The 134,290-nt window shown below is 29.9% G+C and overlaps 9 protein-coding genes, 2 long non-coding RNA genes and 3 pseudogenes across 30 annotated transcripts; 6 read left to right on the plus strand and 8 right to left on the minus strand.

Moving 5' to 3' along the window:
- Window positions 1-13,598: 13,598 nt before the first annotated feature.
- On the minus strand, window positions 13,599-47,736 carry LOC145187517 (protein unc-13 homolog B-like). Of its 4 annotated transcripts, none has more exons than XM_090076884.1 (46): window positions 47,584-47,736; window positions 46,639-46,671; window positions 46,261-46,360; window positions 45,934-46,051; window positions 45,212-45,314; window positions 44,524-44,877; window positions 44,277-44,356; window positions 43,796-44,059; window positions 43,198-43,361; window positions 36,281-36,344; window positions 35,979-36,053; window positions 35,828-35,879; window positions 35,355-35,462; window positions 35,141-35,200; window positions 33,792-33,912; window positions 33,591-33,697; window positions 33,416-33,454; window positions 33,120-33,222; window positions 32,814-32,983; window positions 32,616-32,731; window positions 32,425-32,487; window positions 32,223-32,320; window positions 31,944-32,094; window positions 30,718-30,786; window positions 30,449-30,538; window positions 30,170-30,226; window positions 29,884-30,065; window positions 29,646-29,731; window positions 29,292-29,347; window positions 29,129-29,196; window positions 28,941-29,037; window positions 28,657-28,725; window positions 28,480-28,554; window positions 28,282-28,359; window positions 28,124-28,201; window positions 27,926-28,014; window positions 27,610-27,663; window positions 27,377-27,481; window positions 27,177-27,231; window positions 26,972-27,034; window positions 26,805-26,885; window positions 26,584-26,731; window positions 26,396-26,491; window positions 26,217-26,252; window positions 25,927-26,050; window positions 13,599-14,238 (listed from the first exon to the last, which is right to left on the minus strand). In XM_090076884.1, the coding sequence occupies exons 1-46, from the start codon at window positions 47,606-47,608 to the stop codon at window positions 13,950-13,952; spliced, it is 4,713 nt and encodes a 1,570-aa protein (XP_089933010.1). In that variant the 5' UTR covers window positions 47,609-47,736; the 3' UTR covers window positions 13,599-13,949. The 4 variants fall into 4 exon arrangements, with proteins under 4 accessions (XP_089933010.1, XP_089933009.1, XP_089933011.1 ...); XM_090076883.1 differs by having other exon boundaries at window positions 44,506-44,877; window positions 47,584-47,730; XM_090076885.1 differs by lacking the exons at window positions 43,198-43,361; window positions 43,796-44,059; window positions 44,277-44,356; ... (4 more) ...; window positions 46,639-46,671; window positions 47,584-47,736 and adding an exon at window positions 39,980-40,439.
- A 3,102-nt stretch (window positions 47,737-50,838) lies between these two features.
- Window positions 50,839-53,601, minus strand: LOC149893190 (uncharacterized). Of its 4 annotated transcripts, XR_016449323.1 has the most exons (5): window positions 52,277-53,601; window positions 51,949-52,147; window positions 51,709-51,774; window positions 51,447-51,550; window positions 50,839-51,126 (listed from the first exon to the last, which is right to left on the minus strand). It is a non-coding gene; the product is annotated as an uncharacterized LOC149893190 (long non-coding RNA). The 4 variants fall into 4 exon arrangements; XR_016449325.1 differs by lacking the exons at window positions 51,949-52,147; window positions 52,277-53,601 and having other exon boundaries at window positions 51,709-51,790; XR_016449324.1 differs by lacking the exons at window positions 51,709-51,774; window positions 51,949-52,147; window positions 52,277-53,601 and having other exon boundaries at window positions 51,447-51,613.
- A 1,232-nt stretch (window positions 53,602-54,833) lies between these two features.
- On the plus strand, window positions 54,834-58,033 carry LOC145195291 (uncharacterized; annotated as a pseudogene). The gene is made up of 3 exons (XR_016449322.1): window positions 54,834-55,013; window positions 55,762-55,819; window positions 55,891-58,033. The product of XR_016449322.1 is annotated as an uncharacterized LOC145195291 (transcript).
- Window positions 58,034-58,802: 769 nt separating this feature from the next.
- On the plus strand, window positions 58,803-60,290 carry LOC149893191 (uncharacterized). Its single transcript, XM_090076892.1, has 3 exons — window positions 58,803-59,308; window positions 59,616-59,737; window positions 60,049-60,290. Exons 1-3 carry the CDS (start codon window positions 58,939-58,941, stop codon window positions 60,178-60,180), a joined length of 624 nt encoding a protein of 207 aa, XP_089933018.1. The 5' UTR covers window positions 58,803-58,938; the 3' UTR covers window positions 60,181-60,290.
- A 9,761-nt stretch (window positions 60,291-70,051) lies between these two features.
- Window positions 70,052-71,640, plus strand: LOC145187622 (uncharacterized). The gene is made up of 3 exons (XM_080064067.2): window positions 70,052-70,192; window positions 70,852-71,316; window positions 71,427-71,640. Exons 1-3 carry the CDS (start codon window positions 70,078-70,080, stop codon window positions 71,453-71,455), a joined length of 609 nt encoding a protein of 202 aa, XP_079920193.2. The 5' UTR covers window positions 70,052-70,077; the 3' UTR covers window positions 71,456-71,640.
- A 3,947-nt stretch (window positions 71,641-75,587) lies between these two features.
- LOC149893192 (uncharacterized) lies at window positions 75,588-78,369 on the minus strand. The gene is made up of 2 exons (XR_016449327.1): window positions 78,224-78,369; window positions 75,588-77,810 (listed from the first exon to the last, which is right to left on the minus strand). It is a non-coding gene; the product is annotated as an uncharacterized LOC149893192 (long non-coding RNA).
- A 705-nt stretch (window positions 78,370-79,074) lies between these two features.
- Window positions 79,075-82,254, plus strand: LOC149893193 (uncharacterized). Its single transcript, XM_090076888.1, has 3 exons — window positions 79,075-80,657; window positions 80,729-80,866; window positions 82,012-82,254. Exons 1-3 carry the CDS (start codon window positions 79,794-79,796, stop codon window positions 82,174-82,176), a joined length of 1,167 nt encoding a protein of 388 aa, XP_089933014.1. The 5' UTR covers window positions 79,075-79,793; the 3' UTR covers window positions 82,177-82,254.
- A 563-nt stretch (window positions 82,255-82,817) lies between these two features.
- Window positions 82,818-83,875, minus strand: LOC149893194 (uncharacterized). The gene has a single exon (XM_090093419.1). It carries the CDS (start codon window positions 83,873-83,875, stop codon window positions 82,820-82,822), a length of 1,056 nt encoding a protein of 351 aa, XP_089949545.1. The 3' UTR covers window positions 82,818-82,819.
- A 573-nt stretch (window positions 83,876-84,448) lies between these two features.
- Window positions 84,449-90,484, plus strand: LOC149893195 (zinc finger MYM-type protein 1-like). Of its 8 annotated transcripts, XM_090098342.1 has the most exons (5): window positions 84,860-88,157; window positions 88,627-88,691; window positions 89,093-89,208; window positions 89,696-89,932; window positions 90,293-90,484. In XM_090098342.1, exon 1 carries the CDS (start codon window positions 85,691-85,693, stop codon window positions 87,158-87,160), a length of 1,470 nt encoding a protein of 489 aa, XP_089954468.1. In that variant the 5' UTR covers window positions 84,860-85,690; the 3' UTR covers window positions 87,161-88,157; window positions 88,627-88,691; window positions 89,093-89,208; window positions 89,696-89,932; window positions 90,293-90,484. The 8 variants fall into 8 exon arrangements, 6 of the variants coding, with proteins under 6 accessions (XP_089954468.1, XP_089954455.1, XP_089954476.1 ...); XR_016455825.1 differs by lacking the exon at window positions 84,860-88,157 and adding an exon at window positions 84,449-84,652 and having other exon boundaries at window positions 89,093-89,932; XR_016455828.1 differs by lacking the exon at window positions 84,860-88,157 and adding an exon at window positions 84,470-84,488 and having other exon boundaries at window positions 89,093-89,932.
- A 982-nt stretch (window positions 90,485-91,466) lies between these two features.
- On the minus strand, window positions 91,467-93,311 carry LOC149893196 (rhodopsin, G0-coupled-like). The gene is made up of 2 exons (XM_090098385.1): window positions 93,137-93,311; window positions 91,467-92,780 (listed from the first exon to the last, which is right to left on the minus strand). The coding sequence occupies exon 2, from the start codon at window positions 92,776-92,778 to the stop codon at window positions 91,834-91,836; it is 945 nt and encodes a 314-aa protein (XP_089954511.1). The 5' UTR covers window positions 92,779-92,780; window positions 93,137-93,311; the 3' UTR covers window positions 91,467-91,833.
- Window positions 93,312-95,626: 2,315 nt separating this feature from the next.
- On the minus strand, window positions 95,627-100,417 carry LOC149893197 (opsin-3-like). 4 transcript variants are annotated; one of them, XM_090072721.1, is made up of 5 exons: window positions 100,357-100,417; window positions 100,098-100,243; window positions 98,580-98,612; window positions 96,982-97,026; window positions 95,627-96,746 (listed from the first exon to the last, which is right to left on the minus strand). In XM_090072721.1, the coding sequence occupies exon 5, from the start codon at window positions 96,737-96,739 to the stop codon at window positions 95,777-95,779; it is 963 nt and encodes a 320-aa protein (XP_089928847.1). In that variant the 5' UTR covers window positions 96,740-96,746; window positions 96,982-97,026; window positions 98,580-98,612; window positions 100,098-100,243; window positions 100,357-100,417; the 3' UTR covers window positions 95,627-95,776. The 4 variants fall into 4 exon arrangements, with proteins under 4 accessions (XP_089928847.1, XP_089928832.1, XP_089928839.1 ...); XM_090072706.1 differs by having other exon boundaries at window positions 96,864-97,026; XM_090072713.1 differs by having other exon boundaries at window positions 98,580-98,624.
- A 5,107-nt stretch (window positions 100,418-105,524) lies between these two features.
- LOC145186057 (uncharacterized) lies at window positions 105,525-112,777 on the minus strand (annotated as a pseudogene). Its single transcript, XR_016445766.1, has 10 exons — window positions 111,901-112,777; window positions 108,977-109,140; window positions 108,695-108,895; window positions 108,232-108,484; window positions 108,055-108,147; window positions 107,823-107,936; window positions 107,392-107,575; window positions 107,013-107,160; window positions 106,510-106,622; window positions 105,525-105,975 (listed from the first exon to the last, which is right to left on the minus strand). The product of XR_016445766.1 is annotated as an uncharacterized LOC145186057 (transcript).
- LOC145186974 (uncharacterized) lies at window positions 109,256-111,872 on the minus strand. Its single transcript, XM_090069238.1, has one exon. The coding sequence runs from the start codon at window positions 111,226-111,228 to the stop codon at window positions 109,723-109,725; it is 1,506 nt and encodes a 501-aa protein (XP_089925364.1). The 5' UTR covers window positions 111,229-111,872; the 3' UTR covers window positions 109,256-109,722.
- Window positions 112,778-115,365: 2,588 nt separating the features above from the next.
- On the plus strand, window positions 115,366-116,764 carry LOC149893198 (uncharacterized; annotated as a pseudogene). Its single transcript, XR_016446104.1, has 3 exons — window positions 115,366-116,054; window positions 116,185-116,419; window positions 116,563-116,764. The product of XR_016446104.1 is annotated as an uncharacterized LOC149893198 (transcript).
- Window positions 116,765-134,290: the final 17,526 nt, after the last annotated feature.

The following is a 134,290-nucleotide window of genomic DNA, read 5'->3' on the forward strand; positions in this document are numbered from 1 at the left end:
AATCTTCGTCGTCACTTAATATATGAGTAAAAAATATCCTATTTACACTCTCTCAACTCGCGAGATTTTTGTTACAAAAGGCATGCTAAGGCTTGGAATGCGAATTCTCATCTTGAATATTCGCATTGATATTTTTTTATATTCGCAATAATACTCATCTTGAATATTTTCAGCAAAGCAGGTGCTGTAAAAATAACAAAGGCTGCAGTAGAATATAGTTATAAGATCTTCTTCATTTAATTGTTTTAGGATTATATTTATGATAAGCAGACATGTTAAATTCCAACTCTAATAAGCAGCTCGAGAACAGTATACAAATAGGACTTTCAGATGGGAGATTGGGACCGTGTAACTACAAAATAAAGTTGTTTTTGTTTGCCAAAATTCAGTTCTTTCCTCCGCAACATTCCGTCAACCGCTAAAGTTTGCTTTCGCCTAGAATGTATTAATAGATGGACGTTCAACGCATTATTAAAGACCAAAGGTGCCGCCAATAACCTAAAAACTATGCGTGTTATCGTCAATTTTCTAAATTCATGATACAGATATTCCGACTTCTAACCGTCAAATTTGTTTCACAAAACCTCCCTCAGCAAACCCTTAATAATTATGCATTTACTGAATGATTATAAAAGACAAAAAAATTAATCAAGAAAAGCTCACAAATCTGAAAAAGGTTGATTTGAGCTATGAACTTTGAGCTATAACTGTGTTTAAACTTCTAAGTCTAAAACTAGGCTTTTGCAAAAAGGCTATATATGGTTTACTAGAATGGATAGAGTAAAGTGAAACAAATTTCCTTTGTTAAATTAAAATTGCTATAATATAGTTTAAAGGTCGAATAAGAGATTTTCAGTGTTCTTTTCACCCCACTCTCAGAATATGCTTCCCACTTTAAGACTCAAATCAGAGAGTATTCCTTACTTTTGTCGGAAATGTCGAACTTATTTGTCTCGCTTTTTTTTCTCTTGAATTTTTTTTTTTTTTTTTTTCGCGAACGTCCTAGTTATAAATTTTCTTATTTTCGATACCTAAATTGCATTTTGTCTAAAGGTATTATAACTAAAAGCATCTTAAAGTCATGTAAAGCTACTTTAACTTATAATGATCTTATTATTTTTATTATTGTTGTTGTTACTAATAGTAACAACATATGATAATAAAAATAATAAGACACTACTAGGGATTGAGAGTCCTGGGATATAACTTTTTTTTTTCATTTTTTCATTTTTTCATTTTCATTTTTCAACTTTGCGCTAATTTTTCATCGTACATGATTTCTGGGACAAAGACCGCCAAGCATGATGCGTAATTGAGTTTGCATGATTTTTTTTTAAGATTCTTTTTGTGTGTTAAAAATTTTTTTTCCCGCGTCGTGCTTTTTGTGATCAATTTTTCAGTTTGTAATGTCCGTAAGAGAGTGTGTGAATTCCGTCGTGAAGGATGAATCTTTTATCGTCGTCGGTGCTGAGTGCGACTTTGTTAATTTCTTCTGCGTAAAGTTCATGTAAATGGGATCTGATGACAATCATGCTCCTGAGCTGTTCATTTTTACTTACCAAGCAGTTTTTGTAATCCTCGTGCGTGATGTATTTTTGAACAACATTTTTCTTCACCCCTTTGCATTTTTTAATTTCTTTTTCATGAAGTTTGTAAGAGTACAATTTTGACCGGAGTCCAACAAGTTCTTCAATCTGCTTACCTAAGACTTCGTCTTTAAACATTCCAATGACCTTTTTGTTTGCACCTACATTAAACCCGACGCTCTTAATGATGATTTTTATCAAATTCGCTCGTGTCGAATCTGCTCTCGATGTCGTTTGAAACGTCTTTGTAAAAATCATCCGTCTTGATTTCGTAAATAAGTGAGTCCGTGTCCGTTAGCAGCAACTTTGCTCGATCGGAGTACATTTTCCTGATGTAATCGTAATGGAATTCATACATCAAAGTTTTGCTCAAATCCAAGATGCACATTCCCAAATAAATGGATTTGTCGTAAATGAGTTTTGTTCTTTTCATGTGCACGACGTTCAAGTTTTCATCGAATATGGTGTATCGATCGTAATTTGGTTTGGAAACCAATTTCTTGGCTTCTTCATTTTTCATCACAAGTCTCACGTCCACTCTTTTTTCAATGTTTTCCATGGTTTTTCCAAACACTGAATTGTTCATCAGCTTGAAAAAGTCCTTTTCAAAGTCGTTTTTGCTTAAGTTTTTTAATTTGTGTTGAGATCGATGTATTCTTTCAGCCAATCTCGCTCCTCAAATTTTATGCCTCTGTGCACCTTTGCAATTTTTAATCCCAATCGCTCATTCAATTTGAGATTTTCATAATGGACGACGTAATTCTTTTTGTCGTTTAAGTTTGGAACGAGTTTGTCCACTTTGTTAATCGTCATTCTTTCAGGCGCCAGCGGGTAATCGTTGTGCTCGTCATGAAGACTTTTAGGGTAGTCCAAATCGACTTCTAATAAGCATGGGATAGATTTCCCATGGTAGAGCTCATCTTCACTCATCCACTTAAACCCGTGAGTGGGAAGAGGTTTGCTCATGGCCCATCCGTACAAGTTGTTGGCGTCCAAGTACTGGATGAATGTTGACTCTTTGCTTCGACCAAACGAGTTTCCCATATATTTGTTATTCGAAGTTCTAAATCGGTTTGGAATCATGCTAATTCCTCCTCGGATTCCTTTCTTGATCATCAACACCAAGTCAAAATCGCTCAGCAGCTCCAATTTTATTTTTGTCATCTTAAGAGCAGCGTCCCACGCCAATCCTGGAGACGTGAAGTACCAGGCAGGATCGAGTTTGCAATATTTCATGCAGACGTCTCTGAAATTCTTAAACACATCAGTCAGCATCAGAACGTCAGACACGTTGTACAAGTCGTAATAATCTCTGAACGTTTTGCAGTGAAACTCGTTCCATACCGTTTCGGCGTGTGAGTAATTTTTATCGCTTATCCCCTCGTCGTTGATTTTGGAGAAGAACGACTCTTTGGGTGGCAATTGTGTTTCAGAAAGTTTCTCAATCGAGTCCATCCAATCGTATGGGTAAACGTCTTTTCTGAGCAACAAATCAAACTGCTTTCCGGAATAATATTTGCCAATGTTTTTGCATTGGTTTTTTGTTAGATTTTTGAACAAGCTATCCAAACTGGAGGCCATGAATCTGAAACTGTCGATAAATCTCAACTCTCGCTTAATTTTAACAACCTTTCCCTCTCTTTTAAACTCTCCAACTTTGATCTCTTTGGTGAAGCTGATATACTTTTCCTCGTTGTTGGGGATGCAGCTTAATTTTCCTCCTGACAATTTCTTGATGAACAAGTGGCTGTCGTAACCGGATAAGTTCTGAAAAACGACAGGGAAGAATTTGGGAATTTTATATTTTGTATTGCAAGTGTTGTGAGCTGCGCCTCTGTACTTTCCAGAGGCGCAGCTCACAACACATTTTTTTCAGCAAATTCGATTCTGACAGAACTGTGCTCTTTGCAATAAGTCCAATGCTTGGAAAGCGCTTCCTCGCTGCTCATTCCCTGCAAGCAATTTCTGCAATAATATAACGACGAAGCGTTGATGGGATTATAATCAATCATGCTAATGTCCATCTTCAAAATGGCAGACACTCTGCAATTTGAGCCCATCTTGTTGTACCTGACCATATTTTCCAGGATTTCTCCTTTCGCTCTGTCATACAATCCGTAGCCTCCAACACAATTCCAGAGTTGGATGAAAAAGGGACATCTCGAGTTGTTTCCTCTCCAGTGGTGATGCTCACACATTTCATCTCGCACGTTAAAACAATGAAAACTTTTTTATTTCTGTTTTCCCTCATTTTTTTCATCGCTGCCTCTCTCGCCAAGTTTAAGAAGGCAGAGGCGTCTTGATGATTTCCTTCAACTTCATGCGAAAGTTGCTTGGTGACCCGTTTCAACGCATGCCTCGTCAATTCAAAATTAATTTATGTCTTGTTGAATACGATCGATTTGAAAGACTCTATTCTTTTTTTGACTCCTTCTCTTGCATCACTCACTTTTTTCTTCACCACATCTGGAACGTATGGATCTATCCATTTAAGCACATCGTTCAATTTATCCGAAACGATATTTTTTACAGTTGATGTTATCCTTGAAAGTAAACCTGGAACCAACACAGGCGACGAATCTGGAACAGGCTCTTCAAGGATATGACGTGTCGGTCTTGGAGCAGGAAACGGTCTCGCAACGACAGGTCTCGGCGCAGGAATCGGTCTTAATTCATGTGGGCGCGAAGCACCTAATTCATGTGGATCCAAAGGACCTAATTCATTCGGATGCGTGGCATTTAGTTCATGTGGATGCGAATCACTTAACGCTCTCACGAGATCGGCCTTTCGCATCCTGTAATAAGATTTTATTTTTTGCTCTTTCGCGATTTCTCGCAATTCTTTCACCGTTTTGTTTTCCATTTTTATTACAGAAGATTTTATTTAAGCCATTTTCAATTTTTTTTAAACCTTTTTAAATTTTCTTGTTGAAAAATTTAAAAATTCTCCGTGGTTCTTAAAAATCGATTTAAGAGATTTACCACATATGGAGCATGCGGATCACATCGATAAAACTCTCGATGACGCTATTTATTGCAGCTGTTACCAACCTTAAAAACAGTCCAGGAACCGGCTCAGGAGGCTCGTCAAGGATATGACGTGCCGGTATTGGCTCAGGAACCGGCTCAGGAGTCTCGTCAATGATTGTCACCCCACTTATATCCATCATGCGAAGAACCATCATGAAGATATTATCTTTGTCTTGCTCGGAGAATCTTTTGCTCTGTGATATGATTCTGTTCTTGCATCTGTTTATCTCTCTCAGCAGCATGACTTATAAACCCTTGTTCAAACATGTCTTCGAGCAGCATTTGAAATGAGCTTATTTTTAAAAATAACTCAACCAATTTAGCAGGTTTTAAATCCTCTCGTCTCGATATGTCTTAGAGCAGTAATTGAATGTCTGCCACAGAAACACGTTCATTCTCCATTTTTTTAATATGGCAAGATTTTCTTTAAGTCATTTCAATTTTATTAAATCTTTTTAAATTTCCATTTTAAAAATTTTAAAATCTTTGATTTTTTTAAGAATTGCAAGCAATTCCCGGAAAATTTAAAAAATTTTTAATTTCAAAGTCCTCGTACACAATGTCTTCTGGGTCCTTTTTCCCTAATCAATGGCCACGTCTTTGGAGGTGGATATGGTAGAAGAAGCCAGCTCTTTTCCCGCCGATTTAGTTGCCATGATCGCTTCTCTTCCCATTTCTCTTTTTGCGATTTTATTGGCTAAAGTGGATGTTGCTTTAGAGGCGCTCGACGTGGCTGCTCTTCTTAAGAAATTCTTCAACGTATCGATTATTCCACTTCCACCGACAACGTGTTTCTTAACATATCTATTTCTGTAAATGATCAATTTTTATAAGTAAAAAAAAATATTTTTCATCGATGTATCTCAACGTCGACTTAATGAGATTTTGTCTCAGCAGCACGTCGCATATGGTTACAGCCTCATTTTTCGAGGCAGAATTTCCAGCATGCCAAGCAGCCAAGCTCAAGTTAAGCCTTTGCACGAGCGCATTAGGATCTCCTGGAAGTATGATTACTCCAGAACCTTTTTTACCCTATTTTTCACTCGATAATTTATCCCTTATAGGTTTTATTATTTTTTGATATTTTTCGCTCTTTTAGGCTTTAGGTCTGTTTGGATTAGACATTTTGATCTACAATTTGCGTCTCCATTCTTGAAATTTTACTCACCACTATGGGTAATTATATCAAGTGGAAAGGTTTTTCGCTAGTTTTAGACCCTGGAGGAACATCTAGATGAAAAGAATAAATGTCGTTCGTACTTTTTCCATCCGAATAAGACGAACCGATAATGTCGTTCGTCACTCTGATTGTTAACACATTTTCTATCCTCGCAATACTCTCAGACTCGTAGTAGTCAATATAACTCGTCATTTTATCAGGATTTGCTGGATCTTCTTTTTTCTCCACGTAGGTATATTCCTTTTTATCAAATCCAAGAACTGACGCCAAACTGTTATTCACGTTAAAATCCACCCAATATCTTGTTGTAGCTCCGGGCTTTCCAAATTTCAATATGGATCTCAACGTAGACGTGTTTCCATCAATACCACTCCGTCTGCTCTGTACAAATTTCCAACTTGCTTTTTCATTTCAATTCGAAGATAATCGTTAATCTCACTTATTTCATAAGCCCCTTCTTCAATGTAAATGGTGTAACTATTTGACCTACCGTTTGGACTGTACCTAAAAACATTATTTCCAGAGTTGATGTTTTTATAACTGTGATAAGTATCCAACCCCACTAACACCATCTCATACTTTTTGTTCAAATCCAACTCGATTGGCTTGTCAAAGTATGTTTTGATTGCACTGTTTCCTAAAGTTGGATTTTCTTTTTTCGCCTTTACAATGAAATAAAATCCCGACATATTTTTATATAGGAAAGATTTTTTTTTTTAAGCCATTTAAAAAAAATTTTTAGATCCGTGGAAAATTCTTCTTTCACGAGTATGGAAAATAAAAATCGTCAAATCCGCTTCTGTATTTGCCATAATTCTTTTTTGACAATAAATCAATCAAACCGCAAATCCGTGAGGCTCAGACCAGCAATGTCTGAAAAACTTTTTAAACTCTTCTTTTTTCATGTCGCTGAAAACATGATCTCTGAAAATATGATCTACATTTTTGTCATCCTGCAGAAACAAGCAAATAAAGTTTGTATTTTCTCTGATCGTCTGTCTCGGAAGCATAAAATAATTTTGCGCTAAATAGAAACAATCCACATTTGAATGCCTTCCTCTGATGTAATATTTCTCACACTTATTTTGCTTGGTCAATTGCAAATCGTCAAATATCATCAAATTGTTCTTAGTTGCATTAAGATCTTCAGGATCCGGCACGTCATCGGTTGTTTCAAAAAACTTACACTCCATGTCTGTTTTGTCGCTCCAATTTTTTGAAATCTCTTCAATGACTAATTCAGGGCTCGCGTTTAATTTCTCTATCTTACTTTGAATATTGAACAAATCAAGAATAATCTCTTTTTGCAATCTTTTCTCAAATGAACTTTTCAGTGTTTTATACTCTGGCTGGAAAAGAGACTTTCCAAAAACTTGCAAGTTGTTGTTATCCAACCATCCTGGTGTTAACAACAGATTCAACAACAAAGTCGTTTTTCCACAACCAGACTTTCCAACAATGACTCCACGTATACATTTTGGCAACAACTTGTTATTGTTCCTTTTGTTCCAATATTCCATGACAAATCAATCACTTCCACTTTTTTTATTATCTTAAAATAAAATATGTACTGCGTTAAATGCAAAAAATTTTTCAACGACAAGCAAAATAGAAATTTGACAGATCAAATGATGATTGAAGAAACAAAGCCAAATTCAGGTTAGGAGTTAAAAAAAGTCTCCGCGGATTCGAAAAATCTCAATTCATATGGGTCTGTAAGACCTAAAAAAAATATCAGCGAAGGATCTGAAATGGACGGATCAACTTGCAGAAGAATTTCACAAACCAGTGATTCATCATTTCAAAAGAAGAAAAGTGATTGTGAATGACATCGATGAAATATGGGTTGCAGATTTAGTCGACATGCAATCGTTTTTAAAATTCAACAACGGCTTAAAATACTTGCTCATGGTTATTGATGTGTTTTCAAAGTACGGATGGATTGCACCCTTAAAAAGTAAAACCGGTCATGATGTGGCTGACGCTTTAAGTAGGATTCTCGTAGAAAGAAGGTGCACTAAAGTGTGGGTTGTTAAAGGAAAAGAATTTTAGAACAAACATGTGAAAGCGTTGGGCATGCAATTATACTCCACTGAAAATGAAGAAAAAAGTTGCGTCGTTTAACGATGGAATAGAACGTTGAAAGAAAAAATGTTTAAAGAAGAGTGTTTTGTGTTGTTGTAGTTGTGAACAACTACAACAACACAAAACATTCTTCCATCAAAATGATTCCTGTTGAAGCCAGCGAAGAAAAGAACAAAAATAAGGTCTGGATGAATCTGAATGGAAAGGTGCAAACAGAAAGACCCGAACCAAAATTTGTCATTGGAGATAAAGTGAGGATCACTAAAAAGAAGTCCAATTTTGAAAAAGGATACACGCCCAGATGGACTGAGGAGGTTTTCACAGTGTCAAAAATTCAGTACACGGATCCTCCCACATATAAAATCACCGATACCAATGGCGAAGAAATACATGGCACTTTTTACGAACAGGAAATGCAAAAGACTCATCAATACATATTCAGAATTGAAAAAATCATTCGCAAACAAAAGAACAAATCATTAGTCAAATGGTTCGGATATCCAGACTCATTCAACTCGTGGGTGGATCATAAAGAATTGATACGTTTGCAAAAATAGAAAAAAAGGATTAAAAATATGAATTTTATCACCATTGAAAGTTTCGACGAAAGCAAATTATCAGTTGGAGAAATTTACGCTGCAACAAAACCAATTCAATATCAAAAAATTCCACTGTATTAAAACTGCACCTCTGGAAAAGGCCCTGTCGTTTTAAGAACTCCCAATTTATTCTCGCTGGGTGTGTTTAAAAGCCACAGTTTGGAAACGAATGAACTTACTGGATATTCCATGTCCTTTCTCGGTTTTAACGAAAAAAATGGAATAAGTGAAGAAGAAAGAAAATTTATTGAGGTGATTGAAAAAATATCTAAATTTATTTGTGAACAAGTCATCAAAATGACGCCTTTGTTAAAAAAAGGAGGAAGAACAAAAAAAATTGATCACTGAAGACTTATCCATTTTTAAACACAATGCTAACAGCGCTCTCATTTTTTTGGAAAGTTGTTCACAAAGAAAAATGGAAAAAATATTGAAGTTACTTCTTTGTTTTACAAAAAGAAAACAAAAGAAGATGAAAAAAATAGGGTAAAGTGCGTCAAGAAAAATAAAGTGCTCATTAAAAAAAGTCCTCTGGAACACATTCGAAAAAAGTGCTTCGCTATCGCCTCTCTAAAAATTGAAGGAGTTTTTATCGGCGCGCAGATTGAATCCATCCAAGTCAAACTTTCCGAAGTCACAATCACAAAAAATACACCTTCTTTTCAAAGCACCATGGGCGAAGATTTAGATTTTGGAGAAATAGAATCTGATGATGATATTTAAAGAGTGACGCTCGAAGAAATATTATTTAGGTCTTTCAGACCCATATTAATTAAGATCCAAAAGATCCCGGAAAATCACAAGTGATTTTTTTAATTTTCAACCCGAGAAAATTAAAAAAGGATGAAAATAAAAATATGATCAATGTCGAAGGAATTGTCTTGCCGAACGAGCCTCTTACAAACTTTCAATTGATAAAGGCGGAAAAAAAGCTAAAAATTAAAAACTTTAAAACTTAAAGGCGTTTTTGTCAGACACGAATTGCCAAAAAAGACAAGTAAAAAAGAATGCGGGATTGTAAAAACGGGAGACTCGAGCACAAATGGGTTTCATTGGGTCTGTTGGTACAAAGATGGGGATAAAAAATACAGCTCTGACTTTTACACCTAACCTCCTCTCGTCGAGCTCGTTAAATATTTAAAAAGTCTTTTACAACAGCGAAAGAGTTCAGTTTGGTGACATTTCTTACTGCGGTCACTTGCGTCTTTACGTCTTGAAAAAATCGGATGAAGGAAATGACTTTCAAAACGTGGTAAACACACTTTGGTAATCCATTGGATTTTTGAAAAAAAAAGCGTATTCAAAAATGATTGACAAATTCGGAAGAACAGAATTAGGGAGGTATTTATATAATCCTCTTTTAACCACTCTATCAAGTGAACCATATGTTAGAACAGATGGAAATAGCACCATTACTTCAGACATTGATTTCAATTCTCACAAAATCATCAACATGGCAGAGCCGACAAACTCGCATGACACCGCCAAAAAAAATTACGTGGACACTCATTCGTCTGTCGGAACTGGAGCGGGAACTGCGGACTTGGATTAAACTTTCACAAATTGCTCAACTTGAACAACCTGACAAATCTTCACGACGCCACCACAAAAAAACTACGTCGACGTCAGCTCGAGCATGCGCATAAAAACAGACGGGTCGAGTACGATCACGGGAGACTTGGATTTAAATTCCTATAAATTGCTCAACGTCTCTGAGCCAACCACTCTACACGACGCCGCCACAAAAAATTAAGTGGACAATCGAGTGGCTTACGCAAGTATCATTTACTCAGACATTAACATGACGTCACACAAACTCACAAATCTCGCCGAGCCCACATTATCATCAGACTTTGCCACAAAAAATTACGTCGACACGCATGCGTCTTCAGGAATAGGGAGCATCACGTCAGACTTGGGTTTGAATTCGCACAAACTCGTCAATGTGCTTGATCCTTCAAACTTGCAAGACACTGCAACAAAAAGTTACGTGGATGTTTCATCACAAAAATCCAACTTTTTAGGACTCTTTCCAAATTCAAGCTTTTCATCCTTAGGGGAAAAGTCTCAAACTATAGCAGGAGGATTGACCAGCGCAACAAAGTTTTTCACTTACTCTGACGGTCCTGGAGTTCTAAGAAGGTTATGGTTGGCCATGAGTGGAACTGGAACAAACGTTCCTGGAAATGTTTTTATCAGAATATATGCAGATGGAGAGAGTGGTGTTTGAAATTATTCAGAAACTACTGACGCTGTTGGACCGGATAGTGTAGCCCTTGCTTGCTCTTCTCCCCTCTCGGAGGATTGTTTTACGTAATTCTTCTCCCCTCTCGGAGGATTGTTTTACGTAATTCTTCTCCCCTCTCGGAGGACCGTTTTACGTTTTACGAATATGTACTTCTAAAATCCACAGGAAAAGGAAATGGCGTTTTTCTAAAATACATTAGAATGCATGTCATTGGCGGATCTTGAAAATGGTGGGAGTCTAGAGTAAGAATGTACGACGGAAATTTACCCCCTGGCAATGGTAGTGTACTCAGTCCTTGGACACCCTACAACACAAACAATTACAACAACTTGTCTGGATACGACGGCGACAGCAAGTGCATCATCTCCTCGTCTGGATTGGAAGATTTTTACTCGTCCTCGTGGAACGGTTCAAGCATAACCTTGTTCAACAACAAGTCGACTGGACTGCTATACCAATCCGGTTCTTCTATCGGTTCCACCACCACCATCTCGTTTTACAGAAATTTTGCAGAAGCAGACTCCATGCCCAGCGTCACACTCAACTCCGGTGACGCGCAAGTCGGCCAATCCGGAAGCTTTTATCTGCTCCTCGGACAGGTATACTATTACGCCTAGGTCTAAAAGACTCATATGAATTAAGAGTTAGGCTCAGCGCTATTTATGTGGGTTCAAAGAACCTAAAAGCGCATGCGTGAAAATCCACATGAAAAATTTTTTTTCTTGCTAAAATAAAAAATGCTTCGAGAAAAACATTCTCCATTGAAAAATTTTACAAAGAAACAGGCAGAATGGAAATTCTTGTCTTCCGAACTAAAGAAGGAAGAATTTTAAGACAACTGAAATGGAGAGAAAGAGAAATGTATAAAATGATGCTTCAAAAACGAAAAGAAGACGAAGAATGCAAAGCCAGAAAAAATTCAAGAAAAAAAACAATTCAACAAAATTGAATCAAATTGAACAGCTCAGGAAAATGAACGTCATCAGATCACTCAGCGCCGACGACGATAAAAAATTCATCCTTCACGACGGAATTCACACACTCTCTTACGGACATTACAAAATGAAAAATTGATCACAAAAAGCACGACACGGGAAAAAAGTTTTAACACACAAAAAGAATCATAAAAAAAATCATGCAACCTCAATTACGCATCATGCTTGGCGGTCTTTGTCCCAGAAATCATGCACGATGAAAAATTAGCGCAAAGTCGAAAAATGAAAATGAAAAAAATGAAAAAAAAATGTTATGTCTTAGAACTCTCAATCCCAATTAGTTAAGACTATACCTTTCGTTGCATATTCTTGAGCGTTCTACAAGTGATGTACAACCTTATTTTTAACCTTTTCTAGATATATCAAAAGAAGTAGTCTTATATTCCTATCTATTATCTCATTACTGGATAAATAATGAAACTTCATAAGGAATATTTAAAACATTTATGTAAAAAGTGAAGCTGCATAATAAAACAGGATTGTCATTATCAGTTAAAAACCTATTGTTATCTTTAAACAAGCAACTCTTAGATTTTACAAGCTGGATATAACCTCAGACAATCAAAAATTTCATCCTGAATATTTATGCAAATCATGTTACATGGTCTTATGCAGGTTAGATTTAAAATCAAAAAAAAAAGCTTTGAAGTTGAGAGGAATGATAAATTCTTCACTTTTTCTGAACACACAGAAACCTGTTATGTATGTAACAAACTCACAAGAGTTGGAAGAAATATAAAAGCACATGTGATAAGTATTCATCAACAGTAAAAAGAATTTGCATCAAAACATGGTTTTGGCTGTTACAATGAAAGTATTTCTTCAGGATTTCAATTTCAATGTCGTAACACCACTTTTTTTTTTGCTTTTGATTTTGTAATTCAAAAACATTTCTACGTTCTATGTCACTGCTGCTTCTTCTTGAATCAATTTATTTCAAGTAAATTATTTTTCCATATGAAAAATAATCACTTCTATTTACTTGACAAAAATTGATTCAAGAAAATAATTACTATTCTTTCAATAGTTGCTCTTTGTCTTGCTGAACGTTTCTTTTTTTCTAAACTTTTTCTAAGCTTCTTTTTTCTAAGCTTTCTTTTTTCCAGCAAATCAAAATTTCTTCAGCTACAGTAAGCTTTAATTTTCACTAAAAATATTTGTAATTATTAGCGCCGTAATCAAATCTTTTTACAGTCTTTATATTTTAAGTTCATAAATTCTTTTATCTTTATATTTTAAGTTCAGTCTAAATTTTTTAAGTTCTTTATATCTTTTAAAATTACTTGGTTTGTTATGAGTGATTTTTCGATTAACAGCTGCAAAACCATCCTTACAAGAAAAACTAATACTTTAAATAAAAATTAATTTAGGGACCAGTTTTTCAAAAATGCAAGTATGAGGTGAAATAAGCGTAAAATAAATAAATTAAAAAAAAAAAAAATTAAGTGTACTAAATCTTCCCAAACTTTTGCACCTCGATATTTACAAAAATAATTTTTTTATGCCAAATATGAATCAATTCCATTTCTGTGAAAGTTTCAGAAAAATAAAGAAAAACTGAAAAAAAAAAAATGTTTCCAAACTTTAGCACTTCTACTTTGTAAGATTCTCTATTATAGCGGACGTTCTAAAATATAAGTGCAAAAATCTAAGAACGAACTACTTTTTTCATCAGAGAATAAAAGGAAAACGCACATAGAGTAACAGCATGCTTTAGTAATAGCATTTTAAATTTATGTCGGAACGGATTACTTAAGTGAAGTTCAAATGCAGTAAAAAACTTTAAGACGAACACAATCTCTCTTTTGAAAATCTTTCATTTACTCTATTGAAACATTTAAAACTTAGAAAAACGCTGACGTTGCAAAAGAGAAGTTTTGACTGAAGTTTTTTTCTCTACAAGTAATACGAATTATACAAAAATATAGAAACCTACTCCTACAGTTAAAGTAGCATATAAAAATATATTATTAAGCTTTTAAGTGTGTCTATGTGTGTCTGTGTGTATGTACAATAAATACATACACAAATCCCTAGGGTGTGAACGCATGCGTATATACATTTGCATATTTGTGTAAGCAGTCGTGGTTTTTTTTCTCTTATATAACAGCAAGATGAACAACTCTTGAAACCATCAGTCTTTGTATCTTTTTTGTAACAAAACGCTGAGCATAGAAGGGTGCGATTCAAGTTTTTGCAAAACTTTAGCGAAAGTCAGTTAAAAAATCAACCACCCATTTCCGTATCAATACGGCGGTCAAATTTTAGCATGACAAAATCTCGAGCAATTTCGTCATTAGTCCTTTGTGACAGTATCCTCAATATAGTCCAGCCTGTCTCATTCATATAAAGAGATCTACCCAAGGTACACCAAGAAGCAAAAGATCCACGAGCGCAAATATTGCGAAGTGGTAGCACTGTAACTCCAATTAAATGGTTTTTACGACCAAAACAATAGTCTTTTGCAGAGATTTGTAGTTCGTAAGACGAAAGCGGATCTTCGTTTCCAAGCTGACTAAAAACAAAATTATTTTAAAAAATTATAACAAAACTGCATTTTTAATCATAACCTGAAAATAGAATTCAAACAAACAAATTTAAGAAGCAAAATTTTAAAAAATGACAAAATCAAGTTTTTTTTAATAAAGGAAAGCTACTGCTCGATTATTTTCCGTCGGATCCTTTTTTTATTTCTCGCGATTATATGAAGTATATGAAGAAGCTCAAAAATTCTATAATTTGATTATAATTTGATTTTTTTGATAACTAAAAATAAAATATCAAACTGATATGGAAAATTTCTTTTGGAATGAACGATATTCATCAAAGAAGCTGTTTACATTGGTTTTTTTTGAAGAATATCGCTCACTGAGAAGTTCTTTTCTGGACAAATAAGAAATCATATTTAGGGGTCACACTCGTGGAAAAATTTTTGGTACGTGTGGGGAGATGGGAAGAAGAGAGGGGAATAGGCGCGAACCTAATTTTTAGGGGCGCTCCAAAAATTTTTAAAACTAGTTTCGCGATTACTCTTTAAAATAATAAAATTTAAAATAATCACTAGTGAAAATAATAAAATTTAAAATAATTTTTGGTGAACATAAAATTTAAAATAATCTCTGGTGAAAATAAAATTTAAAATAATCTCTGGTGAAAATTAGCAAGTAATTGCAAATGGGAGTTATTTTCAATTTTTTTTTAGTATAAAGTTTAAGTGTCAAATTACTCTTCATAACAATTGATAAATTTTGTTAGAGTAATTCGTAGAACCTGTATCTGATATGGAGAGCGCATCTGTATGGTGACCATTGTGTTAAACTTAGAGCTCTGCGTTACAACCGTCCGATTCCGGCTCGTACCGACTTTTTTGTCGGAAGTTCGACACCTACTCGTAACAAACTTGGAAATTCTGACTTCCATTCCGAGTCAAGTCGTAACATTTGAATTTCCCGCGTTATGAATCGTAAGCTGTCGTAATTTTGCGTAATCTACCTTGGTTCAAGGTTTCAAATAAAATTTTTGCGTGATGATGAAATTTATGAGTTGATGTTGAATCTTGGATATCCTAATCTAGTTTTAGTAAATTGAATAAATGAATTATATTATGACTTAAACTGCAATAAATCATTTTTAAGCTTTGACTAAAAGCTTTGTCTTGTTTTATTACGAACTATTACGTTAGATTACGGTTCATAACGACTTAATTCCGACTTTGTCGTAACATTAGGTTAGATTACGGTTCGACTTCGACATTAGGTCGTAACATTAGGTATGATTACGTTCCGAACCGACAAAGTCGGAATTTTTTAGGCTAACGCAGAGCTCTAGTTAAACTTAAAACTGGCTTCCATTAGCAATTTACTTTTGATCCACTCCATTTGTCAGCTGCTTCATCCTATTAGCTTTATTAGATGACACAGCCATGGTTTTAATTTTAGTTGAGTTCGGATCGGTAAAACGTATAAAGCCAGGATGGTAGACAAAGAGGGTGTTTAGTAGAGCATCCCGCCATCGGAAATTGCGTAAATTCCGATGTGAGAAATGTGATTTAATCTTTTTATTTTCTGATATTTTCCGATGGTTTGTGGTGGCTTGCAAAATTTTGCTGTAATTTTGCGAAAACTTCGTAATTATAGATAAATACATCGGAAATACCACAATATTACGAGTTTACACATTATATACGATTTATTGTGAAACTAGGCGAAAATATCGTACGATAATGCGTAAATCTCGAAATATATCGGAGAGTGCGTGAAATTCTCCCCATCGGCCTCGGACTACATCGCACCTCCGATGTGATACCATTCCTCACCATGGCATCACATCGGAGTTACCTTTATAAACTATTTCTCACATCGGAAGTGTTTCGAAAAACTCATTTCAATCAAGTTAAATAAAAATCTGATTCCCTTTTACTCTCACACAAGAAAAAGTAGTTATAGAATTGTTTTAAGAAGCATATTCACGTCATAAGTTTTTAAAAAAGTAACTAAATTACAAAGTTATGAATTTTCCAATCAGGCAATAAGAATCTGAACTTTACTGGTAAGTCTCTTAAAATCTGGCTTCAAGCTTGTAGTTGCTGTTCTAAGTAATTCTGACAAATGCTCAGTGGTTAGATTTGCACGATACTTTGATTTGACAAATTTCATAGTGGAAAATAAAGATTCACGTGTGTATGTTGAACCAAAAATTGAAATTAATTTTATGCTAATCTTTTTCAGTAGGGGATACTTAACCTCAGGCACTATCTTCCAAAATTCCAATAAAGTTAGTGTTTTATGCAACATCAGAAGATTTTGATCTTCTTGGAGATCTAATAGTTCTGTTTCAAATTGAGATACTTCTTCAACTATGCTTGATAGGATTGGACAACCATCACCAATAATATCAATTAAAAAAGGATTTATTATAAATCCTAAAGATGATTTAAGTGCATGCAAATCTATAAACATTTTTTGAAAGTCTTCTAGTAAATTCTGTTATTTTTCTCTGTATGATTCAATCTTATGGTCATCATACTAAATTGAAGGATTAGAAATAATCATCTTCTTCATTTGAGGAAAATGGTTAAAGGTTTTTAAAGTAAGATCTCTCTGAAAAAGGGTAATTTTTTTTTGAAAACTAAAAATAGTCTGAGCAAGATCAGATATAATTTTTTCTTTTCCCTGAAGAGATAAATTCAGACTTTGTAAATGTTGCATTATATCAGTCAAAAACAAAAGATCTTGCAAAAAGTTCATATCATCAAGAATTTCAAAAGTCTTTTTCTTTTCAATCAAAAAGATTTAATTGGTTCTAATAATTCTACGAACTTATATAAAGCATCACTACTTGAAAGCCACCGTACAGCACAGTAAAATGATAGGTCATTTGGTTTGTCAGCAAGATCCAATTCATCAATAAAGTTTTTAAACTGTCTGTGATTTTTAGCATTTGATCGAATGTAATTTACAATTTCTGTCACTGATTTTAGAACGATTGAAAAATGAGAATGTTTTGCTACTAAATGTTCTCGATGAATCAAACAATGAACTGGAATGAACTCTGGATACTTAGGATCACTTTTTAATAAACCAATAAGTCCAACATGTTTGCCAACCATTGCTGGTGCACCATCTGTAGCAACACTAACAAGTTTGTTGATAGGTGCATTGGCTTTAAGTAGAACTGTTTCAAGAGCTTCCTTTACATCAACTCCACGAGTTGTATCTTTTAGCTCAACCAAATCTAGTAATTCTTCTTTCACAATTACATCTGATGTTACATACCTAACAAATACTGCCATTTGAGATTTATCTTGAACATCTGTTGATTCATCCAGAGCTAAACTAAATGCTTCACAGTTTTTTAAGTCATTCAACAATTGCTGCTCAATATCAGCACTTATCTCAGATATTCTTCTTTCAATTGAATGTCGAGAAATAGGAATCTGTGAAATTAACCTTTGGATTTTGCTATTTTTAGGATCTAAAACTAAGAGGACATCTGAAATATTTTGCTTTACAAATTCTCCATCAGAGTAAGAATGTTTTACTCTTGCAATGTTCCATGCTATAACAAAACTTGCTTCTGTAGAAATAGTTGATTCTTTACTGAAAGATGAAGCATTCATTTGATTGTTAATTATTGTTTTGAGTAATTCAATTTTATTTTTCCTCTAATCTGAATTTAATGGATATTCCTTGGAAAAATTTATATGTTTAGTTTCATAGTGGCGTTTAATATTCCCTGACTTGTTGTGAGCAAGTTCTTTATTACAAATTAAACATATCGGTTTATTTTCTTTTTCAATAAATGCAAATTCTTCATTAAATATTAGAGACCGCCGATTCGTTACTGTTTATCGGTTTGCGGATTGTGCACCGAGTTATCTATGCTAAACGGTTCAAACTACTTACGGATTGATTTAATCCGAAAATAACTTATCGGAAAATAATTCGTTAAAATTTTTTCGGATTATTTTTTCGGATTGCAATCCGATTCGATACTTTCGGATCGGATTGCAATTCGAAAAATTTTTTTCGAATTGGAATCCGAACCGATATTATTTTTACGGATTTATACGGATTCAGAATAAAAAAAGCTTTCGAATTAAGATTCATTTTTATTTATTTATAATATTCAAATATACAATGAAACGAAATGATTTCCTTGTTAAGAAATAAAAAAAAAGTCAAAATCACACTGAAAGTTAATCATTTTCCAAATTCATTTCCTGGCCACACAATGTCTTGAATTTTACTGAGTTGCTTAGTGTTTTCTTTCATATATACCAACATCTCAACCTTTGAGATTGAAAGATTGGTTCTTCTAGAGCTGTATATATTCCCTGCTGTTGAGAAAACTCTTTCAGATGTTGATGATGCAGCAGGTATACAGAGGTTTTTTCTGGCCAGCCTTGACATTATTGGGTAAATATACTGGTTTTGTTTCCAGAATTCCAGTACATTTGTATTTGCTGGAACTGGTTTTGAATTCAAATACCCCTCAATTTCAGTAGAAATGGCTTTCTTGGTGCTTGTTTCACCTCCAGGATTAATGTAACCTGCACCAAACACTTTCTTCCTCAGTTGTTCAGTGAAATCAAAGTCGTCATCATCTTCATCATCCAACATTGAAGGGGAAGGAGTGCTTTGGCTAGCCAAAATTTCTTTTTTTGACAGTTCTTCCATAGCTTTTTTTACTGCAGTTTTGACTACTTCAAATTTTTCCCCCTCATCCACAAAGCACATGCCCTTGCTGTTAGGATCTAAAAAATGAGCTATAGAGAATTCAATATTCATCAACTCCCCTTCGAATCTTCTGTTTAGATCTTCATTGAAGTAGTGAGCAAGCTCTGATGACACCTCGGTTTTTGGCTTGATCATCTCCCTTGCTAATCTTCCTCTGATGTTGTATAGGCAATTAATAACGGAACAGATGCTAACATTCTTTTCACTGCTGCATTTCTCAGAGAATTCTGAAAAGCCTCTCAGAAGCCGGATGACAGATTGAATAGATTCCACTTCATCATCTGTTGGTAAAAGATCTGTCAACTTACAACCTCCAGAAACAGTAGGGTTCGGATTCTTTAAAGAATGCATCGCCGGAAGAAGATCCACCACAGACTCCATTTGATGGAGGTCAGAGTTCCATCTTGTGGGGCATCTCTGTACTAACTTCGTTCTGGAGTTTTTTAAGGCTTTGGCAGCATTAACTAAAGTCATAGCTTTTTGAGAGGACTGGTTGAAGTGACCTACTAATTTTGTTATTTTGTGGTTGAGAATTGACCATTTTGGACATCTTTTATCATCGACAGCACCACTGACAACTGGATTTAGACGGTGGTCGACACACCAAATTGCACTTTGAACCCCAATTGATTTCCTAACACCTGCTTGGACATTAGCTGCACCGTCGACTGTTATCCAGGTTTTGACTCCAAAATCAAGTTCCAGTTTGTTGATAGATTCATTGAGCTTCTTGGCAATATTGTCGGCAGTATGTTGTTCGGGGAAGTAGGACATTTCTACCAAGAAGCGCTTTAATTGGAACTTTGAATCTATATAGTGGAGTGTAAGGCTCATGAAAGACAAATTGGTGTGATCAGTGGTCCACACGTCGGATGTAAAGGCCACTCCATCAAGATTTGACTTGTCTGAATTTAAAATGTTTTTTACTTGTTCCTTGATGAATTTAAAAAAGAGAGGAATGTATTTTGTAGATATATTCTTTGCTGTAATGGCTCTGAATTGACCGTTGGTTGCAGTTCTCATCATCCGGGTGAATGCGCCAGTTTCTACAATAGAAAATGGTTGAGTGTCCTCAATCACCCATTTAGTAATGTCAACAACAGTTCTTATTTGATTGATGTCAGTAACTTCCCATTCAGGTTTGGTAGCCTGTTTTCTGCCTTGCAGTGTCTGTGTGTTGGAAGTGCCACAAGTTCCACTTGGTCCAGGCTGTGGCGATACTGGTGTATCTTTTTGTGTTTGTGGACATCTCCTCTTTTTTCCTCTTTCTTGTGTTTGTTCAAAATCTGAGTCTTCAGAGGCAAGCTCATCAAAAATGTTTGGTATTGTTGATTTTTGCTTGTCTTTCCTTTCTAATTGTTTATATAAATTCAAGTGGACTCTTTTCAAATGGTTCCTTAAAGGACTTGTGGTGCTTTTATTGATTAAGTATATTTTGCCACAGGCCTTGCATTTTGCCTTGTTTTCCTCCACATTGTTGAAGAATTCCCAAATATTAGACAGCTTAGGCATCTGAAAAGAAAAAAAAAGTGAAATAAAAAAAAAAAAAGAAACAAATCGGATTGAGTTTGCCATATCGGATCGGACGAATATTTCGGATTATTTATTGAATTTAAAATCCACAAAAACGGATCAGATTGTTAATAAGGATTACTTTTCGGATTAAAAATTCGAAAACACGGATCAAATCACATTTTCGATTTACTGACTTTTTATTGAAATATTTGCCTCAATATTTCCTTAATATTTGCCTTAATAAAACGTGATTGTTTTTGATGCATACAAACAGTTTCCGAAAAAGAACTAATTATTTATTAAGTTATTTGAAAAATTTCCTTAATATTCGTCTTAACAATAAATGATATTTTAGAGGTATGCATAAAGTTTTCAATAAAAGAACTAATTATTTGCCTTAATTATTGAAATGAGCGTAACAATTTTTCAAACTAGTTTTTATCTCTATTTCTATTTTTATTTCTGTTAATATTTAAGTAGAAGAAATATTACAATATAAATTTTATCGGACCAATCCACTAATTGAAGCAATCCGCAAAGCGAAATAATTCGCAAAGGAATTCGATCCACAAAAAAAAAAAAAAAAAACGCAAAAATTCAGTTTGAAATATTCTTAACTTTTAAATCAAATTAATATAATATTGGCTTACCGTAATAAATGTAGGTGAAGAATAGTAGACTTGATCTGTTGAACGAATTGTTGTATGTTAAGATTTCCAAATAGAACTGATTGAAAATAAAAAAGAAATCCACTATTTATAGGACGCGCACATAATAAAAACGTAATTTTTTTGGACCACACCATTTAATGGTGACGCGAACGGAACGCGATTCGTATAATTCGCTAAACGAATTAAAATCAAATTGATTTGTAAAAATTTTTCTGATTAATAATCCGAACAGCAAAGAGAATCCGCAAAAAAAAAAATCCGCTAGTGGTTCGTAAAAATTTTTCGGATTGATAATCCGAACAGCGAAGTGAATCCGCAAAAAAAAAATTCGCTAGTGGTTCGTAAATTAGTTTTCGGATTATTAATCCGAAAAATTTTTACGAACTGACGATTTTAATCCGCAAAATAAGTCGGATTGGCTTTTTGCGGATTTTACGAACCGAATCGGCGGTGCCTATTAAATATTCTTTTCTGGTCATCAATATTTCTTTTCTTACTGTTGTAGCGAAGTGGATTATTGTTAGTATTTACTTTATCCATTTCAAAAAAATAAGTTTTGCGATTAAGTAAAGTTAATACGAAAAGAGTCGAAATGAAATTCCAAGAGCCGCATGCGGCCATCCCTGCTCTAGTGGTCTAGTTTTGGCCATGTTAGTGCTCTAGTTTTGGCCATCCCTGCTCTAGTGTTTAGCTTAATGAAACTTGCTGTTTATGCGAGCTTAATTATGCCTACCGTAAATACTCACGTATAAACCGCACTTTTTTACCCAAAAAATGTGGTAAAAGTTATGGTTGCGGTTAATGCACGAGCCAGAAAATTAAAATGCTCATAAAATATTAATTTTACCGTGAAATATTTTTAAATTTTTATAAAATGTTCTTTTAAAGTATATTAAAATAATAATTTTTACCGGCAGTTAATACAAGAGTATATACGGTAATATGTGCGCCCAAGAAAGTTAAATACCCCATCTAAACTCTGAAACTTGTCTATGGTGTTGAAGGCTTAACAACATATCAACTAGGGATAAGAAAGAACCTAAACCCATCATGAATAAACCGAACTAGAAATCCTCATTTTTCAAGAAGCGAACCGAAAGAGAACAGCATGTATAAAATCTTGCGAAAGTGAATATTGAACTCAAACTCAATGATATATATTAACTAGATGTCTGACTCCACAAAAATTCCGTAAGAAAAAGTGAAGCAAGTTTTTAAAGTTTTAAATGCCGGTTGCCGTTTTATTTAAACTGACAATAATTCATTTTTGTTTTGCTTTGATTTATCATTGCGTCATTTCAGGCTGGCAAAACAAAACTTGGCTGGCAAAAAATTTGCTTCACTGCTGAAGCGCGAATTAAATATCTAGTTATTATATATCATTGCTCAATTTTCTTTCCCATAAAAAGATTTCTTAAGAACTCAGAGTTCAGCGTTGAATGGTGTAAACACTACGACAGTTAACCTTCTGCATTTTTAAAATTGTACTTCATAAATTTAGCAATTTCTTTACAATTTCATTTAATCAGTTTGATGGTCTCTAAGCAAAGGAAATAATATCCTCCGCAAAAAGTTTCTGCAACAAAGAACCTGTACCAGACATTGTACCGGTTGCGCCTTATTAGTAACCAAACGTTAGTTTTTTAAATAAATTCAAAGGTTTAGAACCAGAATCGTAAGGAATTAAAACCGTACCGTAAAGAAAGTGAATTATAAAATTTACGTTCTTTACTTTTTTCTACTTAGTGAAGCATCAAGAAGTAAAGATGCGATAAACTAAAAGTAAAAATAAAAGATGACAATAACTTTTATTTAATTAGTTGTTCAAAGTATTCGGACTTATCTATGCATAGATGCATTCTCTATAGATCCAGACGTCTTTGGCTACTCTTCTTTGGATATTGCGACGACTCTCTTTAATATGCTTTTTTTAGGCTTTGAATATCTCTATTGTCAATTAGGTGTTTTTTGATTTTGCTAAAAAGCCAAAAATTACAATGTGCCAAGATGGTCAAGAAGGACGACTGTTCTTGGGCATTGTCGAAAACTTCTTCGAAAACTCAGCTCAAAAACCAAAGTTTACGCGCTTCTGTTTTTGAGTTGAGTTTTCGAAGAAAAAGATAGCTGTGAATGATTCTCTCAATGGTACCGTAGGACAAAGATGTTTGGGCTTCAAGTTGGTGTAAAGAAATATAAGGATCACTGTCGTTAAGTTGCCGTTCTCGGTGTTCTGTGGCGTTGTCATGGATTTCCATGACTGATTTTCCAAATTTATAACAAACCAAAATATACGCTCGATAAGATTTTTCTGTTCTCTGTTTGTGCGCAAAAGCAATTTTTTTTATTAAAAAAAAAAAAAGTGCTTTTACGCACAACAAAATGCTCTACATCACAAGATATACTTTGAGAAAGAAAAATTTTTCTCAACTATAAGCAAAATTATCATTACTTCTGAATACCTCTAAGTAACTGAATAATTTTGTAAAACCAAAAAAAGCCTCCTCGTTCCGCACCATCAACTAAATTTGATATTGGTCACAATATTCTGCGAGCTGAAGTTAAAGAAAACGCACGAAACTTCGAAAGTTTACTTTCGAAACATTTAAGTTTACACATGAGACTTTCATTCAACAAATAATTGCAGCGTTATAATGAATCACAATTAGAAAAAAATTAATTACACAAATTTCAGTATTTTGAAAGACAGGAACTGATCGAAATCAACATTTCCGATAACTACGTTTGCAAAACTTATCATTGAATTCCATGGAAATTTTTTAAAAAACAAAACAGTCAAGTAAGGTTATAGCTTTTTGTTTTGTAAACTTTTTAAACCTTTGCAGTTTGCGTCATATTTATGTTTTTTATTCTTCAGCCTCCATATGGCTGGAAACCTTTAAATCAGTGAAATGTTTCAAACATGCTAAACTAAATATAAATTTCCTATTGCAAATATTTAGTTCTAATTATGGTTATTTATGGAATCCTAAAAAAGATAATCTTTTTAAAGATTCCATAAATAACTGCTTATCTTTTTTTGGGTTGTTTTTCTAAAACTTATAAAACAATACACAAGTGTTTTCCACAAAAAAAAAAAGGAAAGTTATTGAACGATAACTTTCGAAGATTGCATGTGAGGAATAACCAGAAATAGCTGTAACATTTAAATTTTCATTAAAACACAAGCGTACTTTTAGAAATATTTTTATGCGAAATTAACATTATTTCTAAGATTAGAATAAAAATAGACGTCACAAAGCACAGTTATACAGCACTTTAGCGTAAACTACAAAAACACAAACCGTATATATCCTTTCAAAATATCATGAGACAGGAGAAGTAACATTCTACAAATAGCTAAAATTCTTAAAACGAAACGTATAAATTTATTTAGCACAGAAGACAGTAAATCATTAATGGTAACATAAAATCAAGTGACGACAATGATTACTCACACAAACTTAGCAAGCATCTTTCAGAGAAAATTGAGATTAAAACGATGCCATACATTAGAAAAATTGCCGGCTAAAGTAAAAAAGAACTCGTCAAAGAACAGCGATTCTGCAAGAAGTTCAGATAATTTAACTGGTTACACTAGAGTAGACGAGACACTGCAAGTAACATTGAGAAAACGCAGGGGAACAGTATCAGGATGCCCTGGTAAACAGATAGTAAAAAAAGATTTGTTGCTTTGTGAAACGACAGAAACGACAACAGACGAATTTGGAGTGAAAACAACATCGTTTTGTTACACTTATCTATGATAGATAAAAATTAAAGAAGAAGGCAAAGAGACAGAGAGTTGATCAGTTATTTGGTTGGTCTGTAAATGACAAAACACTATTTGGTTATTGTATAAACTACGAGAGAATACTTGATTGGTGTAGAGTGACAGAACACTAATGAGAGCGCAATAGAGAAAAGTAGCCAATGCTTTTTTTTTAAAAAAGGACTTCAATAAAAGTACTGAAATAGTTCGAAGTTACAAAATTAAAGTTGCTATTTTTAGCAACAATTAATTGGCACAGCACAAAGTTATTGATTTCACTTCAGGAAATTGTGACGATGCATAGATATTGCTGCTATTATTTTCAATAGAACAATTTATAAGATGCTATTTATAGCATTTGGTTTTTTTAAATTCTGTGTTAAAATATAGATAATCTTAAAGTATTTCTTTATCTTTTAACGGACTTTTAATGGTTTTTAAGGTAAACTGAATTCATACTCAATGAAACACATTCGCGTTGGTTTAAGGTGTATATTAGATAAAACTAAAGTGTAATTATGAACGGAATTGCAGCGATTTGAAATAAACACAAAGTAGTGAAGCTAATTTTGCATGTATTTGGAAATTATTTTCTTTTTGAGTTTTGTGTGAACTGCGTTTTTTTTTTTTTTTTTTTTAAAGTTTTAGTTTACTTTTTTTGTGTGCAGGTTTTATATTGAAAGATTATGAAAAATAATATTTTATGGTAGAGGAAAATTAAATTTAAACAAAAATTTAAATGGAAATCTTGCTTTTAGAAAAAAAAAAACTTTTATCTGCAATTAAATATATACGTGCAAAAGTCAAATAACATCGTTAATCATTAAAAAATGCATAGAAAAAAGCTCCTTTTAATGAAAATTCGATTTGTTAACTAGATATTTATAAAACCACTTGATGTTTAAAAAACTATTAATAATAGAATAAATGCCTTACAGAGCAGGAGGAAAGAATTTTTGAATCGAAGCATATTTAAGAAATGAAAATTAAGTAAACAAATTTTAACTTACAAGTTCATAATTTCATTAAATTTAGGAGACCAGTTATTGTTCTTCGACCTAGTAGAGTTTCTTTTAGTTTTATCGGAAAGGTGGGGACCAAGAATGTTAACTTCAATAAAGGGTCGAAAAACACCTAAAAATAATGGAATTTAAGCTCATTATCAAACAGAAAGAAGATTAAGAAATTTAATAAACTTCTTTAAACTGTTTTAGAAAACAAATCTATAACCTTACAGAAGTTTAAAATCTTAACCATGTAAAGATTACACATCTTAACTAAAAAGCTATAAAAATTAAACCTTTTGTCTGCCACAACAGATTTTTGGCCTCCACAACTAAAAATCAATCCATAAAATATTGAAGTATAATATTTCAGCAATTTTAACAAAACTGTCTAACGCCACTTTAGCGTACTTAATAAGAAAATAAGTAACTTAAGTAAATTTTTAAAGAGAAAATAAAAATTTATAGTATAAACCTTTAACTGTTACTTTGTGTTCTCCAGATGCTGCATAAGTAAATAAATCAATTTGAATGTCGATCTCACCTACACAATCATCGCCAGCAAAAGCACCTAAAACCAGAATGAAAGAAAGTACGTGAGAACAATAAAAATAGAAACAAAAATAAAGAAAAGAAAGAAAACAAAAGCTTTTTGAAACATACTTTGTTGGTCTTGAGTATCGATGAATGTTTTTATAAGAGAGTCTGTTGTCTGAGAATATAATGACAAGGCATAATGGAGTGACTTTATGTCAGGACTTTTTTCAAGGAATGATTTTTTTAAACCGTCACCTCGCGCATGAAAGAAATTCTAATACAAATAAAGGAACTATGTTATAAACAATCATAAGCTAAAAATTTGAATTCAAAGAAAACACATTTACCTGAACAATTTCTAGTACAACTTCTAAAATTTTACATTGACGAGGGTTGAGATTGTGAGAATCTCCTTGCACACCACATTCCTTAAAAGAAGTGTTGAAAACAAAGATATTAAAATTTAAAAAAAAAAAAAAAAAAAAGTCTCATGTGTAATGCAAGTTTATCTTACCACGGGCAGAGGGGGCAACACTATAACCTTTTCTATACTATTCATCACCATCTTCCATAATTCCTAAAAACATAACAAAAAAGAAAAAAAAATTTTTTAAGAAGTATTGACATAAAATTGTTTTTATACAGGAAATTTCAAAGAATTTATAAAATAAAATAATATATCATGTCAAATCAAATACATTCTAAGAAAACTGCAATACCTTTAACAACCTTTTTAATACAGGTTTTTCACAGTATTTTGCATATGTGGGAAAACTAAAACAATATTGTTGTTGATTTAGTTTTAGAAAATGCAACAGTGTAATAAAATCAAAAGAGCAAATTATATCAAAAAAAGTTTATCAAAAACAATAATAATCTACACCAATCATTACATTTAAAAATGTTAAAACTTAAATACTTGTCTTCCATAAAAACAAAGAGAGCATGCATAACATCCTCAGCATCTTTTTCAAGGAGTTGTTTTTCCATATTAGACATTGCATTTGACCCAACACCTTTTATTCTAGAGTATTTGTAAAAAGTAAAGTAATGATTAAAAAAAAAAAAAGCTAAAAAATACCAACAAAAAAAAGTATATAAACACACACAAAAAACAAGGATAAGAACATAGAAAATTTATTATTATGTTACTTGACTAATTGCACATTTAACAACTTGCAACATTCTTGAATTTTCTCTGAAAGACTAAAGTTCAATAAAAAGTATCAATAAAAATCTTTATTGATGATGTATAAAAACCTAAGCATATTAAAAAACACAAGTTAAACTTTATAACATTAACCATGCTGTTAGAATAATAGTTTTTACATCAAATCAATTGAAAAAAAACTTATAAAAAACAAAAAACAGAAGTTTTAAACTTGCAGCAACGTGTATGCTTTTAAAATCACAGTGTAATATCAAGATCAAAGCAAACTTAGATGCGCAAAAGAACCTGGTAACTAACCTGGTAGCATAAAGAACACTGAGATCATCAAGATACTGAGAAAGGCTTTGCTGAAGTTCTTTAAAAGAAGATTGTGTTTTCTCACTCATCTAAAAAGTTAAAAAATATTTTCATGCAAGATATTTATCATCAACTATACTTTAAAATAGTATATGGATATATACAGTAAATCCAATTATAACATAACATTTATCTTACCTTTTCTGGCCCTATAGATTCATACAATTTTTGAAGTTGCACCCGCAACTGTTGCACATTATTCATCAAAATGCATGCCTGTCATAAAAAATATTTTATATTAACAAAGGGAAGAATGCAAAAGAAACTTTTTCTTATTTATTAAACTTTAGACTTACCACAATATGACAATGGCATATTTTTTGAAAAATTTGAACAATAAGCTCACAATAACGAAGCAACACTTGTGCAACAGTCTATTGTAGATAAAAATAAAATATAAAAAATGGTAAAATCTTTGTTAAAAAATTGTAAATTTAGATAAATCAATTTTTTGAACCCATCTTTTAAAAACAAATTTTTATCCTTTCAGTTACCTGAGAAAAACGATCGATTAATCTCCGTTCTATATCCAAACAGGGCAGCTCCAATTTTTTGATAATATCTAAGCTCTATAATTAAACTTCTTGAATGACACATTTTAAACTCTAATACATGATATAAAATATCTTAGCTACAATTCTTTTTAAAAAAAAAATGTAACAAAAACAAACCTGAATAAGTGAGAGAAAAATATCTGGAACAGAGAAAGAAAATCTAAATTCCTCAGATTGTTTTTCAAACTAAAAATGGTAATTAACATCTTAAAAACACAAATTTAAAATATCTTAGTTATCTTACTAAATAAAATAGAACTTTTAGTAATTCTTGTTTCTAAATACTCTTTATAGCAAAGAACTTGATTGTTTTAAGAGCCTTTGAATTTTTTCAACTCTAATTCTGGTCAGCATTCATTTCTATATATCTTTCTTTTTAATATGAGAAAAATAAACCTTACACCCTCATTCTTATCTTTATCAATAGCATTGTACAGATAATCCATGGATAGATCATCATTTTCATCTAACCACATCATAATAAATGGTTCAAACCAACTAAAAATCAGATAAATTAAAAAGATAATAGTTCTCTGGCAATTTCCATGTATATCAAACATATATAAAACTCAACTATAATGTAACTTACTAAATGTATAAAGGTGGTGAAGCTTTGTACTCAGGAACATGTTCAATGAGTCGGCCAAATGTTTTAACCTAAATTTTAAATTTTGGATTTCATTTTTAGCCTGATTAGTTTTTTCTATACTAATTGAAAACTACAATACTGAAACAAAAATAATTAGACAGACCTTAAAGTATAAGTTCATGTACTCTGTATTTGTCCATGTTTGAAGCTTTTCTTGTTCTGAAAAATGGTTTTTCAAAAAAAAAATCCCCAACAGTAAATCTCATAAACACTAAAAATTTTCTTCAAATAAAAAACATAAAATGATCATTTAGCAAATTCAGCTAAAACTTACAAAATTAGTTTTCTATCAGTTTAAACTTATTAAATAACAAATTATGTCTCTTAAATTACTATAAACTGAGAAAGACAAAAGAAACAAGCTACGCAAATGTTCTTATGCATTTACTTTCTAAAAACATTTCAAACCAAAATATGGAGTTACAAATGGTTAAATCAACAAAACCATAAAGTTCACCTGCCAAAAACTCTTGAAGACTTTCACCAAACATTGTCCACAATCTAAAAGCACTTAATTCTCCAACATTCAAATCTGATGGGAACCTGGAAAAACAAACAAATGAAATATTTAACCTATAAGAGAATGAAGAAGCAATAGATTCTTACTTATTTAGCATGCACCTCATCTATTCTTCAAAAAAAAAAAAAAAAAACAATTAAATTATTAACACAAAATGGTAGAGCATAAAACATACTGATCCAGTATGTTAGTGTAAACATCACGATCTTCTTCAATAATTCCAACAACCAAACGAATCAGTTTTACCCAGAACTCAATGGTCTGTGTACCAGTATTATCTTCATTCTGTCTGTCAGTGTCAGCACTGAGCTCATGGCAGTTGGAGTAAATAAACTTATAATTTGACTCAATGCAGTTCTAAAGTTGAACACAATTAGTAAAGAGTTACTATTTAACTTTGAAATAAAGATAAATACACATACATACAAACATAACTAAAAAATGCATACAAAAATACATACCTTTACGCATTCAGTGACAACATGAGCTGCACGAGGAGGTGCATTGTATTCTTGAACCTTTAAAAGAAAAATATATTTAAGTAAAAAATCAAAGAGTAATAAAATATTGATATCACTTTCAATTAAAAAAATTGAACACAAAAAATGAAACGGGTACACTGTAATTGTGGCATGTAAGAAAAGAATGCAACCATAAGTTAATTATGTGTATGTCAGACAAGGGGTAAATAATAATAAATGGATACAACTTTTCTTTTTACAAAAATTTCAAATTTTAACCTTCATCCTGAAGAATGTTATGCTTGTAAGTAAGTCTACTGTGGATTTTAAATCAGAAAGTCGAACTTCATTTGATGCTGGAAAAAGTGTCTAAAGAGAGAGTGAGATATACATGACAGGACTCCAAAACTCTTTTCTATATCCTAAGCTTGCATTTATTGAACTTACTTTTAGTTTATTACTGTAATATTTAAAATATCATTTATAAGCATGATGTAGGCATATATTAAAGATCAAAACAAGCAGTTTGATAATTCAAAAATATTTACTCTATATGAACATAAATCAATTCTCAGCTGGTTATGCAATTGATTCAAGATCTTTTCAAAACGAGCTTTCTGTAAAATAGAAAAAAAATATTTAAACAAAAAAAAAAAAAAAAAATAGTAAAGGAAAGTTACAGAATGTGATGTATGTATGTATGTATGTATGTATGTATGTATGTATGTATGTATGTATGTATGTATGTATGTATGTATGTATGTATGTATGTATGTATGTATGTATGTATGTGTGTGTGTAGTTTCTTAGACTTACAACTCTTTAAACAAAAACTTTTATTTTTTATTTTCTAATAAAAGTCTGTTTATAAATATTACAAATAGCCAAAATGAAGTATGTAGACATTTCACCTTGTATTCAATTAAAAATTAATTAAAATTCTACTGAAATGTGTAAAACAACTGTTATAAAATACATCATGGTTTCTTATCAACCAAATTCTTGTTTTCTCGACAATCTAATTTTTACTACCATATGAACCAAATTTTGTAATTTTTACCCATCAATAAGCAAATAGCTCAAAGGTCAATAAATCATTCCACAATTTAAAAAAAATGCCAACTAAAGCATAAATAAAGTAATACCTCAAATATAAATTTTTTAAAAGTTATTTATAGATGCCTTCTGAACTTGAAATCTATAGTAAACTTGCACAACTAGAGGATCATTGAGGAAGTAGTAAATTCAAGGAAAAAATCTTAAAATTGTATCAACATTCAGTAGTAACCCCCCACCCCACCCCCTCAACTTGTTTCGTCTAATTAAAAACACACAATGCAAAGCTTGTATTTCTAATTAAAAACACACAATGCAAAGCTTGATCTTCTCAGCTGCAGGTTATGTAAACATAGGTATCAGTTACCCACCATTTAAGTTGTATTCAAATAAAGCATTAAACAAATTTACTAAAACAAGCATAATTAGGAAACCTTTTTCATACAATCAAGTGAAAGCAGATATGTCCTATACTTGTATGAAAAAGCTGAAACTGCTACCTACATGGATATAAAATGCACTTAATTATGGGTTTTTCTTTAACATTCTGTGGCATTTTTTTAAATTATGGATTTTGGGCTGAAGATTGGTGGTACATTAATATGAAACATTAAGTTCCATACAAACTTGTTAATGTTTGCCTTCTTAGAATCTTTTTTCATATATGCAATTCTTACACCTAAACTATTAAAGATAAAATATTAGAAAAAAGGCTTACACCAAAATTAGAATTTGAGAATCTATTCTTAGCAGAAGAGGCAGAAGTTGCAGTGGTGTGTGCATAAAAAGCATTTATGTTAGCCAATAATGTACTCATCATTGCTGGTACTCCAGGTTCATTATAATGCGCAGCAAGACATGAGAAATGTCTAAAAAACAAACAAATCAGTTATTTCTTAAGATTAGAAATGTTTATCTTTATAGAGAAATTACTTGGATTGACTTAGATTAGGTAGATTAAGTCTTTAAATATACATAAAAGCATTTTTTAACTAACGTCATGGCTTGATAAATTATTTCCACTCCATATCTGATTGCAAACTCATTCACTATTTCTAATGCTGGTTCTGTAAAATATACTTTCCATGCATCATCCTAGTATATGACAGCAATTTTTTTTGAAATAAAGTTTTAAACACACACAAAAAAGTTTTTTTTACTTATTCATAGAATAAATAGATATTAAATTTACAACATACTCCAGAAGATTTTGGTATTATCACTTCATTTCCATTCTTCTCATAAAGATATTGAAATAAGATCTAAAATAGTGAAAACAGAGGGCTTTAGAAACTAAGTAAAAAATCATTAAAAACTCATGAAAAAACAACAAAATATAAGCAATTGATTTATTTAGGTAAACCTAAATTTTATTTTAAAAATTAGAAACCTCATGTAAGCATGTATATTGCTTATGGTAAGGAACTAATTTTTCTTCTCCTTCAATTTCAATACTAATCTTCAATCTTATAGCTCCTGATACTGCAGATCGATCAGTTCGCTTGCCTGATTAAAAATATTCTATTAGAATAATATATAAACAAAGAATTAGAAAATTTTAAAAATATGAGTTTAAAAAAAAGCTGACCAAGATTATACCACACATCCATTTCTCCACTTAAAGTTCGAACTTCAATAATTGTTTGACCCAAGAATTCATCAGGTTCTCTTGTAAATTTTTGACGTACTCTAGCCTTAAGGTCGTAATCTTCATCCCAAACACGTACTTTTATACGATCTGAAGAATTGTGGCAATCACTAGAAAGTAAACAGATTTATCCTTTTCCTTACATTTTCTTTAGATATTTTACTCTTCATAAATTTTTACTTTACTATTAGTTATATTAATTTAGGTAGATCAATATTAGAGATTATCAAAAGCAAAAAGACTTACAAGGTGAAACTTTCATCCCAAACTGGATTCAAATTGTATGGTTTAGTAGTTGTTCTTTTTTTAGTTTTTCCTATTTGAACAGTGACATAAGGATCGCTTGTCCCTGCAAATTTAAAATATTACAAGTTCAAAAAACAATTATTAGAATAGAAAAATAGTTGAACAACACTGTAATGAAATAACAATATAAATAAATTTTCCTCAAATAAATTGATAAAGAAATAATCAGGAAAATGACAATGATATATCAAAAACTATGACTGAAAATTTGCACACAAAAAACACTAAACTCTTACCAGCTTTGTCTTTAGCTATGAGGTTTTGAGCGCTATGAACTAATGATAATAAAAGAATAATTACAGTAATAATAACAAACAATAATGATAATATCAACAAAAATAATAACAGCTAATGAAGTAAAGGTGTTTGAAACTTACTTGTAACGAAAAGAAAAATTCTTTAACTTTTTACCTGTGACAGATATTTTTGCAAACCATTTGGAGGAACCATCCAGTATGTTCTGTTTTACAGCATCAGTGTATTTAATATCATCAAATTCTGATATCATAAACATATCTCTTGAAAAAAAAAATTTTTTTAAAAAGAAATTGATGTAACAAGTGATTTATCATGGTAATGATAAAAACATATTGAACCATATAAATAATGTACCTTATCATTTCAAATATATCATGCTTTTCAATGCATCTTCTTTCCATTTTATCTCGAATATGTGAAAGTTTAGCTTTTGCAATTGTTTCATCTCCATGTTTGGATGACTTTTCAACAGCTCCTGGTAATTTATATTAAAAATTATTAACAATATTGATAATGTTATTAATATCATATGATTGATAAAACAATTGGATTATAAACTATTTGAGTAATAATACTAATAATAATACTAGTAATTAACAATAATAATATTTATAATAACAGTGATAATAATAATAATAATAATAATAATAATAACAATAATAATAATAATAATAATAATAATAATAATGATAATAATAATAAAAATAATAATAATAATAGTGGTAGTGGTAGTGGTAGTGGTAGTGGTAGTGGTAGTGGTAGTGGTAGTGGTAGTGGTAGTGGTAGTAGTAGTAGTAGTAGTAGTAGTAGTAGTAGTAGTAGTAGTAGTAGTAGTAGTAGTAGTAGTAGTAGTAGTAGTAGTAGTAGTAGTAGTAGTAGTAGTAATAATAATAACAACAACAACAACAACAACAAGAATAATAATAATGATAATAATAATAGTAATAATAATGATAGTAACAATAATAATAATAGTAATAATAGTAATATTAATATTAATGATGATGATAATAATAATAGTAATAATAATAATAAAAATAATAATAATAATAATAATAATAATAATAATAATAATAATAATAATAATAATAATAATAATAATAATAATAATAATAATAGTAATAAAAATAATAGTAACAATAATAATAATATTAATATTAATAATGTTAACAATAATGATGATGATAATAATAATAACAACAACAACAACAACAACAACAACAACAACAACAACAACAACAACAACAACAACAGCAACAACAACAATTACAACAACAGCAATAACAACAACAATAACAATAATAACAGCTAGATAAAGTGCTTTTTGAAAAACATAAGATATAAAATAACCATTATTTGCCAAGTACAGCAAAAATTTGCTATTTTAACTTTACAATAGTATTTAAAAAAATTAAATTCTACTTATTGAACCTTAATAAGCACAATTAATATTATCTCCATTATTTTATCATGGAAATATTATCTTCTCATGCATAATGAACCTTCTCTTTTTTTACTTATTTTAAAGAAATTTTAACAGTAAATAAACTATTGCTTATCTGAAAACAAGAATTGCCCTATTTACTGTTATCTTTTACTATTAGCCAGCTGCAATCTTGTACTGCAACATGGCTCTTAGCAAGCAGACAACTCATTTCAAAATCAACATAACTTTTTTGTTTACTTATAGATAAGAAACTTACTTTGTAAACAATCTGCGTTTAACAAATCCCTGCACTTTTCATGACACTTAACACCACATTCTAAAATATATCAAAAAAATTAAAAACTTTATATTTTAATGTAAAGCTCAATTAAAATCAAGTAGAAAATATTAAAACTTCTAAAGATATCTTTAAGTTATCAATGTTTATCTTTAAGTTAAATTAAGTAAAAAAAAACAATTTAACACCATACCTGAACACTTATACCCTTGCCTTGCTAATCCCCACAAAAAATTCTCACACTCATAACAGTATACTGGATGCTGAGCAGAAAACTTTTCAAATGTATGAGGAGTTGTGCCTTGATTTAAAAAATGAGAATTAAATATGAAGTAAAATTTTCAAAGCATAAACACAATATTTTAATTCAACACTGAACTGATACAAAAAAATATTTGTATTCAACACTGGAATAACACTAAGAAATGCAAAAAAAAGGCTATCTACTGGTAATTAACATACTCATATAATATTAAAAAAATAAAATAAAATCAATTAAGATAAAATTCTGTTATAAACTTGCAACTAAAAAAGCTAATGATTGCATTTAAAATACGAAGGTTAATTGTCCCTCTTTTCTAACGACAGTTCAATTACAGGTTTGTTTTCACTATTGAAGGCTTTATAAATAAAGTGAGAATTATATGAAACATCTAATACACGTACTTGAAATAGGATATATCAATGCTTGGAGCGTTTTCTTGTAAACATGAATTTTCTATAAGATAAATATCAAGCAAATAATAAGGACTAAAAACAAATAACAATACTAAAACAGTTAAATTAATAAAAGATAACTATAAGTAACTAAACAAACCAGCTCATCATCATTAACAGATGGAGTAGCAAAATTAGCTTGAGATTTGCGTTGCATAATATTTGTCAGAGCTTGCTAAAAATGTCAATTAAAAGTTTAAAGAAAAACTAATCAGTGAAAATTTTAAAAACTAACATTTTAACAGAAATATAAAAGAACTTTTAACTAAGGCCAAAAAATCTGTAAAACAGCTTTTTTTTAACAAAAAATCAAATCCAAGAAAACAATAACATTAAATTAAAGTATCTTAAAAGTTATATTTCTTAATGCTTTGACTGAAAAATATCAAGTTTGGAACTCACTCCAAATATTGAATTTCGTCTTGTTTTAATCTCTGAAGAAAAATCAATGTTGAAAAATTGATCGCTAAAAATAAATATAAAAAATTTACTCAAAAATATTTACTTACATATATATATATATATATATATATATATATATATATATATATATATATATATATATATATATATATATATATATATATATATATATGCACATATATGCATATATATATATATATATATACACACATATATACACAAATGAAAAATATCTTGTTTTGCTAAACATGTAAAATAATCTTTGGAACATCACTTTGACCATAAGAAATGCTATATTTAAAACATGACTTTATTTACTTTTTTTTTTCTCATAAAGTTTAAGATTCATTTTTTCTATTTTTAAGTTTTATTTTGGTTTTATTTTTTCCAATATATGTATATAGTATCAAAGTAACAATTCTAGATTGCCTCTTTATCTTCTGAGATATAAAATCTTTACTCTCCCATCTAACCAACTCCAATATAATGGAGCTGTTTTAAGCTATTAACTGTACTTAATTAGACATAAAATGTTTGCAATTAAGCCAGAATACAAAAACTATCAAAATAGGGAAATACGAGAAATTGCAAAGACAAGGTGAAAAAGAAAAAGCAACAGGGAAAAAAAATCTTAAAACCTAATTGCACACATAGAAAAGAAAATGAAACAGAAGGATTCCAGAAGGAAATATGCTATTTCTATCACTAGGTTTGTAACAAACTTTAAAACTATCAACTATCAACATTTCCCAAGAGGAAACTTTGTTTGTAGCATAAAAAAAATTTCCTCTAGGGAAGTGTTAATAGTAGCAGAGCAGCAGACTAAAACACCTGAATTATTAAACACTAATTATTAAAAACCTGAAACTGAAATCAGCTGAAAATTCCAAAACTGAAACTGAAATTGAAATTTATAGCACCAAATAAGAAACATTTTTAAAAAATAAAATCTTTTATCTTCTTTGTGCCATCATTTAAAAACTGTTATAAATACCCAAGTTTATATTAATACTGAATCAAAACATTTAGATCTCTAGTCCTCAGCATGTTTACCAAATACATTTGAAAAGATGCACTGCTTTACACAAAAGCAGTTGGTAAAACTAAAAATTAGGAAATATTTTTAAAGATGTAAAATCCAGATATTGTTTTGATATTTTTTGAAAAAGTCAACTTTTACATATAGCAGATTTACTAGGTATTACAAAAAAGACAGCAAACATCTAAACACAATTAATTTATAATATCAAAAAAAAATTAAAAGTAAAAAAAAAAACTTAGTCACACAAATGTTAATTTTAAATAGCTTGTTGCCTTAATAACTGTCCTGGTGACACAAATATGACAGAAAGAGTAAAAAACATTTCCTCAAAAAAAGTCTTCTTTATCGTTATAAAAAGTTCTATATTATATATATTAGTATATATATATTAGTATACTAATTTTGCAAAGGCTTTGTTTGAATAATTTATAAATATAAATTTCATTTAAAATTTCATATAAATTTCAATAAATTTCAAATAAACTTTCATTTATAAATACTCAATATTATGTAAATAAATATGCAGTTTATATTTACAAATGCAAATTATGTTTTATCATTCAAATACTTTTTTTATTATCAAATAATTATGATAAACTATGATCAATTTGTTATAACTATTTATAAATATAACAATTTATTACAAATATTTATATTTATAACAACATAATATAACTACTTATATTTATAACAATTAAAACTTGTTTTTTTGCTGTGTAAAATAGCTTCAGTAAGAAAAATAGCAAGAGTTAGAAATACATTTTAATTTTGAGACATTTAGTAGTTACAAATTTACTCTAATATACCAGATCTTTTTGAATATACAATCTGATAAGCAAAATGCAAATAGAATTTGTATAAAGCAGCTTAATACAAAAATAGTATCTATTTAAAAAAAAGTCAAAAACAAAAAAGTTAAAGATACTTGATATCCTAAAATTCATCAAAAAACACAAACAAAAACAGCAAAAAATTAGATAAAAAATATTTAAAACAGGACAACAGACTACACATTATACCTTGTTTCAGGAGGTCTCCTGGTAAGAATTGGAGAGCACTCATTGCTGCTGCAGTATCGACTTTGTGCTAAAACCTTATTATCTGAAAGGTTTTGAAATAAAACATAGCCTTTCTTTCTATGAGGCATTTCACTGTTTTGTGGTTTTAATATGTCATATTGAGTGAAACTTTTCTCTGATCTCTTCATTATCAGAAGGTCTTTAAAGTATGCAAATATTAAACTAATGACTCTTCACTTATGATAATTCCTCAATAATTTTACACAAAAGAATTATTGAGCAGGCATAAAGATTTAAATTAGAACAGGAACACAAATGACACTATAAAAAAAACAACAAACCTGAGCAAAGACCTTCTTAAAACACTACTTCTTATAATAAGGAAAAAACTTGAATATTATTGCTAATAAAATGTGAATGCCATAAGGAAGCCCTAATTATAACAGAAATTCATTTACAATATTGAACTTGATACTTAAGGTTTTTTTTTTTTTCCTTTTTTTTTTTTTTTCCAAACATTATCAAAAGAAAAATTTTCAGAACTGTGATCATTAAAATTGTATAAAAATCTCTAACTGCTCATAATAACTTTTTATGTCTGAAATGATGAAAATGATCTTTCATGAAAAAAGGGAACCATTTGAAGTATAATCTTTTGTGTTAAATAATGAAAAAGCTTTAAAGAATAAAAACTGTTAACAAAATTTGAAAATAAAAATACATTTCTAGGAGCAGAAACTTAAACAATGAAAAATCTGCCATTATGACAAGCAGAAAATATGACACCTTCTGCATCACAACATAATTAGGTTTCATAGATCATATCAAAGGAAGTTTCAAACTTTTATTCTATTGGATAAAAAACAAAAATTTTGGCAAAGACCTTAAGTTTTGTGAATCTTTCTCTAAAAACTAGAAGCTAGTTTTTAATGATGATAGAAAATGTTAAACAAGTAAACTGACAAGTCAATGAAAATTTTTTTGATTTAAAAAAAAAAATGACTTTATTTCAATCACATTTCAAAACATTTTCAAAGGTAGCAGATATTGCTTATAATCTCCTAAACAAAGTCTTAAAACGTTTCTTCATTATAACCACTCCCATCAATATTTTCTTAATTGCAAAAGATAACTCTTTCAAAGTGTAATTGCTCAGGATTTATGTTAATTGTGTTGTCTTTATAAAGCAAATTTAACAAACAATCTTTAACATTAAGCAACCTTATGAATCACAATTGCTATCTTTCATTTAAGTTACACAGATCACAACAAAAAAATAAAAATTAGTTTGATGAGTTGTTTTTGACATATTTGACATTTTGTAAAAATTGAGAAACTGGTGTTAATTTTAAAAAAATTCTAAGAATTATTCTGAGCATCTTAATAGTAATTAGCTCCTTTTTAACTGTTTATGCCATTATATTCTTAACTTAGCAACAAATATTCTTATAATATTAGATGCTTATGGATAAAATCTCTTATTTTATATATGAATAGAACTTTTGAAATTCTATAGAAAGAAAAAATTTGAAAAAGCTTTTAAACTTTTTTTTCAAACTACTTATTTATGGGACTTCATATGGAAAAATAATTTTCATTCTTTAGAAAACTGCTTACGTTGTGTAAGTATCTCTGAGATTTTTTTCAGGCTTTACGGTGATAACTTGGAGTTCTGTATTCACACGTGCCAAACGCCGCAATTTTTTCTCTTCACGTGCCAAATCAGTCTCCATCCTACTGTCAACTACCCAAGTTGTCCGCATAGGTTTATGAGCTGCAGGGCGATTACTAGAGTTTGCATGATTTCTTCTTCTAGCAACCTTTGTATTTTTTTCAAGACTATTACAATGTTCTTCATTTTCATTTTCATCATATATAGGAGAGTCTGGATTAATATCTGTATTTTCTTCAGAAAAAGAATTATTTGCATAATCTGTCTTCAAGTCTTTGGATTCAAAACCCAGAGCATTTGCAATACTTCTTAACAACATTTTGTAAATCTCTTTAACTTCAGTTTAAAAAAATTTTAGTAAGTGAACAGAATGAAAACAACCTGAACAATAAAATATCTGGTGGTAAACTTTTGCTTATTTGCCTAAAGGCAACAATCACCCACTTCTTGACATTTTTCAAGCAAAATTAATTTATAATTGCAAGAAATAAAACATAAAAAAATTGTTGCCCATTAAAAAAGAAAAAAAAAGCAAATAAGTATAAGATTTTTTTTTTACGAAAAGAAATTTTCATTTATATGGATTTAAATTCTTTAAAGTTTTTAGACTTTTAAGGAATTAATGATTACTATCTTCTTAAAATTCATAATATTTATAATCTCCCCCTACATTCATATTTTTTTATACTAGCTTAAAAAAAATTTTCTTTAATCAATAATAAAAAATTATTACAACTTAAAAATAAAAAATTTAAATAGAAACCGTTCAAAAAAAATCTAATCTGATGGAAACCACTACAATATATCAGAATAAATAATCCTAATTGAAGATCAAGTAATGTTCTTTCTACTTTGGACCATAAACCACTTGTGTAATTCTTAAAAATGAATATTTTTAAAATTTCAACATTTGAAAAAAAAAAGGTTTATAATGATTCTTCAAAAATTGTTTAAGAAAATAAAACAAAAGAATATAAATTAAACAACTTAATTTCCTTTTTTTTTTCAAATAAAACCCACCCATTAAAAAGTATGTGGCTAAAAATTATAATTTGTTTCCTAATTTTTCATCCTTAAGGGGCTTTTGAGAGCAGACTGCTTTGTAAAGAAAATATAAAATAGAATTTCTAAAACACTAATATTTTGTAGAGGAATAACAATGACAAAAGATATAATAAGATTTAAAGCTATTAAAAATATTACTTCAGAAAATTCCAATTTTATGAACTATTCAAAATTAGCTAAATGAAATTCTTCTTGAGATTTCCCAAAAAATAACATCAAATAGTTTAACTGAACACTTAACACTCACTTAAGATTTTTTTAACCCTACATAAAAGCAGCAAATAAAAATCCATATAAGATAATTAATATCATATCACTGCTGTGTCTTGAAACATAAAACCTTTAAAAGCTTTCAAAGAAATAAAAGGATGAGACAAAATTATGTTATATGGACAGATTAAATGTTAGTGATTTTCTTAAGCCCTTCTGATCTTTTGACAACTTTTCAATAAATAAATATTACAGCAAGAAAAGCCACAGATAAGCACAAGTTTACTTGAATAAATATATGTTGAGAATTATTTAGCTCTTATTGACTCTTGACTTTTTATCAGACTTGGATTAGACATTTTTAACACCAAATATTGCTTAATTTTTTAAGAGAATTTAAAAAACTAAAAAAAAAAAGAAAAAAAAACAAAAAAAAAATTTGTTTTAATATATTTAGATTTTTTAACTACAAAGCATTTTTTTTGCAATAACTCAACCAGAGATCTCTATTTTATGTTAAGAATTTCAGTTTGATTTTCAAAAATGTAAACAATCTTAAAGGAGTTTGTTTTCATAAAAACAATTTTTGATTCGAAATACACTGGAAAACATGGTTAAGAAGCAGTTGAAAGAGAAAACAGGCATAATTAAAAAGTCTTATATAAAACAGTTAAAAATCTTTAAAAATTTTTTAGCTTCAAAAAAAGATGTTAAACACATTTTACACTATTAGAAAATATTTCTTAAACTTAACATTAATTTTTAAACAGCAGCAGTTATTTATTTATTTGTTTTTTATTGAAAAGTTCACAACTTATCAGCTGTTCCTAATCAAAGTAAATTTCCTTTAAATGATTACATGTTATCAACCATAAAAAACTCATAAAACATCATTAAAAAAGTTAAAAAGTTTTTTATAAGATAAAAACAAAACCAAAAACACCATAACAAACAAATTTTGGCATCAATAAATGAAATGTAAACACCATGCTTTTAACCATGCTTGATATTAAAACAAAACAAAAATTAAATCTCTATCTTTAAACCTTAAATAAATTAAGCGCTGAGGAATCTATAAAACAAAGGCAATTAAAAACATCCAGATTAAGTTTTCAGATTCACTGAAAGATTATTTATTTAAACTATTTGATTGCTGTATTTTCTCATCAAAAACATTTACTTTTAATGCAAGTTAATTAAAAAGCTTTTTTAATGGACTTAACATTAAATTGTAAACAGCAATAACAAACAATTAAACTTTAAAGATTAAAAATCTCTAATAACTAAACTTCTATCTTTTTCCCAAATTAGACACTTTTTTTCAACCATAAATACCTATTTATTCCAAAATTAAACACCTATCTACTGCAGCACTAAACACCAAGGTACTCCAACCTTTAACAATTTTCCTTACAAGCTTCTTGTAAATCTGCTCTACATCATTATTATTTGAAACTTAATTTTGTATGTGAAAAAAAATTTTTTTTTAAGATTTAAAAAAGTTCTAATAATAAATGAAGAGTAATAAAATATTATCAGTTAACATAATCTACAAAAGCAACTAAAAATACACTCCAAATAATATTTCAAAAATATTATTATAACATAAAATGAAACTCAAGATCTTTTAATATGCTTTAGATTGATGATATAAAGCTTTATTAAAAAGCATTTTTTTATTAAGATTTTTAATTTCAAATTTAATTGCACTTTTTCTAAAATATCAATAACATTTAAGACACAAGTAAACTTAAAAATAAAGTAAAAACTAACAACAACTTTTGAAACTAAACTGTGATAACTTAGCTGTAAAATAAGATAAGGCATGCCATCATTTTATGATTTCTTAATAATGGCATGCTTTATCTTATTTTAAAGATTGACTTACGACTGTCTTCTCACACTACTGCGAGGTGATTGGCGAAAACCTAGTCTTCTTTGAAATTTTCTTCCATTCTTATTGTTGTCATGAAAGTCTTCATGCTCTGGTTTTGGTAAAATGTCTTCTACTTCTTCCTCTTCTCCTTCTTCTGGAGTACATTCATACATCAACTTAAAATTAAAAACTTCAAAAATTATATTTTATAAACTTATATTTTGTAAATAAAAATCAAGATAAATTTCTTTCCACTGTTGCTGATTAATCTCTGAAGTTCATACAAAACATTTTTAAAATAAAAAAAGTAAGAGTATACATTTAAACAATTTTACTCATGCTTAAATGCTTTTACAAAAGATTTTAAAAAAAACCTGATACAGCTGTATTAGGTCATATGAGTTTTAATATTTTACAAATATTTAAAAACAAATATGTTAAGGGAAAGTTAAAATAGCAAAACCCAAAGTGAATTTTTAGTAATGATTTTATTTTACAGAACCATAAAAACAAACTAAATATTGAGTTTAGAGATATTAATGCATACTTGAATTAGTTGGATACAAATAATGAAAAAGATTACATTAGTAAGTTTTCTTAAGCAACTTACTTTATCACCTGATGATTTTGGCCTCTCACGCAGTTTAACAGGTTCTTGTAATATGCTTTTAACACGCTCTCGGGCTGTATGTTCTTCTGTTTCATCGCTCAAATGTGAATACACCCCACTTTTGCGAGCTTCTTTAATATCATCTAAAGCTTTTTGCCAATTTCGACGAGCAGAAATATTAGGTTGTACTTTATTAAGTATTTGATTCTTTGGATCAAGCTTCATATCTTTATCTGCTTCAGAATCACTGTCATGTGCACTTACCTTAATATTTGAAAACTTAACAATAAACTTAAGTAATTAGTCAGAGCTTAGAACACTAATAAATTCTTTCACACTAGAAAAGTTTTTACTGCAATCATTCTCTTACTACTTACATTATAAAGTTCTTTTTTTAAAAAATACTGAAAAAGAAAAGTGCTAAATATTTTTTATTTAATGTAACAGAATAAGTGTTAATGTATTTAAAAAAAAATCAAACCTGAATCTCATCTTGATTTTGTTGACTAAACTGATAAAGAATCATTTTTCTATCTTCTTCTGTTACTTTTCCTTCATTGTCTAAAGTAAATTTAAAAATATTCATTATAAAAAAAGTTTTCTCCAACTTGTTTACTTAAAGATAAAAAAGAAAATGAAAATTCCAAAACAACTTTTAAGGTGCAAAAATGACAAAAATAAAGAAGAATAAAAAAAATAAGTAGATGTACTGCAAATGAAATGTTCACTTTTGCTTGGTGAAATAAATATCTCATCATCACCAGATGAAGTGCCTGATATATCAAAATCAGACTTCTTGTATAAAAACTCCACACTTTTTGATCCTCTAATATGATTATCAGCATTTTTTAAAGATAAGAAACCCTCTTTATTGCTACAACCATCAGTGATCTCTTTAGCATCACTTTTATGTGGTGGGGTAACATCGATTAAGTTTGTCAAGTTATCTAGTGAGGAATTTTTTCCAACAATCCTGTTAATACGACGATGTTGCTCTGCTATAATTTTGACCTCTTGATCAAGAATGTTGTTTAAGACAGCAAGCTTACATGATAACTCATATGCCTCTTCTGGTTTTAATCCTAAGAGAGAAAAGGATACTAAATTTTATGAAAACAAGTTTCAGAACTATAAATGTTTAGTTTATTATTTAACTACTTTAATTTAAGAAAATAATTTCGCTCTTGAAAACTGAGTTAATATAAATAAAGAAAAAAAACATGTTAAAAAAACATCATAAACCCAGCATTCACAAATTCTTGATACTTTAAAATTTAAATAATAATGATAAAATTTTTGCTTCTAATTGAAAATTAATGTGATAATTACATGCAAAATAATTTTTTGCTTGAATAACTTAAAGAAAAAATGGCTTATTTTAAACTAAAACACATTTTTAGAATCACATAAAACAACCTGGAGGGAGAGCATATCGCACATCAATAAGTAGCTCATATTTGGTCTGGACATTTTGTTTATTTTGCTCTGTATAAAAAGGGAGCCATATACCAGCTCCTTCCTAAAATTGAAAAACAAAAACAATAAACAAATATAAATAAAAGCAAAGAATATAAGTTATTGATTGTTTTTTAAAAAAAATCTGTTATGATATAAAAAAAAAAAAAAGTTATCAGCAGCAAAAAACCAAAAGTTCATCTGCCTTTTTTGTGTGTAAGATTCATCATAAATAGAAGAATAATAGTGACCTCAACTTATATCAATGTAGTTTAGCTACCTAACATAATAGAATGTTAATATTTAAAAATAAATATTAGCTGCTTAACATAAATATTTAAGATGTATTTCAACTCAGCTAAATTTTTCTTTAAAGAATGTTAATCATTCAAACCTTCAGTTTCAAAATAAAATGAAAATAAACACTATTTTCCAATCTTCAATTTTAAGTGAAAAAAAGAAATAATTATGAATAATCTTCATTACAACTTTTTTCTTAGATTTTTTTAAGATTAAAGAAAAGATTCTCTTTTAATTAGATTTAAAAACTAACAAGAATACAAATAATAAAAAATAGTATTTTCAACAAATTTTAAATTTTATAAAAAAGCAAAAAAAGCAATAGCATGATTTATAAAAAAAATACAGAAAAAAAAATTTTTGGAGAAACAAAATGAACATACTTTGTCTGTAAAATGAACATCAATAAGTGGAAAGATAATCAATCCACATAAATCTTGGAAAATGAATCCATCTTTCATAAACTTTATAACAAGATGTTTGTTAGGTCCACACACCTTACTAGAATATGCAATAGTAACAAAATAATAGCACAATTTTCAAACAAACAAAAAATATAAGAAAAAAATCTATGATTAACTTTGAAATAGGCAGACTGGTATGAAAAACAATGCAACTACTAAGACTTGTTTCAAAGAAAACCTTAGGAGTTACCAAAAATCAATATTTCTCAACAGAAATATCAAAGTAATTTTAAAAGGATGACTTACAAGGTAAATGCTTGATGCCAAGTTGGATTTGAACCAACAACAACAGGTGTTTTAAAAATAGTATCATCTATCTGTAGGGTCAAAAATGTTTTTACCTTGCCTAAATTTAAATAATATTGACAGAATAATTAACTTAAAGAATATTGAAGTCAAATGAAGATTTTAAAATATTGAAAAGGTAATATTGTTGGAAAACTAATATGTAGTTTCTACTCTAGAAATACTCCAATATTTGGCAATACTTTATTTTTGGCAAACTGTTAAAAGTTGAATAGTTTTTTAAGAAAGGATTAATACTGATGACAATTGAACAAAATGCATTCTAAAAGTTTGCTTAAGTAGAAATTTAGAACACATTAAAAATTGGAGAAATCTAACCTGGGTCTTTAAATATTGCTTTTGCTTTCTTAACTAAAACATCAAATATATAATATTTAATAAAAACTGTATTTAATAATTAAAAAAAAACAAACAATATTTTTAAAACAAATTTAAATATGCATATATACCATATGTAAGTATGCATACATATTATATATTAACTTTTGAAGTCTATTACATACAACAGTTTTTAAGTTTATATTTATAATATATTTCATAATGAACAAATTTCTCTAAGATATCTATTCCTTTTTGCCCATAAAATATTTGCCCATGAAATATTTATATGTATCCAATGATATTGTAATACATAAATTTGTTGAAAATACATTACAATATTAAATAAAAATATATAAAAAATACTTAATGCATTATAAGAAATATAGTGTAGTAAATATAACAAAATCTTTATAAGAAAAATACTTATTTATATGAATACCATTATATATAAATAGATATATTATGAGCTATACAATACTGCATAATATTGCATATTGCACAGAAAGATTATTTCTAATTCATGTTAGACTATATACAAATAATGAACATTCCTTTGAGATTAAATGCCACTTTAGTGTTATGATCTAATGATAAAACAACTTCAGACAAATTAGTTAGATAATAGGTTACTAAAAAAATTTTGATTGGTTGACAAATGTATAATTGAAGCAACTGAATGTTTTGTAAATTACTTGGCAAGTTAAATAAACAAAAGTATTCTTGTAAAACATACATTTACATATATATATATATATATATATTATATATATATATATATATATATATATATATATATATATATATATATATATATATATATATATCTGTGTGTGTGTGTAAATATATGATATATGTATGATTATATACAATATACATATAACTATATATGACATATATATACATTTCAACAAATAGAATAACCATGTGAAAAGATGTGCATACCTACAACATGTAAAACATTCTCCATAATTTTACAAGTCCAACAAGAAAATTTCTTCTTCTTGCATTATTTTTCTTCTTACATTATTTCATTCTTTAAGAAAAAGAAAATTCTGACATATAGGTCATTTTTCTCAAATTCTACTCTTTATAACTAATGATATATCAATTCATTTATATTGAATTATTTCAAGTTATACAACAATAAATTCCATAGAAATAATTTAACTTTGTTTATTTTCATGTTTTAATAACTTAAAATTTAATTTAAAGTTTAAGATACAACTTTATTAAAACTAGAATATAATTTATGCATAATAAAAGTTTTTGAGTATTTAAAAAGTAATGCTAAAATACAATATTAACCACTTAATGTACTCCTAATAAATAGTATTATAAGAGAATAAAAGTTTTAAATATAATACAACATGCTGTTTAATAGATTTAAATTTTCACGCTGCAGTGCTATTCTCATGCATTATTATAATCTCTTTTCACAATTGCATGTAATATGTATTATCTAAGCTTTTATCTTTTATAAAAGCATTAACTATTTTTATAAAGTACACATACATAGAGAAAATTTAAGTAAGTAAATTACTATATAGTTTGTATATACTGTGAAAAATCAATAACAGTAATTGTAAAATCTATTTGCACACATGCACAAACATTTAAACACTTAAATACAAACACACAAACATAGCAAATGCAGACATTAGAGACAACCACATTCAAAAAAGACATGAATTTTAAAAGTAATAAGCTATATTGTGAGTGAAAAATTGATAAGAAAATGGTTCTAATTATCATTAGTTTTACAATTTTTCATACATTTTTTATCAACTTGCTTTAATAAAGCTAACACTGTTTATGTCGTGAGTATATGCTATGTTAATGTAATTAGAAAAGTTTAAAAACAGGTACATTAAAAGTAAAATTTAAATCTATTAAATACATACATACATACATACATACATACATACATACATACATACATACATACATACATACATACATACATACATACATACATACATACATACATACATACATACATACATACATACATTGCATTTATGTATGTTAATGTGTACACACACACAAACACACGACATGCACACACACACACACACACACACACACACACACACACACACACACACACACACACACACACACACACACACACACACACACACACACACACACTGGTACCTATCATTCGGTTGCTAAGCAAATGGTTGCCCTGTAAATGTCAGGAACATAAATATAATAATTGATTGCAGAAAGATGTAAAACTATTATCATAATCCTTATCTAGTATTTAGAAGCTTCGTAAATTCACAACTATCATATCTAAAGTTATTTTTTCATATTAATCTATTAAAAAGAACTGGTTATGCGCTTTAATTATTTTGATATCGATAAAATTGTTTTTACACCGTTTGTTACAACTGGTTTATGATAACATTTTTTATGTCAACCAATCCTATAAAAATAGGATTTGTTGTTCTCGACGAAATCGAGACCATCTGCACTAAAAAATTAAAGACTCCCATAAGGCTTTAACAACACCGACTAGATCATAAGTATAATTGAAAAGTCGATCAGCAAATATATGGTACTAAAAATAATTTCTGTTATCTTAAACTAAAACCATTGACAGAAAAATACCACTTTGTTTCAAAATAACCGACTGCTTAGTTTTTATCGCAAATTGCATGTATGAATCGTAAAATGTCAACACAACAGCTCTTATATTTTTACAGCATCACGCAGAATATTGACTAATTAAATTAACGGTTTAATAATTCTATTTCGATGGGGAAGTTCAGTGTGCTTTAACATATATATATATATATATATATATGTATATATATATATATATATATATATATATATATATATATATATATATATATATTTAAATTTATGCTTAAGTATGATATTCGTTTGCCTATTTAACGGCTAAATGTTATTGAGTTTCATGTAAGCAATTGAATAGTGATCTGCCAAAAACCAGGTAAGTCACATTTTTTTACAATACCATTATATTGCAAAAAAATGATCCTAATATGCGGTATCTGTGGGTATTTATAAATATAAGACCATAGTATCTTACATTATCAATAATTAGGCTATAAGTGAAGTTAAGAAATAGAAAGTTTTTTTTTAATATATCGAGAACATTGATTTTGTAACTTCTGTGGTTTTTGCTGATTACTATTCAATTGACAAATAACAACATTTAGCGGTTAATAAAATTAACAAAAGAAACTTGAACTGTAATTGCCAACAAACATGCACCAAATTTGATTAGTTGTTTTTTAATTTCTTTGAAAAATCAAATTTTACTTGCTGTTTTTTTTTTTTTAAAAAAAAAACTCAACAAATTTTTTATTAATAGCATTTTGTTTACAAATATCATAAAGAGGTTGTCTTAAGAAATTTAGGAACTTGTATTTCTAAACCGTTCCCTAACAATTTTTTTAAAATTGGATTTGTGATATGATCGTTTATTTAAGATTATTTCGGGCAGTGTTCCAAACTGAACATATTATTAAAAAAAAAAAGAGTTAGTTCCGTATTTAATAGAATGAGGATATTTGACGAGACATTTCTATAATCATACGAAATGTCCTTAAAGTAAAACAATTTATTTTTTAATTTAGGAAATATGGCCATAAGAAAATTCATTGTGAATTTATTGAAAATCATTTCTGACTTTTGTAAACTTTTTTTTAAATTGTTCATTAATAAAATATTTGTTCAGATAATGAGAAATAATAAACAGTTAATAAAAAATATTGAGAAGTAGATTTTCGACCTTACTATAACGATTGCTATTATGTAGCTTCGATTGCGGAACTGAGGAAGTGAAACGGTTTGAGATAAGTTTAACTGGTTTATGTTGCGCTCTTTCCAGGTAATGATACTTTTGATCTTAATTTTGATTGTTTAAAACATTCTTCACTCTTTCAACCTTTTTTCACTCTTTTTTACAAATTGTGCAGTGCAGGCTCATTAATTATTAATTCTTTTATTATTTTTTTTTAATTGTCAAGGATTTTAATATTGCCCAGCCAGCATTTCAACGTTGATTTTACGTTGATTCAACGTTAATTTACGGACGTTGATTTAAGCGTTATTTGGAAACAAAATATCGAAGTTGAAATATCAACGTTGATTCAACGTTAAAAAATCAACGTTGAACTGACGTTACGTTTAATGAACTTTCGAAAGATAATACTTTAAAACATTTACTAAAATGTATTTGTAGTTAAAAATTTACAAGTGGGGGTAATTTCTTTCTCTTTTTCACCACTTCGCTTTCATTTCACTCAACGTCACCCTCTACTTCACAGTCATCGTCATCTTGATTTTCTTTATCACCTTCTTCAAGAACTTCTTCATCTTCTACTTTGTGGTTGCAGGATTTCCGTTTACCTCCATTTAAACGATAAGGAGCATATTTCAAGCAGAAGTCTATAAACGTCCGAGTTTCTTTGTCTGTAGCTTTTGCATCACAGCGCTTAATCGATTCTAGAAAATAAATGCAAAAATATTCAAATTTGGTGAAGTGAATAAAAATGCAGAGAAAGGAGGAAAGAAAACCTTCCAGTAACATTATTTTATACAAATACATGAAGTTTTCAATTTTTAGTCGTTTAAACAGATTTATTTTATTTTTTGATGAACTTGTGCATAAAAAGTTTGACATCTATTTTTTGTGAAATCAACTAAATTTATTTATTTTCAACAGGCAGCCAATAAAAAGTAGTATACAAAAAAGTTTTTAATAAAACAATATAGATCTGCATCTTACCTAATTTATAACATTTAAAACCTAAAGAATATCCTACCAATTACAGCTTTATAAATATTCAACCCTTCCATAGGTAATTTCACAGTTACTTTTCCTTTCAAACCAACCAAATTAAACTTTGAAATCTGTTTGTCATCAGCCCTAAAATTAGAGAATTGGTATATAACGTTGGCAACACAAGATTAAACATGTCAAAAGAGAATTTCAACATTTTAAAATCTTTCTAAAAATAAAAAATAGGTGGAACTATTTTTCTTTACAAAACTAGTAAGTATTATTGATTAAAGAAATGTTTTAACCTGTTTTACATGTTTTATAATACTTTTCTTTTGATTGTTACCACCAATGGAAGATAGCTGCCTCAACTGATGTAAAAATAGAATACAAAATATCTCTATGAATAATGTGGCGACCTTGCACAATAAAAGATCTATTTTCTCAATGGACATTTTTGGGAACATCCACCCAATACCCAAGATATAGATAACATCCACCCGATGACATTAATCAATGGTACATTTTAATGAAAAATAACTTACAAACTTTTTGAGAACTCTTTTGTCAGCTCCCATTTTTCAATCAAATCCATATAGAACATTAACATCATCAAATTGTATTAGTATCTCTCTTTTAGCATCTTTCATCCTGGTGTCACTAATTGCTAACCTTTTAGAAATTTCATTCATTTCCAAGGTTATTTGGGCCAACTTCCATAATACTATATGTTGAAATCCTAAGCTGAAAACAAACAGTACTTATAAATTACTTAATGTGTTAAATTTTCAAGTATGTCAACCTGGGTCTCAAAAGAAGTGAGATTATATAAAAATCTAAAAAAATAAATATTTTAAATAAACCTATCATTACCTTTAAGATTTTTTGAGCAAATTAACTCGTCCCAAGCACATGCAGAATCTCTTCTATTGTAATTCATGTAGGTTTGAGGAATACTAGCAGAAACATTGGTGAATGTGACGCATAATAATTTTTTTTTCCACTTTTTGATAAAGTTTTACTTTTAACACTTACTTTGAAACAGTTATTGAATAAAGTACAGCTATTCACGAAAGTTTAAACGGTTGCAGAATTTTTATCAAGTATGTTTGGTTTTTGTTTGATAAAGAAAAACTGTAAAATGATATTGACTTAATTTTTTTTATTTATTAAAGAAAAAGTAATTAGCTTTAAAATGAATATGAACATGTTATAAAAATTTTAATATTTAGTTAGAAAAAAGCTATTACAAAAAATCTTATAGGAAAATAAGAAGCACAAAAGTTTAAACGAATTGCAACATTCGAACAAAAAATGAAAAAAAAAGCGAAATTAATATTTGAAGTGTCCTCCTTTGTTTTTATAGCAAAGATAAACTCGTTTATGCATTGATTCAACTAATTTCATGCACATCACATGAGGTACCTTCAGCCAGTACTCATTCAAAAGTTGCTTTAAATGCTGAGTTGATTGAATTTCATGGTATGTCAGTTGATTGTCGATCCAAGACCAAATATTTTCGATTAGGTTGAGATCTGGTGATCTAGGGCACCAGGGCATCACATTGAACTTTTTTTTCAAAAAATATTTTTTGATTGAGTATGCTGTATGAGCTGAAGCCCCGTCTTGTTGAAAGATGAATTGCTTGCTTCTGCCATACAAGTGTCTGATTGATGGAACTAAACACGTTTCCAATGTGTTCTTGTAGGTGTATTGATTAATTCGGCCTTCATACAGCTCACAGAAGCCTATACCTTTGTGAGAAAAACATTCCCAGATGCCAACCGAACCTCCACCGCCTTGTCGACGATGTTGCAAAAACCTGTCTGAATATTTCTCAGTTGCAAATCTTTTGACAGATTCTTCCCTTGCGGTTTACAACTTGAAAGTTAGCTTCATCACTCCAAATAACTTTTTCCCACTGTTCTACAGACCAGTCCAGCCTTTCTTTGGACCACACTCGTCGTTTACGTTTATCCGTGATTGAAAGAATAGGTTTTTTAGCAGCTATGTACGTTCCAATACCTTTGTCCGACAATGTTTGTCTCACGAGCTCTCTGCTAACTTTTGGATTATTTTTTGACTCATTGAAGATTTGTGCAAGCTTTTTGTAGCTGAGTCTGGGGTTTTCTCTGCTCATTCTAAATATACCATTTTTGTCACGGTTGCTGAGTTTGGATGGTCTCCCAGTACGCGGTTTTCTGATGCAAGTGTTAAGTCTTTTGGGTGTTGTGTTTATCTTAGATTTTTTAATGCTAGTTTTAGTCGCGCCTCTTTGATGGCCTCGAGATCTAGGGTTGCCCCATTAGGCAAAAACACAATGCCTCAATTGGAACTTTCTGGGACTTTACTTTTAGCAAAATTGTTAGCATCTATTTACGATGAATTGATACCAATTTATAACATTTCAAATGTAGTATATTGGACTGACTCAACGATTTGCTTGCATTGGATTTTTAACACGAACAATACCTATGAACAGTTCATACAAAATCGATTAATTAAAATAAGAGAATTAACTTTAATTTGTAATTGGAACTATATTGAATCCTATAGAAATCCTGCAGATATAATTTCTCGAGGATCATCACTTAAGAAGTTATATAGGAATGAGCTCTGGGTTTCTGGACACAATTTTTTAAATGATGTAAATATCAAATGGCCATATTATGAACATGTCAATCATTCAGATGAATCACTGGAAGTTTTATGTAATATTGCACATTCTGTATGTAATCTTAATCTTGACTTTATTAATATTACTAAATTTAGTGATTATAGGTGCTTACTTCGAGTAACATCATGGATTCTGCGATTTCTCAATAATGTAAAAGGTAAAAGAAAGAACAGTATGAAGATCAGTCCAATTACAGCTGAAGAAATAGATAACTCAAAGCGATTGTGGATTAAATTTTCACAATTAAATCTAACTGATGAAAATAGTTTCAAACAATTACGAAAAGATCTTCGTTTATTCACTGAAGATGGAATAATTCGATGTCGTGTTGAATCGAGAATGCTAACCTAGAATATGACACTATGTTTCCTATTTTTATTTTTAATAACTGTTATTTTGCTAAATTATTAATTTTACATTTTCATAAACTTGTCAAGCATAATGGGGTGAAAGAAACAGTTAATGCGTTGAGATCCCAGTATTGGATACCTTGTTGTAGACAACTAGCAAAAAGTGTAATACGAGAATGTACAACTTGTGGCGCTACTGCGGTTTCTCCCCCCCCCCCCCTTTTTTTTTTTATGATTGATTATGATAGAGAATTTTATGCTGATTCAGAAAAATATTAAAACATAGGCCTGAAAATCAACGGAAAGTGCTCTAATTCGAAGTCAAAGTTGTAAAAAATCCCACTAAAAACCGAATTTTACGTAGGGGAGAAATACTCCCGACGTAAACATTAGCCCGTAAATTAACCTGCATAAAGTTTGTCGCATGTTTTAGTCGTGAAAATTTGTCGTGAATAGTAAAGTTTTTGAATTCCTGGTGTTGTTAAAGTAAATAACCTTATTGTGAAATTAAACAAAGAAATGTTTAACAAGCTTAGTGATAAATTATCATTTGTTAATACTGCAGAAATAAATCCTTATAAAGGTAGGGTTTTTAGTTTTTTGAGTTGTTATGTAATATCGATAGTGGGAGTAAGTCCCATAAAAAAGTAAATCTCCTCTTATAAGCTTTAAAACTCATATAAAAAAATTCTTAAATTAAGGATTTTTTTATATGAGAGTATTTATCCCCTTTTCAAAACTAAATTATTAAAAAGAACCATTTTAATGATAAAATGAACTTTTTTGGTGGTGTTTTGTGGAAGAGTAATTCTCCCCTTTTTAAAATTTTTGTTAAAAGTGTAAGTTTTACTTTTGTCAAGTTTTTTTTGAAACAATAAATCTCATATTTTAAGGATTTTTTTCATATGAGAGTAATTCTCCCCTTTTCAAAATTAAATAGTTAAAAAGAACAATTGCATTGATAAAATGAACCTTTTTGGTGGTGTTCTGTGGTAAGAGTAATTCTCCCCTTTTTAAAGTTTTTGTTGTAAGAGTAATATTTACTTTTGTCAAGTTTTATTTGAAAGAGTAAATCTCCTCTCTTAATGATTTTTTTCATATGAGAGTAATTCTCCCCTTTTTAAAGTTTTTGTTATAAGAGTAAGTTTTACTTTTGTCAAGTTTTTTTTAAACAATAAATCTCCTCTTTCAAGGATTTTTTTTCATATGAGAGTAAATCCCCCCTTTTCAAAAATTAAATAGTTAAAAGAACCATTTTGTTGATAATATGAAACTTTTTAGTGGTTTTCTGTAGTGAATTATAAACAAAAATGACATTTTTTTTTTTTCAGCATCGTCATCAATCAATCCATTGAATAGTTTAACAGAAATTCAGTTAAAAAAACCCGGGTAAAATACTTAATTGATGTCAATAAGTAACTAAAGTATATAAAGACTTAATTAAAAATTTTTGTTTTTAGTTTTATCTGTTCTGCTTGTATGATGTCATTTACAAGAAAAGATAATATGAAAAGACATGCTTTACAGGTACATAAAACCATTTTTAGAGATGATCAATCCAAAGATAAAAGAACTCCATGTCACTATCAAGACTGCGGCCAAGTATTTTTTCAAAAAGTCAAACTTATTAAACACATAGAGGAATGTCATGAAGGTATATTTTCCAAAGAATCCTACAATTTTTTATCAGAATCTGAATTCTTAGCATGGAAGGAAAAGGAGGAACTTAATAGTTATGTTTTTTTCAGTAAACAAACTGGTAGTTTTTTCACTGGAAAAAATATAAAAAAAGATGTAAAAAAAAGTTATTTTATTTGTCAAAATGATGGTCATTCTAAACCGCATCGCTCTGTTAGTGAACCAGCAAGAAAAACTAATAAAAGGTACTACAGAGGGAGTGTTAAATCAGGTGCCTTCTGCCCTGCCAGAATGATTGTCACAGTAAACAAAAATGGTGTCACAAATGTGCAGTATATCAAAACTCATAACCACAGTGTTAGTATTACAAATACCATGTACCAACCTATCCCAGGTAATATTAAAAAAAATATTTCTACTAAATTATCATTAGGTGTACCTGTAAATACGGTTTATCGTGATCTTAGGGAAAGTTTTGGAGACAGACAAAATAGAAATGATGAAGATGCTGTTTTAACTAAATCACATCTTACAAAAAAGAATATTTCTGATATCAACAGAGCAGTAAAAAAGGGATGTCGGCTTCACCCTGATGATAGCATTTCAACTTTTTTACTTGTTCAAAAGTTGAAGTCTGAAGATTTTAATAGCATTCTGGTTTATAAGCCACAAGGACAACAAACTGTTATCGGCCCAAAAGTGTATGACGACATTGACCTTAATAAGGATTCCTTTGTGGTTGGTATACAAACAAAGCATCAACTATCAATGTTTAAAAAGCATTCATCACAAATTGTTTGTATTGATGCTACACACTGCACCAATCAGTATGCATTTCCTCTTGTAACTTTACTAGTTCGAGATGATTTTAAAAGGGGTTATCCAGTAGCTTTTCTTATTTCTAACCATGCAGATGAACAAACCATAACACCATTCTTAGAGGAAATAAAAAGGAGATGCAATCATTCTGTAAAAGTTAATGCTGTTATGACAGATGATGATTTGTCAGGCTGGAATTCTTTCAATAATGTTTTCGGAGATGTGCGCCACTTGCTATGCAAATGGCATGTAAAACGGGCATGGCGCAATAAACTTCCTTTAGTCGGTCCATCTAATTTACAAGAAGAAGTTTATAGGATCTTAGAGACAATCATTGACGAAAAAAACCCTGATGTTTTTTTTATCAACTATGAATGGTTTTGTAAAGGCATATGAACATAAATGTCCTAACTTCATTAGTTACTTTGTTATATACTATGCTCCTCGACATATAAAATGGGCTTCTTGCTATCGCAACTTTCAACATGCTGACACTGATACTAATATGTTATGTGAGTCATTTCATAACAAATTGAAAACAGTTTATATGGAAAGACGACCTAATAAAAGGTTAGACGATTTAATCAATTTACTTTTAACAATTGAGGAAGATAGTTATTGGCGCCACAAAAGAGACAACATTTATCTTGGAACAGTATCTCTCCCAAAAAAGTACAAAAAGAGACATGAAAAAGGAATGTTGATTTCAGATAAATGTATTATTAAATGTTCATTAACTCAGTACACAGTTAAGAGTCAATCAAAAGATGTAACATACAATGTTGACATTCTAACCGACACATGTAAGGAAAGTTTGTGTTCAGAATCATGTCTAAATCCTGCCTGTAAGGGTTTGTGTCAGCATTTATATAGGTGTAATTGTAATGACATCATAATCTTTTGCAAGCATGTTCATAAGTTACGATCATTTCTTTTAAGAACTCAAGAAAAAAACTACACAAAAGTATCTTTAGCTGTTAATACTGGTAATAATCAAGTGAAGCAAAAATCACAAACATTTATAAATGAGACTGAAAGGTTTCAAAAAAATATTGATGAATTATCTACATTAATTTCTCATCCCATGATAATAAATTTGCAACTTCCTTCAATGAACAGACAACTGGAAGACATGATCAGTCAAGCTGAAGCCATAAAAAATATGAATTCAATTGAGATACCTGTAAAGCCACACAATAACCTTTTAAATTTTGAACCAAATAAGAAGTTGGATAATCAATGGCAGCCCAATAAATTTAAGAGAACAAGAAAAAAAAATAGGAAAAAGGAAACAAAACCATATCAATATCCTGCACAAAACCAAAAAGAAGAGATAGTTCTGAAATTGTCTCAGCAACATGTTGATCTAATTCATGATAAACAAAGTACAATAATATGCGATAAGATTGAAACTTGTGATTTCACCAACACTCTCATTACGTAAGATATTTAAATACATTTTCAAATACTTGCTACTATTCATATTTTCTATGAATATCTTAGCTTTTAAATAAATTTGCTTATTCAAGTTAATTTGATGTAATGGATAATATATTAGACAGTAAATAAAACAATAAACTATATTTCCTTCAGTATATTAGTTATATTTTTGTGTAAAATATAAATTATTCATATATATGTGTGTTTGTTTATATATATATATAAATATATATATATATATATATATATATATATATAATATATATATATATATATATATATATATATATATATATATATATATATATATATATATATATATATATATGTGTATATATATGTATATATATGTGTATATATATATATATATATATATATATATATATATATATATATATATATATATATATATATTATTTTTTTAATTTATTGATATATTTAGGCATGGCTCTCACCAAATATCTTTTATTTCCCTTTTGACATTAGAAAACAATATACCATCTGACATTTCCTTTAATTTAAAAAAAAGCACTCCAGGTTTTCAAAAAGGCTGGCTTCAAGATGAAGTCATAGGAAGTTTTCTACATTGCTTAGAAAAAAGATACCCTTCAATGAAATATTTGGGTCCAACTGAAGCATTAGCTTTAAGCTGTTCAAAAAGTTTATGGCTTTTATGGAGAGATGTTGATACTAAAGTTATAGAACAAGTCCTTATTCCTTTTAACCCAACTAATTCTCATTGGATTTTAATACATCTAAAAGTTATAACAAAAGAAATAACTGTACTTGATCCACTCCATTGCAATATTATGCCAAATAATTTATCACACAATAAATCCATTGCTGTTGCTAAAGACCTTTTTCGACTAAAGTTTAACATTTTAAACCCAACCGTCATTTCAGCCCCAAGTCATTGTTTACAGAAGGATAGTTACAACTGCGGTGTTTACATATGCTATTATGCATTACAACTTTGTGAAGGTATCATTATTTTTACACAATATGCATTCTGCATACAGAGTGCATCTTGTGCAATATTTATATATTAGTATTTTTTTAGTTGTCGATTTTATAACTAATTTTTTATTATGTTGCTTATATTTAATTAATTGCATATATAAATTCATTTATGCATTATTAACTATAAATTTAATTATTTGTTCAATAAATTATAATTGTTAATTATAGTTTGCATAACTTATAATTTGTCTGCGACTATTTAAAAATGCATCATTACACGACTTTTATTTTCTATTTTATTTAGCTTTCTTTAAAATTGTGTTTTCAGAAAAAAATATCAATGATCCATTTAATGAAGTACAATTTCGTAAATATATATACGATACTTTATGCGGTAGGTGTTTAAAGAACCTTGAAAGTGGTTTTGAACGTTTGTACGATATTTGCAGGGCAAGTGTTTATTTTATTTTAACATAATAATAAGCTGAAATTTTTATTCCAATATTGTATTAGGGAATAACCTGTTCCTTTACTATTTTGTTCGTCCACTTTGAATTAAATGCGATTTGGTTGGCGAAAAATAAATATATACCGTTGTTACATTTTAGGTTCTATCCTTATAAACATATGTTTCCTTGTTTCTTTGAGTTGTTTACAGTTATATCTAAATTATAGCTGTCTATGAAATTTGAGAAATTGATGGAGTAATAGATATTGTAGTAGTGATTACAAGGATGACCTTTAATATTTTATTATTACAGATTTGCAAGAACACATCCTCTAAAAAGAACGATTGGGTGCAATGCACAAAATGCCCACAATGGTATCATTGCGAGTGTGCCCACATTTCAATCAAAGATGCGGGTGTCAGTGATACTTTCCAATGTCAATGATACAACCCTATCAAGTTTAAAAAACGGCTATTTTCATAGCCACAAATCGTTTTAAAAACATTAAATGACATGAAAAATCTAGTTCCATTCTATTCTAATTACAGGGCCGTGCTAAGGGCGTGAATTAATTATAATTAAGAAAAAAATAAAGGAAATTTTAAGGGAAATCTTTTTTTTTTAATCTTAACTTGTGCTAAAAATGCGCCTCCTTATATAAACTCTAATTAATAAAAGCTCATTTAGTGAACAAAAGAGCGCTCTTTTGTTCTGTAAATGAGATAAATTGCGCCCCCTTCTCTTTAAATAAAAGTTATGTCAGAGTTAAAGACAATAACATTTAATTTTTTTAAGAGGAAGGGAGCACAATTTTTCTTGCTTTCCCGAAGCGCTAAGTTGGCTCGGTACGAACCTGTCTAATTCTAGTTGTTTTTTAAGTTTTAAATCAGACAATAACTTAACAAATGTAATAAAATATCATATCATTTTTAAATAGCCTGTTTAATAGGCCTAATTTGTTTCAGTTTTTAAACAACGTGATTTGTTAAATATTTGGGGAGAGTGGTCTAAAATATCCCCCTTTTCAAAAAATGATACAATCAACTAGCCTCGTACAAACAAACCTAAAAACAAATTTTTTAAAGGATATTCAATTTATGCTCTACAATTTGTTATCTGAAAATTAAAGATGCATTTATGCCTTACGTTAAGAAGCAACCGATAAAAAGAGAGATGCCAGGGGCCCATTTCACCCTAGTGTTAGCCTAAAATGGGTTCCTTATTTAATAAATGTATAAAACCCGAGTTTTAATCAAGAACTGACAGTTACTTATACTTTAGTAATAAATAATCATCTGTTCCTTAACCATATTAGAATTTTGACACTCGAAGTAAACTCAATTGAGACAGAATGTGCTCAAATCTCTTCTGTAACTGAGTGATAGAAACTACTACAGCATAACAATATGTGTACAGGTGGGATGAGAGATTATCTAAGATATATGATATATCCGGTTGGATATTATAGTGATTTATCCGGCCAAATATATGATATACAAATATTCGGCATTTTGACCGGATTATCCGGTCGGATATCATATCCGGTACTCCTCTTATTTGTTACCTTTATATAATATCTGATCAACATTTTGTTAAAGACAATATTTTCAATATTGCTTATAAAAGAATGGGTTAAAAAAGATTTTAAAAGTGAGGGTGAAACAGGGCTTTTTTCTTTCCGGGGATAGTTTTCTTATGGTTAGCTGAACAACATACTAATGTTAAATTTTAATAATATTTGGCTAAGCATAAGATTAGATGAGGTGGGGGCCTGTCTCAACCGAGAGGCCCGTTTTAGACCACTCTCTTCTATAGATTTACAAAAAGTAGAGTATCCACGGTATTACGTTCGCCCCTATCTCCCCCCTATCCGCCCCTTCTAACAAACAAATAAACAAAACTTTTGCCTAAAGAAAAAATAATCTCTTATAAAAAAAAATTCTACAAAAAAATAGAGGAAAAAAGTTTTTTTGCATTTTTTTTTTTTTAATTCTAAAAAATCTCCTCAATAAAATATCCAATATGAAATGTGGATATTTTTATAATTAAAAAACTATTATGGTTTAGGCTATATTTTGAAAAATATTTTAAATAAATGATATAATAAGAATAAAATTAATCCTAATATATCATTGAATAAATTACGCATGTTGTTTACAAAAATAACTTATGTAAAATTATCACAGATTTATGCGCAATGCGGGACGCGGATACGGGTTTTTTTATAATTCAATAGGAGTATTTCTCCCCTACACTCGATTCCTAAAAACCCTAATATTCGCCAGTTTTTTTCAAAACGCTTTCATTTGTAACGAAAACTAATTACCGTTACATTGCGCAATAAACAGACCTGGTTTCCATCAGCCTTTACATTACTGTTTTAAAGTATTATAACGAAATTGTTATAACGAAATGAAATTAATGGAAGATTTCAAATAAAGGTTGAACGTAGAATTTGAGAATGCAGACAAACTGATGAATAATTATCATTGTATCGTACGCTGGTTTTTTTATTAAAAAAAAATGGTTTAAAGGTTACTATTTCTAAATTTTACATGTGATAAAACAACAATGAACTAAGTTTCAAAAGTTCTTCTTTTAGGAAAAAAAAACTGTTGATTTCTTTTTTAAAATTTATTACAAAAGTACATTACTTGCAATATAGTTTATTCTCTAATAAATCAAAAAACGGCTATTTTCATTGCCACAAAAACTTGCGCAAGATAAACATACTTTAACAACTTTTTTAACGTAAAAACCATGCTATTAATGTATTGCTTTTGTCAGCAAAAAGATCATTAACTTATTATTTTCAAAATGGCGAATATTAGGGTTTTTAGTGGGATTTTTTACAACTTTGACTTCGAATTAGAGCACTTTCCGTTGATTTTCAGGCCTATGTTTTTATATTTTTCTGAATCAGCATAAAATTCTCTATCATAATCAATCATAAAAAAAAGGGGGGGGGGGGGAGAAACTGCAGTAGCGCCCAACTTGTCGACGTCTAGAGAGTAAACCTTATTGTTACCCACCTGCTCCTCCTCTACCTGAAAGTCGTTTAAACTCTGATTTCGCTTTCAAGTCTGTTGCTTTAGATTATGCAGGCCCGCTTTATGTTAAAGATGTTTACAATGGTAGTACATCAAATAAGGCATGGATTTTTTTGTTTACATGTTGCAGTAGTCGTTCGATTTTGTTAGACTTAGTAGCTGACTGCTCATCAAATGCATGCATTATGGGTATTCGTAGATTTATAGGGAGACGGGGGGTTCCTGATATAATTTATTCAGACAATGGTTCTCAGTTTGTATCATCTGAAACTCAAGCCTTTGCTGCTAACCATTCTATAAAATGGAAGTTTAATGCACTTTCTGCACCTTGGTGGGGAGGGATTTTTGAGCGACTGGTTCGAATGACAAAAAGATGTTTAAAAAAGGCGTTAAAGTCCTCGAAATCTTCATATGAAGAAGTACGAACATTGCTTTCTGAAATTGAAATGGTGTTAAACAACCGACCATTAACTTATTTGTATAATGACCAGGGCAATGAAGCACTCACTCCCAATCACTTAGTTTTTGGTCATAAGCTCCGTTTTGAATCAAGTTTAAGTTCAAGTGATAAGATAGAACAAGATGTGTATATAAGAAACAGTATGTTAACTAATACGTTGAATCATTTTAAAAGCAGATTCAAATGTGAATACTTGACAGAGTTGCGTGAATATCATAAATCAAATCAAAATAATGGTAGTTATGGTATTAGTGTTAATGACATTGTATTGATTGAAAACGATAATTGTAAAAGACAGTTGTAGAAGTTAGCACGAGTTGAAGAATTAATATATTCTAACGATGGGGTCGTTCGAGTCGCTAAAGTTAATTACATACAAGAAAACGGAAAATCGTGTTCAGTAAGTCGACCTATTAATAAGCTATATCCTATCGAATGTTCTAACAAAGCGAAGATAATAACTATCACCTTCGTTAATGAGAAAACTATTCCTTTACTCGTCAAAGGCGGCGAGAGTGTTGAAGTCTGTTCGGCTTCCCGATAATAAACTAGCGGGTTTATAATATCCCCGCAATGCATTGTGTGCTAGCCATGCTTTCTTAAGTTTTGTAAATCTTATACTTGACTATGCTAGAGTACCTTATTAAGACTTTGTACTAAACTTCTTGTATTATAAATATATATTATGTGCTTGCAACTATTCAAGTTGTTTATCTAATGCGAACCATTGAGTAAGCTAAAATACTCAATACGCGGCATGTCGGAGACGTCCTTGGTAAGTTCCCAGGTTTTGATGGTTCTTCTAACGCAATATCCAGAAATGTTAAGTATTTTGCCTATTTGAACGTTTGTGTGATTTTTTGTCCGCGCCATACCAATAACTTGCCATTTGATGTCACTAGAAACTGATTTTCAACCCATTTTCACGCCATTGAAATTAATTTGAAGTTCACAATATTTTAAGTTGATTTTTAATGAATTAAAAGCTGCCTGATGATGTTGTGATGAATTTTTTGATTGAAAAACTACTCAATTATTTTCTAATTAATTGATAAATTCGCTGCGAAAAAAAATTTCGCAGCGGATTTATCAATTAATTAGCAAATAATTGATCCTAAATAAAATCGTTTAAACGTTTGTGAAACTTCTTAATTTGTATCACCTACCTTTTAATGAAATTTCTGAGTAAACGGTAATGAGTCAAAACCTACTTTTTTTTATTCTATTAACAAAAACCTATTTACCAAATTAGAAAAATAATTATTTTGATATCTATTTCCGTTAGATTTTTATTCAAGAAAAACCGAAGATTAGATTTGAAAATTCTGCAATCGTTTAAACTTTCGTAAATACCTGTATAAGTGCTTTTCAAAACGTTCATCATCTTGCCCCATGTTCCCCTACGTAAAGTCGTTAATGATCATTAGATTTTTATTTTTATCATTTATTCTAATGTACCTTGTCTATATTTCCAATTAATATATATATATATATTTAGATAAAATTGATTTAACAAAAAAAAATTGCTCGGACATAACAGACCTATCCGATTTCAAAGGAGGCCAAATTTTCGGTGCCCGTATGGCAGGAGCAAGCATGACCAAAATTACCCAGATACTTAATATTTCAAGAGCTACAGTCTCGAATGTAATGACAGTATTTGAAAAGCACGGTCATCAAACAGCAATTTCGGAAGGAGAAAAAAAGCTTTCTGATAAAGACCTGATAGGATTCTAACTCGAATTGTTACTAAGGACTACCGAGCAAAATTCTTTAAAATTACTGCCGATCTTAATGAGCAACTCAAAAATTCAGTTTCTATAAAAATTGTCCTTCGGGAGCTTCATAATGCCGGATTTTATAGAAGGGCTGCTATCCAGAAACCTTTGCTCTCAGCAACAAACATTTGAAAATGTTTAGAGTGGTAAAAAATCACCAGGACTGGTTTATGCAGCAGTAGAAGAATGTAATATTCTCAGATGAATTGTCATTTACATTATTTCCGACCACTGGTAGAGTTTTACGTCTGGAAGCAGCCTAAAGAAACAAACGAAACCAACTGCCTTCTTCTTACTCTGAAACATTGAGCAGAATCTGTGATGATCTCGGGAGAAATATCGTGGAAATCAACTGGCTCAATAGTTTCCCTCATGGCAGAATCAATAGTCATGACTATTTGACTACTTTATTGGATGAAATCCATCGAATGATCTAAGAATTGTTCCCGGAAGGCAAAGCAATATTTCAGGTTGACAATGGGCCCAATCCACATTGCTAAACTTATCTGAGAATGGCATGATAAATCAGACCGCCTGATCCTAATATTATTGAATATTTGTGAAACACGTTAGAAAATAATTTAAAAAGTTGATATCCACCACCGAAATCACTAAAAGAACTAAAAACAGTTTTGATAGAAGAGTTGACGAAAATTCCATTCGAAGACATTAAAAGTTTGTACGAGCCTCGCCGGATTCAGTCTGTGATTATGGTCAAAAGGGGTCCTACTTCTTATTAGAATAAACTTGTTTGTTTTTGAAGGTGTTTACATTATTTTGTCCTATCCCTATAATTACCCTTTGTAACTGAGCCTTTTCCCCATTAACACCAGGCCCATAATTATTTTCCTTTTGTCAACAGAACAAGATTTACAGGAAAACATCATTGTACATGTTTGGCTAACAATTAAATAAACAAAGAAAAAGGTAAAATAGAAAAAAAAAAAAAAGTGATATTCTAATCTTGATTAAATTATTGGAAAAAATTAACAAAGTAACTCATGAGGGTTAAAACCAAGAAAGCAGTAATAAGCTTTTGTATTTTAAATCTAGCAAAAACTTCTCTTTGATTTGTTTCATATACAGCTAAATCTGATCGAGTCATTTGAGAAATATGAGCGATTGGGTTGAGCAAAAATCACAAAACTGAAAGTAAGCGCATAACGCGTTTAAGATTTTTTAACTTTGTTTATAGCTTAATAATGTCATCCTAAAGTTAAAGCATCAATATTTATGGAAATAATTATGGAAAGTTAAAAACATAAAAAATGACAAAAAAACAATAAAGTTTAGGAATTCTGTTACGCCCAAATTTTTTTGATTAAAAAAAATTTTTGTAATAAAAAAAAAATTTGGTAATCAAAAAAAAAAAATGAAGCCCTTAACGTATTAGAAAAAAGCTTGACAGATTTGATATCTTTAAATGAAATAAAAAATTGAATGGAGTTTTAGTTTTGAAAAAAAGAGAGTTCTATTACATATTTTTCAAAAATGTGATAGAACTCTCTTATCTTTTAAAAATTAAGATCAGGTGAAGATGGGGGCCATTCTTGAGAGTTGATGAATTCAGGAAAATTGGCACAATACCAGTCTTTGAGTAGGAGCAGAATCTTGCAGAAAGATCCAGTAATTATCACTAAAGTGCTTTTGAGCGCAACGAAGGACCCAACTTCGATAGTTTGTTTGATTCAATTTAACCCCTTGATCAACCCTGTTCAAGAGCATTTAACATCTTTCTTTACTTACGGCTTTATTAGCATTCGTCAGCAGTTTCATTTTATGCTTTTTTAAAGGCTTTATTCCCAAATCTTTCGTAGCAATCAATCTGACTGTTTCGCAATTTAAACAAAATATCACGAGCGATCAATCTGACTGTTCTCTTCAGATTCTATAGAACTCTCTTTTGATGATTTTCCGTAAGCGAGAGGGAGGATTCGCGATCTCTTCCTGGTTTGTCACCTTCATTACCCAACTCCTTGTATCGCGGAATTACAGTCTTCAAGGCTCTAGCAATATCACATTGAAGTTCGTCTGCCTCATAAAGTGAAACCATGGTTTATTCTTTTGGGGATAACTTTTATTCTTTCAGGGTTTATTCTAAACTTTTTTATGAACGTCTTAAAAAGTTTCAACCACTTATCATGCAAAACTTCAAGTAGTCCTTTGGGATGGCTAGTTAGCGCGATTATCGTTTCCTATCAAGTTACCACTAGAGTTCAATTCAGAGCTTTGGAGAGATCATCATGGTCAATTTGTTTCAGTGAATTTTTTTAATGATTTGTTGGGTGCCTGCTTTAGATGCTCGTATTGTTTCTATTTGACAATTATTATAGCCTTCTTGAACCAAAACTAACAGATTATTAAACAATTTCTAAACTTTTTAATTTTGATTAAAAATCTCTTAATAAAATAAACAAAAAAATTATTTTTTAGCGTAATTTATGGAAAGCTAAATCGCCAACTAATGGCAATAGAAGCAACTAATCATTTGATTCAAAGAACCGGTGAGAACTTATGCAATAATGAAATTCCATCATATCTATAAATAATAAGCATAAGACCTAGTTATGGAATCTGAATGACATTTAGTATAAGCTATTTTACACAATTGACCAGTTTTTTTTAACAATTTTTTTTCGACGAATTCCTAAATCGATTTTAGTTTTGTCTTTTTGGAAAAAATAAGATTTTGTTTTGGTACTTTTATTGGTGTACCCAATATTTTGGAACAGTGCAGAGGAGGGGGGGGGTGTTGGTGGAGTTCGGCCTCAGGTTGGATAAGAGATTACCAACTTATGTGATGAAAAAAAAGTTTTTACTGTAAACTTTTGTTAAATATATCATGCGCTTTTTTAAAAAATAAATTTCAAAACACTTTTCATAGTAGGGAAAAAAACTTTAATTAACTTTTTCTCAGCCACATGAGGGCTCAAGAGGACTGGCCACCCAAAAACTACCAAACATCTCTATCCTTTACAGCAGCTAATTGACGCGAGAGGCTCAGCTAAGTAAACTGGCTATACAAACCGTTGGTACATGATAAAAATGGATGTTCATCAAATTAAGCATTTTTTGCAATTGCTTTCATATGACGCTACTGTTTGTCTTACTTTTCAATGAAACATCAAAAGTGGTTTTTTGGATCTGACTTGGAAAAATGATAGAATTAACTACTTCATGCACACATTAATTTCGAGTTTACTGTAAAAAATGATCCTTTTTTTTAATTTAAATGATTTTTTGAATAAAAATCATTGGACAAAAAATTCAAGGACCAAAATCAAGGACAAAAAATTAGTAATTCAAATTCTTAGAAAAAAATAACATAAGAAATTCCTCACGAACGGCTCAGAAACGGCCATAAAACGTTTGAATAGTGCTGTACTACGGTTGAACGTGTGAGACATGGGCAAGTCCCGATAAGCCACTCCTTGTCAGACACGGGATAATGCATTAAGTGGTAATTATGTTCCAGGGTTTTATACATATTTATAATTTTATAGATATTTATATTTTATCTTTTGCTTATAAATTTAATAAATCGAATTTCACGGTAATATTTCCGAAATGAGCAGTTTAATTTTTCTACATGATATGTTTCTTAATGATGAAAGCTTTCGATTTTGGAACGCAAAAGATCCGCTTTTGAAGTTTCGTTTATTTACATTACCAAAAATAATATGAACATGTGAATTAAAATACTTGCATATTTACTTCTATGAACCAATAAAACACAATAATTTGCTTGATAAGTTTATACTTACAAATATCTTTCACTAAACATAGACGATGTACAGAAGCTGACATTATTTATTCTTTACAGAAATTTTCAATTTTTTCCATCATTTGAAAAAAATATTTAGTAAAGAATTTTTGAGAACCAATCAAAGAAAATTTTTTTACAGCAAATAGTTTTAAACATTTTTTTATTCTCTTATTTTCATTTTTATAATCAAAATATGTTAGTTTAAAAACTGTCGATAAACTTCGTCAATAGCGACCGACATTTGATCAATAGTGACCGACATTTGTCAATCTGATTTGCATCATGAGGTTCAAAGTGATATGACGGAAACATAGTCTCAACGAAGATATTTATTTATATTCGGTTTCCATATGTTAAGTAGTTAACAAACTTTTACAAAAAAAAAGATTTTTAGCAGCTTCGTTCTGAGAAGAAAAATAGAGCTGCCGAAAGAGGGTTTAACTAATAAAAAATGGCTTTAGCAGAAAACCAAGGAAATTTTATAAGTAATAGAACTTTATGAAGTCTAATATCAACGTCATTTAAAAAAGAAGGATTCCAATTGCTACCATTATTCTCGGAGTTGTGTCATTAGGAAACCATTTAAGTCATTTTGTTTTTGTCTTCGATAGAAATTTTACTTCAATGTTAATGCTATGATTATTTTCTGATTATTTCTTCTGACGATTTATTCTTTACTGGTTATTTATCATTCTTGCATCTACTTATGAAGTATTCGCATTTAAAGTTTCTCTTTTCATCTTAACGCTGAGATTTCATCTGATTCGCTTGATTTTTTTGCAATTGGATTTGGTTTTAGCATTAATTAAGTTTACATTTAGAAAAGAAAAAGCTTTTGATGGTTGTAAAAGTTTTGAGTAAATAAAAATATGCTACTTGTAGATTTTCGTTTGTTATCAGCTTTCCTACCGCTTGTATTTTGCGAGCCTTGAGCACGATAGTTTGAAATAAAAAATTTTTAGCGGTGTTTTTCATAAATATCTCTAAAAGTAGTTTTTTAGAAATATATATATATTTTATTTATAATAAAATATTGTAGTTTTACCATCTAAAAAATATTTTAAAAAACATCATTTTTGATTGTCATCAATATAATCATCATAATCACCGTCTTCGTCTGTAACATCATTAACATAGTCTTTATCATAGTTGCTGTCAATACCATCGCCTTAATCGGTATCAAAAGGGGATTCGTTGAGCTAGTTTTCATTAAAGTATGATATTTTAAACATTATTTCAAGGGTACACATAATCAAGGCGTACTATTTCGTATTTAAAAGTCTAACAATGGCATCTGTTACCAGCGCCACACCACCAATTGAGAGCTTTGAGCATATTGAAGCAGCTGGCCTCCAAAAAATGGTTAAAAGTTCTCGAAAGTCTTCAACTCAGCGAATTTTAGGTAGAAGAGTTTTTATGATTGAAATGTTGCAAGAACTTTTTTTGCACTTACATACTATTTTATACTTATATATAATTTTATATATTATATATATATTATTATTGTACTTTTTTACTTTACTTTTTAAGTAAACAATGGATACTTAAAAGAAATGGTAGGAATCGCCTTCCAGACTGATATTTTTCTCTAAAGAAACTTTCTCCGACTGATATTTCCTAGATGAATTAATCTCTTACTGATACATCCCAGAACAGATATAACCTGTGCTATTTTTCTTTTTGAATTATAAAGATAATGAGTTGTTCGGGAAGTATCCATTTGAGGAGAAACCAGTCAGGAAATGTTTTATTGCTAGCTCTTCGATTTAGTGGTGTTATTCAATAATACATACACCAGTTGGAACTAAACAGTTGGTACATAAACCAGTTGGAACTAATCGGTTCAAAATTGATTTTTGAGGTTCTTTTTATAGTGAGTTAGAATATAAATAGAAATGCTGCCATATTACATATTTAAGATCTACATAAGCAAAAATCTTTTAGGACGCTCGAACCATAGTAGGCCTTTTCTAAAACCATTGTTCTAAAGCAAATATTTTAAATTTACAAAGATACAAATAAACTGCAAAAATTCATAAATATTTTAACATTGCTTTTTAGAAGAAACTTTGAAAGAATCAGAAACGACGTCATCACCACCAGCAACAGTAAGAGAGTTTTACGAGGAAAAACAACGTCAGTTATACTCTCGTAGAACCTCTCAATCAAAAATTAATGACTCCAATAAAGGTTTGCAACCTCGTAGATTTTCTTTACCTAAGGAAACCCTAAGAGGTCAGCAGTTGTTTTCGACTGTCGACAAAGAATTACCAGAATCGCAAGAAAGAGATGAAAGTAATGGCATAAAGGAAGACTTCATCAAACCAACATCTCAAAGAAAGACATCACTTTATGAGTTAAAACAAGTTGCTGCCCCCGTTCCCTTAAAAGGTCGTCGAATATCTCTACGAACACAAAGCTTGCTCGAACAATATGAAAAAGATATGTCTTCAGATAAAATTGACTCTGCCAAAATAGAAATCAAGGAGGAGTTAAACCAGTTGAAACATGGAAGAAGATCTTTAGGTTAGTGAAAAAAAGCCAGCATGAAAGTAACTAGATTTTTCATGTTAGTTTGCCATTAATAAAGTTTCTATTTTTTCCACTAAATTTGATTTAGTACAATTGAATTTTAGGGGATGCCCGATACTTTGATTTGTCTTAACTAATCTTGTTTTCGAATCGATAAGTATTAAGGAAGCCAAAGAACGGACAAAGAGCGTGCTGTCTAAAAGAATAATTGTTTATGTATAAAATTCAAGAAGTTATAAAAAAGCCCTGCTTCATAATTTGTATGTTTTTTAACAATGAAGTTGTAAACTAATTAGATGAAAAAAGTTTCTTGTGATTAATTTTAAATAATTAATTTACTTCTTATGAACTTAATTTAACAATTCGTCATATAGAGAATGGTTCTAATTCTAGTCAAATAAGAATGCTGGAAATTCAGAAGAGCAATTGAAAAAATGACTGAGAGTGCTCAATTAAATGAGTATAAAAGACTGTTTTCATTCTGCAAGAGTTTATTGAAGTTTTTGGATGCGACATTGGTGGTTTTTCCAATAAATAGGTCATCTACCCAACGAATTGAAAACAACAATAACTAAAGAAAAACCTATTTTAACTGTAAGTTCCGTTGGAAATAATAAGTAACTATTGCAGTTTGTTTTTATTAGTACTTTTAAAAATGTATTAGAAAAAATTTGACAGGAATTTGTCAGTTTTCCCTTACTAGGATCACATCCACAAGCATTTATTGAAAAATGTGTATGAAAGTAAAATCGACCGATCTATAGTAAATAAGAACAACATTTGTTTGTAAGAACACATAGAGATGCATCCATCATAAGATAGTAAAAAAAGGAATTTTTGAAATCTCCAGCAATTTAAAAGCTAAATTTAAAACATTTATAAACTCAATTTAAATAAATTTTGAATTTGTTTTCCTTGAGTTGTACGAAATTTAAAAAATTGCCATTAACAAGTAAGTACTACCTTTAATTATTGAGTTAGCCCGCACTTCCGAACTAGCTCCCCTACCGTAGAAGCTCCTACCCAAAAACTCAAAATTTTTATCAAGTCCCCAAGGCGTTTTTTCAAAATGGGGACATTGCTTGATAGAAAATGTAATAAAAGAAGAGCCTTGTGAAACTGTGACGCAATGCTGAAAGAACAGATGCTGCTGAAATATAAAAGCCACATGAAAACCACAAGTAAATGAGAAAATATTAAAATGAGCAAAAGTTAAAAGCAGCTGTAAAACGAATTAAATGTATTCAATGTTATCGACTTGCTTTTTCCACAAAATAAAAACAAAATTATTTAAAAAAAGAACAAAGTTCTTTTTTTAAATAACTTTATTTTTATTTTGAACAAACAAATTTTTTTTCCTGTTGTTTTCAATTTAATTCTCCCTCCTCATAATAGAAAGAAGCAGTTTTAAGAAGATGAATGCAACTCACGTGTAATACCATGTGAAGCAAAAACGTCTTAACAGCGGGAATCGGAAAAGAAAGAAAAAAAAATAATAATAATAAGAAAACTGTTGCTGTTAGACGATACTCAGCTTTATAAAATCAAATATTTTTTGAAGAAAGCTAAAAGTAACTTTCTTTAAAATGAAACTGCGGAACATTTTCTTGGTAAATGCACAAACCTCTAAAAATATGTGTGTACTTACCATGACGTGCACTGACCATGAGAATTTAATACGTTGCGTAAGATTTTAATTCGCTTTGCACAAAGTGATTATAAATCGCTAAGCATAGCTGAATATATTTGGGAGAAGACATTTTACAATAAAGACAAAGAAAAATGCATTTGGCAAAAATGTATAAAGTGGAATAGAATTTCTACATTCGCATAATAACGCTACATCTCTCTTAAAAACTTTATATAGCATAAGTAATAGCTATTTAACTTGAAATTCAACATTAGTTGTCTATTTAACTTGTTTCAAGAAATGAACGATGTTTTATTCCGTAATTGTGCATCAAAAGGTTATCATGTAAAATGCTTTTTTTTGTAATCATTGATGAATCACTAATTGGGGCATTGAGAAATACTTTTGTCATCATTATGGAGGAGTATTCTAGGTAAGCAAGAGATAAATACTTAACAACGCGCAATGATCTTGAATATTCAACAAGCTTATTGTTTGGCGGATACAAGTTTTTTAAGTTTTTGCGAATCGCAGATTACCTCAATTCAATGTACTGATGTTGAGTTAGTTTTAATTCAGTAAACATGGACAAAGCTTCCTCGCAAAGCTAAAAAAATTTTTTTTTTCCCAGTGAATCGCCAGTATTGTTTGCCTCAGCCTTTTTTTTTTTTGGTTTTCAAAATCTGATACTGTTTCGAAGACTAATGTCATAATCTTAAACATCAATACAAAAGTTTTTTATAATTTTTTAAATGCTTAATTTGCTTTTTATAGATAAATTAGGTCCTTTGGTCTCTAAAACAAAATAGTATTAACTAATTATTCTTAGTTAACAGTTTTATCTGAATAATATTTAGAAAAATATTAAATAAACCTGTATTCTTGATCGAAGCATCATTACCAAAAACAAATCTTTGTAAATCGCGAATTCCCGCCAGTAAATTTTATAATTGTAGACAGCTTACAATCAATGCAACGCAGTGGTTTCAAATTTAATGTAACTATTTGTACCTAAAAACTTAACTTTAAGATTGCTTAAAGCTTAAAAAGAGGAAACAAAGTTTATTTACATTCAATGTTAAGAATATCGTTAAAACTTTTCTTCTTTTTAAATAAACATAAAGTATAGGGTAAGGTTGCTAATATTGTACCCCCTAAGACAAAATTAAAAAATGTAGGCAATCTACTGAGTAGAAACCTGGATTTTCAATTGGATTTCATAATTTAGGGACTGTTTGTTGTAAACATGTTTAAAAAGCTCAAAATTTAAAAAGCGTTAAGTCTCGAAGAATCAAACTAAAAAAATAGCGCTAAGAGTACAATTAAGGAAACTAGATCCTTAATTGTACCATTGTAATCCGATATTGTACCACTTTCTTGATTTCAATTACTTTACAGCTTTGCAAATATTTTATGATTTTAGATTTAAGGGATTTAAAGAACTGATTAAAAGGAACCCAGTGGGCACCCGATGTCAAACCGACGTCGGGTTTACGTTGGGTTTTCATCGGCGATGTCAACCGACTTGTTACAACGTTGTTATAACATCGCGATAACGACGTCAAAACGACGTTGTCTTACCAACGTTGTTTTGACATCGTGCGATGTCTTTTGACAAAAATACGACGTAAATCGACAATTTCATTTGTTAATAAATAAAATACGGGTTATGGACGGTCTGTTAATTTATGGTGGCTGTTTTCCACAATTTAAAGTTGCGAAACCATTACTAATACCCTTTTAGAAAAACGCCTTCAAATTTAAAAAATTAAACCATCTGTAAAATTGAAATAAAAAGAACGCGGAGGTAAAATAATTTACCAATTATTTAACATTATTTGAGAAATTTAATACTGACATATGTCATATCAGTGTAATGCAGTACCATTTTCCTCGACATTACTAAGTTCAAAACAATACGTTTTTAGTTACTGACAGAAAATAATAACACTTCATCATGCTTTAAATTGACGAAAAAAGCTAAATTTTTGTTCTATTTTTTATAACATGAACTTTAATTAATAAGATTAATATAAAGCGAACTTAAATTATACATGAGTTATTAATTTTTTGGTATCCCCTTGATACATGTTTCTTTAAAAAAGGAAATTGTCTTTAAAACGTTAAATGCACACAACTAAATAAATTAATTAAAAATAACTGAACATTTGACCATTACTATTTATGGCACTAATCTGACCATTTTTATATATGGCCTCTTTGTTTCAACAGTTTTTAATAAACGGTAGTTTGCTACCATTTACTAAAAATTCCTTTTGTTACTCGAAAGTAAATTCTCTTAAATATTTTGACACAAATAAAGGATCTCCCTTCCCCGTTTTTGCCTTAATGGAGGTCAGGAGAATAGAGCTATTTTTATTAAGAGTAATCAAGTTTTTGATGAAGACCTTTTACCAGAATAATAAAATGTGAAACAATGACTTAAGAATTTAACTTATATAAGAATTTTTCTTTCCTCAAAATAAAGCTAATTAGTTAAACACCGTATAAAATTTAAGTAACTCGATATTTGACAAATGCGCAAAACTACAATATTCACCCCCGTTTAAAAAGATCCCCTAAGTTACGTACAACAAATATCATTAGGCATAAAATAGAGAAAATTAAAAAAAAATTGTACTAATTGCATCTATTTATATCATTTTAACTGACAGAAATTTACAATAAAAGGTAATCAGGTTTTCTTTTTATAAATCGTATAAATGCGTCGTAAATCTTAAAGAAAAAAAAAAAAAAAACCACATAAAAACTGAAAATCGATTAACCTATTTATAGTAACCTATTTTGACATGGCAGTTAATAAAAACATTTATCGAAAATGTAACTATAAAATCTGTTTCGAAATGCAAAGGATTAACAATACTAAAATATATTAAAAAAAAAAAAAAAAAAAAAACTCAAATTAAGATATAAACTGCATTTTTAGAATAATGTTGGCTTTTAGTAAATAAATAAAAGCAGTAAGTTCCAATAATGAAACTACTTATTATTCATTTTTAACAATAGACACCAACATGAAGGTAAGCCAAGCAGTCTATCAACACAAAACATCACAACAATAACACATAACAATAGAATATTTACACCCTTGATCCTAAAATCCAGCGAAAATAACAAACCAAATTAAAATATGAAAGGCAAAAGTAGAAAACCAATTTAAACTTAACTATATATTTATCTTTTTACTAAACATATAACTGCGTAAAAGTATATTTGTTTTTATATTCAATATTAGTTATTCAATTACTACAAATTTAGGACATGAAAACACCCTAGATATAAAGATCAAGGTTGAAAACTCTCCCATACACATTACGCTAAACATTAACAGACATTACTGTGTTTCCAGAATAATTAAAAAAAGCTAGACAACACAACCTAGCTCTAAAGCAGTAAAACCGCCTGACACTAAATGCTGCCAAGTCACATCTCTACTATAAGTACACCGCTTAGCTGGCAAGGTTATCAATCTTGCTCAATATAATGCCAACTCAAACCACTTTGAAAACATGGAAACAACATAATTTAAACATATATACAGCTATAAACAAATATGGTTTCATATAACACATATAAACATATTAAATGACAGGTATATTTATCAAAAACTATGAAAAAAATATTAAAGTAATAAAAAAAATATAACATTATTCGTGTAACACTTTTCACCTACCATATCTTGAATGAGATGTTTATCAATTTTGAAAAACAAACTATTAAATGCCCTAGTTCTTGAACATGCAACATATAGTTGATCATGAGAGAAACACAGTTTTTTTAAATATAACCCAACTCTATTAAATGTTTGACCTTGACTTTTATTAACTGTCATTGATTAAGCCAATCTGACAGGAAACTCATGACGTTTCAGAACAAAAGGTAAATTAGAATCTGATGGAGCCAACTGAACTCGAGAAACAAAAATCCATTTACCACCAGAAACACCTGTCAAAACCTCTGCATCAATATAATTATTTTGAAGAGCACAAACTTTCATTTGAGTACCATTACATAACCCAGCTTTGAGATCTAAATTTCTAAGTAGCAACATTACACAACCAATTTTCAATTTTTAACAATGAGGTAGCATACCTGAAAGAGTTAAGCTGTTCAAAAACTAAACAGGAAAGTTATTTCATTCATTAAGGTCATCAGTATCACTTTGATCAACACTTAAATAAATTTTGACCTCACCCGGCAGACATTCAAGCACTTCTTCATTGATAATGAATCAACAATAGTTGGTGTTAAAATCACGCATTTAGAATAATCATTTTGATCAGCATCTCCAAAAATCTTTTCAACAACTGTTTCATTTTCTCTAATAACGCACTGATTTGGTATTTTAATGCATCCTTTAAAAGGATCCTCCTCTTTGACAGGTACTGTCCCATTCCCAAGTTTTAGTAGCCATTGGGAAAATTCACCTTCCCCATCTTGTACTCTCATATTTTCAGTTAATGCAAACTTCTGCACCCATTGCCAATGCAAAGAACAATTCTTTCAAAACACATGCTTCACAAAACGTTTCAAGGACAATACCATTAACAGTACGCACATCCTCCCAAGATGTTGCTCCTTTTGCTTGCAAAAGTAACAGTTTAAGAAAAAAAAATCTCCGGTTGGAGTAACTTTATACATTCTTACTATCACCTTATTACCACCTATTTGTCTAACCTTTCATTTACAATGTTTATCATCAAATATAAAGTGATAAGGAATGTCAACATAAGAATAGCAATATGCTCTTTCATTTTCAGTATTTAACTTAAACCATGCCGTTTGGTGCGTATCACGTTGAGCTGCACGATCTAAAGCCATTTGTTCTGCTTCTTCTCTAAAATACAATTATTGATTTTCAGGTAGATGTTTACCAAGTCACAACACTTTGAAAACACAGAAACAACATAATATAAACATATGTACGAACTATAAACACAATAAATGTGTTTAAATATGTATATAAGGTTAAATATATTCCTTATATACATATTTAAACACATTTTTAAAGCAATTATATAACACATATTAACACATACACAAACAATAAAAAAACACTTTACATTATTAAAAAAACATTATTATAAAAACACATTGATAAAACAACTATAAAGCACTTATTACCACATACACATACATATCAAAAAAGCATATATGCAAACATAAAACGTGTGCAAACAAAAATTTTAAAAGTGATGCGAGAAAATTTAAATAGATATAAAATATATATTTACAAACAATATTCTTTACCTTCTTTTTTTTTTTTCATAAGAACTGTAATCCTCATAACAAAATTTAACCTTTACATACAATAACATGTGACATGCGTTGTCAGTGTTGGCACAAAATTTTATTTTATTTTTCTAAATTTTCTAAAAAAGAACAAAAATAGTTAATAGCATCATAGAAATTTCAAAGTATTAATAACCCTTTTATGGAAATAGCATTAGTATAACTTTAAGTAACATCCATACCCCTATTTTCTTTCTAAAAAATAAAATAATAAAAATAAAACTGCTAAAAGAAAAACTAAAACAAACAAAATCTAAACGATTTAAAAAACTAAAATCCTTTCTACTTTAAATCCTTTCTACTTTATCTAATAAAAATTTTAATCCTTTCTACTTTATCTGATAAAATTGTATATATAACTATTTCATATACTTACTTCAATTATAATATGATATATAATTGATTAAGATGACTCTTTATGTAATATAAACTAATAATTAATTTCCAAAAGGAAAAAAGTTTTAACTCGCTCAAAAGATCTTTTTCCAATGGCCGCGTGCATTTGAAGTACGCGCTTTTCCAAAGCCCAGTAACTATTTCAAAGCCTAGTAACTAATGACGAAACGACGTTGAACATTAAACGTTCAATCTTTTTCAAATATATATTCAATCTTTTTCAAATATATATTCAATCTTTTTCAAATATATTCAATCTTTTTCAAATATATTCAATCTTTTTCAAATATATTCAATCTTTTTCAAATATATTCAATCTTTTTCAAATATATTCAATCTTTTTCAAATATATTCAATCTTTTTCAAATATATTCAATCTTTTTCAAATATATTCAATCTTTTTCAAATATATATTCAATATTCCTGGGGAGAACGCGGCCAATCGGCTTTTGGTTGAACAAAACATTGTCAACATTTAAAAATACTTTAATAATATTATTAGAAAAAGCGTGTAGTTATAAAAAGCAGTTATACTTATACCGATATGGATAGTTATAGCAAAGTTGCATCTTTGTTAGAGGAAGCTTCTATTCTTCTTCGCACAAATCAAAGCACAAATATCAGCAGGCCACAATCGGAACTCACAATAACCTCCACATTACAAAGAGCTAGAGGAATGCTTAATGAAAGTGGTTCATCGGGTATTTTTAGGCGCCTTAATAGAAACGATAGATTAAGGTCGTCAGCACCATACAGTAGCAATATAGGCAACCACATAGGCAATCAAAATAAATCAAAGAAAATGACAAAAACATTAGAATTTGCACTAATTTCATCTACAGAAAATGATGAAGAACAATTCCTAAAATGGGATTCTGTAATTGCAAATGGAATTTTGATTATCAATGAATTCGATAGTGAACAAATAATAAGAGAGAAAATAAAGGAGTCGTTGCATGAAAAATTTCCTTTGCTGGGTTCAGATGAATTCGATTTTGTTAAAGTATCACGAAAAAAAATATCAAAATTAAATAAATGCTCAAATATTGATTACTCATATGATGTTGTAAAAAAACTAGCTGGACAAGGGCTTTTATATTTACAGCTAAAAGAATGATGCAATGATCATCAAATGATCATTCCAACGGAAGTTATTGAAATTCCATCAGCTTCATTTGTATCAAAAAGTTTACAACTAACAGATCAAGAAGATGTTAATGAAGTTGATATACAGGAAATAAAAGAACTTACATCAGCTTCATTTGTAGCAAAAGGTTCAGTTGATAAAAATATATATATTGAAATTGATTTTGAAAACCAAAAAATTAAGGAAATTCAAGAAAATAATCTTCAGGATCCAATAGAAATTTTAAGGTTTCTTCAAAAAACAATGATCAAGGGCAGAGTTCAAGATATAGAAAACATTGATGAAAACACGGATAAAGATTCTGAGACAAACTTTATTTGTATCGATCGACAAAATATTTTAATGTCAACATTTGCTGAATTAGAATCCGTTGAAAATTTTTTAATTACATTTGAAGTTGACTTTATGGGAGAACTAGCTAAGGATTATGGTGGTCCAAGGAGAGAGTGGATACGAGAATGCAATAGAATGATTAAAGAGAGATTATTTGATAGTTGTTTGAGAGAACTCTTTGCTGAGGAATATTACTTTGTAGGTTTGTTAATTGGTATTGCACTCTTTCAAGGAGGGCAGCTACCAACATATTTACCAGACAGCATCATTATTAAGATCACCGAAAATACAGCAGATATTTGTATATCTAATATACAAAAAGGTTTAAACAAGTTTAATTTGATAAGGTTTTTCAAAGAGTTTCCACAATTACTTGAATTATTAAGACCTTCAAAAGTACAATTCACAGCAAAAATGCTTTTAAAATTATTGAAGCCAAAATTTTCATCAGAAGGGTCGACAGCTTTAGTTAAAGAAAAAGAGATTTATTCTATGTTTGTGAAATATGTCAGAGAGGTAAGTTTTTTTTAAATGTAAAACAGTGATCACTGTGATGTTTTAGATGTTACATATAATATATTATTTAGGTTGCCAGTGGTAGAAGAGAGTGTGTTTCATTGGCAAATATTCTTTCTTTCGTCACTGGAGCTTCAGAAGAGCCTCTACTTGGGTTTGCATTGCAACCGTCTGTTGAATTTATTCCTACTATTGAAGCTGATGAAAAAGTAAAAGATCTATTATATTTAATAAAATAGTAGTATTTAACTGAAAGATTTTGCTCATACTCAAAATAAATATCGGAATAATTTATTTCATTCAAATTTAGTTTGTTATCGGAAACTAAATTATAATTTGAAAGATGTATATTATTAAAATATCATTTTTATAGTCTGTCAAGTCATGTTATCCAGCTACTGGTAATATGTAATCTAGTACAACCTGATTCATGTTAACATCAGGAAGGGCATTTAATTGTAAAAATGTTGCTTTAACTTTTCTATAATGGTTTTTAAGTGTCACTATGAAGTGGTTTGGATGGTTCTTCATAGTTTATGGTTTTTAGATTTCTTCATAATACAAAACTTGCAAAATTAAAAAACGTAAAAAAGGGCAACTTTGGCCCTGCATGTTTCTGCATGACTTTGTTTCACAATATATATATATTTTTTAAATGTTTATATTTTCTACCATAACAGTGTTCCCACAGTCCTGCAATGTCCGGGACTAGTATCCTAGAAAGTCCTGGGATTTTTCTTTTTTTTCCTCAAAAATCCTGGAAAAGCCCTGGAATTTTTAAAGTGTAGGGGAAGTTCGTGTACCTAGGGCCACGTATTTTCAACGTCAAAGTTTAATGCTCCGCACTTGTCTAAAAATTGTAAAACTGATATGATCAAATGTATATACCAATTACTTTCTATTGATATAAGTATATTGACTTAAATAAAAAAGTTCCGCCATATAGAGGGGTTTGAAAAAAATTGGCCGTAGGTACAGTGAGCTTTTTTTTAATTGTATCCAATTTAATTGTAGACCAATTGTGGCCAATTTTTAATTGGCCACCAGCTATTGTACCTAGGATAATTTAGGTGCAAAGTGGGACAAAACCACCCCAGTTTACTTTAATTAGTGTGATTTCTATAATAAGCTAAAAACATAAATAAGAATAATTTGCAAGATCTTGAAATTTTTTTTAATAAATATGCAAAAATGTGTGTAAAAAAACTCCATGCTTGGATTTATGATGTAATTTTTCAAAAAATATTTGAAGGTTATTTTCATAAAAAATTGTTTTTTTAAATAAAAATAATAAAACTAGACATTCTTAAGTGTTGCAAGTTATAATAATATTTTTATTTTTGTTCATTTATAGGATCAGAAGACACATGAAGCATATATGTATATACCAACTGCACATACTTGCTCTAATTGTTTAGTTTTGCCGCGTGGCTCGCTGTTATGCAAGCTTCCAGCTAATAACGACCTTTTTGATGTTTATGACATGGCATTTACTAATAACTTTTTTGGAACAATATGATTTTGCAATATGTTTGATGATATTTTTACATGTTCATATATGAAGTCTTACCAAGTAATATATAATATTTGAGAGAAACGCTAATCTTTTTTTTTCCAAGTCTCTGGTTTACCCTCTAAAAATATTAAGAGACCGTCTAGAACGAATGCAAAAATTTAAAAAGTAACCCTATTATGGATAATTTCCATTTAGTAGCAAATGAATATATTGCTTGATTTGAATATAGGCTCAAAACGAATTACATGGAAGTAAAAAAATATAGTACTCTCGAGTCCTTAATAAACAACCCCCCCCCCCCCCCATTTCCACTGTGCCGTTTATTCCCACCCCACTTGTATTCTGGACTTGAGAGTATAGATACAAAGGATTCTATTCAGTAGAAACTATTCTGTACACATTAACAAGCAGCTAATACAAAATAAAATAGAACAAGAAGTTAAATTCATCTGAAATTATAAATAAGATTCAAATTTTTCCACCACAAGTGCTAAGGCTTCTATGTAAATGTCGATTGCCATTTCAGTGGATTCTTTAGACATATCTATTGAATTTCTGAAGAATGCTTCAATATCAATTCTATTCGGAATACTAACTGAGTTAACAACAACATTGTTTAAATCGTGAGATAAAGGGCCGTCAACATCTACTCCATAGATATTAAAATCATTTTTATAAAATCAGTTTCATCTCTTGACATAGGATTGTCAATATTTATCATTCCCATAGTCCATATATGATTGGGAGTCCAATTTTCTTCTGTAGATAAACGATGGTCGTTGTACATAAGTTTAAACTCTTTCAAGGAAAGATTTATTCTTTCTAAATAAACTATATGCAGTGTGAACATGTGAATTGGATTTTCAATATCCAAAATGCCGCTCTGTTCCATATCATAAAAAGTGTAATAAAAAGGTAACACGACGCATCGAAACACATCTCTCCATAACCTCTCTATTCTTTGATTTCTTGTGGAAGATCCAGCTAAAAAACTCCCTCTGCCATGACCTCTTCTTGCAATCATTTCATCACATATAAGAACATTTTCTACCCCAAAGTCTACTCTTATTCTTGAAGGCGTTGAAAACTCGCTTGTCGCATTTAAAAAAAGATTTAACACCGTTTCTGCTAAATTATTTGTATTGGCTTCCAAAAACATTACTTTCCTTGATTTACCATCAATGCACCCATGTATTACGAATTTCCAACGAATTAGAGAGTGATGTCCATCTATATGCCATAAAGAATTTGGCCATGGTACATAATAAGATCGCCTTCTAACCAATGCTCCCCATCGCAATGCAGTATTCCTATGATCCACTCTGTTTAAACTAGAGCGGATTCTTCTTCTTTGTATATGGTAACCTTTTGATCTAAAATAACCAGATAATAATGGTTCCCCTGTTGCTACACCGTGACAAGATATGTATTCAGCTATAATTCTGTCTATTTCGTGGTCATTGATGTTGCTAAAACGACCTGTTTTGTTTAAATTAAGTTCATTTACTCTGCGATGAACTGTCCAACCTGAAACACCTAAAACCTTCGATGCAACATTCCAAGAAAAACCCAAACACTTAAATTCTTTTAGAATATTTTTTGGAATTTCGTACTTTGGCCTTCCAGGGGTTTTACTATATAACACATTAATATTGATACTGCAGTATTTTGAAGATTTTTCATGATAATAAAGGGAAAGCATTTTCCGAATCTCCAAAAATATATATAATATACTTTCTATTCTTTCTTTGTTGTTTAAATCACCAATAAACTCTTCATTAAAACTGTTCAATACTGGAATAAGTTGATCGATTAAATCAATATGCTGTAATAATAACGGCAAATAATCACCACAAGTGGTTTTTCCAATAAAAGATTCAATTTCATCTAGAAAAAATATTAAACTTTTATATAGATCTGCACCCATGTCTTTTTCAATGAATTCGGTCGCCATTGTTTTTGTTTGTGTTTAATTTTTTTGTTTGCCATTAATTGTAGTTATTATCCTTCTATTTACGCGCGTAAATTGCTTTATCCCAGGAATATTGAATATATTTGAAAAAGATTGAATATATTTGAAAAAGATTGAATATATTTGAAAAAGATTGAATATATATTTGAAAAAGATTGAACATATTTGAAAAAGATTGAATATATATTTGAAAAAGATTGAATATATTTGAAAAAGATTGAATATATATTTAGAAAATATTGCATATATTTTTCAATTTGAATATTGCTACAATCCGGCAGGCATAGCATGTCTGTAGGAATTATATTATGATGATTTAGATACCACGGTAGGTCACACCACGGTAATTTTATTATATTTTTTTTGAACTGGAAGTTTGAATACCGAAAAATAAACATATTATTATTGAAAAAGTTTATTTATCGGGAAGATTTAAATTTAATACATAAGACTTTATTGACAGCCATTAACAAACCATAATACGTATGGTTTTTACGGCAAGCAAAAGTTAGTTTATTTTTTTACTTGATTTAATTAATTGTGATTCTTTAAAACAAATATATATATATATATATATATATATATATATATATATATATATATATATATATATATATATATATATATATATATATATATATATATATATATATATATATATATATATATATATATATATATATATATATATATATATATATATATATATATATATACAGAGCCGGCTCGTAGCGTGTGCGAAGTGTGCGAAACACACAGGCGCAGCATTAAAAAGGCGCAAAATTAAAATTTTGCTTAGAAACAAAATATATTGATCTTTCAAGATCTATAGCTAAAAATATCAAAGGTACTAAGTCCATTTTTGTGAAAACTGAGTTATGCCCCTTGTCTAATCCCAATCAGTTTTTTTTACAATGTTTTCTGCTAACCAATCAGACAAAAGTTTACATTTTATGTTTACTTCTGGACAAGATGGCCGACATTAATGCTGAAATCGGTCCCCGCCTTAAATTTCTATTGTCAGTTGTGAATGACATATCTGCACCTTGTTTTCCAGATTTAAAAAAGATTTTCTTGAATGTTTTTATAAAAAATATACAAATCTCTTTTTTAGTCTATTATTTATATAATTATTTTTACACATTGTTTGTTTTGGTTATTTTTTGTGCATAATTATTTTTTGTTAGTAATATTAGATCTAGCTAGTAAAATTGCATGCAATTACAACTGCCTATTTTGATGCAGATAGTGCGGTTTCAGATTATAATGCATTGCATAATGAGTTGTTTTTTGCATATTTTTTAAAGTTCAAATAATTAAATTTAAAAAAATGATTGTTATTATTTTATTATAAAAAATAGAAGGTATTATAAAGGCATAAAATTTTAAAGAACTTGCATTAAACCAAATGAAAAATAAATAAAAAACCCAAGCAAAAGGATTAAGACTGTTAGACTGTTAGATAAAATTTTAAGTATTATAAAAAAGGCTAAGTATTTTTCGATTATTGTAGATTGTACACCAGATAATAGTCACAAAGAGCAAATGTCTATTATTATACGTTACGTTAACATTGCAAAACAATTGGAGAACCAGGTTATCAGTGTCACAATTCAAGAAAGTTTTATAGGATTCATAAATGTATTAGATACTACTGGATTAGGACTTACTGAAGAAATTTTGAATTCATTGGAATCAAATAATTTATCTGTCATGGATATTCGTGGACAAGGATATGATAATGGATCCAATATGAAAGGTAAAAAAATTGGTGTACAGAAGCGTATAAAAGATATAAATTCACGAGCCTTTTATATTCCTTGTGTCTGTCACTCCTTGAACTTGGTTGTTGCGGATGCAGTCCAAGGATGTTTAGAACTTATGAGGTTTTTTTCACAAATTCAAGCTTTGTATAATTTTTTCTCTGCAACTACAAAGCGTTGGCAAATTTTTGAATCAAAATGTTGCAAATTAACAGTAAAGTCATTAAGTACTACCAGATGGGAAAGTCATGTGAATGCTGTTCGTGCTCTAAAATTGGGATTAAAAGAAATTTATTGTGCATTGAAAGAAGTTGTCAACATTGAAAAAGATTCTATTACTAGATTAACTGCTGAATCACTTGCATCAAAATTAAACAGTTTTGAATTCATATGTGGTGTTGTGGTTTGGCACGATGTATTAACTGAAATTAATTGTACTAGCAAACTATTACAATGTCAAACTGTAGACGTGAAGACTGCTGCAAATGCATTAAAGAAAACTATCGATTTTTTTGTTACTAAACACACTGAAGATTCTTACAAAATATATATTTCAAAAGCCAAAATTCTAGCTAATGATGCAAACTTGACCAATGAATTCAGTTCTATTTCACGTGAAAGAGCAAGAAAAAGAAAAAGGTTTTTTGATGATGAACCTTTTGAAGAAGATGGTGATATACAACCAAACCAAAAATTCAAAAAGCAGTTTTTTGATATTCTCTTTAAAATAGCTAAAGAATCAATAAATGAACGATTTGAAAGCTTTTCAAGTACAATAGAACCGTTCGAGTTTTTGTATAATATCAAAGAAATTGATAAAATAGGAGAAGAAGGCTTAATTAATAAATGCAGATTACTGGAAAAAGTATTGACTCATGGTGATTCAAAAGATGTGTATTCAGAGGATTTGTTTCTGGAACTTAATTTGTTATCACGGAAATTAGATGGGAAAAAATCACCGGAATCTGTGCTTAAATGGATATATGATAGTCAGCTTGAAGAACTGTTTCCTAATGTTTGTATTTCCTTACGAATATTATTAACACTACCGGTAACAGTGAGTACAGGGGAACGTAGTTTTTCCAAATTAAAATTAATAAAAAACTATTTACGATCAACAATGGACCAGGAACGTTTAAATGGTTTATCAATAATTTCCATTGAAAACAAAATTGCTGAATCTGTGGATATTGATACTTTAAGATTAAATTTTGCAAAATCTAAAGTTAGACGTGTTCTGTTTAGTAACTAAAAATATGTTTAAAATCAAAAAATTTCTTAAGAAAGTTATTGTATTTGTAGTATGCATTGTTTTATGATTTAAAAAAAGTGACATTTTTTGCGAACGAGCTCGGAATTTAAATCTAAAAGGCGCCTAATTTATTCTCGCACACATATAGTATTTTTCACGAGCCGGCTCTGTATATATATATATATATATATATATATATATATATATATATGTATGTATGTATGTATGTATGTATGTATGTATGTATGTATGTATGTATGTATGTATGTATGTATGTATATAAATTAGTAAAAAATATTTATCTGACTTATTTTATTAATTCATTACTGCAATGTTTTTAAGTTTATTTGTGTATGTAAATTCAACAAGAGTGCTCAATAAATAAAATCAGAGTTATATATTTTATTTTATGTGATAAATTTAAAATAAAACTACATAATTTTTACTAGTTTAAGTTTCATGCTTATTGCAATCATCAGGTAAAAAGTGCGTTTTGCTTTTCTGTTAAAAACTATTTCTAAATAGTTAAATGAGGGAACTTGTTTCATAATGGAATGTGGTGATTTTTTCTTTCATTTCTTACAAATACTTAGAGTTGTTGAGTATATGAGCTTTTTGTGAATAAATGTTTGTGGTTATGCCAATATACACTTTGTTAGATGTGTTAACTGCTTCATCATGCTTTACAGATCTTTTCTCTGTTGTTTCCATGATCTTGTCCCACTTTCTTGTTTCCATGTTAATTTTTTTGGATAGGCAGACAGTGGGATAATCATGAATATTCAAAAATGCATTTAAATGGATTGGTATCACAATCTAAAACTTTTTCAACAGCTTTTTAACATTATTCTTTAGATGTCTTACATTAATAATTGGAGAGCACAGAATCAAGAAATCAATAATCTAATTAATGATTCTCTGCAAAATGATTCTGATGACAGTCTACAATTTATTAATAATGAAGTTGAATCTCTTCATTCTGAGTCAGCTAAAAGTAGTAATTGATCATTATTTATTATTATTAATAAATATCATTATTATTGTATTAGGGTCACTCACCCTAATACAATAATAATGATAAAATAATAACCAGTTGGTACAGTTGAGGGATCTAAGTTTGTGAATGACTTTGTAAATAAGAGGGTAGACTTAAGAATACATATTAAAATATTTAAGAATTATGTTACGTGTTATTAATTTTGTTTTTTTAAGTTATTAGTCATCCTAATAAAAAAATAATTCAATACATCCCTCAAATCATATCAAATCAACATCACAACAACCATAAAAACTAGGGTTTAAAAATTAGGGTGAATAGACATAAAAACTCTGTCTTGTTAGTATAATTTAAAGTTAATAACAAATTGTACAATAAAAATATCTGTTTTTATACTATTTACAGTAAAACAAGCATAAGATAAAAAGTAAAACATAGTATCAATAGTATCTTAATGCTTTTCTTTTAGGTTGCCCGTCTTTCAAGAGATGGTGGGATTAAATTAAAAGAAAATATTAACAACATGTTAGAAAGGTAATATTATGATGCTTTTGTGGGGACCGATAGCACTGAGTAAACACTAAATGTGCAACATAATAACAAACACAAAAACTTGTCAAAGCGTATTAATGGTAGAGTAACTTTTAAGTTTATAAAATTTTATTTGTCTATGCTATTTTAGTTCATGGTTTTAATTTTTTTATATGCAGACTAAAAAAAATGGCTACTTTTGAGTTATTTAAAAGTAGGTTTTGAATTTTTGAAAAATTATTTTTTTACCTTGCATCAGCAGAAACATTTCAAAAAAGTCAGAAGTTCTCACTAGTTATCAAATATTTTGAAGACCTGAGTGTGCTACTGACATGCATATTTGATAGTTGAGAATATTTATTTATCAATATATTTATTCCAAAAACAAAATCTTTTGTTTTCAGAATCAACTTCAGAGTCTGATACAGAGAATGAATAAACACTTCGTTTGAGAACCAGAAATCAGGGACAGACCATTACTGTTATTAAAGAAGATATTGGGTAAACCATGAGAACTGATGTAAGTTTCCATGCATATTTGATAATTAAGAATATTTATTTATCGATATATTTTGATGATGAAATGGATACAACCAATAGAGGCCTAAAAATTTTTTAGGCCTCTATGGCAGTCGCAACACTTTGGACCAAAATTTGCACTTTTTAAGGATTGATTGATTAAGCTGAGTTTTTTTGACTAAAGTTTAAAAAGTATTTGGGACAAGGTGATGCAAGAGAAATAGGTACTCAAATTTTTTTACACATCACATTGACATGATCAATTACCAAATATGTCATATACTTGTCTGTAGCACACTCATGTCTCCAGATATTTGATAACCACTAAGAGTTTCAAACCTTGTAAAAAAAATGACATCTGCTGATGCAAAGTTCAAAATAAACTATTTGTAAAACATTAAAAATATACTTCAAAATTTCTCAGCATCTTTTTAATCTCCATAAAAGTCAATAAGAGAAAATTGTTGATTTCATTTTTCTAATTTTAGGGAGTTAACAGTTTTAGTGGCTATAATTATTAGGGAACAGAAATTTTGTTGATTTTGTTGTATCTGTGAGAAATGACAACATCTCATGAGAGATGTGTGGCCACTTATGAGAGTTGTGTCATTTTGTTCAACTCTTAACTTCGAAATATGAATTGGTCATTACGCAGAAAAAAGAATTATGTGCGGTACTTCCAGAGACGTAGGAGAGGGTTGAACTGCAAACCTCATGAATACAAGGCGAGTGCTCTTACAACTATTCTACGACCGCACTAAAGTTGACAACAATTTAGCTGATTTCGACATTGACGAAACCCTGAAGTAACAAAACAGACTTAATATAAAAAATTTTTTTTATTTACCTGTAAAGATGGTAAATTAGTTAACTTTTCTGAAAGTTTTTAACGTTTTAAGTCAGTTTAAGCTGTTCTTGTCGGGTTGTTAATGGATTATTATTTCGGTTACATAAACAAGCAACTAAGTTTCATTAGTTGCTTGTTTTTGTAACCGAAATAACTTTACTTATATGATTTGAAATTCTAAATTAATTAAAGTTGGTTTTTATATATTTATGCCTTTATACTTTCAACTTTTATTTAGCTTGTGTCATGACGAAAAGAAGCGAAGTTATGGTAGTCGATATCAAAGCGGAAGTTTAAAAGGTATTGCGGTAGGCCCTAGCTAAGTTGTTGGCGGGGATGGTGGGCGTCTCCAGAAAGATACTGATGCAAAATAGAAAGTTGTTTTTTGTAATGAATGCTTTTACGCCAGAAAATATGTACTATTCTTTAATTGTATTTATTATGTTGGTTTAACATCGCTCTACCACATAATGACATCGTCATTACGTCAGTATTCTGACGTCGTTCCGACGTTGGTTTAACATCGGAATTCTGACGTCGCCCGATGTCTTTTTTTCGACGTCGCCTAACCTTTCCATTTCCAACGTAAATCCGACATCGATCCGACGTTGTTCCGACGTCGCTTTGCCCACTGGGTTAGCCATAAAAACCTAAAATAATATATCTCCAATAACAAACCAACAAGAGCTTACTCTGGCCTTAATACAGTTGGATGACAAAAAAAAAACAGTTGACTACTTAATTTCATTCAGCAAAGATAAAAAATAAATTAAAAAAATTCTTGTGGGTTGTAAAAATAACGAGTTATGTTAAAAGTACAATATAGGCATCGGTACAATATTAGCAACCTTACCCTATACCTTCTTTAAGAAATACCTTTTTTTTCTCCATATGAATTTTTACACTTATAGCAATATTAAATGTTAAACAAAGGCATAAATTAGCAATAAACAAATGTTATCGCTTCAATCCACATACAACTTTGAAGTAACTTATCTATTGACTTACTATTTTAGTAATAGCCGACTCATGAAAAAAAAACACGCTTAAAATTGATTATTGTGCAGCGATGAGCCTTGTAGTGGCTTTTATTTTAGATTAAGTATTTTTTATGAAGAACTATATAAAGTAGTCGTATTTTTTTTACGGCGGTGTGTACTAAAATAAGCGATCATTCTGTAATATACCAATAAGCGTCGGAACCTAGAGAACTTCGAACAGTGTAATATCTCAAAGGGACTTTCTGAGGTTTCTTGGAACTAATGATCCCTACCATATAATCTCAAGAACTTTATTTTAAAAGCTGATTTATATTGTACTAAAATAGTTTTTGGTAATAATCCATTTTTTAAGTTCTATAAATGTTTCATACGTATGAAGCATCGTTCGAGAAGCAAAATAAAAAAATATGGCTGACTTAAAATACATCAACAATCCAGTCTGAGATACGTTTTGTCCAAAAACGTATATCAGGAAATAAATATTTAAAAGCAAGTGGTTTAACTTAGACGAAAATCTAGTTTTATCTTCTAGAATTAAGTTTAGCACAATCATATAATCTTCTGTACCTTTACTAAGGATTTATTAATCCAGTTGAAAGTCTTTGGTATTTTTTAAACGTCATTTAAAAGAAATGTTATAACAATAGTTCATCTTTTAAACTATTAGTCTTCAAGTTCATCTTTTAAACTAATTAAATTTTGAGTTCATCTTTTAAAATAATAGTGCAAAAAAAAAAGGGAATAAGAATATTAAAGAAATTGAAAATGAGTGGTACAGTCACATTTTTCTTAACTGAACCATCAAATCAACTTTGGTCCTTGCTGGTCGGCTAGTTACTAAACACTGGATGATTCGTGTCTTGATCATATGATTTTTAAACGATTTGTTGATGCAGCAGTTGACAATAAAATTAGATACAGTGGATAAGTCGCCAATTCTGGCAGCAGCTGTTACCAAAACTCTTGGTAGTTTAACTTTGAATAAAGCCAGTGTACCAAAAATTGCATAAGGAGTCCATAAGACAAAAAAAAAGAGACCCGACACCATACATATCTTAAGAAACTTACTGTCATATAAACCAGATTGGCTTTGTCTACGTTGAAGCTTTATAATTTTCCCTTTGACTATACTTCTTGTACCCATTTGCAACGCAAATGCTATAAATGCTCCAGGAAGAAAATAGCAGAATATCAGAAGCGCTATGATATAAGATAACGAATCAGCTCTTGTCAGCTTCCAGTCTAAAGAGCAGCGTTTTTCGTCAAAGTCTAGATCATACTTTGACCAACCAATCAAAGGAAGTACCGTCCAGATGAATCCAAATGCATAGCAAATGGAGAGCAAACCAATTCTAAACCAATTACATTTTAATTTGTTAAAGTAGAAAATTGGGCATTTAACTGCAATCACTCTGATGAAAGATATGACTGTCATGTGTAAAATATTGTTGACCACGAACCAGGTCAGCATAAAACCGCTCGCTCGGCAAGCTGTTGTGTTTCTGAGGAAGTTCTTTAAAAACGACAATGCAATTTGAGGGATGTACTCCAACACTGCTTGCAGAACGCTTGACGCTGAAATACTGAAGATAAACATACGAGAGAAATCTTTTTTCTTTTCCTTGACGACAATAATGTAGCAAGCAAAAATGTTTAACGTCCCCGATATTACAAATAATGCGAAGTAGTACACAAATAAAAACACATCATCGCTGGTCATCATTTCTAAATGAGATATAAAAGTGTAATAAATCTTTTGTAAAGTCAAGAAAATGATATTTAGATTAAAAATTAACTTTTTTTTACAGCATGAATCGTTTCAAGTAAAAACTAAGCATTTCTAATTCGAAAAACTAGAAATTTAAATTGTTTGTTTGCAATTGTAAAATAATTGTAGATCTAACGAGGAGCCAATCTAATGAAAAAAGAGAACTAATGAAAAATTGGAGTCTAAATGATTTTTAATTCATATTTTTATAATTACACTATAATTATTCAACCTTTATATCTCTGGTTGTTAAAAATATTTTATTCATTCTAGAGCATTTTTGAACATTATAAATTTATCATTAAGTACTTGCTTTTAAAGATCCACGTAAACTTTTATTCCTTCTTTTTTTCACGCCATTCACTTTTTTTAAAACTTTTTTTCTAAAAGTAATACTTGAAATATTTAAATAGACCAAAACTACGGTAAACTGCAAATATTTTAAGACACGTTTTTTGAAGTGAGTCGTTTTTTTTCATTCTCCACATATTTCTCTTTTTACTCCTTTATTAACTCTGATAGAATTAGAGAAGAGAGGAAGTTTAACACCAACTGAATTCAAAACAAAGTAATTCACTTTCTGTTTTAACGTAAAATTTTTATTAAACTATTGTAAAAAAAGGACTCCTTTCAATTAACCAAAAAAAGCTGCAGAAACTTATTTAGAAAAGTTATTTTTAAATTAAAACAGTAGATACCCTTTTAATTCGAAATTTTTGTTGTGCTTTTAGTTAGCAGATCTATTTTTGTGATTTTTGTGAGCTTTGTGAACTTTGTACACGTACACGAGGTGTTTCTTTAACACTTATTGCAATCGTAGTTATTTCTATACGCTACAGTCTGGTTTTTTTTCTATTGTTGCTTTATGTTACCTGTTGATGCTGTTGTTTTTCCAATTGTTGTTAATTTATATTGGTGTTGTTGTTGTTGATGATGTTTTTCTTGTTGTTGTATAGTGCTCATATCAAATATTTATAAGCGAACAGGCGACTTTGTTTTAGAATCACATTAGATTAGAAACATTTGATGTTAAAAAGTTATTAAAAAATAATATTAGAGTTTTAGTAGAAGCGCATTTGTTGTTGATGTTGTTGTTAGTTGTTAGTTGTTGATGTTATAGTTGTTGTTATTGTAATTGTTGTCATAGTTATTGTTTTAGTTGCTATTGTTGCAGTACTTGTAGTTGTTGATGTTGTAGTTGCTTTTGCAGTCGTTGTTGTACGTAATTTTTCTATTATAGCTGTTGTTGTTGTTATGATTGTTGTAGTTGTTGTTTGAGTTCTTGTTGCTGTTGTTATTGGTGTTGCTAATGTAATTTGTGTTCGGAAAGGTATTTTGGATTCTGATGATCATTGTGCTATAATCAAAATTAAGTAAAAAAGTCTTTTATTTAACTTTCATAATTTATATCTTTATCTTGTACTTAGTGTGTCAAATTAAAAACAAAATTAAAATCAGAAAACAGCTATCTGTTGATCCTTAATAGAGATTACTCAACATAAGAGGATTGAATAGAAAGGATTGCGATTTTTGTTGTTGACGAAGTTTTGTTACAGGCGCTCCTCCACAGTTACCAGAGTAAAGTTGTTTTTCTTTCGACATTTTATGGGTAGATGAGGAAGTTAACGAATAGTTAAAGAAGTTAACGAAACACAAAACTTTCAAACTTTGGATAATACTTATGCGAGCTATTAAATTTTCAGTTAAGAAGCCTTATTGGTGTCAAAGGGTCAGTTCCCCTAGCTTAATATTTTAAATAAAGGTCAGTTTCCCTAATTTGATAATTGACAAAAGAGTAATACAGGATTTGTTAAAACTTTACGGTAACGTAATAAAATCAATCCAAAAGATAATCCACAAAATAATGAGAAAAAAAAAAAAAAAAACAGTAATTAGAGTGGTAAAATTTCCCGTTATCTCATCATTTTCTGTTTTTGAAGAATTTAAATTATTTTTGTCCAGATTTCTTATGAGAAAAATGTCTCATAATAAAATTCACGATTTCAAAATTTAAATTTAACTCAATTAAATTAAAGATCTGAGTTTGATCAAGTTGAATCGAACATAAAAAGAATCTTAATTGATGAATAGAGTAATACGAGCTCAGCATGGTTAGCCCATTTTGAGTAAGCTCATTTTGGCACTTGATAAAACTCTCTTCATAAATTTAACTTTCAAGATTTTATTAAGTTATCGCTAATGGTGAGAGTCACCATTATTTAATTGTTTACAAAGTTAACATCTCTGAAAAATAATGAACTTATTTTGAATGATTTGCCGACACTTTCCAGAAATCAGTCCGAAAGATCTCTTTTATGTTTTTATTCATAAAAGCTGCATTAATTATTAAATTCAAATTTTAAAAAGTCTAAAAATCTTTTTTAGAAAGATCAAACAAGTGGGTTAGTAACTAGTTTTACTGATTCTGTAGCGCACTTCCAAATTTCATCCATTAAAAATTTGTGCGTAATTTTATTTATATGATAAACTTATATATATATATATATATATATATATATATATATATATATATATATATATATATATATATATTAATACATACATAAATATATACATATACAAATGTATATTTACAAGTATACAGTTACAAATGTATAATTACAAATATGTACTAGCATACATATCATTACAAATATATAATTACATATATATAATTCCTACATATATATATATATATATATATATATATATATATATATATATATATATATATATATATATATATGCTTTTTAATGGCAGCAATAGAGTTAAATCGGGTAGCAATTGATTTCATTTAGTATAAACTCACTTTGTACTTTATTACTTAATACAAATTCATTGTAACTTACATTTTAGCAAGTTATATATTAGCTAACAATTATTAATCTTTAAAAAAAAATTGATACCGTTTTACAGTGAAAACATCCTTGAGGATGTTTTTGTTCTTGTTCGTTAATGCATATTAAAACTTCTCAATTCGTAAATCAAATCATCTTTAGCTTTAGAAGATCCTTCTCTGCATATTGAGAAGCACTGTTTAATTCCGGTGTTGAGCACGTGATTTTTAAACGATTTGTCCACGTAACAACTGACAATGACGTTAGAGATTGTGGACAACTTAGCAAACATGGCAGCAACTGTTACCAATCGTTTAGGTGGAATAACTTTAGACAACGCTATCATACCTACTACCGCATAAGGTGTCCATAATACAAAAAAAATTAAGGCAGAGGTTACACACACTCTCAGGTATTTTCTATCAAGGAAATACCCGTGTTGACTTTGCCTACGGTGTTGAAATTCGCTATTTCTTCGTTTAATAACTGTTCTTTTGCTTAAAATTAACGAAGAAGTTATGAAAGTTCCAGGCAGAAAATAGCAAAATAGAAGAACCAATATAATATAAGATAAAGAGTCTGATTTTGTTAACCTCCAGTCCAACGAACAGCCTAAATCATCGAGGTCAACAGCATACTTTGACCAACCAATCAGTGGAAATGAAGCCCAGAGGAAGCCATAAATGTAGCAAAATAATAATAAGCCAAACCTAAAAAAGCTGCTTTTCATATTTTTAAAATAAAATATTGGACTTTTCATAGCTATGGTTCTGATTATAGAGATTACCGTTATGTGTGCAATGTTGGTTACTACCAACCAAAAAACCATGAAACCACTTACACGACAAACTTTAGTTTTTAAAAGATCTTTATCAAATAAAACAGCTATTTGAGGTATGTAACCAAGAAGTGTTTGCAGTAAATTGGAGGTGGAAATGCTGGCGATAAATAAGTGAGTGAACTCTTTTTTCTTCACTTTCAACGCGATGATATAGCATGCGGTAATGTTTATTATCACTGAAGCAACAAGTACAATACAATAATATACTAATGTGAGAATGTCATCCTTTGTTCCCATAGTCAACCTAAAGAGGAAATTTTATTGTAATTCTCACAACAATATAGTTCTTTTTTTTTTTTTTTTTTTAATTTGAGTTTTAAAAAATAACTCTTAAGTTGTTCAGGTTAATCAAATAGTTTACGAATTCGAATTTCTTCATTATGAGCAGCCTTTCAAAACAATTGCTTATTATAATCACGATTGGTAGCATGCATTACGCCCTTTGCCAAGTTGTCTGCATCGTTCAAGTAAATACTCACAGTTATCTGCCTCCATTATTCACAACTATCTTCAGAGTATGGTTTCTATAAGAAAACCTGTGTTATAGTTCTAAAAATTCGAAGAAGAATTAAGAAAAGTAAAACGAAGAAGATCACTGTAAATTCATATTAACGCTCTGAGTAAGTCACTAGAAAAAAAGAAGAACTTAGATGTAAGATTTAACAAATATCAATATCCGGGCATGTTAGGTTTATAAGGTTTTTTTAACGTTAAAAGTTCTCAATATTTTTTACTGATTGACAAACGAACAGCAACAGATTGTCACAGCATCTTTTACGAATTATGTTTAAAAAAAGAGAAACTTTGTTTTATATTTGGAGGAAAATCAGTAGTAAATCAAACTTAATTTTTCGGAGCAATTCGGGGAATGCATCGTCTCTATCACCGTCTCGTCGGTAAAACAAGAGTTTTTTCATTTTCCTCTATGATGAAACAATTTGATAACTACATAGTTCATAAATAGTTTAAATATATATTTTTTTCATTCCAGAAGCAGTCCTTTTAGGTGTACATCAGCACAAATTAGTTGGTTAATATTGAGCTTTATAAGAGTAGCTATAATCGAATTCAAGCTTTGAAAATCCGCCCTTGACAGAATATAAATTAAATTATTAATTCAAAATTAAAAGTTGGCATATTTTAAAAAATTCTTTTCAAACGTTTTTTTCCACTTTAATTCCTTTTGATCTTCGTAATAATAGTTTTTTTAAAACTTTGCGTTGAAAACTTTTTTCTTATTTTCGTGTTGAATGGATGAGGTTTTGATACTTTATCATGCTTGTCTTTAATGCCAAGTAAACGCAATACAAAAAATATCGCTGGTTATTTGAGAAGAATACAGCAAAAAATTTATTACAAAATCAAATCGTTAAAGCTAAAAGTTTCATTTTTTGTAGGGAAACCAAGAAAACATCATTTAAACTCCTTTTTTAAACTTTTTTAAACTTTTGAAAAAAAAAACTTTTATTGAGAATCAGTTTTTGCTTATTTTTAACTGAAATAAACATGAAATATTTGGTGAAGAATTTTTAAAAATTAAATTTATGAATTTTAAATTCATGTTGTGTAAAATAATCTCTTGATATGTTCCTTGCTTTGCTCGGCAAGACTGCAAACTTGCTTTGCTCTGCAAGACTTCAAAAAAGAATGATTAGCAACTAATTTTTAAAAATACATTATTCAAAACTCGCTGAAAAACTTCGAGTCGCACCTAAAAACATCAATATTGAATAATATTTATTTCCGAAACATTTATTTATCATGAATATTTATTTAAAAACCAGCCATATAAAAGTTCATGGTATGTGAATTGGTTTTTTTTAAATAGATAAAGCAGGAGCGACTGTTTTAAAAGATTAAAATGCTTTTTAAAGTTATCTGCAACTGTATTATTTTTCGTAAAATCATTGATAATTTTTACATGAGTCATGTTAGTAGCTTCTTTTAAAGAAATAGTTTAGCTAATATACGAAAAAAAAAAATGTTGCTTATTATTGAAAACGTCTGTCAAGAATCAAAAATATGAAATAAAAATAACTAGTTAAGTATTTTAAAAACTAAAAATTTGAAAGTTTACCTTCCGAAGCCTCTTTCATTCACATCGATCTTTCTGAAAGAAAGCCTTAAAAAGTAGTTCACGAAATTTATCATAAATAACTAGTTAACAAATAAATAGTTAACAAATAATTGATTATGTTCAACTCTTTTATATACACGGTTTTCATCATTTATTCATAAAATTATAAAGTTTTGTGCGAGTTGCGGGGAAGAAATCTGATAAAACACTCAACACCCACGTTTCAGTAATATCGATTACACAAAAAAGCTGTTGTATATAATATTGTTGTTGTTTTTGGTATTTAGTTTTATATGTTATTTGCATATATACATATGGATACATACATACATACATACATACATACATACATACATACATACATACATGCATACATACATACATACATACATACATACATACATACATACATACATACATACATACATACATACATACATACATACATACATACATACATACATACATACATACATACATACATACATACATACATACATACATACATACATACATACATACATACATACATACATACATACATACATACATACATACATACATACATACATACATACATACATACATACATACATACATACATACATGCGTATATATATCTAGCATGCGTATAGGGTAAAGTAGGGTAATTTCGGCAGGGAGATAATTTCGGCACCCCTTCAAAAGACACCTAAAAATATTTATTTATTGGAATGTTAAAATCATAATTGGGTATTGTAGCAAGATAAACAATTATCCTAAAAATACTGCTTTAAACTTTTATTTTTACATTACAGGTACGTTAATTTATGATTATTAGCTTTTTCTTAACATTTTTACCAATTTGAAAATGTAGGATAAATGATTTTTTCTAGGAAATTTTTACCAAAAGTTGTTATTTATTTTATTCAAAAATATAAACTGAATAAAATGTGAGCAACAATAAGATGAAACTCAAAGTATGTTACAAGATATAAAAGTTTCCCCTAGGACTGCTCTAAGGAGATAACTTCGGCATATAAATGGTTTTTAATTTCGGCAGTGCCGAATTTGCCGACCTGTGTTTTCTCTGAAACCAAAATGGGAAATAAGCGTCTGAAATATTATGTATAGAAGAATTGATTTTAGTAATTCAGAAATTCGGATAGCAATAAGATAATAACGAGTTCGTTAGTGTCTCTGTGAAACTAAGTAAAATAATAGTTCCCCACAATATAAACTAAATATATGTTAATAATTTATTATATACAATAATATGTTAATATTTTATTATATACAATAATATGTGTGTGTGTGTGTATGTGTGTGTGTGTGTGTGTGTGTGTGTGTGTGTGTGTGTGTGTGTGTGTGTGTGTGTGTGTGTGTTAGCATCATATAATGGGTTCAAAACATGTAAAATATTGAAAAATGTGGAATATATCCATTTGATAGAAATGTGTTTACTGAAGAAGACTTTGCTGCAGCTAAGGCTACTAATCACTTGTATGTTGTATCAAAAATTTCAAAATCAAATATTACCTCTGAAATGCACCCTACTCTCGACAATGCTTTAGACTCTGTTAAAGATTTAGATCATATTGATTTTGTTACAGAATGTGTAATTGCTTCTCAGAAACGTAAATTATTTTAAAAGATGTGTTATTTTTACCATCTTCCACCATTTACTTAAAATAAAAATTAATTTTTTTTAAATCAAGCAAAATAATAACTTATCTGTTGTCTTATTAACCTAAAAAAAAGTTTCTTAAAAAAATAGTTCAAATTTTTTATAACTTACATGTTGCCTAATTTTATTCACCTTTTTTGATTAAATATTTATATTTAGAATCTGCTTCACCAAACAAATCATTCAGAAGTCATTAGAACTAGCCACCTCTGATGAAACCTCACAACCTCATGGTGTTAGTTTTTTATTTTTAATGTCAAGTCCACTAGCTGGACTTGACATTAAAAATACAAAACGAACAGGAATAAAATGGAGGGTAAATCATGCTGGAAGAATTACTGGATCACCATGTAAATCTCAGCTAGAGGAATCTTTAACTTTGAAATATAAGAACAGGCAGCCACGCAAAAAGTGCATTAAATAAAATATATCTACACATCAAAAGACGTGTTTGAATAACCTTGATGCTATAGGTGTGATTAATAAACAACTTTGTGCAATGTGTCAGTACAGTTATGGGGATCCTGTCAATCCATATTTAAAGGATAATTGGAATAAATGCCATAAATGCTGTAGATGGTTGCATGAAACATGTGCTGCTATATGTGGTGTTTATGCTAAAAAAATATTTACTTGTGATGACTGTATGAAACACTGATTCTTTAAAAAAAAGTTACATTGATAAACTGTTTTTTAACTTTCTTCAATAAATCTCTTTTTATAAAGTTTTCTTTGAATTTTGTATTTTATCTTTTTATGTTTAACTATTGAAGTTATGTAAAATATTATTTTATGAACTACTTATAAGCTTAAACATGAGTTCTCATTTTAACAGAATTTAGAAATAATCATCGAAATCATAGAAATTAGTAATCATTTTATTTACAATTTTACTTTGGAAGCACATTTTTCTAATAAGGCTTCTGTTTTGGGTGATGTATTCATACTTTACTAAAATAGGTGGTTCAAAAAATATGAATCTTTGCAATTGCAACGCCCTTAATTAAATGCCAATTAGGTGTAACAAATTCCATTTAAGAGACAATTACTTTATATAATGCAGATTTATAGCTGTTTGTAATATTTTAATTATATTAATGCGTTTTCAACGAACATCTTAATTTTCTTAAGTATGCCGAATTTACCGTATCATTGTGCCGAAATTACCATACTAGGTCGCTAATTTCGTCATTTTTGAGTATTTTGTAAAACAAATTTTACATAAAACTTTGTAAGTTTGAAACAACTTTTTAACTATTATTTAATAGATATATCTGCAGGACATCGATATGCATGATTTTTTAACGTTATTAAAGCAACCATTGTCTATAAACAACAAAATAGCTTGATACGCCGAAATTACCCTACTTTACCCTATATATCGCGAGGCTAGAATTATTTTGTTTTATCTCCAATTTTAAAAGTTGGGAGAAGATGAGTTATTAATTTTTGTTAGTAATAATAATTTTTAAAATATGCATTATTTTATAAATTTTGTTCTAAATAATTTGCTTAAACATGAATTATTTAAAGCATAAGTTATTATTTCTTTAAAAATAAAAGCTAAAACTTTAAACAATTTTTACTTCTAGAAAAAATCAAAAACTTTCTCCCAACGTTTAAACTTGGAGATAGAACAAAATAATTCTAACCTCGCGATATATATATATATATATATATATATATATATATATATATATATATATATATATATATAACATTTTTAACCTATCGAAAATTTTTCAGAATAAATGTTTGAAATAAGCATAAAATAGGTGAAAATAAAACAGATCTTTTGTAAGCGGTTAATAAATATTTAATGGTTAATGAGTTTTTTGGAGATTTTCAAAGCTCTTTAATTTTTAAATTTATAATTGACCCAAGTGAGCGAGTTATCCAGCATGATTCCAAATATTAAAGCTTTCTGTATTGTTTATCCAACCTTTTATCTCCAGATTTTCAGTGTTTTACTTTTTTATTAAATCATCATTTGATAAATACAACACTACTATTAACTACGCAAGTCTTGCCTTTTACTTCGTTTTTACTTTCATGATATTTAAGTTATTCTTTTCTTTCTATTTTCATAATCATCTAAACTATTTCTTATCGTTTTTAACAAGAAAGTTTTTCATTCATTTTATTCGACTGAAACTTTCATAGAAGATTAATAATATAAAATGGTAACATTTAACTTAATAAAAACTTCCAGTTTTTGTTTTATTTAAAAAAATATTTATAAAAAATGAAAATTTACCGTACAAAAGCTTGGACATAATTTTACTGATTTTTCTACAGTTACGGAAAAAAGTATCCGGACAAACTATTTTTAGGTATAATTCTATATTAAATGAAGGAAACCTCATACTGTTATATATATTTTTGTAGCTCTCTACAAGCTCTATCTAAATGTACCATCAAATATTTAATACACTAAGTAGATGTCTCTTTTGGTAAGAAAAACAAAAATGACTGTGGAAAAAAGTCTCCGGACAGCTACTTTCTGCTAATTTTTGGTCAAGATTTTCAATAAAGTTAATGGCATAATATCTTATAAGTATCCTAGTAGCTTAGGATAATATAAGTAAAAATGATAAAAACCATAATTTCTATTTCTATAACATTTAGAACCCATTGACAACCGTTACCATGGTGAAAAGTAAATTGACAGAAGTTGCTAGGAAAGAGATTGAAGTGCTCTCAAAAGAAGGCAAAACGGTTCGAGATATAGCTCAACAGTTTTGTATGCCCAAATCAACTGTTCAAGATACTCTGGGGAGAATTAAAAAGCATGGAGTACTCAAAAGTTTGCCAAGATTTGGACGAAAACGAAAAACAACTCCAACGATTGATCGAAAAATCCTCACTTTGGTTGAGAATTCCGTGAGACCAAATGCAACAGATATTGCGAATCAACTCAGAGAACTCGAGTTAGTCAATATAAATCCTCGAACTGTTATAAATAGGCTGCATGAGTATGATTTACATGGTAGAGCACTTGCCAAAAAACCGCTACTTACCAAACGACATATTGCAAAAAGGTTTGCGTTTGCAAAGAAGTATCAAAACTGGACCGTTGATGATTGGAAGAAGGTATTATGGTCAGACGAAACAAAAATATGCCTTAATGGTCCAGATGGTAGATGTTGGACTTGGAGAAGACCAGGTGAGTTAATGCAACAAAAGCATGTTAAACAGACAATATAGCATGACAAGTATGTCATGGCCTGGGGATGCTTCAGTTGGAATGGTGTTGGGCGTATTCATGTTACAGAGGAAACATTGACTTCCCCTAAGTATGTTAGAATACTTTCAAATCATATGCTACCATCTGCTCGAGAGTTATTCGATGGAGAATTCTTATTCCAGCAAGATGGTGACTCAAAACATACGGCAAAAAATACCAAAGCCTGGCTCCAAAGCAAAAATATCGAGGTGTTAGATTGGCCAGCACAAAGTCCAGACTTGAATCCTATAGAAAACCTATGGAAAGTAGTCAAGGAAGAAATTTGTAAGCTCATATTGACGAAAAAAGACGATATCGAGGAAGCACTCAGAAAATGCTGGAATTCTATAGATATAACGAGGTGTAAGAGTCTGGTTGAGTCAATGCCTAAGAGAATTGACGAAGTATTAAATAATAAAGGAGGATGGACTAAATATTAAAGAAATGAATTACAAAAAAAAAAATATATATTTTTGTCCGGATACTTTTTTCCACAGTCATTTTAGTTTTTCTTACCAAAAAATACATCTACCTAGTATAGTAAAAGTTTGATGGTACACTTAGATAGAGCTTGTCGAGAGCTACAAAAATATATATAACAGTATGAGGTTTCCTTCATTTAACATAGAATTATACCTAAAAATAGTTTGTCCGGATACTTTTTTCCGTAACTGTATAAACATCTGTTAGTTTCAATTATATTTTCTTCGAAATAATGATTCTATATATTAATGAATAAGGAAAATAATATGGAGAATTTTCGACACATTTATTTAAGTAGTTAACTAAAACTATCATATACGAACTAAATTTAAAAATATGGAAAATAAAAAAGTAATTTACCTAAAAATTTTGATTATTTGATTCATCACATGAGCAGTCAAAACTCATGTGATGAATCAAAGCTCATGCTATTTGGATCAGACGGAATAAGGTTTATTCTTCGTCCTTCGGTTCAAACGATTAAGATCAAATTATCAATTGTCAATTATGAAGTACGATGGAGGATAAAAGATTCAAATCACACAGCAGGATTAGTTAAAGAATTGTTCAACTTAAAAAATTCAGTGAGTTTAAATGGCATTTACAAAGTTACACACAAAGTTACGTTCTATAGAACACTTATGGGAGTATTTGAATCGCCAGTTATTATATAGAAAAAGAATAAATAAACAGAATTTCTTTAATTTACGATACTTATGGGAGATGCTTATGGGAGATACTTATGAGGTACTTATGGAAGCCTTTGAATTGTCTTCTATAAAGTGGAAAAAGGTTAAATAAACAGAATTTCTTTAAGGTAATTAACGAGGGTTTGGAAAAAAAAATTAATTGAAATCATGCAGTTAATGATTGTAAAAGATAGCACTCTTTCAATCAAAATTTTTTAATACTCATTTTTATCCACTATTACTGGAGTTGAAGCCATTATGTCTTTTTAAAAATTTTTGCTCTTTCTTTTTACTGGTTCTTGTTAAACGAATTGCCAAATTCGAAGTTTCCCAGCAAACCACTCATTTTTGGAACCATCGAATTGAGGTCGTGGAAAATGACGGAATTTTCAACAGAGTAGTCCCTTGTTTTTTAGCTGAGTGAGTTGTCCGTAAAACTTACGGAGTCAATATGTAACAGAGTCAGTCCGTTAAGTTATTTTTACGGAACACTATGCAAAGTTTGCAGACAAGACCGTTAAAAATAGTAGTTACATTTTCTCACGTTTCAATTTGCCTATTATTACGCTAAAGGTAATTTTACTTTAGCGTAATAATAGGCAAATTGAAACGTGAGAAAATGTAACTTTATCTTTTTTGCATTTAATTTTTAATAATGTTAGCAAGAAATTATTTTATTTTCTAATGTTAACTGTAATAATGAAGCTTTTAGAATATTTATTTGATTATATATATTCAAATGCGATGATTATTTTATAAGTAAATGAATTTCACATATTAAGTTCTTCTTAATGGCTAATGTTAGTATCAGCAAAAAAAAAAGTTTAGCCAAACTTGTATTTATGATGACGCTTATAATTTTTTGAAAAAAAAATGCAAGATTTTTAAAATTTTCAGAAATACTTGTATTTAAGTTCATATTTAGCTTTATATACTAAATTTTACTTACTACAAATAATATAAAGACTAAATAATATATAACCAAATATTGTCTTGTCTTTTTTGCACTATTAAGTGTCTATTTCTTAACTGCCTTCAACATTGCATGAAGCTGATAAACTGATGCTGGAAGTGGCTGTTTTTCTCCAACGTTGTAAACTAACTGCAAAAATTTAAAAAAGTCGCACATTCTTCTGTATACTTCAAGTTGAAACACCAAAAAAGTTTAAACAATCGTTCAATACCCTCTTCAACTGATGACCCAGCTGTAATTAAGGACTTCTCCGCAGCAATTTTTACCAATAGAACTTTGTCGCTAATATTACCTTTTATGAGAAGCAATGGATATGGTTTACAGCAGTTTTCTGCAGCTTCTGTCATGGAACTTCCAGGCTGAAATATAAAAAATAAACAAGGTGGGTTAAATTAAATGTTATTTGCTATAATGACTATTTGATATTTTTATTTTGTGCTGCAGTACAAGGTAAAACCACATAGTCATTGTATAGAATAATACTTTATTAAACATGAATACTAACATGGGTTTTAACATGAACATTTATTATTACAATTTCTGGATGTATATTTGTATGGCTTTTTTTTTTTCATTATATTGACAGTTTGTAACTCATAAATGTTTTTTTAATAAAAAATATCTTTCTTTATTCTTACTTTCAATTATTTTATTTTATTTCGATGACCTTTATTTAACACTAAAATAAGCATTTAAGACATAGAAACAGTACATCTTAAGTTTTGTAACTGGAAATTATGCCTTAGCTTGATAATTGTTTATCTTTATGTAAGAAACTCAAAAACTAAAAGTTGTGTACAAATTATTACATAAAAGCTATGATTAATTTTTTTTATCTCATTACAAATACAAATTAAAGTTCTTATTGAATCAGGAAAATTATAGAAAATAACCTCAACAATCCTCATTAAATGGTTGAAAGACTCCAGTCCTGAAATCCTCTTCTGTTTCACAGTTGTTCTCAGCAGCAGTGAAACAATTTTGCAAGCATGATATGCATGCCAACCTTTAAAATTGAATAATTAGAACAGTCATGTTTTGGTTCTGATTTTTAGTTTCAGTTAAAATAAATACAATCAAGTTGGAATATTATACTATATCTTCGTTTAATATTTAAATAAGAACACAGGGTTTAAACACTTCTCCCAGTTCATTTCTCTTACTATATCGTTATATCCCATATTTTTTTCCACATTAGCATACCACCCACCCATCCATAGGACAATTCAAATATGCATAACACATACAAGCCACAGGTTTTTTTCTACCTTGATTTGCACAATTACTTTGACCCTATCCATTAAACATTATGCACACATTTTTTAAGAGCTTATTCTTTTTGGAGAAAAAATTTTAAAATATATCTAAATAAGAATAAACACTGAAGGAAACACACCATTATCGCCTCTTTTGGCATCCGCTGCTATCAGTTCTATTGATTTATTTCCACTTAGTTCCAATGTTGGGACTAATATTTCTGTTCGAAACACTGATAAAAAATCTGTAGTGCAGTCAGAAAACATCATTTGAAGCTCAATATCTAACTGTAATAAAAATACAAATATTGCACATTATTTTGTTACTTACATGGTTTATGAAATGTCAATTTCATAAAAGCAATCAAAAAATTCCATTCATTACTATAAAAACATTAAAAACATTTTTTTTAAAATTATATGAAAAGTATTTTTATTTTTTGTAAAGTTAAATGATTTTTCAAAAATTTGGAACATGAGTTTTAAAATATAAAAAAAGGTAACTTAAAAAAAACTCACTAGTTCAGGCATTGTCTGAAATTTTGGATACATTTTTAATATCGTAGACAAGGTGGGTAATTCATTCTTGATCTAAAATTGTCTGATGCAAAATGTTTTTTCTAAACACTCCTTAACTTCATGTGTTCGAGTATTTGATAAAAAGCAAGCTTTTCTACATCTCCACTATTATCATTAAATTTACCTATAAGAATGAAATGTAAAAAAACCAACATTTTATTGCATATTATATTCTTAATCTTGATTGTGCAATGGAAAATGTATAAAACTTGTATAAACCACAGCTGTTCTGATAGTAACAGACTGGAGCTTAGAAAAAAACAACTGGGGCAAGGCCTACTTAACACCAAAGTAAAATTATTTTAGATATTAACAAAAAAAATCTCAAACAGAAATCATAAACTATATTCTGTCACAATAAAAATAATTACCTTTACAAACAACACAATCAGTTAATTTTCTTGGGCACCCATAAGATTCATTAGAATAATCTGATGAAGCAGATGTTTGGGAAGATGCACAAGTTTCATTATTTTTATCAAAAGCTAAATAATTAAACAGAATAATTAAACTGTGTTAAATTAAAAGAACTTATTCATGATAACAATTTTTAGAACATAAAAGAATAGATGAAGCAAAAAACATAAAATGTATAGTTCTTACCTAATAACTTTAGCTCTGTCTTTTTGTATTTCATATGTGTAGCTTTGTCACAGTTAAGATTTCTCTTTTTCCAATTATAAACCTTAAGCTCACCTGAAAATTTATTGACTAAATAAAATAAACAGAAGCATTTATTATGCTAATTTTATAACTGAAATATTTAACAAGTATACTTACTATCCCAATCTCTTCTAGCATTTTCTGTACCCCGCTGCAAAAATCCTGAATATGTGGATGCATCAAAGAAAACGGTTGCCTCCATACCAAATGGTTCTCCCAGCAGATTAGCAACATCTTGTTTATGCCTGCATGTAGGGTAATTTCCATAAACATTAATCATTTTATGGACAACCAGCCGGGTAATTGCCTGACAAGCCAAAACAGTAAAAACTCCTGTTGACAAAATTGATTTGACATAATCTGTTGTGACCTAAAAAATAAATTTACAACGCTGATCTATTTACAAATTTATTATTAGATTCATGAAATTAATTAAAATACTTTTTAAAAAAAGTTTAAATTAGAAATATCAAGCTAACTCCACACCTGAGATATATAGATATCTTGGGTTAGCTACTCTGTAAATTCAAACATTATTATGAATGGAATATTTTATTACAAATATATAATAAAGCCTTACTGGATGTTTTAAAAGGTATTGTTTAAATGACTCCATACTAATAAAAGGATTGACTTTGTCAGGTTCGGCACACCCAATGCTAATAACATCAACTGTAGAAAGAGAAATGTTGCGAGAATGAAGATTTTGTTGAGGTATATTTTGATTAAATTTATCTTGAAGTGAAACAGGAGTACATGGTTACAAATAAGATTACATAAGCTATTACACATTAGAATTATATTGTAAATATTTTTACTCAACATACTCATCTATTTAATACTTCAATTTCAAAGTCTCTACCTGTGGGAGTTGCTTAGACCATTTCTCACCATTCACCAGAAGAGTGTAAATTAAGTTACTCCCCATTGCTTGCATCATTTCAAATGAACATTCAATCTCTGTTCCATCTTCTTCAACAACTAATCTGATTGAATCATTGGTAGAACGGTTGAACTTTTGTTTAACTGTTAACAAGTACAATAAAATGAATACAAATACACAAATGATTATGTTCAAAAAAGACAAATAATTATACAAGATTTTTAAAATAAAACTGTTTAATTTGTGAAACAACTGTAAACTTTGGCTTTTAAATAATATAAACAAAGAATCCTTGTATAGAATATGTAATTAGTAAAGCTAATTACAATTTCAAAAAAATGATTTAAATTTAGTAAAAGTTGAGCCAACAAAATAATATAAGAATATTTATTCAAATTAAATCAGTAAAATAAAGAATACTAATTTAAATTAATTTGTAGTGAGTGTTAATGAAAGTTATTTTCTCATTCTCAAATATCACTGAATGTTTGGCCAATGGATGATAGTCTTTCAAATTACGTGATAGTACAACTTCTACTATAGATGTTTTGCTGACTACAAATGAGTAGAAGTGATCATCAAAATGGAGTGTTAGCAACAACTTGAAGACAAAGTAAATCTTTTTTGAAACTGAAATAATTTTCAATAGCTTTCCAAACTGTGGAAGACCATTATCAAGGGAAATTATAAGAAAACAACCTGGTTTTATTTTATAATGACCAAAACTAAATGAATTTGCAACAGATTTTATCTTGCATCTCAAGCTTTAGTGACATTGACACAGCATAACTCACGTCATTGTCAATATTACACAATTTTTCACTTATACAATTCCCAAGAGTTTCTAGTGATACATAGATATTATTGGACATCAAGGAAGCAGCAAGAGATAGTTGAGTTCTATTTGCAATTGTTTTGCAAATATTTTTAAAATTTCTGACTGATGATGATAATTCTTTGGCAAAACAATGCTTAGCTTCAAACCTCATGCACCAGTATCTATTGGCTGGTCCAAATCGCATCATAATCTCTGGATAATGGAGCAAAAAATGATGTTTAGGAGTTAAACTTTTATTTGGGTACAGGAGTTTGAAGTGTGTATGGTGATCTTCAATTAAGCATGCTAAAAGATGTGCTAGTGACTCAGTTATTTCTGGTGCAAATATTATTGCACAACAGTGTAGTAACAATATCAGTAATTGCCAGTGAGGTTCTTGGGAAGGTATTTTGAAGCCTATGATACTTGGAAGATTTCTAACAAGACACCAGGCTTCCGCAGCTTTAATTCTCAAATTAGGAAGAATTAATTCAGGTGGTCTACTGTTTATGTCAGACAGTGAATATGAAAAAAGATTAATTCCTTCATTAACTTCTTCTAGTGTTACATATCCAATATCTATTAGTGACTGAACAATTAGAGATATTTCATAAGGTACAACACCTTCAAGAAGATCATGCATGCTATCAACTACACTATTGTCAATGCAATGAAAATATTGGAGTTCATTTAAAACACATCCTTTTTTAATCCCTGTTTCAGAAGGATTGTAATTTGGTGTATGAATTTTAGAAACAATATCATTATATTCTGCTTTAGTTCTTCTGTGTAAATTGTCACATTTAAATAACTTTTGACTATCAGTTTTATTAACTGTGCAGAACCTGCAAAATCTATTGGCAGAAAAACTTTCTAAAAACCCAAACAGTGAATGAGCTCCAAGATTATCGGCTGAAATCATTGCAAAAATAGCATGAAGTTGAACAGGCTCCCTATCTATGTTAACAGTTACTCCTACTTCTGACTCTAACTGTTTCAATTGCTTCACTACAGGTTCAAAGATTTTTTCATATCCATATTTTTTGACATCTGCAGCAAACCAAAGTGCAACCAGGAATATGCTAGAGACTTTTGAATTAAATTCAGGTGGGACATTAGCAATCATACAATAGAGTGCTTCTAACTTATGGACAGATGTATGGCTTCCAAGCGGATTACAAGTTTCAAATGCATCTACAAAAAAATGTAGTGCTAAGCCTTTTGGATGTCGAACAAAGAAATCATTATTTTTGTATGTTTCTGTATCCATATATTTTTTAATTTTTGAGACTGGTTCAGAACTGCTGTAAAAATCTTGTATAAGACAAATACTGCTATTCATTTCTAAAACTTTACTAAGCATTTTTGCTAATGGCACTACTTGAAATGTTTCTTCAATTAATGTGGTCCTCATGTCCTTAAGTGAATTACTAAATCTTTGTTCTTCCCTTGAACCTAGCACAAATTCTTCTGGAGGAATAAAATATTCATTAACAGTTAACTAACGAGTACGCTTGTGGGTAGTATCAACATTTGATAAGGCTGATGAAATATTCTCTAGCTTTAAAATTGCTGTATTTTTAGCAGTTACTAGACCATTAAGGTCAATGTCTTCACACAGTTGCTCCACAACTTGTAAAGAAAAACTTTTTATATCATCCAAAAGTCCATTTGAACATTTTTTTGAGTTATATTAGCTTTACTTAAAAGACTTGTCACAAACATCATAAAAGATTTCTCAAGATTCACATTTTTATGAGTGCTAATTGGCTTATCAAAATTATTCAAACCCATAGTACCAATCATAGACTCTGTATTGTTCAATTTGTTGTCAACAATTTTGAAATCAACTATATCTTTTAATGATTCACCATGACACTTAATAATGTGCCTTTTTAATGTGCCAAAAGAAAGAAAAACTCTAGAGCAATTAAAGGTACATCGAACTTCACTTCCATTTGAAGCCAAACCATGAGTACATCGGACATGAGAGAAAAGATTTTGTACAGTCACAAAGTCAGTTTTGCAAAGAAAACATTCCATTTATAAATGCTTAAATAAAAATAAAAAATTAGTTTATTTGTACCTTTGTTTTCAATATCATCTGAACTATCAGATTCCTTGATAAGAATTAACAATTTTTTCTCTTGTGTCAGATCCCAAACTTTAATTACTAAAATTGTCATCTATTTTTCATCGAGTCAATAAATTGAAATTTATGTTATACAAATAACGATAACAACATTAATAATACAAATAACAATAAGAACCTCTATGTAACCTCTAGTTATGCAAGTAGTATTATTTTTAAAAAATTAAGAAAACACAATAAAATCTAGCAATACATTTTGTACTCATACCGGTAATACTATTATTTTTTAACAGCAAATATCATTGATAATATCAAGATACTATAGTTTACAATGTAACGTGTTACAAAAATATCATATTCAATATCAAATTGAAAAAAACTCAGATTAAATATGGGCTTTTTCCGTTAAACGTTATGTTTGGAAAAAAATTACCATTCACTGTCACAATAAATTAGTTATAAATAAATTTGAGAAAAAACATAATATTATATATTATAATATAATACGTTGTATACTAATATTAGGCCATCCAAAGTCATATGGTTAGCTAATTCTTAAATATATAAATATTTATTGTGTAAGCTGAGCTCGTGCAAGCCTTCATTAGAGAATTAGTGGCAATTGTTCCCTTCCGAGCACGTTTTTTTAACTTTACGTAACGCCGTCCGTTATCAAGCTTCAACCTTGTTTAACTCCGTTGATCGAACGGAATTACTTTTAAAATTAACGGAATGCTCACTTAGATTTAAGGACTATTCTGTTTCTCAATGAGTTACGGACGAACTCTGTTACGATTTTAACAGAGTCGTTTTTAGAGTGTAGATAAACATTACTTTTGTGTAATGTTTATGAATGAATATTTTTGATTCAAGTTACCAATGTGGCTTTTTGAATCAAGTTCTCTGGTAAATATCAGTTCTACTCGCTGGTTACATGGGAAGCTAACCAACGAATTGTGTTCCGTTTGTTCAGTGAAACTTGCCAGACTCAGCCTTCCAAGTTGTAATTTTTCTTTTTACTAACTAACTTCCCTTACTGCAGATTCTCCAACTTCTTTTTTTGTTGCCCAGTAATCCGAAATAATTTCAGATACTGATTGTATATTATTGGATTTTTGCAGTAGTTTTAAAAAACTAGGTTTTCCTTTTCCCAGTATTGAAGATGTCGAGTCACATCTTGACCATGCGTGAACAAATAACAGATGTTCTTTAAAATCCGTTACTCGAGATTGAGCGTCTTTAATACTCCAGAGTTTTTTTTTTCTTTCTTGATAAAAAAAAAAAAATCTCATTTAATTCATCTTTCCAATGATACATTAGCATAACTGCTATATCAGTATCATCAGCAACAACAATGCATGGTGAAATTTCCTTTGCAACTTCCAACGATTTAGAGACAATTTTCGTGTCAGCATCCCCTTTGCAAAGATATACTTCATATCCATCTCGTTTAAGGTAATCAGACAAAAGTAAAATTAATTGTGCCTTGTTGTGTGAATTCGATAGAAAACGCTCTTGTGAGTACGGAACCTGATTATTTTCTTTTATAACAAGATTTTGGGAAGAACCTTTGCATTTTCTTCTGATGTGTTCATTAGATTTAATTGAAGATTTGTTATCATAACCATCAAATATAGTATAAGTGCTGACATTTGTACTTGGTTTAATTTCGTCGTCAGGAAGAATCACTTTGCGCAAAGATGATATGTTTGCTTTCAGCATTAGGTTATTTTTAAATAATGATTGTGGGAGATGAGTAAGCTCATAATCAAAATATAGTTCAACGTCATCCTCTCTTTCTGCAATTGCTGCAAGTCTATTAAAAAGGAGTGTTGGATCGACACAACAATCAGTTTGTTTGTCAAGTTTTACGCTATTGGTCAAAACATCTAAAGAAAAAAATGTATTCTTCTTTTTAAACTTTGCTTCATTGAACTTAAGGCCGTTGAGAAATGTTTGTAGACGAACACCTATGCTCTCAGCCTCATCACAATTGACAAGATCTTCACCATTGACTGACACAAGACCCATAGATAATGAATATAGATTTCTATCGACAGTATTGAATGGATTTCTTACAGAAAACCAGTCATAAAACAACTCACAATGTTCATAATCACATACTAATCTTTTAATACCCATTTCTTTATTGCTTTCCGTAACTCCGATGTCAAATCCAGATAATTTATGCATTGCTTCATGAACACTTGCAGAATAACAGATGCTCATAGTCCATAGGTTGCGTACATTTTCATTAAATCCTCTACCTCTAGTTAAACCACCATTGCATTTTAAAGACTGCATCAGGGTCTGCTCTATTACAAGATCAGAAGATAGGCCAGCCCAATACCTTTCAGATCGGCGCACTGCGTGACGACCATCTAAAAATTGTTGATGTAACCATGGATTCGTTTCTGAAAGGTATTGCATTTCTTGCAAATAAAACCTGGAGCACTTGGCATAATTTGAATGCCCTGATGCGGCAAATAAGTTTAGCATTTTTGAGATTGTTTGAAGATGCAAGTACCAGTTTCAAGTTCTCTCTGCAACTAAAAATTCCTTTATGATAGTAATATAGTACATGTACAAGATCCATTTTTTTTTTTTTCAAATGTAAAAACTTTTACTACACGTAACGTTTAACTTGTAAGTTTTACTTTCCTATATAATAGTTTCATTGTAATAAGACACAACCTTTTTTCGGAGTAAAACTAAATTATCCATTCATACAAAATGTTTCATTGAAAACATTTTTTATGAAAACAAAAGAAATGATTAAGTTTTTCGCAGTAAAAATTTTCTTTTGAAAACAAAAAATCGAATGAAGTTTTGCGCGGCATTCACTTTTAACACTTTTACACTATTTAAACGTAAGTAACTTAAAAAATAATTGCTTTCAAGTCATAGTTCTTATATAAATATTGATCAGCATAAAATTCTCAATTCAACGATATATAATTAATGATATTTTAGCGTTGTCAAAATTAGCCTATTTTTTGCCCCAATTTGCCCAAAAAGGGATGTTCCCGTAGCGCAATCACCGGGGCTTTTTTTTACGCTCATCCAGAGACTGTCTACTTCCTCTGTGCAAAGTTTTAGCTTTATACTATTTTTGTCCGGGTCAACTCGCAATTCTCTCCTACTAATGTCAGCAAAGCCTTGTTGATGTACTCTGTTTAGCTGATGTTGTTTTAACCAAAGTTCGAAATGATTTTCCTTGTTTAAAAAACCTTTATGCTAAGTCAGATAATGCATCATCTTATCATGGCAAATTCTACTTAGAAGCTCTTTACAAAGTTTGCAAAGTAAAACAATTCTTTCTAAAAAGGTATGATTACAATGAGCCGTCACGTGGAAAAGATCAATGTGACAGATAGTCAGCAGGAGCGAAATGTGTCATAAGGAGTTTTATTGATGCTGGAAACAATATGTTGACTGCAGAAGATATTTATGAGGCTCTTCATTATGGCAATGGAATTTAAAATGTCGCTGTAATTACAATAGACTCCAAAGCTTCTACTTTATCAGGAACAAATTTGATTCCCAACATTAACAGTTATCATTCTTTTCAGTTTTTCTCTGATCACATGATAATGTGGAGATACTTCCGAATTGGAAAAGGTAAAAAATGGAACTATTAAGCCTTATAGTTCAACTTGCAAAAGTTATACTGCGCCATCAGTTTCCAAAAAAAAACGTGTTGATAGAAGTGTTAACACTCTTAAGTTTTGTACACAAATTGGTTGTGCTGAATCATTTTATGATACTGAATTATTAGCAGAGCATATACTTTCACAAAACCACACTTCTCAATCTGTGGCAAAATCTATGGTAGACAGAGCAAGACTTTCCTATGTCAACAAAATGAACCTAAATTCGAACCTTAATTCTTCTGATCACCTGCTATTATCCCATTCTATCATTAAACAAGGGATTGAAAACATCACAAACATCACTCGGTGGGCATTACCAAAAAGAAAAGTATTTAGATATTCTTCAAAGCAAAAAACATTGCTAATGCAGATGTTTATGGCTGGAGAAGAATGTGGAAAGAAAATGAATCCAGAGCAAGTTCACCAACAGCTGAGGACAATGTTAAAGCCAAGTGAATATGTGACAACTCAACAAATTCGATCATTATTCTGTAGGCAAGTAAATTAACATGTATATTTACAAATACCCAAAGTATGTATGCTAAAAAATGTGACTTTTTTCTTTTCTTGGGACTTGAGATAAATATTTAGCAATTTCCTTTATCCTTCAAGTGTAATTTTTTAGATGGAGTAAGCAAAAAAGAACAGGATGGTTGGCAACCACTTTTTGTGAAGAGGTTAACTTAACTGATGATGTGATTGATGAAACTGTTGATATGAAAGACGCACTTGAAAACGAAGAAGATGATTTAAACAATGATATTCAGTTGATTGCAAAGGAGTTAGCAGCTGATTTTCAAAGTGGTGATTGGATTGTTGTTCCATACTTTATGCAATGGTATCCTGCAATAATTAAAAATGTAAGAAGTTTTAACACTATAATATTGTATTTTTGTGTATTGAGATCTATTACAAAAGTATTGGTTTATTAACCATATTAACTAATTTCAAGGAATATTTAGGAAGCAGCAATGATTAGACGTTACTTTACCTCAACCATTAGGTCAATGATGATGATATATATGTTTCTTGTATGGAATATTCTGTTACACCTGGAAAGAACTGCTTCAAGTGGCCAACCAAAGAAAATATTCTCCAATGTTCGTCTCTTGACGTTGTTTGTAAGATTGATGCACCAACACCAACTAATCAAAGAGGAGATTATTCACTCTCAAAAAACGATATTGACAACGTGGAGATTCAGATCGGCCATTAATAAATTTATTATATTTTTTTGGTGATTCTTAGAAAACTATATTTCCCATCAGTTTTAAACGGAAAAAACGTTGATCTTGAAGTTTAATGGTTCTTTCTTTGATTGATAAAGTTATAAAAAAATTTTTTTTTAAGTTCTCTTGTACAGTTTCTTTATAAAAAAGTATTATATTAAAATTTTTAATAGCAGCACTAATTGATATAGCTGTAAAGTAGCCGTTGCTAAGTATATCTATACCGTTGCTAGGGTATTTTTTTAGTTTAAAAATTGGCAAAATAAGGCTACTTCTAGGACTTCTGTAGGCTTTTAATCACCAGAGCACATGGATTTTTTTTCATATATTGGAAGATGCATATGTAAGGAAAATAAATAACTTATACTGTTCATGGTGGACCTAAGGCCACAGTTGTTATGGGTAATCTATCAAAGCGCGTTGAACGCAAAAAGTGATTTTTGGCAGGTTACTCTTCCCAGGTCCTTGCATGCACATGGTTTTTGTTTCAAAAAATCAATGTATGTCTTAGTGTCTTTCAAAAACACCTAAAAAAACTACGTGCAAGTATTGGCCTTAAGAGATATTAGAGCTCAAAGTTAGGGTAAAATTTCAAATGTTGTGGTTTCGGACCACGATTTCTAGACAACTGAAAATGTAATCATGTTGAATTTTTACTTTTACTGTAGAAACCTACCCAGATTAGTAAAAAAATTAAAAAGAAATGTTTCTGTCATATCCATGTTGCTAAAACTACTCCTCAAAGTAGCAATTGCACTCCATGCGCAAAATTTTCTCAAAACGGGCCAAATTTTGGGACCCAATATCTCCGTAAATAATAAAAATTTTTGAAAAAAAAATTACCAGTGACCCATTTTCATTGTATTTTACAAAATATCTAAAAATGAGTACAATTTGAAGACATCACTTCCAAAATTTGCTTATTTTGCCTACATTTCTCAGAATTTATCTACAGAAAAATGCAAAACACACGAGTAAAAGAATATTTTTTGACTGAAAATAACAGATGGAAATGCAAAGTGGGCGCAGAACAAAAGCCAGCAATTCTTGCCGGAAATGTTTCTCATCTCAAAAACCGTTTGCATTCAAAACACAAGGATATTGCTATAGAACTAGGAATTTCGAAAAGGAGGAGAGTTCGAAATAACAATCATTATGAGGGTAACGGTGAAGAAAATGTTATTTTCGTTTCGCGTAAAAAAGTTAAATTTGACTTCGATATAAACGATACAGTAAGAGACTTCATAAAATCGACTCTGATGAGAAATTTGCTTATGACAGTCGCTGATGACATAGGGAAGAATGAGATGATTAGAAAGGCTCTTCAAGCTTTTGGTGTGAGATGGAATCGTCAAAAATCAAAAGAATTTATTCTTAAAGCTGCTGGCCAAATTTATGAAATTATTGCAAAGGATATAGATTATGTATATCCGTCATTAATGTTTGATTCAGCATCTCGTTTCAATACAAATCTTTTTTCTGCAAGTATTTGGTATACAAAAGATGGAAATTTGCACCATCGAACTTTGGGAATGCTCACTCAGCACGGACGGCAACTTGGAGCGGTTTTAGCTGATCAGCTAATTACTCTGATTGCGAAAGTAGGGAAAGGGGCAGATGGTATTTACTTAACTTGTTCGGATCAAGGTAAAAACATGATCAAAGCTTCTGATGCTATCAGAGAAATGCAAAATCAAATGATCGTTTGTAATGAATTTGTTGAGGAAGCACAACAGTTTGATTTTGAAGATTTCGATCTGCTTGACCGAGTCAATTTTGAAGAAGAACTTGTAGAAAATTCTGAAGATACAGACGATGGGATCGAAAGGCTATCACATACTCAAGAACAAGAGAGAGAAGTAAATGTGTTAGAAAACAATATTGGTGCAATCTGTACCAAAATGTTTTGTGGAGCGCATGTTTGCCAATTAGCTGCAAAAGACGTAACAGAGCCGTTTGAAGCCACTCTTGCTGAAATAAGAAAATTTATAAGAAATACACAAGCGCCTAAATATGATGCAATTTTTGCTGATCTCAAGAGACCACGCAAAGATATTGCTCCGAGATGGAGTAGTACTTACATCATGACATGTTTAAAAAACTCGCGATATATGAACAAATTGGGACTAATCGAAATAACCGCGAGCTAAGATTAAATGATGAAACCTGGAAATTTGTTGAGGAATATGCAAGAACATTCGAGCCGATATTTTATGCAATGAAAGATTTCCAAAGATCAGACTATACCATGTCGGACTTCTTTTTACGATGGATGAGAATGGTGATGAATTTAGAAAAGATTGCCGATGGACAAAATAATTTAACATCTAAACTTCTAGAAGCTTTAAATTTACGTTCACAAAGGTTTTTTGAATGTGATGCTTTCATCGCTGCTCTCTTACTGGATCCTCGTTTTGCATGGAATAGTGCTAGTCATGAAGTTTTCAACGATTTATTGAGAAGCCGTGGAGTAGATCATCTACTGAAGATTCATCACTTTGTAAACTCACAAAGACAACTTGCTGAAATTGCTCGACAGCCTGAAAATTTACGAGATGAAGATGAAGAACGTTTGACGCAACTTTCAGGTAGAGATTTTACTATCATTCAGTAATTGACATTTAACCAGTATTTGATATCAAGCGGTTCATTAAATAAATTTTATTCAATTACATTAAAAAAATCAAAAGTTTCCACACTGTATATCAATAAAAGTTCAATACTATTCAATTACTTAATATTAATGATTTTCGTCATCATAGAGTATTATTCGTTTCTTCCATTTTTTTTTTTCTTTCTTCACAAATTAAACGAAAATAGTTTAACTTTTTATTGATTTAAGGTCAAAAAGTCAAATTTTAAAGAAAAGTTTTTATCTTTTAAGTGTTTGAAAAACTTTGAAACTTTTAATGATTCGAATATCAGTTCGATTAGGCAATACTTGTTGTATTATAAACAAATAATGCATATCTCTTCATTCAGGAGGAGGTCAACGTCAAAGCATAGATGTTATACAAAACAAAAGAATTCATCAACAAATAACAAATATTGTATATAGTGAGCCACGTATTGGTGTGAATGAAAATTTTAACATTCTTGAATATTGGCATTTAAAACGTGATGATCCTAACTGGAAGGAACTTTACAATATTTCTCAAGTTGTTTTTGGTGCTGCATTTTCTCAGGTCAAAGTTGAACGAGATTTTAGTAGCTTTGCAATGGTCTACACCCATTTGAGAACTCGGCTTTCGGATGAAACATTAAACGCGATTTTAGTAGTTAGACAAAATTTGGATTTGCATGACAAAGTCAAATTCTCTTTATTGCGTTAATCATGTATAAAAAAAGATTCTATTTTATGTTAGTTGTTTTAAAATGGAATAAAAAACACAACCCAAACTTTAATTCTAATCTTTGAAGACTCGGTAAAATTGACTTGTTCGATGATTAAATCGATTTTTATTTAAGTTTATATAATAATAAAAAAAAAAAATTACGAATGAAAAATGGTTGTAAAATATTTTAAAATTTAAAAAATTTATCGTACCGAAATATTTTATTCGATAGCTTTTTGAAAAAACCAATCTCTGACAAAGTCATAATTTTGTTAAAATACTCAAAATTTCGCAATTAATACTATAAAACGATTTTCAAGATTTCCGTATTTTGGGGAGGCGGGCGCCAATGGCTGCGAAAGAAAAGTGTAGTCGAAAATTTTTCCGTCTTTTGTAAATACTGCTGATAACTAAATATATATATTCAACTAGCATTAATATTGCTAACTGAAACATTCAAAAATAATGACAAGGCAAATGTCCTTGATTAATAAAAAAACATTTAGTCCTTAACAAGTTATAATTAAAAAAACCGCAATGAAAACAACCATAGTGTTGTGGTGTATGAGGTCATTAAAAAATACTTATATACTTTTTTTTTTCTGAAAGGAACGTCATTTTTTATCGTTTCTAAATTTTGTATAATATCATCAGGATGGTGGAAAAACTTATCAAGTCCAAAGTATCTAATTGGAGAGTATCGAAAAAAAGTTTTTATTTACTATCTTAAGTTTTAAATTGACAAAATAATATTAGCTTTCCAATAAGCTTGAATTATATTATAATAGAAGCAATAAAAAAAAAAGGATTCCATTTAATGTCACTTGTTTTGAAATGGAATATAACCCAAGTTCTAAATCTTGTCTTAAAACGTGCAGAAAAATAATTAGCTTTTGTTATGAAATAACACAGGCAAACAAAAAATTTATTGCATTAATTTTGACACTTGTTATTTTGATACGCTGAATTCAAATCTGACATCAGATTTTTTGCATAGAATTTTTTATACTTATTTCGCATCGAAGAGCACTAAAGGCTTTCAACGTTCTAACAATTAAACAGCAGAGTTTTCTTCTTTTTATTTCCAAGAGAGTTTTTCACAACAGCCTCAAACGACAACCAAGCTGTTTTTTCCCTTGCTATCGATTGTTTTAACAAATTCTTAATCACTCTTAAAAATCTAGAGTTTATGAGCAATCAAAAACTCCTGCTCCTTTTCCTTTATTGACAAACATGGCAACACCCTTTGTTTTCAATTCTTCTGGCGGCGGAAGACTAAAATACCAACTTCAGTATGGCTTTCGCCGCTAGTTGGGAGGCAGAAGCCTATGGAGGCGGTTTCCAAATCATCATGCCTCCAAAATATCTTCTGACGGCGGCCCCCAAAACATTCTGCCTCCAAAAATAAATTCTGGCTGCTGCTGCTAAACGGGAGGCGGAAGCCACTGAAGGCTGTCTCCAAATCAACTTGCCTCCAAAATATCTTCTGACAGCGACCCCCAGTGGCTTTCGCCTCCAAAAAAAGTCGGCCTTTCGACAGAAAGTTACTTTGCCGCCGGGAGGCGTTATCAACTCTGCATACTGATTAATTGATTGATCAATCTAAATATTTCTTCCCAGCCCACCCTAAAAACATCAATAATCGGACCATGCTCATATTGGCAATTAAAACCATTCCTAGCGCAGGAACAGTATTTTATTTACTATGAAAGCCATTCTTAGAGCCAACCCGTTTAAAAAAAAATTCAACTCATGACCGAGCATGGGAACATTTTACTACTCTAAGGCTGGAAGAATTATCTTTTCGAAAATGTCCAGAACGTATGGAATTCAAACGGCATCAGGAAAAAATCACCCTGGAAAAAATTCCGAAATAGTTCTTTTATATACTTTGATACGCCTTAGTATAGTATCATTTTATTATTGTATCAGCTTTCTTCCTGCTACCGTTTTTACTGTTTAATTTTTAAAAAATTGTTTTATTGCTTTTTTATTTTTGTTTTATCGACTGATTATTTTTACGTAAGATTACTTTCAAAAACAATTTACTTTTACATATAAAAAGTAAATTACATTTCGATGTAAAGTATTTGTAATCTAAATTACTTTTTAAAGTAAATTACTTTCACATTACTTACTTTTAAATTGATCTACATAGACAAAGAAAAAGTAAATAACATTTTTTAAGCTAATTACTTTTACTAGTAGTAATAAATTACTTTAACAAGTAAAAGTTTCGCATTTTTAAAATTAACTTTATGTAAGTATTTTTTACATGTAATATATTATTTTACTATGCTACTTTTTAAAAAATGAATTACTTTTAATTGTAAAAATATTTGACCATTTAATCTAAGTCATGTAAAGTAATATTTGTTTAAAAGTAACTTTATAACATCAAAGTAAGTAAATGTGCTATCCCTAATAGGTTTGTAGGAACTAAATATAAAAACTTTAATCAAATTACAGCTTTTACAGCTTTACTAGATTTTCGTCATTCGGAAATTAATTTCCAATTAATTTCTGATGGAAAGTTTATTTGCGGAGGGAATTTGCGAAAATCTAAATCGGTTTTTGCAATTTACTCTTTTTATAGATTACCATCGCTATTTAATCAAATACCTCGTATTATAAGAAATAAGGTAAGTATGGGTATTAAGGCCTACCTTTGTCGAATGCGCGGTAAAGAAATGCTGATTTTTAAGCTAGGGATTCTCGAAACGTTTCGGGAAAAATCAATCGAGAAAATTGTTACGTTACGATACGAGAGGTTTCGATCAGTTACGAGAGCGATTTCGAAAAATCAACTAATTTCTCGTAACATTTCGGTTACGTTACGGGAAATTCCCGGTTGTTACGAGAATCATTACGAGAACGGTTTCGAGTTTCTCGTAATGATTCTCGTAACAACCGAAACTCATTTTTCCCAAATTTTCATTTTCTCATTACGAGAATTATTTGTGTTTCGGGATATTTCGGGATATTTCGAGTTATTTCAAGTTCCCGAAATGATTTGCAAAAAACTTGATTAACCAGTTAATCAGTTGAAGTACGCATTTTTAGGACATTTGACGAGCGCGACAGCTGAATTTCGATACATATCGAGAAAATGAAAAAAATATTAATAAAAAATTTTCAATGGTCATAGTTTGCTTTGAGGATGGTTTGCTTTTGCAATGTGACGTAGTTTAAAGAAGTGATAAAGTTAAAGAAATAGTCAAATCGCGAAATGTCAGAGATTGTTCGGGATCGAACTCACAACTTTCTAATAACGGGACATATGCCTCAGACCGCTCGACTATTGAAACAGTCTAATAAAATTAAAAAAAAAATACATTATTTAAATTACACATAGTACATTAACTTTTTAAAAAATTAACAAAAAACTGTTTCAATGGCCATCTTGGGTCATCATTGGCAATCAACATCCCATTTAGGCCAATTTGTAACACTTCTTCAAACTGCGTCACTCAATTGAGATTAAGTCCATTCAGATTTTCAATTTTTTACTTTTCTCACAAACAATCGATGACATTTCGCGATTTGGACTATTTCTTTGGAGGAGGCAGGAATTGATCTCATGACCTTTTGGTTATGGGGCTCATGCCTCAGACCGCTCGACCATTGAAACAGTGCAATAAAAAGTTACAAAAATACATTATTTAAATTCAACATTGTCCACAAGAAAAAGTAAAAAAAAAGTTATAAATGTACATGCTTTTTAGTTTCTTTGCACTGTTTACTTAGTAACTTAGCCATGAGTTAAACAAAAGTTTAACTCATGGCTAAGTTACTAAAAGATTTTAAGGAAAAAAGAAATGAAACAAACACCAACTTCACCATTTTATTTAATCAAAAGTTAAATAGCAATTTATTTCATAAAAAAAGGTGAAGTAAAGTCAACAAATTAGGCAGTTGGAGTTGATGTGGCAGGTCCAGGTGTAGCTGTGGCAGGTGTAGCAAAAGGGTCATCATCTTCAGAATCATCTCCAAGGTCAACTAGCGGGACATTCCCTTCAGGCAAAGATGAGGAAGTAGATCTCCATGGTGTATCCTCTTCGGCAATGGCCTCTTCAGTGGAAGTGAGCTTGTAGGTTTTTATCTTCACTCGATCGTAGTTTTGCTGGATGTAAAGCAGTTTTTCAACTTGCTCAGGTTGAAGCTTGGTCCTCTTGTAGGAGACAATGTTACCTCCAGAACTGAAAACTCGCTCAGAAGGAGCAGAAGAGGCAGGAACACACAGCCATTTCCTGGCAGCCTCTGAAAGCAATGGAAACTTTTTTTGGTTGTCCTTCCAAAATTTCAGCACATCAGTTCCAATCTCTGCAGGCATTTTAGTATACATGTCCCATTCACTGACAATTGATGACTGGGTAAGAGGTCTTTCAGGCCCAACAATTGCCATCTCTTCATCTTTGATCAAGTCAAAACATGGGTCATCTTCGGGTGCCATGACATCCTTGAGCTGCTGCACATTTGTGGTCATTTCCTGGATTGAAGCAAGCCACTGTTGATGAGCATTAGAGTTGACAATCAAAGCATTATAGGCAGCTTCAAAATACCCGCCACCAAATTTTTTCAATGGTTTACCCTTGTACAAGGGGTTGAGAAGGTTAGCCACGGCATAGAATGTGTTGTTCGCGCCACCATTTGGAAAATACTTTTCCAGATTGTTCTTCAACTTTCGATAAAACATTTCAGCAGTTGGAGACAGAGTTTTTGTGTCAATCTGTTCTTGTGCCCGAACATTGATGCCATAGATGTGAGCAATGACCTTGTGGATGCAGACTTTTTTATCAGCTGAAAGACTTTCTGAGTTGTCACAGATTCTTCTCAAAATTGGAAGAATCTCATCATAAAGATTAAACTCCTCTTCAGTAGGCACTGACTGAGCAAGTTTCCGGCCAATGTCATTTCCAGGATTGTCTCTAATAGAGCTCAAAATCTTGCGCATTCGCATAATGCTGTCAAGCATCATGGAAACGGAATTCCAACGAGTTTTGACTGGGGCAATGACTTTCACGACTTTTAGAGATGACCTTTCTTGACTGCTCAGGTCACTGTCGTCCATTAAAGATTTGTACTGAAAAACCAAAAAAAACCAAGTTATTAGTACATGGTAACCAATTATAAAAACCTGAAATAAAATTTACAAGCTAATTGTAACTTAAATAAAGTTAAATTAGCAAGTTAAAACTGAATAAGGTCAAAAACATTTAGACAATTTTAAGTTTTACCTCCTTCTCAATCCTTTGCTCGGCCAAGTTTGATCGGTGACACTTGGAACTCAATGCAGTGGCTTTGATGATGGCAGCTTCGAGATTCATTGTTTGAACTGACTTTGTCTCCTTAATCGTATTTTCCACAACCAGATTGAGAAGGTGGTCTGCACACAAGAGAGAATCATCAACATACGTGCACTTTGGAATAGCTGCCTTCATGTTGGCAGCTGAATCATGAACACATACCACTGAACTGAAGCCGTCATTTCCAGGAATGTCAGAAACATACCTGCAAAAATCAAAAACATTTATGCGCATAATGTTACAAATTTTACAATTTTGTGAACATTTTTGTTATAACTCGTTATAACTCGTTATAACTCGTTATGTCCCGTTATGTCCCGTTATGTCCCGTTATGTAAGAAGTATAGTTTCGAGATACAATTAATTGAGCTAGAAATGTTAATTTCGAGAAATAACGATATTTCCTCGGAAGAAATAATATTTTATATTATAATACTATCATAGTTGTATTATCGTAGTTGTATATAATACTATCATAGTTGTAAAACTTACTTGTCAAGTTTGTCGGCAATTGCATCGGCAGTGTGTCTTTCAGCAAAATGTCCAGTGCCAATGACAAACATCCTGAGCTGGAAATCTTCTCTGATGTAGTGAAGGGTGATGGCTTGATATGAGTCATTGTTTCGACTGCTCCAAAGGTCTGAAGAAAGGGCGAATCCAGGTGATTTGGGAAGTTCGGCCGACAAAACGTTGTAAACGGCATTCTTGACATTGGTGTGCAGCAATGGTAGTCTAAAATCAAAAAGAAAAACATGGTTCAAGGTTAGGTTTGAAATTTTTGTTTCAATTTCAAATAGAGGTTGTAAATGGGAATGTAAGTATACTATACTTATACAATAAATGCTTGTTTCCAACATTATACCTAAAAGGGTATTTTTGGGAAATGTAAAACACACCATCCCAAAATATTTATTTCAAAAATTTCATAATCCCAATAAAAAAAAGTACCAACCCTAAATGATTTATTTCAAAAAGAAAAATTCATACATTTAACTTACTTAAACTTTGAATACGTCTTGGCCTTCTTCACATTCATTTTATGTGCAAAATAGGCCAGAAAATCCTTGAAGCCATCTGCCTCGACCAAATTGAATGGGAGGTTGCATCTTGCAAGAAACTTGACAATTTCAATATCTCCTCGTAGTTGTTCCTTATCCTGTGATTTGTACTTCATGTACGCATCAATGTTCTTTGCCTTTTCTGGAGTGGTCGGTGCTGCCAACCTTCTTTTCTTTACAGTTCGGTTTAGGACCTTTGGAGTTTTGCCACCTTTCTCCTGCTCATCTTCATCATACAACTAAAAAAGTAACAAAAAAGCAATATAAGTACATTAGGATGTACATTAGGGATTATTTACAGCTATTCACGAAAGTTTAAACGATTACAGAATTTTAAGATCTAATCTTCGGTTTTTCTTGAATAAAAATCTAACGGAAATAGATATCAAAATAATTTTTTTTTCCAATTTGGTAAATAGGTTATTTGTTAATAGAATAAAAAAAAGTAGGTTTCGACTCATCACTGTTTACTCAGAAATTTCATTAAAAGGAAGGTGATACAAATTAAAAGGTGTCACAAAAGTTTAAACGATTTTATTTAGGATCAATTATTTGCTAATTAATTGATAAATCCGGTGCGAATATTTTTTTTTATTTTTAAATAAAGTTAAAATGATTAGTTTAATATCAAAAAGTACATCACAACACCATTAGGCAGCTTTTAATTCATTGAATATCAACTTGAAATATTGTAAATTTCAAATTAATTTCAATTGCGTGCAAACGATCAAGTGGCAAGTTATTGGTATGGCGAGGACAAAAAATCACACAAACGTTCAAATAGGCAAAATACTTCATGTTTCTGAATCTTGCGTTCGAAAAACCATCAAAACCTGGGAACTTACCAAGGACGTCTCCGACATGCCGCGTACTGGGAGACCATCCAAACTCAGCAATCGTGACAAAAGTGGTATATTCAGAATGAGCAGAGAAAACCCCAAACTCAGCTACAAAAAGCTAACACAAATCTTTAACGAGTCAAAAAGTAATCCAAAAGTTAGCAGAGAGCTCGTGAGACGAACATCGTTGAACAAAGGTATTGGAACGTACATAGCTGCTAGAAAACCTATTCTTTCAATCACGGATAAACGTAAACGACTAGTGTGGTCCAAAGTAAGGCTGGACTGGTCTGTAGAACAGTGGGCAAAATTTATTTGGAGTGATGAAGCTAATTTTCAAGTCGTAAACCGCAAGGGAAGAATCTATGTCAAAAGACTTGCAACTGAGAAACATTCAGACAGGTTTTTACAACATCGTCGACAAGTAGGTGGAGGTTCAGTTGGCATCTGGGGATGTTTTTCTCACAAAGGTATAGGCTTCTGTGAGCTGTACGAAGGCCGAATTAATCAATACACCTAAGAACACATTGTAAACGTGTTTAGTTCCATCAATCAGACACTTGTATGGCAGAAGCAAGCAATTCATCTTTCAACAAGACGGGGCTTCAGCTCACACAGCTCACTCAAGCAAAGAATATTTTTTGAAAAAAAAGTTCAATGTGATGCCCTGGTGCCCTAGATCACCAGATCTCAACCCAATTGAAAATAATTGGTCTTGGATCGACATTCAACTGACATACTATGAAATTCAATCAACTCAGCATTTGAAGCAACTTTTGATTGAGTACTGGCTGAAGGTAGCTCGCGTGATGTGCATAAAATTAGTTGAATCAATGCATAAACGAGTTTATCTTTGCCATAAAAACAAAGGAGGACACTTTAAATATTAATTTTGCTTTTTTTTTTCATTATTTGTTCGAATGTTGCAATTCGTTTAAACTTTTGTGCTTCTTATTTTTCCTATATGATATTTTGTAATTGTTTTTTTCTAAATAAATATTAAAATTTTTATAATATGTTCATATTCATTTTAAAGCTAATTACTTTTTCTTTAATAAATAAAAAAAATTTATTCAATACCATTTTATAGCTGTTTTTTATTAAACAAAAACCAAACATACTTGATAAAAATTCTGCAATCGTTTAAACTTTCGTGAATAGCTGTATAATTTAAAACTTTCAAAGTACTAAATAACAATAACTTATGACTTTTAAGTAACTTTACGAAGCTTTAGCCAATGCTTTAATTAAGTTATTTTCAACAAAAGTCAAAAACTATTCAAAATAGGCAAATAGTATACATAAGCAGAACTAAAATTAAAATGTAATGTAAAATTAAATTTTTAATTATCGGACCTGTTCAAGCTCTTCATAGGCTTGGTCTCCTTGGCGCTTCTTTTCAGCTTTTTCCTGTTCCAATGCCTTCCATTCAACAGGGTGTTGACTGACCATGTGCCTTCTTATTCCACTGGTACTGCCATCATTGATCTTTGACAGGTGTTTACAGTCCCCAATGTTGCACTTAGCGTAGGTCTTGTCCACACCACCTTCAGTGACTTTCTCCTCTGTGAAATGCTTCCAGATCTCTGTTCTAGGCCTGACCATGTTGACTTGACTTGAGTGTTGAGTCTAAGTATCAAAAATTTTGTCACAAATTAATTTTTTTCCGGACTTCAATCAAACACGTCTGATCTTCAAAAAGTTCCAGGAACTACAAAACTAACCAAGCACTTTCCCGGAAAAAAAGAACCAAAATTTGTACTGCATTTTATGAATGTGGACATTTTGTTAACATGATAATTCTACTGTTAAGTATTTTAAACTTTGGTCTAAAATGTTTTAATAATACTTACTTTTAAATTAATGACTTATATTTTAACTTAACTAAAAAAATTGAATCATCAATACTTTTGTTTCTAGCAATTTTAACAACAATCTTGTCTAATAATGTTCCTTTAAAAGCAACAAAAATAACAAAGAAACAATTAAAAAGTGTTTTCTTACCGTAGAAGATGTAAAAACCACAAAAATTAGTTGAACTTTACTCTTTTGTCTTGATTAGGGTTAGGACTATTGTAATTGTAATGAAAACAATAACAGTAACAATAATTATTGTTATTGTATTAACTTAATTTAGAAACAATAACAATACTTGTGATTTACAACTATTGTAATTCTGTAATACAATAACAATAATTATAGTATTGCAACTCATCTTTATAAAACAATAACAATATCTGAAAAAAAATGTATTGTAATGACCCACTACAATAACAAGTAAATATTGTGTTGTAATTCGTCTTTGTAATACAATAACAATTTATTGTTATTGTAATAAAAAAAAATATCTTATTGTTAAAATTTAATAAAGTTGACGAACCGTTCTTCAACTTTTCAAGACATTAACATTTTTAGGGCTTGTTCATATGGACAAGGGCTAGCCCGGAAAACGAGCCAGTTTTAAAATTGCGTTTATATGAATTTTTGCCAAAAAAAATAAAAAATGATATCAAGTGATATTTTACTCTTTGTCGGTAAAATAATGAAACAAGCAAGAAAAAGGCGCCTTAAAAGAAACAATCGTAGTTGCTCTATCAGCAGATAAAAAAGTAGCTATTACTTTATATTACTCAAAAGATACTTGATCTTTGGTAAATTATAAAAGCAAAACAACTAAATTTTTAAGTACACGGAAGTTGCCAGTTTTATTATTAAATTTATTATTTTACGCGGAAGCTTATAAAAGAATTTACATAAGCTTCCGCGTAAACGGGCTGGTTAATTTCTTATATAAGAATTTGTACGCTTGCGTACAAATTTATATAAGAAATTAACCAGCCCGTTTTCCGAGATCTCGGCAAAAAATAGTGAGGTCTCGCTATCCGGGCTAGCTCGTTTATTCATATAAACGGAAAATAAAATTAAGCTTAAATATTGGTGACGTCGATATCTCGGCAAACGGGCTGGCTCGGCAAACGAGTCAGCCCGCTTTCCATATAAACAGGCCCTTATTTAAGAAGAATTATTATGTTTAACTGTTTGTGTTACTAAAGTTAATTTTCATATATATTTTAAGTTCCTTTGCAGCATTAAAATCAAGAGGAAAAAATAAAAGGGCTGAATAAAACAATTTATGAATGTTATTTTTCGTAATAGTAAGGCTATCATCAGACAGGCAATATTTTGCGGCCATTTAGAACTTAGAAATACATAACAAGATAGGTGATGCGAAATCTAAATATGTAAAAAATAAAATTTGCAATATATTGCAAATCCATAAATAAAAAATAGCAAAAATAATAGTAAGTTCGTCAGAGATGAATATAAATACGTTAAAATACGTTAGCTTTTCTACTTTAATGTAAAGTAATACACTACAATAGTTATTGTAATTGTTTTCATCAAAACAATACAATAATTATTGTAATTTTAATTCATTAAAACAATACAATAGTTCTCGAATTTTATTGTATTGTTAGAAGAAAAACAATACAATACTTATTGTAATTGTTTTTATTCACAACAATACAATACCAAAGTAAAAATTTGGTTATTGTTTCTGTAATATTACAATACAATTTTATTGTATTGTAATGTGTAATTGTATTTAATTTTTACAATTACAATTACAATAGTCCTAACTAGGGTTGTTAACCGCAATATCTCGTGCAATTCCGGAAAAATAAAATTCTTGCGGAAGGATATTGAGAATCAGGAATTTTTTTTTTTCGTACCGAATTTTACGAAACAAAAAAAACCGTTGATGTTCATTTCGCAAATGCTACTTACGAAATGTCGCCTTTCGCAAGTTGAATTGCGAAATAAAACTATTTTGCTACATAAGAAAGTAGCGCTTACGGAAGTCGCACTTGCGGAACGAGCTCTTTCGCTAAACGACGTTTTGAAGTCTATAACAAAATTTTGTCGGCCAAACGGATATAATTGTAAAAAATAAAATTTTTATATACCAAAAGGTTTATAATCAAATTTTATCTTCAGTATTGCAACATATGAACATTTTAAGGTTTTATTTTTTGAAATAATGATAAAAAACCAAATTTCTTTCGAAACGAAACTCTTTCGCACCGCAACTCGCGAAACGGTTCTTAACAGAAAAACACTTACGAAACGCGGCTAATTTTAAATATTTAATTACGTTTTATGAATCAAATACGTATAATTAACTAGGTAACTAAAATACTAATTATTATAATATATTTAATATATTTAATAATAGAATATAAGGGGGCCTAACGCAGCTAAAATTTAAAAATTTTAGCTACGTTAGGCCCCCTTATATTCTGTTTCAGCACCGCCATACCCCGTCCTAACGTTCTTAATCCTTCTAGGTCACTGTATGTATATATATATATATATATATATATATATATATATATATATATATATATATCTGTGTATATATATATATATATATATACATATATACACACATATATATATACACATATGTATATATATATACACATATGTATATATATATACACATATGTATATATATATATATACACATATATATATACACACATATGTATATATATATATATACACATATATATACACATATGTATATATATATATATATATATATATATATATATATATATATATATATATATATATATATATATATATATATATATATACATATACAGATATATATGTAAAAACTATTGAAGAATCATTTAACAACATTACTTAAATAATAAATAATAATATTTTTGTGTATAACAGTTTAATGAATTCTTTCGAGTCTATTCCGTAAGTGCACATTCCGAAACGCTCCTTCCGTAAGGAACTGTTTCGCAAGTATTCTTTCGAAATGATTTGTTTCGCAAGTTTCTTTTCGTAAAGAGTTATTGCGGAATAATTATTATTTATTTTTTTCGTATAACGCATTACGGAAGGTGAATTTGCGCAAGAACAACTTTCGCAATAGCAACTTGAAATACGGAAGATAAAAATGCGAAATTTTCGCAAGTTTTTTTTTACGGCGAACAACCCTAGTCCTAACCTAGTCAATTACAATAGTCCTAACCTAACAATAGTCCTAGTCTTGATAAATAATATAATAAAAGACTTTAAATTGATATTTTCAACCTTTAATTGTGTTTTTTAAAAAAAGAAAACAAAATTCAGCTGTCGCGCTCGTCAATTGTCCTAAAAATGCGTACTTCAACGGATTAACTGGTTAATCAAATTTTTTGCAAATCATTTCGGGAACTTGAAATAACTCGAAATATCCCGAAATATCCCGAAACACAAATAATTCTCGTAATGAGAAAATGAAAATTTGGGAAAAATGAGTTTCGGTTGTTACGAGAATCATTACGAGAAACTCGAAACCGTTCTCGTAATGATTCTCGTAACAACCGGGACCCGATCGAAATAAATTTCTCGAAAGTTTAAAAACTTTACTCTCGTAACTCAAAAACATTTCGAGAAGAGTTCCGTTACGAGTCTCGTTTCGTAACGTATCGAAACAAAAATAGTTTCGAGAATTCCATGCTTACTGATTTTTTTTTGCTGCCAGTGATAAAACCAGATAACTCTAATATTTTAATGTCGAAAAAAAGTTTCACAATTTATTTTTTCCCTAACTTTGGATTAGTGGGCCTTATTACCCGCCGGGCCTTAATACCCATACTTACCTTACTTCGTATTTACAGTGAAATCTCGTGATAAATCATCGAATTACATCGTACCTCGAGAAACCTCGTAAAGGTTTTTCCGATAAATTACCGTACTTTATTTTGACCATCGGTTGCGTATTTTAACGATGGAAAGTAATCCAATTACGCACTTTTGCGTAAAAACCGATGCATCGCTATCGTAAATCTCGTAAATCTCGTACGAGATTCCCGCCGAGTCCGATGGCGGGATGCTCAAGCTGATACTCTACCTAAATTCTCCGGAAATTTATCATTTTGACAATTTTTCTGAGAATTAAGGTAGCATATCAGCGTGATGGCCAACTCTTTTGGAGTAATAAAGGGAACAACCCAAAGTTTAACTGAAGATCCTTAAAAAAAAAAAAATCTGGAATTTACGGAAGTAAAGCATTACGCAAAGAAAAGAACTTACAGAAAGAAAAAAAGTGAATAAACCCTTCATGTGCCGCAAGTATTTCGTCTGAAAATGCACACACTTTGTATTAAAGAAAAAAAAAATCAACATTACTTGATAAAATACTTTTTAAAAATAGTAGGTTTAGAGCAACTTTTTTTTAAATTTTATTTTAAAAATTGTAATAAAAATTGTTATGCAGAAGCATCGTAAGGAATTTCCTTCTAAAATTACAGAAATGGTCATGAAATATACAAACTACAAAAACACAAAAATGTTAAATACAAAGGAGTTCAGTAAGAAGTAATTCTAAATTAGCTTAATTTGCTGATCAACCTTTTGCAGCTGTTGATCTGAAAGAAAGGAAATTTGTTGGGAGAAAAAAAGGCGAAACTAAAAGTTATTAAAGAAACTTTAAAAGAGATAAAATATTACATTCAAAAATATTCAAATTTATTTGTCATTATTCAAATATATGTAAACATTTCTGTTATCTTTCAATACTCGTCAACGTCTTGAGACTTAGAAAGTTGCAGCAGTGTTGCTGTCACTTTTTACCAAGCTCGCTTAAGAATTCTTTTCTATTTCACTCTTATTTACGTCTGGCGAGGGGATGTTATGGGCAAATATTGTCTATGGAATGATGAGTCAAAATTTTCATCAAATTTACATCTCTGTTTCGGAAGGAAAAAATAAGTATGAAGGTAAAGTAATGAAATTTTAAAAGACGTTGAACAAAAGGATACTACACCTTCAATTTAAAGAAACCTCCACCATTCACTCATCTACTCCATCATTACCCAGTTAATGATCTTATCCTCCAGGACTTTATTCTAAAATGATGAAGAATAATTCTTGATTTTTGAATACTTTAGGTTAC

Source organism: Hydra viridissima, unplaced genomic scaffold, assembly GCF_058129835.1.
Source record: "Hydra viridissima isolate aposymbiotic clone 2 unplaced genomic scaffold, HvirCarnegie_v1 scaffold_1, whole genome shotgun sequence".
Classification (NCBI taxonomy): Eukaryota; Metazoa; Cnidaria; class Hydrozoa; order Anthoathecata; family Hydridae; genus Hydra; species Hydra viridissima.

What these genes read in the sequence shown, in the direction of transcription:
- LOC145187517 (XM_090076883.1), bottom strand. Translation starts at nt 47,608, where the DNA reads ATGGAGAATGTTTTACATGTTGTAG. An exon ending in TAATACCAAAATCTTCTGGA is followed by an intron (nt 32,321 to 32,424) that starts GTATGTTGTAAA and finishes GTCATATACTAG; the next exon opens with GATGATGCATGGAAAGTATA. An exon ending in TTAAATGTGCAATTAGTCAA is followed by an intron (nt 27,482 to 27,609) that starts GTAACATAATAA and finishes CAAATACTCTAG; the next exon opens with AATAAAAGGTGTTGGGTCAA.
- LOC149893191 (XM_090076892.1), top strand. Translation starts at nt 58,939, where the DNA reads ATGAAATATTTGGGTCCAACTGAAGCATTAGCTTTAAGCTGTTCAAAA. An exon ending in TGCATTACAACTTTGTGAAG is followed by an intron (nt 59,309 to 59,615) that starts GTATCATTATTT and finishes TTGTGTTTTCAG; the next exon opens with AAAAAAATATCAATGATCCA. An exon ending in GTTTGTACGATATTTGCAGG is followed by an intron (nt 59,738 to 60,048) that starts GCAAGTGTTTAT and finishes TTATTATTACAG; the next exon opens with ATTTGCAAGAACACATCCTC.
- LOC145187622 (XM_080064067.2), top strand. Translation starts at nt 70,078, where the DNA reads ATGGCATCTGTTACCAGCGCCACACCACCAATTGAGAGCTTTGAGCAT. An exon ending in TTCAACTCAGCGAATTTTAG is followed by an intron (nt 70,193 to 70,851) that starts GTAGAAGAGTTT and finishes ATTGCTTTTTAG; the next exon opens with AAGAAACTTTGAAAGAATCA. An exon ending in ACATGGAAGAAGATCTTTAG is followed by an intron (nt 71,317 to 71,426) that starts GTTAGTGAAAAA and finishes ATTGAATTTTAG; the next exon opens with GGGATGCCCGATACTTTGAT.
- LOC149893193 (XM_090076888.1), top strand. Translation starts at nt 79,794, where the DNA reads ATGATCATTCCAACGGAAGTTATTGAAATTCCATCAGCTTCATTTGTA. An exon ending in TTGTGAAATATGTCAGAGAG is followed by an intron (nt 80,658 to 80,728) that starts GTAAGTTTTTTT and finishes TATATTATTTAG; the next exon opens with GTTGCCAGTGGTAGAAGAGA. An exon ending in CTATTGAAGCTGATGAAAAA is followed by an intron (nt 80,867 to 82,011) that starts GTAAAAGATCTA and finishes GTTCATTTATAG; the next exon opens with GATCAGAAGACACATGAAGC.
- LOC149893194 (XM_090093419.1), bottom strand. Translation starts at nt 83,875, where the DNA reads ATGCTTTCCCTTTATTATCATGAAAAATCTTCAAAATACTGCAGTATC.
- LOC149893195 (XM_090098329.1), top strand. Translation starts at nt 85,691, where the DNA reads ATGTCTATTATTATACGTTACGTTAACATTGCAAAACAATTGGAGAAC.
- LOC149893196 (XM_090098385.1), bottom strand. Translation starts at nt 92,778, where the DNA reads ATGATGACCAGCGATGATGTGTTTTTATTTGTGTACTACTTCGCATTA.
- LOC149893197 (XM_090072721.1), bottom strand. Translation starts at nt 96,739, where the DNA reads ATGGGAACAAAGGATGACATTCTCACATTAGTATATTATTGTATTGTA.
- LOC145186974 (XM_090069238.1), bottom strand. Translation starts at nt 111,228, where the DNA reads ATGAGGACCACATTAATTGAAGAAACATTTCAAGTAGTGCCATTAGCA.